This window comes from Stylophora pistillata, chromosome 1 (assembly GCF_964205215.1).
Source record: "Stylophora pistillata chromosome 1, jaStyPist1.2, whole genome shotgun sequence".
Taxonomy (NCBI): domain Eukaryota; kingdom Metazoa; phylum Cnidaria; class Anthozoa; order Scleractinia; family Pocilloporidae; genus Stylophora; species Stylophora pistillata.
Window position 1 is genome coordinate 23,634,893 of NC_142519.1, and position 131,904 is coordinate 23,766,796.

The 131,904-nt window shown below is 38.8% G+C and overlaps 6 protein-coding genes, 1 long non-coding RNA gene and 3 pseudogenes across 28 annotated transcripts in view; 4 read left to right on the top strand and 6 right to left on the bottom strand.

Annotated features, from left to right (window-relative positions):
* LOC111331383 (uncharacterized) overlaps nucleotides 1-5,979 on the top strand; it is a 10,841-nt gene extending 4,862 nt beyond the window's left edge. For both annotated transcript variants that reach the window (XM_022936490.2, XM_022936489.2), the window contains 8 exons: nucleotides 6-121; nucleotides 1,310-1,408; nucleotides 2,039-2,086; nucleotides 2,837-2,895; nucleotides 3,311-3,379; nucleotides 3,480-3,579; nucleotides 4,499-4,622; nucleotides 5,025-5,979. In XM_022936490.2, the coding sequence (XP_022792225.1) occupies nucleotides 6-121; nucleotides 1,310-1,408; nucleotides 2,039-2,086; nucleotides 2,837-2,895; nucleotides 3,311-3,379; nucleotides 3,480-3,579; nucleotides 4,499-4,622; nucleotides 5,025-5,251 (842 nt within the window). In that variant the 3' untranslated portion in view covers nucleotides 5,252-5,979. The remainder of the gene's footprint in view (nucleotides 1-5; nucleotides 122-1,309; nucleotides 1,409-2,038; nucleotides 2,087-2,836; nucleotides 2,896-3,310; nucleotides 3,380-3,479; nucleotides 3,580-4,498; nucleotides 4,623-5,024) is intronic.
* Nucleotides 5,980-8,192: 2,213 nt separating this feature from the next.
* On the top strand, nucleotides 8,193-14,039 carry LOC111331390 (rhodopsin, G0-coupled-like). 2 transcript variants are annotated; one of them, XM_022936497.2, is made up of 2 exons: nucleotides 8,193-8,559; nucleotides 11,500-14,039. In XM_022936497.2, the coding sequence occupies exon 2, from the start codon at nucleotides 11,588-11,590 to the stop codon at nucleotides 12,608-12,610; it is 1,023 nt and encodes a 340-aa protein (XP_022792232.1). In that variant the 5' UTR covers nucleotides 8,193-8,559; nucleotides 11,500-11,587; the 3' UTR covers nucleotides 12,611-14,039. The 2 variants fall into 2 exon arrangements, with proteins under 2 accessions (XP_022792232.1, XP_088601845.1); XM_088745719.1 differs by lacking the exon at nucleotides 8,193-8,559 and having other exon boundaries at nucleotides 8,618-14,039.
* Nucleotides 14,040-17,794: 3,755 nt separating this feature from the next.
* Nucleotides 17,795-21,456, top strand: LOC111331363 (allatostatin-A receptor). Its single transcript, XM_022936468.2, has 3 exons — nucleotides 17,795-18,069; nucleotides 18,899-19,116; nucleotides 20,158-21,456. The coding sequence occupies exons 2-3, from the start codon at nucleotides 18,909-18,911 to the stop codon at nucleotides 20,922-20,924; spliced, it is 975 nt and encodes a 324-aa protein (XP_022792203.1). The 5' UTR covers nucleotides 17,795-18,069; nucleotides 18,899-18,908; the 3' UTR covers nucleotides 20,925-21,456.
* Nucleotides 21,457-22,322: 866 nt separating this feature from the next.
* LOC111331364 (melanopsin-like) lies at nucleotides 22,323-24,385 on the bottom strand. The gene has a single exon (XM_022936470.2). The coding sequence runs from the start codon at nucleotides 24,296-24,298 to the stop codon at nucleotides 23,393-23,395; it is 906 nt and encodes a 301-aa protein (XP_022792205.1). The 5' UTR covers nucleotides 24,299-24,385; the 3' UTR covers nucleotides 22,323-23,392.
* A 4,522-nt stretch (nucleotides 24,386-28,907) lies between these two features.
* Nucleotides 28,908-43,731, top strand: LOC111331367 (uncharacterized). 4 transcript variants are annotated; one of them, XR_015995604.1, is made up of 4 exons: nucleotides 28,908-29,159; nucleotides 36,440-36,707; nucleotides 38,206-40,513; nucleotides 41,068-43,731. It is a non-coding gene; the product is annotated as an uncharacterized LOC111331367 (long non-coding RNA). The 4 variants fall into 4 exon arrangements; XR_015995601.1 differs by having other exon boundaries at nucleotides 28,909-29,159; nucleotides 36,440-36,543; XR_015995608.1 differs by lacking the exon at nucleotides 28,908-29,159 and adding an exon at nucleotides 35,624-36,013.
* On the bottom strand, nucleotides 40,576-95,602 carry LOC111331366 (uncharacterized). Of its 15 annotated transcripts, none has more exons than XR_015995567.1 (9): nucleotides 95,463-95,602; nucleotides 84,113-84,215; nucleotides 83,031-83,266; nucleotides 82,338-82,620; nucleotides 81,825-81,908; nucleotides 78,932-78,987; nucleotides 78,459-78,516; nucleotides 41,733-41,809; nucleotides 40,576-41,111 (listed from the first exon to the last, which is right to left on the bottom strand). XR_015995567.1 is itself a non-coding variant. In XM_088745796.1 (8 exons), the coding sequence occupies exons 4-8, from the start codon at nucleotides 82,437-82,439 to the stop codon at nucleotides 41,801-41,803; spliced, it is 309 nt and encodes a 102-aa protein (XP_088601922.1). In that variant the 5' UTR covers nucleotides 82,440-82,620; nucleotides 83,031-83,266; nucleotides 84,113-84,215; nucleotides 95,463-95,602; the 3' UTR covers nucleotides 40,576-41,800. The 15 variants fall into 15 exon arrangements, 7 of the variants coding, with proteins under 7 accessions (XP_088601922.1, XP_088601954.1, XP_088601941.1 ...); XR_015995568.1 differs by lacking the exon at nucleotides 78,459-78,516 and adding an exon at nucleotides 41,923-41,980 and having other exon boundaries at nucleotides 78,927-78,987; XR_015995569.1 differs by having other exon boundaries at nucleotides 78,927-78,987.
* LOC111331410 (uncharacterized) lies at nucleotides 54,302-63,939 on the bottom strand. The gene is made up of 4 exons (XM_088745764.1): nucleotides 63,828-63,939; nucleotides 63,339-63,405; nucleotides 62,842-62,942; nucleotides 54,302-59,061 (listed from the first exon to the last, which is right to left on the bottom strand). Exon 4 carries the CDS (start codon nucleotides 59,048-59,050, stop codon nucleotides 55,166-55,168), a length of 3,885 nt encoding a protein of 1,294 aa, XP_088601890.1. The 5' UTR covers nucleotides 59,051-59,061; nucleotides 62,842-62,942; nucleotides 63,339-63,405; nucleotides 63,828-63,939; the 3' UTR covers nucleotides 54,302-55,165.
* Nucleotides 66,393-73,085, bottom strand: LOC148741744 (uncharacterized; annotated as a pseudogene). Its single transcript, XR_015995599.1, has 16 exons — nucleotides 72,884-73,085; nucleotides 72,308-72,410; nucleotides 71,917-71,975; nucleotides 71,600-71,677; nucleotides 71,273-71,487; nucleotides 71,120-71,181; nucleotides 70,985-71,020; nucleotides 70,538-70,776; nucleotides 70,365-70,451; nucleotides 69,805-69,873; nucleotides 69,045-69,087; nucleotides 68,839-68,924; nucleotides 68,614-68,662; nucleotides 67,797-67,857; nucleotides 67,654-67,698; nucleotides 66,393-67,140 (listed from the first exon to the last, which is right to left on the bottom strand). The product of XR_015995599.1 is annotated as an uncharacterized LOC148741744 (transcript).
* A 14,165-nt stretch (nucleotides 95,603-109,767) lies between the features above and the next one.
* Nucleotides 109,768-119,529, bottom strand: LOC148741745 (uncharacterized; annotated as a pseudogene). Its single transcript, XR_015995586.1, has 15 exons — nucleotides 116,303-119,529; nucleotides 115,726-115,828; nucleotides 115,335-115,393; nucleotides 115,018-115,095; nucleotides 114,691-114,905; nucleotides 114,537-114,598; nucleotides 114,402-114,437; nucleotides 113,955-114,193; nucleotides 113,776-113,862; nucleotides 113,216-113,284; nucleotides 112,456-112,498; nucleotides 112,250-112,335; nucleotides 112,025-112,073; nucleotides 111,208-111,268; nucleotides 109,768-110,551 (listed from the first exon to the last, which is right to left on the bottom strand). The product of XR_015995586.1 is annotated as an uncharacterized LOC148741745 (transcript).
* A 10,834-nt stretch (nucleotides 119,530-130,363) lies between these two features.
* LOC148741746 (uncharacterized) overlaps nucleotides 130,364-131,904 on the bottom strand; it is a 5,688-nt pseudogene continuing 4,147 nt past the window's right edge.

Below are 131,904 nucleotides of genomic sequence, written 5' to 3' on the forward strand. Positions count from 1 at the left end.
TGTAGGTTATGACTCTGGTTCTCGCTCCCCCCAGTCCACAGCAAACACACCACCTCATATCATAGATGACTGCGATATGTCAAGATCCAACACAGGAGAAACAACATTGCCTATTATCCAGGTACACCTTCAAACTAATTTTTCACATTGAAAAGAGGAACTTCACATGTTCATGTAAGGGCCTGATCATTCTTACTTTGCTTCAATCTTTTAACTCCCTCCTTATTATCCATACAATATCAAGCAAACAGATAACAAGAAGATTTAAAATTATCAAGTAAATTTTGTTGTCTTAATCTAACACCAAATTCTCACAACTGATTGACAAGGAAATGTGTTGGCAACAAAAGGAGAATATCAACAATCAGGTCTCGGTAGTGAGGGTTAATCTTTTCATTTTCATAATTGTTCAATTTAGTTTTTATCAGTTTAATTATTCTAAAAATTTTGAACTCAATGCAATGCAGTATTCATCTGACAAGAATCTTTTTTATTCTGTATTTTTGGTTTGGAGAGTATGATACAGGGTACATGTCCAATTTTGAATATTACTTTTTTCAGTGAAGTCTGTCTCCTTTTTTAAACTTGTCACTTCAAAACTTGTACGTTGGTTCATCTATCTGTGCTGCATTGTTTATATAGAGATGTATGATTGAGATGTTTTTGTGCCTATTGTGCCTACTTTGCCTTCCTTTTAGGAATGTTATGTTATGGTGTCACTCGAGTCTGTAAAACCTTTCCCCAAGCCCCTTGTGGTTTTTAAATGGCAGACTATAATATATGCATAACATCTCTTATGACTTGTCCTGGTTTAGCTCTGACACTGGTCATTGATGAAAGAATCTGATCAGGTTTCTTTGGATTCATTTTTGGTTTTGTTGGGTTTAGTTTGATATTTATTCTGGGTAAAATATCTGCATTTGGACTTTGTTATCAATTTAAATGTAAAAGCTACATCGTTAAAGGTTCTCACATGTGCATTTTACTCTAACATATTCTTTGAAGTAGAATGAGAGATGTTAATTTAAAGGTAAAAACAAAAAAGAAAGGTTAAGACAAAAAAAAAAGTTGATAAAGTCAGGGCTGGAATGTGATACTTTCAGACTCAAGAGGAATAGGTACATCCACTGTGCTATCTAGGTACACAGAGCATGCAAACTTGTGAAGTTTTATATATAAATACATGTTATGCACATTTATTGCATGTATCTATTCTTTTTATTTCTTGGCCCAGTGCCTGGCCTGTCAGTCAAGTAATGTACAAATTCTGTTCTTACCAAGTCCTCCTTTGTCTCTGTTCATTTTGTAGCATCCCCAAGAAAAACAACCTTTTTATTTAACAGATGAAGAGAGAAGAACCCTTATTGCAGAGGGTTTACCAGTACCAACTGGCCTTCCCCTTACAAAGGTACGTACAAAGGAACTACATTTAGATAAAGCAAACCCCCTTCCTCTGAAAGCCATACAGTAGGAGCTTTGAGGTTGAAGAAAGCCCCTCTCTACTTTTGGCGTTAACAAAAATTCTTAAATTGCTATACACGTGTATTTAGGCTTAGTAATGTTTTGTTAATAATATTCTTACCTTGTAAGGATCACTTTAGTGCTTTCTCCTAGTGTTTTAAATTATACAGTTAAAGAAAATAATGCTCCTTGACACATTTCATGACAGCTGGGCAACAGTCAAGAAAAATATTTACTGGCTTTCGTATATACTAATGAATTGTATATAAAATTACATGCAGACACAAACCAATAACAAATTGAACTTGAGCATTCTCTCAATCATTGGTTATCCCTTTGTCAATTTTTATATTCTGTAATACCTTTCAATACTTGACTTCCTGTTCTTCTGAGTTGGATAGTGCAAGAGGAAGCTAGTTTTTTATCACTTTTAAAAGATGCACGTTGCCTAAATAATAATATTGTGTTGATCATTATTGTTGTTATCATCATGATCCTCACTAGATCTTTCCAGCAACAAAACTAGGCTTTATTCCTACATTTTATAACATTAATTTTTTGTTTTAAATTGGGATAGATTGAAGAGAGAGCCTTGAAAAAAGTTCGACGTAAAATTAAAAATAAGGTATGTTTATTTTCATGCTAGTGTTTGAGAGTTTTCCTTTTCTTTCCAAATGTAATGTTTGCTTGTTAGCATGCGTGAGTCAATTATAGTTTTGTAGTCATTGTACCATAATTATTTGTTTTAACACTTGGGGATCTTATTTACTTTTGATACCTTATTCAAAACAGGGTGTTGATAGGGACAGGGTGCTTGTTTCTTTTTTGAGGACAGACAGAATGTGCAAAACAGAGCTTTGACTGTTTTTGTAATAAAGCTATAAGCGAGCAATTAAACAAAGATGAACCATAGGTGATCTTAATATACATAATTATACTCCACCAGTGCTATCACTGAAACACAATAGGGGCACTTATTGAAATATGGTCACTTACTGGAATGAGGATGCTTACCCAATAGGGGCCCTTATTAAATCGAGTGTGCTAAATTGAATCATTATGGTATTTTTATTTCTGTGTGTAGATTTTTTTAAACCTTTGAAAGACCCATTAATATCGTCTTCTGTGTGATCCAATTATCATTTGTATACATGTTCTTTTGGTTAAATATACACCAAATACAAATGTGGCATCCAATTTGAATTGCCATTGTTCTGGATTCACTAACCTCGTCTTCACATGGAAACACAAAACGATTATCACATGTGTGAGAGGCTAGTGAGTCCAGAACAATGGCAATTCAACTTGGATGCCATATTTGCATTCACTGTATAGTATTCATCAGTTTATAAACTCATCACCTTTACCCATTTAGATTTCTGCGCAAGAGAGTAGACGTAAAAAGAAGGAGTACATGGAAACACTTGAGAAGAGGTGTGTTTGTGAAAACCATAATTATGCCTTGGTTTAGTAATTATGCCTTGGTTTGTACTCTAACTTATACTTTTTAATATTCTCTTTGTTGTAACTTTTTCTGAGCAAGAGTGAGTACAAAAAAAAAATAAAGATTGTTGTTCTTGTTGTTGTTGTTGTTGGTTTCATGGTTTCTTCAAATCATTAAATTCTGCTGATTGGGCTTATTTCATAGCATTTGCTACAAACAAACTCAAACTTTTTATGGGTTGTCAGAACAATTTTCATTCTTGGGTAAAGAGGATTTAAAGGTAAACAACGTTGGGGTTATCATTTTGTACTATTTGTTGTAGTATTTGTATTTGTAATATTAACTAGTTGACTTGCTTTTATCACCAACAAAATGAATTTCCCTCTTCGCTTTTTGTCTCTATAGAGTAGAAAATTGTGCAAGTGAAAACTTAGAACTTCGCAAAAAAGTTGATACATTAGAGACTACAAATAGGTAAGTCTGTTTACTTATACTGTGTGCTATGATGCCACTATTTTAGACTTGATATTACTATAACTATGCTTTAAATATGTTCACCTTTTCTTTCTTGTAGATCACTTATAAGTCAACTCCAAAAACTTCAGTCATTGATAGCAGCTAAAGTTCCTCGTGCAGTCAGCGCTAGATCCACTCAAACTAGTACATGTTTAATGGTAAGATTCTATTGCACTAGTGAGGTGCCATTTAATGAATTTTTTCCTTAAACAGTACATGGCTATTTCTGTGAACTATTTAGTTTCGTGTTACCATAGTACCAAAAAGTGGAATTTTTCAAATCTAAACGGCTAATATAATCAGCCCAGCTCTCTCAAGGATCTAGTGAAGAGAAATGTTCTTCGGTGCAAGAGATTTACTCCTTTGTCAAGAAGAGATGCATGTTATGGTGAAAAAGAAGAATATCCCGAAAAGCTAATAGGATGCACGCCGGAGATCGCCCCACTCCTTTGTCAAGAAGAGATGCATGTTATGGTGAAAAAGAAGAATATCCCGAAAAGCTAATAGGATGCACGCCGGAGATCGCCCCATTCCCCCCTTCCCATTACACCCAACCCTTCCTCTCCCCTCTCCATTACACCCAACCCTTCCTAGCCTTCCTCCCCTTGGAAAATCCTGCCCGTTCTCCTTTTTCTTAAACCATAAAAATAGGCAAAGAATATTAGTGCTGGCTCCCTTTAGAGGGGTAGTAATTGTTGCAGGGAACCCTAATTGTTTGGCAGGTTTTTCTGGTTATCTGAACGTTTCTGTTGTTAGTTCTATTCTCCTCAATGGAAACGTACCATGAAGTCATACAAAACGATTGACTGTGTCTTCCAGGGACCCTCTTACTTTGAATCGCTCGGAAATTAATCTGCATGGTCCTTTTTAACCAACCTGCAGGAATTCATTGACTCTAGAATACACCCTCTTGCGCTCCCTTGATAGCAAGCAAACCTGAGTGTAAGCTTCTGCGTCAAGCTTGAATTCGCGCACACATGTCCATGAAGTTTAGTTCATTTTGCTTTGTTGGAGAAAACTACAGTACGATTTTGAGAGACTTCTCGGAAACAGCTCATGTTTTGGTTTATCCTATAGGTTGTGGTGCTTTGCTTTGCTGTATTTCTTGGTAGCTGGAGTCCTCTTTCGACCACTGGCGTGAGCCTACCGTCATTAACTAGTGCGGTTAGTAAGGGAGGTGTCGACTACAGCACGCCTTCAGGTGAGCAGCAGTGAAGTTACCATAACACCATCGTGCGCACGTTAGTCCTTTGAAAATAAAATCGTGATTTCCTTGGGGAAAAAAAAAAACAGGATTTGGAAGACTAGATGATTTCCTTATCAAAAACACCAAGCTTTGTTAGGGATAGGGATAGGGGCGAATTCTCCAAGATGAAAGAGATCTAAGAGCTTTTTAATCTAAGAGAATGTTGGCAACGCGGGATCAGTCGCTATTGAAACCCCCAATGAACTCCATACTCTGAAATAAAACTTGGACTAGCATTTGCGTTACTCCAGGCTTAAATCTCTAGAAACCTTGTTCAGAGCATGATGATAAGAAGCTATGTAGGCTAATAATTTAAGGAGAAATCTACCAACTTGTGCTATTTTGAAACACTTTTAGTACGTTCCCGCGTGTTGCTGTCAGTTGTTGATGATCTGGATTCAGAAGACTTCATTGAATATGGTCCCACAAACACTCTGTTTGATCCAGTGGACAAATTGCTGCCCTCTCTTCCAGCGACGAAGCATTTAACACCAGAAAATGAAACGAATCAATTTGTTTCCATGGAGGCAGTTACCAGGGAGACAAGGAAAAATGAAAGTCAATTAGTTGCATCCGCAGCGTAAAAATTTTCGCTCCTTAATTGATATTACAGATATGAACAATAACATATGACAGAGGGTATTTTAATAGGGAGAAAATTTGTAGAAAAATATATTTTGTATTTTAAAAACAATTTGTAAATCTAAGAGGAGGTAACACACAGTTACATTAATTTCATTTGAATGCATGAATACTACAGTCATTGATCACGTTCATCGTCGCCCATGTTACATTTTCTCTTAACTTATAACAAATTTAAATTAGACCCAAAAACCCAGTCATACATATTCACCTAGTATTTAACTAGCAGTTCGTAAAGTTTTGAGCTCGAGAAATATTTGTATCGGTTAACGCATGATAATTTTATGAAGTTAAAGGTTTGGAAAACAGATGGGCACAAAGTATAGGATTTTTAATATTAAGTCAATAACCAAAATGTCGCAAATGAAGTGACCAATAACCTCTTTGTAAATAATTTGTACAAATAAGCCAAGATTATGCTGACAATGCACAGTATAGCATCACAGTTAATTTAGCGAAGGGTGGTGTAGTGGTATGGTGGTACTACTTAAAGAGGTTACGTTACCCTCGGTCTTTTAAATCGGATGGCTTGCCCACCTTGATGTATGTTTGTTGTTTTGTTTGTTTTTTGTTTTGTTTCTTTATAGTTGTTGTTACATCTTATGGAGTATTTTTTTTTTCTAGAAAGTTAACCTGATCATTTGTCTACCGTTCTGACCTCCCCCCTCCACCCCCCCCCCGGCACTTGGTGACCATGTGTGGTCAACCTGAGTCCAATCAACTTCAGTTAAAAATGCTGACGAGCCACTTTCACTTGCACTGTACCTGTAGAAAATCGTAGCTTAGTAATTGTTGTCTCTCCCGAGGGTGGACTGCATGGGCTCCGCATAGTTTAAAGGAAATACACGTAATCGTTTTTACCTCTGCACCAGTAATCAATGACATCAATAGTTTTGACGGGTTTTGTATTTCGTATCGCTATAATACTGTCAAAGTCTACTGAATTCTACTTTTTAAAAGTGGTTTTCATTTGAAAATGGGATGGCCGCGGTAAGGATTAATAGTAATTTCATGTTTTACTCGAAAGCATGCGCCTATTTCTAGGGGGCAATTGTAAAATTGTTCCTGAGTAAAATCGAATTGTTCTCCTGAGTCATTTATCGAGTTGTAGAGGGAGAGAGGAATCAGTAATAAAAATAATATATTCGGAAAAATAATTTGCACAATACTATCGTGTGAGTTGTGTTGAATCACAACGTCATCGTTTTTAAAATTCTTTTTGAGACTGACGGAGAGCAGAATGAACGTCTCTGATATGGTTTGATGCTACTCTGGTTTAAGGATTTAATGAATATAACCGGGGAATTATAATTCATCGACCCCATGCTTTGACGCTCGTGTATAGTGCCTTCATCAGTGGTCATCTTATCGTTGTAATAAAGTCCTTTTATATGCTTACTAGTTAGATGCCCTTTTTTCTGAAGAGGTGTAAAAAGGCGTTAGGTTGTAATACGCCGTTATCGCGATAAAAAAAAATAAAAAAACTTGATCCTTTCTTAAAAAAAAACAAAGCCTTTAAACTGATAATTAAAATATCAGTGGCTTGTTTCTCGAAAGTCCTGATAACTTAACGGGCCCGTGAAGCTGTTCTGCTTTTATTCGAGATGGAGATTTCAAAAAGTTTTAAAAACGATACTAAAAAACTATCAGCTAAAGAAACAAAAAGGAGTGGTTTGGGTGCCAGAACCTGCTTTCCTATCCTTTAAATTTTGATTTTGAAACATGGTTTCGGGCCTGTTAGTTACCGGGACTTTCGAGAAACGGACTACTACTCTAGACCCGCAAGAAACCCACACCCAGGCTCTCCTCTGTCAATCTCTGATGAAATATTTCCCCTTCGAACGGTTGCTTAGAATGCAAATTTTAATAAGACCTGTTAAATGCTTCACGATCTTTCCTATCTAAAACGGTACCACAGTACCAGGTGTTCAATTTTCCTTTTTCTTTTTGTTCATCAGAAGCAGAAGGGAGCCTATTGCGACGTAAAGAGGCTTAACAGGGCATTGATTAAGAAAAATACCTCTTAACTGGAGAACGGTTTGGCAGATTTTGACCGCCCGCCAGATTTCCATCAAGTCGCGACATTTTCTGATCACATGCTGTGATAGTTTCTCTCTTCACGAACAGCTGAGAGTTTCAGTTATTTGGGCATTTATGCACAGCTTCGGCTTTGGGAAATATTTCACCAAGTTACAGCTTTCAATTATAGTTATTTTGATAATTGTTTGCGTCCATATTTTCATAACGAGGAAACTAGCATCGGGAGTGGTGAATTAAAATATTTAAGCATAGTTTGTATATTTGCTTGGCTGTTTGTTTGCTTGTTTTATTTTTTCAACTGAGGAAAACCAGTCAAAAATTTCTAATAATAAAGGTGCAAACGTTTTTTTCTTGAAAATCAAACAAATTTTAATTATTTTCACACTAGTCGACTTGGTAAGCGTTGTGGTAAAAGGGGTTATTGTTACAGAAGTTAAATAATTCATGAAATATTTTGATATGATACACGACTTCGCCCACCAGTCAGAGACAATTCTTACATTGCTTCAAAGCATAGAAAGATGAATTTTTCATTTAAAAAAGATTTACATAGCATATCCTAATACAGATTGTAATGGCAAACAAGTTGACAACATATATCATCTATTGTGTACATGTACTATTTGAATTTCATTAGAGTTTTACAGAGTTAAAACCAAGCCAAATTCTGGATTTGAATCCCACTGTTCTTGACAACTACAATTTTGAAAAAACGTGCTCAAGAGGAAAAAAGCAAATTTGTTTTAATCAATAATGTACCTGGAGAGACATTACTTAGAAATGAAAACTAACTCGCAAAAAATACCATAATTTATCCTTTGCTTGACTGAGAAATTGAATTGATTAACAGGGGGTAAAACTTTTTGAAATGAATTGTTTTGGAATGTTGGTGTGATTTGCATCCAGACACGACCTGAAAACAAAGAAAGACTAAATCTAAACGGATCCCGTCAACAGCTTTGTGAGATGTTATCGATGAACCGAGTTGAAAGTGTAGGAAGAAATATTTAATGCCAAGGTAAGACTAGCCATATTGCAAATTACTGGGATAATTTGGACCGCGGCAAGCACCCGCAGACAACAAAGGCGAAGTTCAAGGGCGATTTAGTTTGGTCGCCAGAAAATCAAAGCCTTCGAATTAATTCGAGTTGAGTGCACTTGGCTTGTAGTCACATGGTTTAGGAGCTTAGCAGAACGGATATAATGGATGGTAGGTTCTCAGTTTACCAAAAGATTTACCACCACTAAGCTGATAAAACTGATATTTTAATATCATGAAAAACCATCAGAGAAAACTTTTATTCGTTCTACATTTCAAAACTCGATCGTTCACAGACAAATTCTCCACCAACAATCCTTTTGAAATTCCTCAAGAGAATCAAATGTAGGCCGTAAACGAGACAATTTCACATCGAACATTTTACCCTCGCTCTGTTATAGTTTGCCTGCCTGTTGTTTCCATCTGTGATTGACGATTCCCCTTAGTTTACTTCTTTCTTTCCATCCTTCCAACCTTCCATCTTTCTAACTTTCCATCCCTTCATCCATCCATCGTTCCATCTTTCCATTTATCCATCTTTCCGTCCGTCCGTCCATCCATTACTCCATACTTCCATAATTTTCCAATTTCTCTATCCACTCTTAGTATAACACCAGTAAAAGAGTTCCTTAATTGTTTTTATAAACAACTAATAGCTTCGTATTTGCTATTCTTCTGTCAACGTTTATACTTAAAATAATATTTTAGCTCACTGCTTTAGATTAGGGGCCGACCATTTAACTTTTGAGGGAGGGGGGTGGGTGATTTTGAAAAAAAATTCCTCCAAGCGCTTGTTGGAAGAAAAAGATTGCATGCAGCCCAAATGTAACAGAAAAAAAATTCTTGCGTTGCCGTAAGAAAGGAAAAAAATGTTGCAAAGCTGTTTCATCATTTCAGGGGGCTTTACAAAATCGCAGCAAAACTGCAACCATTGCTCCTTTTGATGATGCTGAAAAATTATTGCTTCAGACATGCAATGCATTATTAGCTATCTTCAGCAGTATTATAATGGAGGTAAACTTTTTTTATTAATGAATCAAGTTCTAATAGACAAAGGAAGTTATTTTTTTCATTTTTAACAGAAACAATTTTATGTAATTATTTTCTATTTAAATATAATATTTTTGTAATGCTCTTTTTCTATTTTAATAAATATAATATTTTTTGAAGTTTAGCAATCCATATAGCAATGTCTAAGCCCAATGGGGGGAGTGCAGGTATATCCAGGGCAACTTGGAACACCATCACATTGCTTTTATGTTCAACTTTGAGGTACTCAATGTAGAAGGGGAATTTTATTTGTTATTTAACAACATTTTTATTTGTTATTTAACAATAAATCCTTATTCCCCTGGCTCCGCAGATAGCAGTGCTAATCGAGGCGGGCCATGATAATCAGTAAAAGAAGAGGAAAATACGCACAGTAAAAACTACAGAGAAGTAAATAGATAGTAAATACGAAAACAAATTAAGTCTACGGAAACAACTATGTGATTAATTCAAGTTGACAGCGCAGGTAGGATGGGCGAGACAAAGCTGATAGTTACTAAGAGTATTTACTAACTTTAGAGATTATCGATTCTAAGTCTTCGTAGGAGTCCTCTAGTTCTAGTATATTGGACAAGATCGTACGAATTTTCCTTTTAAAGATGAGTTTTGGTAGTGTTCGGAGTTTAGTTGGTATCCCATTCAATGATCACAATGTAAATGTAAATACATTTTGCATATGTAAACACATGACCCTTTTATTGAGGAAAAAAAAATCCTGCAGAGAAATCAGGAGGGAGAAAAATATCCTGCAGAGCATTTAGGACGGAAAAATATCCTGCCCAGCAGATTGCTAGAAAAAAATTTTCTTGATGACCAGAAATCACCCACCCCCCCACTCAAAAGTTAAATGGTCGACCCCTTAGATAAAATTTTACGTCTTTATTTATCAATTCACCCCTCCCCCACGGATATGTCAAAGATCCCTTTAGTCCATTGTTAGTGAAATTGTTAGAAATATAACATACAACGGACAGGCTAATTCTTTCCATCCATCCAATCATTCATGTTTTTCCCTTCTCTGCAATAAGAAACAATAGAAGGACATTAGTCGGTTTTTCGCAATTGGGGATCCTTTTACACAAGAGAAATGGCAAATTCCTTCCAAAAGGACTCCCGCTAAAAGAAGATAAGGTATCAAAAAGTCAATAATTCATTTATTAAGTCTTGTCTGGACTGCTCGTGAAGACGAATTAGTCACGAGACTCTCATAATAGTCTCTGTTTTCAGAGTTGTCAAAGGTACTATAGTAGCCTGAACTATTTACAGTACTTCTGCAATTGATGGATGAATCATAGTAGCTTATGTTGTGTACTGATAAATAGCGTGATATCAAACATACCAAAATTAAAACTGCGCAATATGTCATTTCTCATTCCGTGTGGCTCAAATGGCATCTGACTACTTTATTAAAGTTCTCATAGCCAAAAGAAGTATCTCATTATAATCATAAAATGATCGAATCGTCAAGATACAGCTTTTAGAAAAACCTCTACCAGGAGAGTTTACAGCTGCATTCAACGTGAGAAAAATGTAATGAATTTTCAACCTACTCTGGGCAGCATTGAGAAAGGTGCAATAAACAAAAGTACAATAGCCACAGCCTAATCATGCACTAGAGTTTCCGCTGCATGATAGACTTTGTCGTGAATAATCATGCTTTTGATTGCATGTGAACGAAATTGGCTCGAGACACATTTTCACAGGCGAGACAAACAGATTTGGTAGGCGATAACAATCAAGATAGTAGTTAGATAAAATTTCAATTAAGGAGCTTTATAAATTCGCATACGTAATATCAGTTCATTCCCACCGCCGGATCAAACTTTGATAAATTTATTTTATCTTTTTTTTTTTTGTTTTCCCTCTCACTCTTAATACAGCACTTGAAAACTGCCATCAATGCGCAAGTCCATCAGAATTGGCGTACATGCAAATCCACCCGCCTTAATCTACGCTGACTGTCTCTGCCTCAGCGCTAACAGTTCCCAATGGTTAATATAATTTCGTCACGATTAATATTTCATTTTTATGGCCACAGCGGTGTTCTTTTCATCTCCACAGCGAATGATATTCAAATCGACAGCTGCTTCCAAAGTGGGACGCTCTACCTCCAGAGCTTTGTCGACTGACGTTGGAGACTAAACACAACATGGTTCCCACAATCTACGTGATTTTTGCCGTGCTAGCTGCTGTTATCTGTGTGATAGGCGCTTCTTTAAACAGCCTCGTATGCTTGGTGTTTTACAGAACCAAAAAGTTTCTCAATGCCCCGAATATTTTTATTGCAAGCGTAGCTCTGAGTGACTTGTTATACTGTGTTACTTCTCTGCCGCTTTTGGTCGTCACAAACATTCATGGCAGATGGATCTATGGAGACTACGGATGTAAAGCGACAGCTTTTATCGCCACATGGAGTGGTCTCACTTCAATAATGAACCTGTCACTTGCAGGGTACGAGAGATACATCGCACTGGTGTTCCTTTATAAAAGTCAGCAAACTTTTACACGTAGGAGAGCAATTCGTGCTACGGTCGCAATGTGGCTGTATGCTCTGTTCTGGGCCATAATGCCCTTGTGTGGCTGGTCGGGGTTTGAACAAGAAGGAATAGGCACAAGCTGTTCATTAAGATGGAAATCGCGAGACAAGCTGGACTTGTCTTACCACACATGTTTAATATTTGCTTGTTATGTGTTACCAGTGAGTATCATGATCACTTCTTACCACAAATCATGCCGTGAATTAAACAAAGGGGCAAAACGAGCAAAAAAGACCTGGGGAAAAACATCGCCCTTCACAAAGAAAGCCCTCGAAATGGAACGAAAGATGGTAATACTCTTCGGGGCAATGACCATAGCATTCCTTGTGGCCTGGACACCATATGCAGTCGTGTCTCTTGTAGCAATGATCGCGGGCCCTGACGTCATTAGTGATGTTACAGCATCTATTCCGGCATACGTTGCAAAGTCATCGGTCTGTTACAACCCTATTGTTTATGTTTTTCTGTACAAAAAGTTACGTCAGCGGATGATTGCTATTGTGCTGAGGCCCAAAGATTCATTTACGAGTAGTTCTCGGAACGAATCGCGTTCGGGTGACCATCTCAACCTTAGAAAGTTGTCCTATAAAAGAACAGACGGAGATAAAACTGAAAATACGAGCAATCCCAGTTGATTGGACCTTATAGAGTGAAATTTTTTTTTGGAAAACAATACAAGAATTGCTTTCAGCATAGTTGATAGAGGGAACTATGCTTTCAGCAGTTGGCTTATCGTGAGGAGATGACTCAGTAGCGAAGATCAAGCAACAACTAGATATTCAAAATAGAAAAATTACGCTCCAAATCTGTTCTTTGAGCGGTCTCACCGTGGGACGACATTTTGAATGAATGATTTCTACATTTTTACTCAGTTTTCTTCTTTTTTCGGTATTTCATGTGATGTAGTTCTGTTCACTGCAACGAAGGGGTCATTTGAACTGAAAAACCATTCTCTTGCAATTTGCCTCGGTGATAACATCTTAAATCATTCTCTATCGTTTGCGAAAAAGCGGTTATCAAAAGTTTTTAGCTGCATATTTTTTTATTTGATATGATGAATTGTTCGTTTAAATTTTGTTGTATTGCACATTTTCATATGAATAGCTTTCCAAAAGGTGAGTTGTTCATTTTCCTACAAAACTCCTCGAAATAGCTTTAGAAAATAACTTTCGTCTGGCTTTCAATCAAAAATATACAGTTCTTTTTTTTTTTTTTTTTTTTAAAAAATAATATACATAAAGATGAGCCCCGTGTTTCGCCTTTTAAATAGTTGTTGATTAATTCAGTCCTTGTCTTCAGTCAGATGATCATACGGCACGATCAAACACTGAACTTAATCAAAAGTGTTTCCTTTCATCAAGGGACCTTTAAATGCCGATGACACGAAATTTTGTTTTGCGTTTTCTGGCTAATAACTGCATTTAAAGTTTAAATTAATCAACCTTGGCGCCCAGCGAGTTTTTGTACATTGAAAGTACGATTTGGCAGCCAAAAAAGTGTCAACATTTAGCGCGCGCGCCAAAACGAATCATGTTACATAGCTCTGACTTGGAAAACTGTGAAGACACGTCGGCAACTATGGTGGAGAAAGGAGAAATCAAGAAGAAGGACGAACTTATCGCGTGGCCAGGAGTGGCAAAGGATGTTAGCGACAAGAATAATACACATACTCCGGGTATTTCTATACACTCCTTTCCAGAGGATGTAGCAGTATGGCCAAAATGGCTTCGAGGACGACTGTTATGAACACATACCACTCGTCAAATCAGGGGAAAATGGCCAACGAATTCAGCTAAAAAGGGTGCTAATTAAGGGGCCTGTTCCCACACTGGACACGATTGTTCCACACTCTTTTTCGGATGACATTTCGCAAGCGAAGAATGGTGAGCTTCTTATTGTTGTTTATTTCACGCGCTTGAGATGTACTCGCACTCATTGTCTTTCTTCATGATGACATTTGCGCTTTTCTTATCGTCTGAAAATCCGACCAACTGTAGTTTCCATGGTATTTTAATAACAGAAACACAACATTTGTAAGAAAGGCAAAGCCCTTTCCTGATCTGAGCTGACCGATATCCTGTCGCAGTGCGAAACCTCCGGCGGTTACCAGCATCAACACAAGCTCGAAGGGGCCATGTATCCTCCCAACCTTGGTTCCTGAAAACTCACCTCACTAGCCGTCAATTTTCCCCCCCCTGCCCTCAAAAAACTAAAAATAGCAACAATAACAATGTCACTGCAACGAGATAAATTGTGAAACACAAATATTATTGAATTAGATGGTAGTGAATGGTAGTGAAAATCGATGCAACTTGCGGTAAAACTACCTGATGACTTCTCAGCGAAAAATCATCGTGCCTCGTGATACAGCAGATTCTTTCGATGCTGCCGTCAAAAGTTAGCTTTTGGTTTGCCAAGGGAATCGCTCAACAGCAACAAAACTCTAGAGCACTGGCCAGGGGTAACCTTCGTCGAACTTAGTGCGATTGAATAATGTCTTATGGCAACAGAAACGAGCATATCCGGCTACCCATTCTTAACATAGAGTTCGCCACAGAAAAAAGAAAAAAACAAAGAAAAAAACAAACGCAACGAACTAAACATTCAGTAACGAGAGTTTTTTGTTCCAATCTTGAACTGAGCATCGCAGGCGAGAAACAGTCTTTGTCAGCCTTCGTCGTAATTTTCGTTTGGTGCACGCGGTTCTCCTTCGTAGGGCTGAACCGTTATGGCGATTTCTTCTTTACTACTTGAGTACGATGTATCACAACCCTCGGTAGAGCTTGCTAAAGGTGTGAATACATCGCTATCGGACATTATTTCAGGAGTAATTCAACGCTGACTAATACAAAATTAAAAGAGATGTGAGAGGTTTGTAAGTGTCAACAGAGAGTTTTCACAATTTTCTACGTTATCACCCGCTAACTCGTCATTTAGATAAAATAAAAGCACTCATCGCGCAGAATGCTATTGTTTTCCGTGACATTTACTTGCAGTGCGAAATACGTAGTAAGTCCGGCATAAAGAAATGCACATCCAGCACTGCTGGGATACCATTGGTCAACTGATAAAGTTCAGGGAATACTAGAGTCCCTTCGCCGAATTCCGCAACTGTCAATCAAACGTCAAGATGAGCAGAGTAAATTTTCAAGGTGTGATAAGGGAACAATAACACTAATGATTAAAGAGTTGTCCGCTCTATTCATTGTAAGTGCATGGCAAGCAAATTCTTTTGTTGACATTTTTCACTTAGAAGTATTTTAGAGAAGGGCATGGGACGTTTTTTTTTTAGCCGTTACTTAGGAATATCTTGGAATAAACAAGCACAAATAGCCGATCGATTTTAATATTTTTAAATGAAGAGTGAGTTCACTATACACTTTTTCCGTTCATTGCCAGTTATCTACTCGGCCCGATCTGAGAAAAAGCCGCTTTTATTGTGTGTTATTTTTGTCTGTGATTTCCCAGTGTCGCAGTGGGAAGGTCTCTTGTTTTGCTGAAAATAGTTATCCAATTTTTCATCCGTTCGAATGGAGTAAAACATAAAAAAAACATCTGTTACACTTAGACCCATTCAGTTTACGGCTCGAAAAAATCGACTTTTAATTTTTTTTGAATTTTTCTCTCCATCGGAATAAATTTGTATATATGATAAGCTCAATAAATACGAAAAAATAAAAAAAATATTTTCATAGGCACTTTGAAAAGTAAATGGATGGCAAAATCGTGAAAACAAAGATAATGAATTAGTTAATCTTCGGGAGCTTTATATCTCGTTTCGAATGTCAACGATGACGATTTCTAAGATTACGAGTGTGGTCGGCAGTGCAAGATTGTTTCAACCCATTTTTAATACGACGTTTTATTAGATGGCAAGAGTTCCAAGGTAAGATTGAGCATTTCCTGATTTTCTTTCCGAAGCGGCGCTACCTGGTTGGTTAAAGTGAGTCCTCAAACTATCCTTTAGTTTTTTGACCGAGCCATTTACCTTTGATTCTTTGAAAAAGTCCAAAATGTGACATATGAAAGGACTTTATGCAGAAAGAATGACGATATTCTCCAAACAACATCCTCATCATGTAAACTCGGGAAACTGGTATGAAGCTTCGTGACAAATTTAAGTATATTTTGCAAGAATCAGGGTTGACTTGGAAATGCTCCATTTAAACAAGGTATTAAGCTGATAAAAGGAAATTAACAACCATATATACGGGACTGTCTCGTTGAACTGCAACAAAAACACAGGAGGTGATCACTGAAAAACATAAAGGTTACGTGAGAGTAGTTTCCTTCCCCGCTGCTTTTTCTCTAAACACTGTATAATAATCCATTCAAAATCCCTCATATCAGGGGGAAAAAGAACACATTATTTTTATCGCGGAGAGAATCCACATTAGGTTAGGAAGACTATCAGTGCAAAAAACAAGGTTAAGCAGGGTTATCAGTGACATATCTTCTTGACAAGACCTTTGTACGATAATCCCTAAATGAGGTTGAAAGAGGGCACTGCAACTGAACTTGTCGTCGGAGTGAAAAAACAAAAACAAAACTAAAACAAAAAAAGTAAGCCTTGGTTTTCTCAGATTTTCTTCGCCTGGGAAAGCCTTTTTCATGATTTTAGACATGTATGCCGTTTTATTTCAGGTACTTTCAACGGTCATATTTTGCGAGTATGAAATAGCTGTGGCTTGATCTCGATGATTAATTCTGTCATCGAATGCCTAATAAATTAGTTTTACCTCCTCAAATGAATTGTTTGTGTCTCACAGCATAAAGCAAAATCGGTTATTACTTCACAGCTAGCTAACGATCCCCAGCAACCCCTGAGACTATGAATAGGCAATCATATGGCTTTACCTGGGCATTCCAAGGCAGTTTCAAAACAGGACCCCATCATCCATCAATCATATCATTACCCTCCCCCCCCCCCACCACCCTTCTGTTCTTCTTTTTAAAAATAACATGTCATTTCATCATTTAAAATCATTTAAATACCTTTGCACATGCCTCATATAAACAGAGGTCTAACTTACTCAAGCAAACAGAGGTAGAAGCAACAGTAGATGAACGACAAGCTTTCGCCGGAAGCTTTTGCGAGTTTTATAGAATACTTCTGTTACTTCGTCTAACTGTGTAACATCTAAAGCCTTGTAAGCTGGCTTCATCTTACAAGACATCTAGTTCACAAGTCAGAGAAAAAAAAAACAACAGGAGCTGACGTTGATCTTGGAACTTGCAAAGTCCCCAGATAAACGAAAAACGTTTCGTTACAAAATGAATTGTCCCAGAAATTTTGAGGTCTAAGTAATTATGCTCTCATGATCATTTCATTAGGTGTTTCGGATACAACGGGATGCAAGAGCCCAAGTCGGAGTATGTAGGGCACTTATGACGTCGGCAACCTTTTTCGTTCCTCTAACCTTACCCTCGCATTCCCCATCAAAGACTTGATGGAAGTCATAGGTGTGTATTTACTCGGGCTTCCTGTGGAATGCCCCAGTTATAAATTGGGGTTCGTTCTTATTCAAAAAGTATTCCTAACTATATTCTATTCAACCAAATTTACTTCATTGCCCCATGGAAAACGAATACACTCGCCTTTAATTTCTTTTAATAGAGTTTTCCTACTCCCGTTAAGAAACAAGTTTATGTTTCGGCTGTCTCTGCATTTGTATCTTGTTCTTCCCTGCCGTGGACCCCGGGCCCCTCCCCAAGTTATCTTAACCTTAAGGTCTTTTTGTTCTTAGACGTTGCAGTGTTATGCGGGAGGGGGGGGGGGGCACAGAGGAACAGGAGAGGAAAGAGTCTGGAATCGAAGGAGACTGGGCTGTAAATTAGGTTCCTTTTATTACGTGTCTTTGAAGCCATCCATTGACTCAGTTTTATTAGACCTGGCTACTTCAGTCATCGCATGTCCAGCACCTACTTGCTAGTCGTCCTCCTATCTCACTCAGTGTTCTTTTAGGGTCCTTCGCAAGTGAGACGAAACGAGAAAGGGATAATACGGAAGCTCGATCTGCCTTTTATACAGTGTCCCTCTGTCCAGAAGATAGTTTGCGAAGTACTCGGAAAGTTGCACAGCTAAGATTTCGAGGTGAGAGGGAAATATTTTGTGATCCATGTTCTAACTAATGAACATACGATAGCCTTGTAGCTTATTTATAGAGAATTCTATCATGAAATCAAAACCGGCTGGGGTTACGGATTCACCAACGGGTGACTTTCTTCGCCCCATACTCATGAAAAATCTTCATGTCTGTCTGTCTTTGACGCTTGAATTGAAACGCTAACATCTTCAGTCTCTCTGTGTCGATCTCTATTCAGGATTTTTTTAATATTAGTGATCCTTGCAGCATGCTAGACGCTTGCTGCATGGAAACCTAAAAGAAAAGTTAATCTCCTAACTCTTGCCTCAGTTGGCAGAACATCTAAGACCCATCCAACAGTGTAATCGGATTATTTATTACCCCTGGTTCTCACAGTTTCTAAATGAGTTTCAATGTCACAACCCTATACAAAGAACGATGCTGATATTTCTACCAAACGAGAGTTTCTCAATGGCCATTACCTTATAAACTAAAAACAGTGCTCTTTAATGTAAGTTTGAGAAACTACAATACCGAATAATCACAGGAGTGTTAATTTGTTGGTGAGGGGCCAAGGTGTGATAAATAAAGTAGAGCTTAATTTTTACAAAGAAATTTCACGATTATCGCACAAAAAGATATTTAATTGTTTATACAGCTATATATTGATGACTGGCTGTCATATTCCAATTATAAACCGGTCTATGCTGAGATTAATTTCGTTTTTTGTTTACACAAGTTCGTTTCTCAGAACACAAAGAGAAGACTTAATGAGTCATGTTCGGTACATAGATCTCATGTAAGTAAACAGTTTCCCTTAATGAATTTCTTTTACAGCTTGCAAGAGATGGAAAACATCACTTCTCCTCCACCAAAAGTACCAAAAGACTCCGAGAGTTCGCATGTGGGGCTTCAGATTGCGTTTTGCCTGATCGCAACGACTTCGTTCGCCTTCAATCTGTTGTTTTGTGTGATGCTTTTGAGAAACCCTACCATGCTCAAGAAAGCTCATAACATCTTGTTGTTTAGTTTGGCTGTCGTAGATGTGTTGACAGGTTAGTACATGATCCAACGATTTGTCAACATTGTGTTAAAAAAGCATACGGGTAGTTTTTTCTTTAATATATCTTAAAGGAGAAGGGTCAGATACATCACAGAAATGCTACCTCAGAAAGCTCAATGGATAAATCACAAATCACTTCTGTGACAACATGGATAGTTTATCATCGAGGCTCTCTCGGGGATTTTTTAATGCAATGGATTGCTGCCAAAACAATTATAAGGATAACCGATGAGAAAAATTGTTTTAGGGATAATGAAGACAAGTTCAAGTTGCATAATAATTATACTTTTTTCTTATCTGTTTATTTTTCTGATGATATTTGCTACATTTTTGAGTATCAATTTTTGATCTTGACTTAATCAGTCAGTCCAGGTTAGTTCGAGCTCGGAGGTTATAACTTTAATGATTTTAGATTGTTCCCGCAAACATTGTCATGAACATGTAGTTTAACAACGGAATTGTAACAGCTCAGGGATACGATCTTCGTGTGATAAACTCGTGCATAATACATGTCAGCCGGTAAGAACGTTTACGAACTAGGTTTACGTGGTAGAGACTGCGTTATTCAAGCACCTCCAGCTCTTTATGCACTACTTGCCCCTCGCCCTTGTCTGGGGCAATGACGGTGGTTGTCTCCCATAACTAAGCCACTTAATACTTTTAGGGAGAATGAACAATTATGTCCAGCCAATGTGGCCTCGTGTTTTTCTATTAAATAGCAGTAAACGTTATTAGTTAAGCCTTAATGCGTGATAGAACCCTTGCATTCTGTAGTGCAGAGTTGTTAATGACTAATTTGGAGTTATCAGCTATGCATCTTACAGACTGTTGTTACGGACCTCTGTCATAAGCCACTTCGCTAGTCACTGACTTGTTCGACAGATCGAGATTTCCTGGTATGAAAGTGTTTTAGTGCACGGTACTTGTTCATGATTCCATCATCCATTGGTTGTGAAACTGTGACATGATAAACATAGTTCTCACGGTACAATACTTGATAAACGAGGTCTTTCATTTCCCTGTTAACTTTCAGGTGTCTTTATCGTCGCCACCCCTGGTTACGTCATCCTGAAGTCCTCTTACCCAGTCCCCCACGGAGCAGGAGGTGAAGTTTTCTGCCGTCTTCTCAGCAACAGATATTTGTTGTTCGCCATGGGAAAAGTCTCCATCCTCCTCGTAGCTTGCTTGGCCATTGAGCGATGGTTCTGCGTCTTTAGACCAATGAAATACGAGAAACACTTTAGCAGGAAACGCGTTTTAATTTACGTAGGCGTTATGTTTATTGTAACCTGCATTCTCTCCATGAATAAGTTTTTCGAGATAAGTGTTTCTGGAGAGAAATGCATCACAAAGAAAGCACCGTATGGTAAGGAAGGAACGCGGGCTTTCATTGTCACGTACAGTGTAATTACTTTCTACATGCCGTGTCTCTCGACATGGTTTACTTTTGCTGATATAGCAATCAATCTTCCATCATCCCCAAGTGGGAGTGCCAATGTTGAGACCGAGCGCAAGTTACAGAAAGTTCTTCTGCGCATGTGCGCTTTAGCGGCAGTCGCTCTAACAGTCTGTGGTTTTCCTGCTCAAACCATTTATACCCTGAGTCCTTTTGGGATCACTAAGATTGGCAGCTCGGTACACAAAACTTTCAACGTTCTCGTGCTTTTCAATTCTTGCATGAATCCCTTCATATATTATTTCTCTAACAAGGAATACAGAAAGGCCTTTAAAGATCTTCTCAGATGCAAAGGAAAGCAGAGTGGAAGAGATATGGAGTTAGAGACTCAAGTGACTGGATAAGTTCATTATCGTGATGGTAACTAGTTATCCTTTCTGTCACCATTGATTTCATCAAACCTCAGTATGGGCTAGAGCAAGACTTTTAAATACATCCTGACTTCCTTGAATCTTCTGTCGTTTTAGTAGTGTTTTAAGCCCTTCGTTCTTACTGAGGAGGCCTCACTCTCTAAGAGAAGCAATTGGTCTCTGGGGACAAGAATGCTACATAATTTGAAGAACGCAATAAGAACATTTAATGCAATAATAGTTCCCAACGCGCCTACGAAAATTGTCTTTCGCTAATTAAGAACTTTCCCGATTTTGACATAGTTTCTAATGGCTCGTCAATTATGTAATTTAAATAGTCAAAGCTAAGTTTATTACAAAATCGTATTTTCTTTACTTACATTTTATGACCATAGTATACTATATGGATGTCCAGAGCTCACTATATTCTGCTATCTTTCTTGCATGTCATTGTGCCAATTATGCATAAATTGTAGTCGTAGTTTCATGAGAGTTTAACATACAATAAAAGCCACCTAGTAAATAAGTCTTTATCGTCTTAATAGATTTGATTACTGAGTTTCATTACGACATCATATATGCGCGTTTCAGATGAAAAAAAAAGACAACGTATAGATAAACCGTAAATATAGTTGAATAAGCTAGAGAACCCCCGTAATTTATTTTCGCCCCATGCGTCAAGATAAAGTCTTAATGTGCCCACAGTGAGAAAATGATAACGATAACCTTAGGTAAAATCAACCTTTGTCTTAGCTTAAAGCTCCTCTGGTAATAGTTGACTCAAGGAAATCCTAAACAGCAACTCTATATCTTCAGCTAGTACATAGAATGACTTACGCAAATTTTCTCTTGTAAGCTGGTGCAAGATCAGATTTACCTATTGAAGACGTTTGCTTTAGGAATGAAATGAATCTTGTACACGCAGGAATGCTCATATCTTATCTTTCTCAGCCCCAAGTACAGACAGAGAATTTTCATTAGAAGCTGTAAACTCATCTTTATCTTATTCTACATTTCAGAGAGATATCTTAGATATTTCGTTCGGGTTAGAGGTCAATATGACCCAGCGTTACCGTCAGTACATTTGTTATCATCAGGAGGCAGCAGAAAAGTGAAAACATTCAAATCGTTTCTTAAGATGAAATTTTGACCCTTAACTAAAACCTTAATTAAACTGAAAGGCAGGAAAAAAAAAAAGAAAGAGAGAAAGAAAGGAAAAGATATCGTAGGGATTTTCATTGGAATAGTAACACGATAGGATTCTGTCCACCGATTCAAAACCCAGAATGACAGATCATCTCACCATACGGATTATATTGTCGGAGTTAAAAGGTTATGAACCCATACATTGTTCTTTGACTGTTTGCCTTATTGTTTTGTCTTGAAGCGTCATTGACCTAACATTGTTTATTGATGTAACAATATAAAGTGCCTCAAATAACGTAAGTTTAATTTTGTTATGAAAGTCTGTCAGGATTACCAATGCTTATTGATCGCTTCTTTCATGTACTACAGTTATTCAATATTGCTTTTCCTGTCAGTTGCTTCTTGTTTGCGTGGAAAATTGCCATTTATGACTGAAATTGGGTGATAGAAGTTGGCCTTCGTTAACTGGAGAAGTCAAAAAGCATGAGCATTACCATTCAAAGTCATGTAGGTAGTTGAACTCATTGATACAGTGTTTGGAGAACCTTCCCTAAATTTCAAACTCTTGTAGTACAAGTAAAGTAGGTAAATTTAACCTGAAACTTGTAATCTTTGTTTCAATCTAAAAAATGATCGAAACGCTAAAAATCTATGGCCGTGAGCTCATAAGGTGACAAGGCCTGTTGTATTTGAATTTGAGAATTTCCGTCGAAGAATGGAAGAAACTGCAGCTACACGCAGGAGTACAAGAGACGAAAAACAGACACGTTTTTCAGTTTTGTCCCAATATCGAAGTTTGCAAACTTTTTTCAAGCTGTTGTCATCACGTTGAAACAGTGCACGGCACATTTGCTTTGATGATTTAATCGAAGTATTAATCTGTACAGCGACTTGGAAAGTATCGACTTCAGATGCAGACCCAATCATCCCAAATGTACACAGGAAACATACGTAAAGGGATATATGTACTCGTCCTTAATCTCAAAAGAATTTCCCCTAGCTCAGATTGGAACATGCGGACGTTTATTCCAGCGAGGCTGTGGTTACTCTAATGCCGGATTATGTGGAATCTAATCAAAGATTTTTTCCTCCTCTCGCCTGCACTCGCGACTAATCAAATAAACATGATCATTCTTCACTGCCGAAAATAATAGGAGGATGTGGAGGGCGTCTAAGGGGCAGTGCCCCCTTTTTCTTGGATTCCTCTAAAATTTTCCACTTTTGAGTGGCATTTTGGTATCACCCTGAGCCTGTTGAATTCTTTCCAAAGCCCTTTCGGCCTCACCGATGAATGCGAACCAAAGATTGTCACAATACTACTTCGCACACCGAATAGTGCATTTGATCTGTCGCCTCAATCTCTTGTTCCGAAAAACGTAAACTATGGGATTGAGGCAGTATGATGATTTAGCTAAGTATGCTGGGATAGATGCTGCTACGTCACTGATAACGTAAGGTCCACCAATCATCGATATAATTGACACTATTGCATATGGAGTCCAGGCCATGAGGAATGCCACGGTCATTATTCCGAAGAGTATTAGCATCTTGTGTTCCATTTCAGTTGCTATTCTTGTGAAGTTCGACGTCTTCCCCCAAATGGTTTTTGCTCTTCTTGTTCCCGACACAATTTCTTTGCAGCATTTAAAATATGAAAAACTCATTACACTCACAGGCAGTAGAAAACAAGCGAATATTAGGCAAATATTGTAGGAGAGATCAAGTTTATCACGCGACCTCCACTTGACGGCACAGCTTGTGCCAATTCCCTCCTGCGCATACCCTGACCATCCACATAGGGGCATAACACTCCAGAACAAAGAATACAGCCAAAGTGCGACTGAAATACGGACAGCTTTTTGAAAGGTGATAGTTGTACTGCTCGTGAGGGGGAACACTAGAGCGTTGTATCTCTCATATGAAGCAGCTGCTAAATGCATCATCGAGACCAGCCCTGAGAAAGCAGTTATAAATGCAGCCGCCTTGCAACCTTTTTCTCCGTAACTCCATCTCCCGTAAGCGTTCGTAGCAATGAGAGGTGGCAATGTGGTCGCTGAGAAAAACAAATCACTTGCGGCAACACTAGTAATGAACACGTTCGGTGGAGTACGAAATTGTTCGCTCTTGTAAAACACCAGGCAAATAAGAAAGTTTAAAACAACACCTGGAATAAAGATAATCGTGGACGCAACAGTAAAAGCGATGTAAATTGTGGCAACCATCTTTGCAGAGTAAATTACAGTTGAAGACGATGAAAGATAAATAGTTGTCACTCATGCTTCCGTAATGGTAGCCCGTTCATAGGTTAGAGTTTGGAGTCAATGATACTAAGAGCAGCTGCTGTTTTGGTAGCTTGGAAAATATGGAATGCCGGAATACCCGAATACCCGGAATTCCCGGAATGACCGAAAAATAATAAATTTTTAAAAAATAAAAGTAAATTGATAAGTAAATAAGAATATTGAAAATCAATGGTAAGTTCAAAACTTAATTAATTTAACTTAATTTAATACGAAATTTTTATTATATATACCTTGAATATATATAATATTTTATTAACAATTGTATAGGAAAATAAAAATTAAAACTTCGCACTACAGATCTGTTTCGAAAGGGTTAAAAAGTCCTCTCTCGTCAGGTGCATAAGATACTGGCTGACTCACGATCCTTTTTAAGATGGCGGTTTAAGCATGCCTTAACAAGTATTTAGTTGAGTGCCGGCACGCACTCGCCAGTTCGTTCCTTTTGTTTAGGGTGCCCGCCCCTGTTCTGCATATGATGAAGAATTTTTCAGTTATGCAAAGATTGCATCTCTTTGTAGTATTCGAGTACGGCCTGGCGCGAGCCATTATTTTCCAGGCCACGGAAAATTCCGTTTCAGCATCCTTTAGGGACCAGATATATTTGCTCAACTCTGTTGCGTTCCTTTTGTTCTCATGTCTAAATGAAGCTGTATGGTTTCTTAATCTTGTTTTAAATTGGTTCGCAGTAAGGCCGACGTACGTTTGGGTTCCCAAGGGACTTTCAACTGTGGCCTGGTAGACCACATTTTGAATTAGACAATTGCCATGTAGCGGACAAGAGTGTTTGTCTCTACAATTGCATGAATTTTCTTGCGATTGAGAGTTATCTGCGAGGGAGGACTTGTTGAGGGCGTTGATTTTTCTTTCTAAATTTGGCATGCCTGAATAGCTCACTTTCAAAGTGTTCCTATTAAAAATTTTTCTTAGCGGGTGCCCTGATGAAAAGGATTCTTTTACGATGCCTAAAAATTTTTTTCCCACGTTAGTAGCAACGTTCTTACTAAAACGTGGGTTATACCAAGTTATATCTCGGTGTCTTCTTCTCCCTTCTGTACTCCTCTGGTCTTTAGTTGTGTCAAATTTTAAACGGTGATTGTAGCCACTTGCTTCTAACGCTTGCTGATAGACGGGTGCTGCTTTGTCTGTCCGATGAGATTTCGCTAAGCCTTTTATCATCGCCAGGGGAATGTTCTTTAGGATGGAAGGTGGATATTTACTATCACGGTGCACATACAGAGGTGTGTTGTTAGGCTTTGAATATGGCTCATGAGATCCTTTGTTTAGATTCAAAGTGACATCAAGAAAGTTGACCACTTTTTTGTTTGCTTCGATAGTTATTTTCAAGCCGTTGGTGCTGAACACTTTGCAAATGTCTTTTTTAATTTTTTCGATCTTTCTCGGTGTTTGCTGGAATGCGCCCAGGCCGTCATCCCTGTATAAGCCTATTTGTTTTGTGATGTCTTCTGGTAGTTGGTTTAGTAAGTACGATCCCACTAGTTCACAGGTTTCCGCACCGTCATACGAGCCCATTGTAACATCAAATGAAGTTGTTGAATGCTTTTTGTTCCATGGGGTGTTGTCGTTGAATAGAAGTGATTGCTTGGTGTGAAAAATAATTCTTCTGTCTTCCGCGGAATTGCCGGTATAGGAAGCCGCGAAAGATAGGGCATCGCTTAGAAGCTTGTGTGAAATGGACGGGTAGAAGTTTACAATATCAAAGGCAATGAACGAGTGATGGTCTTTGTTAGGGATATTGATGAACCAGTCGAGGGTCGCTCTTGTGTTTTTCCTTTGATGAACGTTGGTCTTATCGATGACGGCTTTGTTTATCTTATCAAGGATTTGCTTGCTTACTTTGCCTAACTTTGATTTGATCGGATTAATCAGGCGGCATGTAGGGTTGTTCTGAAAATTGTCCTGGTGGTCTTTCAAAGTGATGAATGATTCATTAGGTGCCAACATTTCAACTCTATCGTCTATCTTTAGGGTTTGGGCGAGGACTTTCGCTTAGGTGTTAATATGTGTTTCTGCGTTAGCGGGGGCTTTCTTGTACTCCTTCTCTATGTCTTTATTCAGCAGTTTTTTATAATCGCTGGCATTCATCTTGTAGAAATTCGTGGTTTTGTCTGCTGGTACATACAGGTTACTGTCCTTGTTGATGGAATCGACGTGCTCTGATAATTTTTTCTGGAATTCGGTAGGGCGGGGTGCTTTGAATTCGATGTTTCGGATCAGGTTAGTCATCTTAGCTTCGAATTCATTAAGCTCAGGCAGTTGCGGTGGTGTTTTCTTTGAGTTAAAGCCGTATGTTTCGCGGTGGTCGGACACTGATGATGTATTAAGGAAGTGGTAGGCGCGCCAGCGCATTCTGTTGATAAGCCTCTCCGTCATTTCAATCAGCCTTTTCAGGTATTCCTTGTTAGTCGGTATTGGTATGTTCTTGGTTGAGCAGTTAAAATTAAACTTTTCCAGGTCGACTCGTGATAATAGAGTGCTAAACTTGAGGAGCACACAGAAACGTACAGGATAATTTATTATATATACCTTGAATATATATCTTTGAATATAAACCTTGTACTGATGGATTCTTGTAAACAAGGTTTATATTCAAAGCTATATATTCAAGGTATATATAGTAAACGCGAAAAGGTGTCGAGTAACTGACGATCTCTCAAGTTTAACTGTAGACGGCTGGTCTTAATGGTAGCTGCATTGATAGCTCCCAATGTGTGGTTAATAATTATTTAAGGTAGACTATTAATTTGTAATAGTTCGGAGCTTTTTACGATTGAACTATTAAACTAATTGGAAATATTGCGTTTGTTTAATTTTCTGCAATGGTTCCGGCTGGAAAAGCGTGGCGGCCTAACGGTCATGGCGCCCTAGACATCCTACAGGTGTGTAAATGGGTGGAGGCGAATTTAAAACGGAGAGTGGATCGACTAGCATCCCATCCAGGGGGAAGGGAAAGTAGAAATATTTCGTCGCTTAGGCTGTATGGGCTACTGGCCTGACGCAGACTTTTTTAAATTCTAATACGTGCATCTCCATGAACAGTGCCGGGAAGTGTCTTTTTTTTTGGGACCCTCAGAGAAAAATTTCGTTTTAAATTATTTGATTAAGTTGTGAATTTACCATTAATTTTTAATCATCAATATTCTCATTTATTTATTAATTTACTTTTATATTTTTTAAATTTATTATTTTTCGCTCATTCCGGGGAATTCCGGGTATTCCGAGTATCCGGTTTCGGTTCCGAATTCCAGCATTCGATATTTTCCAAACTACCCTGCTGTTTCTGTTGAGGTGATCTGATTGGATGACGAAAGTCGTATTTAGATAACAGCGAGATCTGATACTTTTTAGTAATCCGTTCTTGAGAACGATTAAAAGTCGTAATATTTTTAGCTTGACATCGAAGACGTATCCTTTAATGAAGACAGTCGAATTCTGGAGACAAGGTTACTGAAAATATTTAAATTACTCCCTGACCGCCTTCATGCGATGTTGAAAGAGATTGCAATGCACTCTGCAACGTGACCAACCTGAATACAGCCTCGAGTCTGATTTACATCTGGTGAATTCTGACCCAATACGAGCCATTCTAAATTTTCTACGAGAAATTCTAATTATGGAAAACTCACTTGATGTTTTTATTCTTCGTCTGGGTTTTGTGAAGTAGTTAACAAAAACTATCCGCTCCCCAAAGTATAATGTATCAATATTGTAGTGTAAAAAGTGTCAAAAAGATAACGATATCGGATGTTTTTATCTGGCTTACATGTTTATCTCCGGTAGTTGAAGCCATCTTTCATGCAACTTGAATAGCTTCTCACGCTCATCTTCTTTCAAAATAATTGCCCCTCGTTAAAACCACTGAAATCAATCTTAACCTTCTCGGACTGAAAGACTTTACGTGTTTTTCGCCGCCGACTTCACCTCATTCTCACTACTCTCTCCCTGAGGGAGAGTACTCCGTCGCAGCTGGAAAAAAAAAAAAAGGAAATGAAATGAAGCAAAACAAACAAAAACAATACCAATATCGTTTTAATTTGCAATCGTGCCTAGAGATATTTTTCGCAGTTTTGTTTGGTTTCAAAATGGCCTACAAAGCGATCTTTTCATTTTCTTTTCAGCCAAGCGGGTGTCGCTCAGTTCCCGCTTGGCAGAAAGGAAACGGAAAAAACACTGCTACGTGGGTTTGTTTGTTATTCATTTCCTTCCGTTGAGTTTGCCGCTAATACAAAATGGAATTCTCAAAAAATTATTTCTGCTTGGATCTAAAAATAAACGAATATTCCGGACTTTGACACTTTGAACGTTGAACCTTATTCCTTGCCTGTCCTGAACAAGTACTCATGTGTTAAAAGATGTTAAATGATAATTGATGGAAATTCTCCCTACTTAACATGTCAGACAGGAGCCTCTTCCTCGAAAGTGCTAAAAAAAACCTTACGTGTTTCCGCGCAGTATCTGCAATTTCCCGCGTTTTCGCTCACTGTTGTTCGAGAAACTTGCGCGTTCCCTCGTTAGGGAGGAGAGCTGGGTAATAAACTGGTTGAATCCAACATGGCGGGACGTGGCGGTGGATATTGTGAGAACTGCAGTGAAATGACAGCTTTCTTTGACACAAGGCTCGAAGCTTAAGAGCCCCTCAGCTTCTCAGAAGCTTTTTACATCGCTTACTGATATAAAGAAATAAGATGGAAGGAAGAGAGGCTTCAAAATGTGGAGACCATGTTTCCCAGGTGCTTGCCAGATGTCAAGTTGCCAGCAAGAGGTAGGCAGAAAAATCTTAAAAAAAAGTAAAAAAAATTTCCTTTTTTTTTATCTGTCTAATGTTATCAGCTTAGTATGCTTAAAATTGGTGAATTATTCCGATATTTTGTGAAGGATTAGTGCTGCAAATTTGAATATTTAAGTCTGGGTACCTCTGGATACGTAGTGTTGTTGTTGTTATTATAGGAGCCCTTTGAAAAAAGTGGCAGCTTCACAATTGAATGAACACTATTGCAATGAATCGTCTCGATGAGATGTTTCCGTCAGCATATAAGACATTTTATAGTACTGAGACTACTTCAGCCAGAGAGTACAATTATGTAATCTTAGATATTGATAGGAATAAGACAGTTATTGACTAAACACTGGCAGTTAAGCTCCACTTGAAGATGAACTGCACCCCAAGTTTGGCAACTGAAATCTTGGAAAAGAGGTCTTGAGAAGGTTACTTTGTATTGGTGGCTTCATGGAAGTTACACCCATGTAAACTTGCCAACACAGAAAGTGGAGAATACTTTGAATTCTTACCTATGATTTTAGCTTAATGTAATGGTATGGATATCATCTCTACCTATTAGACTTACATTTGATCTTACTCTGGTATATTTTAAAGAGTTACTTGTCATTTAAAGTCCCCCTCAGATCAAAATTTTCGTACATCATTTTTTTTTCATTTTTGTGTTCAGAGTGTCTCCTTCACCTACTCTGCCAAATTTCAGTCTAGACCGAGCACCAGAAATATCTTTTTTTGGGTCATTAAATTCACGATTTCGCGCCCGCCATTATTTGATCATGTTCAGGAAGTTGATCACAGGACTCAGAGGAAGTGACATCAAAGGCTCAACATGAAAATCTCATATGGCAAAATGTCAAGCAAACCTAACAGAGTGCTTTACTCTATTCTTACAAAAACTAAACAAAAATGACGAGGCATCGATGCGTAATTCAAAGCTGAAGTAATCGTGCAGTTCATGCTGCAGGTATTTCTCTGCATTGGAGCCTTGTAAATAGATCAGAGCAGGAAAAATGGATGTGATTTGTGTGAACTCACCGAGTAAACTTCAATCCTGCAGAAATATTTGTGATCTACTCCGAACACCTCTCGGAGGACTGTTTTGAGAGATCTGTGTATTTTGATGGATCTAGGGGAAGAATTCTGTCAGGTTCAGAGCCTACCGTTCAAGAGAAGGGAAAAGAAAAACCGTCCTCAGTGCAAACTCAACGAAAGCAAAGTCTATGAACCTCCATGGGTTTTGTCACCTTTACATGTGAGCTGATCAATATCCACCTTTAACAACTCTCTGGCAGAATACCTTCCACAAAGGAAAGTACTCAGCGAACATTGTAAATAAGAATGATAAAATAGCCAAATTAAGGATTGAGATTTATGACCTCAAAGAGCTTACTTTTATACAAAAGAGATGAAAAATATAATTGTGTGCTCTGACTCTAAAAAAAGGTGGCTTTAATATCAGAACAGACAGCCTAAGACACAGAGCGTAGAAAAAAGGAAAATCTCTTACAACAAGCAAAAATACAGTTCAAAGGTGATAAAGCGATGGGACCACAAAATCCACATTGGGAGTCTGTGCTATTTTGTGTTTATCTTTATTCGCATGGCAAAAATTCATTGTTTGTCGGCGCAAAACTATCCACAGAAGCTTCAGATGATTTCTGGGACAATTCATCGTCAGACAAAGTCGACATTTCACGACTGACAACGAAACAGTTCTCAAAAAAGTAATATGTGTGATTCTCTGGGCAGTGAACAAAGAGAGTTGTGACAAAGCAAAGCAGAAGTTTGTTGAGCCTTTGACGTCATGATAACGTTTTCTGCTGTACAATTGCGGGCTCGGCTAGAACATGTTTTCACTAATGGCGGACGATTTTTGGACGACTTTGAAGCGGTAAAAATTGGTCATCGAAGGTTTGTTTGGAGTTTTTAATGGCAAAAAGGGTCTTATTTTGACCCAATTCAACATTGTGTAAACAATTTAGGCCAAAATAAAATGGTCAATTTTCATCTCAGGGGCACTTAAACAAATGTAATTTGCCACTCATTGGTTTAGCAAAGTAGCTGATCCTAGAGCTTCTGTGCATTAGAGAAAACTGTACTGTGGTTTGTTACTAAAAAGCCTACAGGTTTTTACATAGGTTTGATTTTGATGGACTTACACCTTCTCCCTATGGAGCTTACATGCAAAGGATTAAATAACCTAACACTCGCACTTAGTAATCATCTACTGGTCCCTAACATGCCCTCTAGTTGTATCTTTTAGAATTCTTAAAGAGTTACACCCGTGCAAACTTATGGTAACAGGGCTTTCTTAGTTGCTGCACCTAGGTTATCTAACCTTTAGATTTTTTTAACTGGTCTATCGGTCAGTGTCTTCAAATCACTTTTACAGTGTTGTGTGTGTGTAAAGACTCATCTTTTTAGCAATATGTTTAGAAATTTTTACATTATCATGATTTTTGTGGATACTGCCTCTTATAGGATGCAAAGTCTGGTAGGTCATTGAGATGATTGAGTGCAACAATAGGAAAGTCCTTTTTACAGTTGTGAGCTTGGTGGCCAAGCCTTTGAACAAGGGTGAGGCTTAGGGTGACCTTGTTATGATAGAGATGTTGTTGCTTTTCAAATGCAAATTACTTTGTTATCATGCTAACTAGATACAGGTCTCTATCATAACAGGGTCACCCTTAGCCTCACTCCTGTTTGAAGGCTTGGCCACTAAGCCCACAACTGTAAAATGGACTATTCCGATCTTGACCCATTCTGACCTGACGTTTCTTGGTGCTACTTATTGTTTGTTTTGGAGTATCTTAGTAGTTTGACATTCGCACTTAATATACAGTCGAGTCCTCTCCTTTTGTGATTTCTGGCATGTAACCATGAGCCTGTTATGTTTTCAGTTCTTGCTGTGGCACTACAAAAGACACACAGCAGGAGACACTGAACATCTCACAATAATTTCAGGATTGCATGCTATTAGGACAAAACTTTTCCTCACAGAAACACGCTGTATCTTAATAGGTGTGATTAGTACATCATGAAACTTACAGGAAAATTTTGTCTTTGAAGAGAGAGCATTTTACTGTTTAAATCAGCAAATTCTGTCCCAAGATATAATATTTTTAGATCTGGTCATGACACCACAAAAGATGATAAATTTGTAAACAATTTTACAATGGCATCCACTGGGGCATCAAGACTTTTCTTTGCGGAAATACATAGATGTGATCTGTACGTCATGGAAGTTTTGAGGAAAAATCATTTGCTATAAAAACAGAGCATTCTACTGTCTGAATCAGCAACTCATACCAAAAAGAGCCGCTAAATTTGCAAAGTGAGCAAGGTGCAAAATACAATACTTAGAGTTATTCCACAGAATGATGGTACTGTGGTTGGCAGATTGGTGGAATATCTTAAAACAAGAAATGATGAAATATCCATTATTTTTTAATTTTATATAGCATTGTAGAAATGAAATTGTCATTTTAATTATTATTGTTCTTATCATACGATTGTGCCTGCCTGATAAGGTTATTTTGCAACACCTTTTACTGTCTTAGAGTTGGAAACACGATGGAGAGTGAAACTGTAACAACTATACTCATGCTATTTTGGTGAAAAGGATGATTATTGCCAAGGAGATTGTATTATAGGAATGAGGGGGGTGGCCATGTCTTAAAAATTTTTTAATACACATTCAGTATAGGCATCAGGCCAGAACCTTAAATTTGGTAATTCACATTTATAACAAGAGAATTTTCATGGTAAAATGCTTGCAGTAGCAAACACGTGGATTGTGTGCATATAGAGGTACAGTCACAAAAGTGGATGAATCAGCAAAGTATTTACTGTAGATTAAGAAGTTTGTGGAAGTATTATTGCCTAACTTGTTTGAAAAAACTGCTGAACCATGAGTGACTGTTGCCATGAGAGGTCTAAAGGAATTGTAAAGAGTGTTTTGGTACAGTGTGAGATGATCTTTTGATTAAGGTTATAATTTTACTGGTTCAGAGAGTAAGGGTTTCATTAAGGACCTGGGTGCTGGGCGAATTGACTGGTTATGAGCATGGTTTTGCCCACCTGGTTTGACCATCTGGAGGAAAGTTTATCTTATAAAGAAGCACAGTTCAAAAAGTTTTGTCCACTTGTGAAAACCAGTAGCCCTCCTGCTGAAAACGTTAATGAAACCCATGGGAGGGTAATAATTTATGATTTGTATGATTCTTGTAAGAAGATTTGATCTTAATCACATTTCTAAGCTACTGGACATTGCTATGCAGTCATAATAAAATTTATCTTTTATTTGTTATCAATAATATTGATTTTTTGTTGATAACTCAGTGCTTTCAATAAGACCCGGCACCCGCCAGAGCTCCAGCGGGTATTCTGTTGTGAGTCGCCAGGTATATTTCACCGCGCTCAAGTTGCGGTCACCATGCTGAAGTCACGCTCAATATTTCAAATCTTATTGAAAGCACTGTAACTAACTTTTTATTTAGCAAAGCAAGAGTGGGTTTCATGCTGATATCCAGTTGTGTAGTTTCTGGAGTCTGTAGTTCACAACCGATACTGAAATTGTTTTATTTTGAATATCCCAGGATAAGCTTACCTTCAATTCATTTAAATTTGTATACTGTATTTACCTGTATATGATAAGCACCCATGCATAGTATGCACCCCAATTTTTGACCAAATTTTTCATAAAAAAAAGTTTTCACAGTGAAAAACATGTTAATTCAATATTTATGTATTGAGATAACAATACTTACGTTACAAGAACTTGAAAATTACTTATGTACTGGTAACTAATTACAAAACGGTTGAAAATGATAACAAACAGCCTTGCAAGAGTGTCTATGCAAAAAAACCTTCAAAACTGGACTCTGAGTCTGACTGAAAAAGTTGGTCAAAATCAATTCACTATTATTTTTATTGTCCTCGGTTGAATTGTAGACCATATCGTCTTTGGAACCATGTAAATTGTTCATAATGCCACATTTCAAAATATAATTTACACATCAGTTCCTTTGATAGCTTCCTTATACGACCAGGTGGCATAAATTCGTGGGTACCATCAGCCATTCAATCCATCCATTGTTTTTTTACTCAATCCTTGAAGGACTTATTGAAAGAGACATCCAAAGGCTGCAGAAGTGAGGTTAAACCCCCAGGAATTATAGGTATCGCTGTTTTTTTTTTTTTTTCTGAAGATGTAGGCAGTACTTTTAAAAGGGTTCAGGATTTTTTTAGTCTCTGAAGGATTTTCTAAGAATATGGTTGTTTCTACTCATTTTTGAGACTATTGTAAAAATTATTTTTTTGTTACTTGTCGTATTTATCTGTGTATAAGTCGACCCTTTACGACCAAAAAATCAGCCAAAAAAATCATCCTCGACTTGTAGACGGATCATAGACAAAGACCTGACCCAAGCAATCCAAGAAATTAGCATAACAATTGCCTGAAGTCCATTAGGAAAACCGAGTTCACAAAACCAGTTCTAATTGTGTTCAAGTTTTGTCAGTTTTCAGCACATTCTTCATCGACGAAAAAGTTTGGAGTAATAAATTTTACATGGCTTAAACAAAAACCTAGTGGGGCTGATTTCTATTAATTGTAACTTCTGATCTGTAGAGCAGACATTTTTCCTTACAGCTTTGCTGTAGACAAATGCTGTTTTCTCATGTGGTCTTATTTGTTATGTGCATGGACCAACATGGTGGTGTTTTCATCAAGCGATCCTTCGAAGCTCTTCGGTGTTCCTTTGGTCTACTAAATCTCCTTTCAAAAGGTTGCTTAAATGCATCAAGATTTGCAAAGCGATTTACAAAATATGGTGAATTACTTCTCCAGTAAATCGAAGTGCTCGTATACACTTAGATCATGAATCATGGTAATAATGTAAACATGTGCTACTAACCTTCACAGTACACGATTACATTTTTCTCAGCAGTTTTTTTTTAAATTCACCGTGTTTTCAATACATTCTCAGAAATAAGAGATCAGCCATTTGGGAAATTTCTATCAGTCTGAATTTTTCTTTACTGGAAATTATGAAAAATCCGATTTTTGACCTTGAAAATGGGGGTCAACTTATACATGAATAAATACGGTACCTGTAGTTTGAAGAAGGTGGCATTTTCTTTCTTAAGACTCTGCAAAGTTTTATTAAGGAATACCTCAGACTGATGGCACTCATGTAAAATTGTGACAGAATGAGTACACAAGATGTGGCACTTTTAGCTACTGGATACTTCATAAGGGTTACTTTTTTTTGTTCTTTAGGAGATAAATTTTCTGTGCATAAGGCTATACTGTAGTTCACAGTAGAACATAGCAAAAATATAGATGGAAAGAGTTGCAGCAAAAAGGCCACTCTGAATGATCCAAACTGTGGTTTTATTAGATTTCTTTATGGTTGACTTTTACAGCAACAACCTTTTTTGTGTTCCAGGTTCTTTTTGTCATGCACTCATGTAAAAGCATGTCAGTGTTTTTGCCTGTGTTTCTTACATCTTTTGGGCACAGCTTATGCAATTGATGCAGTACTCAGATAATGTAGTATGACTTAGTTTGAAAACTAGAAACCAAAATGATAAAAAGTGAAACCATAGTGATTTAAAAATCACTTATTAGATGGTTTAACAAAATAATACAAGCAGACATTTTGCTCATTGCCCGCAAAGAAAATCATATGTTAAACCAGAGAATGAAGTTTATTATTTGAGCTTTGTGTATCCTTTTCTTTGAAGTCAACAGTACTATTTGACAGGGAGGGACATGTCTACTCAAATAGTTATTCTCAGCAAGTATTCATTGAAGCAATTGTGGATTTTTTCCTGTAAGGACCAGTATTTCCCGTTATACTATAATGCCAAGCCCTAACCCAAGTTTTAGATCAGATCTGAGCTGCTAGAAGGATGGATGGGGCAGTATCCCAGATGATCACTATCCAGCAAAGTACTGTGGGGTTCACAGAAGAAAATTAATGTCTCTATTTACTAGATGGCGATTCATCTACTGGATGTGAGATAGAACTATAATGAAATAGTGTACAATCAGTAGGAGTAGTTGGCCAGCAAACTGGACTCTGAATGAGAATGTCTGGCCCTGAGACTTAGCTAGGGTCAATGTTTTGTGTTTAAACATGCTATTTTAGAAGAATAGATATGTAATGCTCTCAGTCTTGTCGGGTAGTTGTTATTGAAGCTTTTGTTTTATGGAAGAATGTTACAAGTAGTAATTCAATAGTGTATCTTTATTTAAGATCCAATTGATGAGAGTGTGACAGTTGAATATCTCAAGCCCAGGATTGATGGTGCAGAGTACTGAGAGATTGATGATGACTGACAACAACACTGCAAATGAAAGGTGACTTATTTTTTGGTACAATGGTATTCTATCAAATTTTAAATATTTGGATTTGGGTACAGCTGGCTCTGGGTTGTCATCCTAAATGCTAGCGGAGTTTTTTTCACCCAGCTGTTGGCCCACCACCCTCTTTAAAGAAGTCACATAATTGGGGAGGCATTAAAGTGAGTGAGCCACATTAAATTTTTCTAATGTATGCTTCTATGGAACTCAATTTGTTGACTTTTTTATTCCAAAACTTCTAAATTTATGCTTTTTAGTTTTTTGGGTTTTCTCAGGTTGTTGCTTTACATACATACATACATACATACATACATACATACATACATACATACATACATACATACAGACAGACAGACAGACAGACAGACAGACACACACACACACACACACACATACACTTACACACACACACATACACACATACATACATACATACACACACATACATACACACACATACATACACACACATACATACACACACATAGATACACACACATACATACACACACACATAAATACACACACACACATACATACATACATACATACATACATACATACATACATACATACATACATACATACATACATACATACATACATACATACATACATACATAGGTTAATTGACCACTCCCCAGAGGGGCTTTTCAGGGCCAGCACCTACCCATCACACCCAGGGGAGGACTTCCACCACACAGTTATCTCGTGCGTGGGAAATTAATGTCTCTTACCCCTAACCCTGCCAGGAGATGGGGCCTACAGTCTATTCGTCTTTATCCGAGAAGACTAGAGTATCCATCCATTTCTTGAATATAGGAAGGTAGCAAATTCTCCTCACTTATTTTAAGACCATGAGTATTGGTTTGGCCAGGACTCATACCCTTGACCTCCCACACAACACAATCCAGCGCTCTAACCAATTGAACTAACCGGGAGGCAGTTTCAGGGATTTTACTATTTTAGGTCCTGTCTTTTAATCCAGGTCATAAGTGCAACATCTCTTTGGCATTTCCAGGCTACAAATTTTTTGGATTTCTGGTTTCTATGGGTCTTGTGTTTTTTAGATCACAAGTGTTTTAATTGAAGGTTTTGCTGGTCTCAGCCTTTTAAGTCTTGCACTTTTCAACATTAGTATTTTGGACACTAAATTTAGGATTTTTACTGTAGGTCTTTACTTGTTGGATGTTTGGTCTCAAAATTTTTGGGTCTTAAAATGTTGTTAGTCTTTTTGGATATGAAGGTCTGTAGGGTCTATGGATCTCAAGTTTGTTGGGAAATAGACTTTCCAGATCCTAATTCTTTTCGGTTTGTGGCTATTTCAAAGTTTTAAGTTTTGGGGGCCCTTGACTTTTCAGTTTTTTCTTTTGTGGGTCTTGTCTATTTCCTGACCCTAGTTTTCTGGGTCATTATTGGTATTGCATTTGATATTTTTTGGATCTTTATCATGTTAGAGGTGGAGCTGCCAACTTGAGTTATTTGGTGCTCACCATTATTTGATGAATTATCCAGAGTAGAAATCACTCACATTTTTATCTCCTCCCCTCCCCTCCCCTCACAGTATCATTTGAGTACTGATTAAGAGGCTCATGGATTTTTTATTCTAATTCAGATAATATATTAAAAGTCATTAAATATTTTTATTACACATGTAAGAGAGGACTTTGATATGTGAAGCTCAGACCTCTACTTGGCTCCATGGCTTATAACTGCCCATATTGATAAATGGTTTTTGGTGTGTGCCTCTCCTTGTGCATGGATAAACTGAGTCAAGATGTGAATTGATATAAGGCATGTCCCCATGGAGCTCATGTAAGTCATTTAGTTTCATTATAATGTACTACAATATGATGTCTGACTGATTGATTGACTTGCTGTCTGGCTGCCTGGCTGTTTGACTGATGGAGAGACTGACTAACTTGCCAGCTCGCTGGTTAGCTGTTTGACTGAGGGAGAAACTTACTGACTGGACTGACCGACTAACCACCTGGCTAGTTTACTGAATGGCTTGCAGGCTTACTACAATGAACTTGCTTACTGACTGCTGGCTGGCGGAGTGACTGATTAACTGACTTACAAATTGTCTGTCTAACTGACTTACTGACTGATTGGCTGGTTGGCTGGCCAGCGGACTGACTCACTGACTGACTGACTGACTGACTGACTCATTAGCTGGCTAGCTGGCTGGCTGACTGGCCTACTGATTGACCGAATAACTTGGTTACTGACTGCTGGCTGGCTGACTGACCGACTGACTAACGTACAAATTATCTGTCTGACTGGCTGGCTTGCCAGCTGACTGGCTGGTCGTCTGATCAGCAGGTTGACTTAGAGACTCGGTTTTTATCTTAACTGACCTACTGATTATCCTGTGATGTTCAACTTCACAGTGTGTTCTCACTTTTTAGTATGTGTGTATGTATATAACCTCATCATTATACATTTCTGCACTCAAAACAAAGCAATTGTATTCCGTATTAAGCAACTTTCGGTACCACAGAGTAAATCTGTGTGTGCATTAGGCTGCATTTTTTAAGGAGGGGTTGGGATTTCAGTAGATGGGGTATTAATAGGATTACAGAATTATGCAAAATAACTTATCATAGGGTTAGCTAAATGCAGCATTCGAGAACGGTTTAGGAATGTGCATAGGTTGTCATGAATAAGTGTTTTTGCGAGGAAAATTGTCTACTCCCACATTCTCTATAAGACGTTTTGATTCCATTGCTTACATAAAGTTTCAAGATGGGTAACTTTGTGGGAGCAAGGGGCTCTTCTTTTTCACATCGGGGCTTGTGAATCGCAAAAAATTCCGTTACCATCGAGTTCATCTATAAAAAATTGCAACGAAACGAGGGATGTTCTCGCCGACTCATCGCGCTACGGATATATACCGCTCGCTATAGGAGCATACCTCTCGCTCCTGGAACCAATCTGATCGCAGTATTTGTAGGGTACCGACCGCTCACGCATTGACAAAAAAAAATGAAATAGGTTATCTTGGGCGCGATCCATTCAACCAAAATTTCCGGGCCAAGCGGACCGGTCCAACCGAGAAAAGTGGTCCACCTCGAAAGGTGGGCCAGTTTTTTTGAAACTTTTCCGGTTGGACCGAACCGATCCATTCAGTTTTAGACCGAAATTTCCGGAAATTTTGGTTGAATGGATCGCGCCCTTGATTTCTTTTGATAACAATTTTCAATCTCATGAATAGGTTATAAAACATATCAAAGGAAACAAGAATCACGGTGAAAAAATAGATTGAAGAGTGAACATAGCTTTGAAACGAACGGTACAATAAATGGACAACCAGAAACCATGAACAACTTAATGCAATAGTTGATCAACCTTTATTTACACGGTCATAATTGTTCTACCACAGAAGTAAGACATACCACGCATAGTCAAAGTCTAATGATGGTATTTTGGACGAGCATTCATCACAAGCTTTTTATTATTTTATTTCTCTAACCAGGAAAGGTGTCAATCCTGATTGCCTCTAAACTCCTCAAAACTCTTCAAAGATAACCGTTTACACGTCGTTATTTGTCTCCTCCCGTTTCACGTCGGATGTAGTTTCGCTTAGGGTTTTGAAGATCTCTCTAAGAGGAAGGTTGTTTTCCTTGGTTTATTCCGGGGGGTGTGGGGGGGGAAATAATAGAATGATCAGCTAGCATCTTTAGAGGGTGTCGGAGAAGTTTGCTAGGGTAGTAACGTGGAGTTTACTCGGGCTCTGCTTTATTTCTAAGTTTAATTCTTTCGTTTTAGATGTATAGTACATAATAATTTACATACAGTATCAGGTGCAGCAATCTGGCAAACGTCTACACCCGCTATTCAGTTTTGCTCAAACTGTCTTTTTCAGTGAGACAATGGTTTATTTGAAGATTGTAGTTAAAGAGGAATAGTTTATGTCTACCGGGATTGAAGCTTTCAAGACGATACGATGATATACTGCTTACAGGTTAGAAAGCTCTACTTCTTGCTTAGTCCATTATTATATTTTACAAAAACCAATTCAGTCGGTGAGTTTGACAGTAAGACACTGCCCACTAACTTTTAATCGTTTATCTTTTTCAATCTTGAAACTGCTTCAACAAACAGTTTTTCGGTCAGATCTCAATAATAAAAAAATTGCTTCAATGAATGATGTTAGTACTGAGCAGCTTCAGACGTTAATCCTATCGCTAATTAAGGGCAAACTAAAATTTAACAACATAAAGGTTTAAAATGATCTCAAGGTTTGGCTTTGGTGAACTGCTTGGAATGGTAGTATCCCGCCGTGGTTTCCGCTTTAGTCAAACGCAAATTATAGAGCACACGGTAGTTTCTTTTATCGTTTTTAATTCCTCAACAAGCAATGCAAGCATTAAGGGCAAACTAAAATTCACCGAAATTGGTATTCATGTTATCAATAATTACAAAAAATTTGATTTACAGCATTTAGAATTGGGGAGCCACTTCAGAAAGCCACGTGCTAAACACAACTTGTGATATGCAAATTTCCCTGTTTTGCAGGTTTCTTCTACAACCCAAAGCTGGATACCAAGGAACACGATCACCTTAAGAATGAGACCAGAGATAAATATAAATCTTGGAAAAAAAGCAAAATTGGTTCGAACCCCAATTCAGAGAATAAAATGAAAAATTGGGGTTTGATCCGTCCACTATCACACACCACACATAACACTTGACAAGTCACCTAGCTTGTGAGACAAAGATCTCTTTATACAAGGTAACTTGGTTATATCAACTAAGTTGACATTGTAAATGGCCACCGTAAAGAGTTTAAAAGTTGACGATTCCAGCGTTAGCCCTTCAAATTAACTTGTTGAACTTGTTGCCCCCACCGACGCAGCACCACAGTTTCTTTAGAAACTTACCCCCTTTAATCAGTTTTCTTTTAATACTGTTACGAAACATAACATACTGTAACATACTGTTACGAAACAGCAACATTACAATTTGAGATCGTTTCACCATCCATCCGCCCCCACCACACCCACCACTTTCCTAGAGATTTCTTTAGTATTTTAAAACATTGTCTATCTTGTGGTACAAAATTAATTTCAAACGCATGCGTTTTTGTTTAACCAAACGTCTGTCTTAATACACATGCGTATTACAAGATGATGTTACCATAAGATAGAGAGAATTTTCAAAATTTAATACTTAAACATTACCTCTAAGAGGTCAGAAATGATGGCGGTCGACTTTGACACTTTGTTTGGATTCTTGAAGTAGTCATGCTTTATGTAATCTGGAAACAGAAGAATGAAGGATTAAATGAACAATTTTGAACAATTAGACCACATTGCACACACCAAAAAGGAAAGAAACGAACAAGTACGCAATAAAACAAGGCGTACTTACCTCAAACAAGTTTCTGTTCGTCTTCATGACCTTTCTAAACTTAGAACCTTCGTGGTACCTGAAAGAGGAAAAGAAAGTGCGCAGCGTAGTTAATCAGTGCTGCCTTTTTCTTTCTTGAGGCGCACAACGGTTTAACGTAGATCGCAGATGTCCATTGGTAAATAGATAATATAAATACAGACAATAAACATTTCTACTTTCTCATGACCAAAAAGACACAAAATTGACAAAATATGGGTAAATGCATTGCGTGTGGCTTTTCACGCACAAGAAACCAAGAGATCGATGAATTATTTTTCCACACATTTTAAAACATTTGGAATATTCTGAACAGGATTGAAATCCTGTTCTCACCAAACGTCTGTCGTAATACGTATGCGTATTAGAAGATTTTGGTACCACAAGGTGGACAACTTTTACAAATAATTAGCAAACCTTTCTAACTGACAGCCCTAAATTGCGCTTACCATACCAAAAGATTATCTTTATCCTTGGTTTCTTTCCTGAGGTTGTCATTTTTCGTGAAATCTGTGTAGAAATGAACGAGAATTCACAAACAGCACTTATCAGACACTCGCCGGACAAGTCCTCTTTTCAGAGAAAAGTCAACCTTGAAAAAAAAGGATGTATCGAGACAGACGTTTTTTACACGAAACGTACGCGTTTTAAATGAAAGTTGCTAATACAAAGTAGAGAACTTTTTCAAACACTTGATAAAACTGGTGAAGAGAAGTAGGTGTTGAAGAAAAGGTTCAGGGGAAAGAAATAAATGAGAAAATGTAATGATTCAATTAAAAGACATCGAAAAAGTCGCTTAGAGGCCAAGACAAGAGGAGTGAGATTTTACTCTAGCTTGACGTTTATCTTCCTAACGCAAACCGAATTTCCCTGACTCTTGCCTATATTTGAACATTGTTTTTCTTAAATTTCCCCTGACTCGAGCAATGACGTGAAGCGGAACCAAAATTGTGTCCCCCGGGGCGCGATACGGAAGCCGGCCTAAAACAAAAATTATTCACCTCTCGGAAATTTTAGTCTTTGAATAATACCACTAAACCCTAACCAGACGGCAAAAGAGATTCAAAGGCCAACAGTGACCAACACAAGATCCAATAGCTTTTAAACCAAATGAAAGCTGCAGGGTGTTCCCTGACCCAACACCAACAGACCTATTAACTTTTACCAGAAGCATGGAACGTAGAAGCGCCCAAATTCTTCGACAGTGTTTACAAACGAGCTGGCTCCGCCAGTTCGAAGGCGGATAACACTATTCACTGGATAAATCTCCACCCGGTGGATAGCGCAGTAATTTCTATCACCACTTTCCGCTAGAGAGCGATTTATCCCAGGCCATTGGATAGCGTTATCCGCCCTTTGAACAGCTGGGCCCAGGAGGTTATCATGCAATAAAGAAAACCGCGGATCCTTTTATGCTTAAATATGGAATCAGAGCCGTTCGGCGTCCTCGCCCGGAAGCGCTGCACAAGTTTGATATCTAAAGAGAGACTGGAAGACTTTTCTTGTAAATTTCAAGTCTAACTCCGCACTTAAACTTGGCGGTAAGGAAAAGCAATAAATCGAGTGGACTGCTTTGTGGGTTTAAACTGGAAAGGATCTGCTCGAAAACGTGACTGCTAAAAAAAATTAACTGTTGAGTTTTAAAAGAAATGGCAGGGCCGGATGGGTTGACGTGAGTTGTTGTTACAAAAACTTACAGGAAAACAGTAATAAGAAAAAAGTTCGTGTTTTTCAAGGAATTGGGAGTTTCTTGGTCTGACTCGAAAATAAAAAGGAAAAGTTGTAATTCCAGGATTTTTTATGTGTGTTCGTGTGGCTGCGTGTGCCCCTCTCTCGCGTCCTTTTTAGGTTAAAATTTTCAACACCTGTATACGATAAAATGCTCACTGACTGAGTGGGAGGGCCGAACGGAAAATATTTGGCGCTTGGTCATGAGGCACGCCATGACCTCGAGGCAAATATTTTCCCGTCCGGCCCTCCCACTCAATCAATAAGCATATATTATGGCGAAATAAGTCGTTAGAGCCCGTCTTGCTCCGAAAAAGCTCTAAAATATTGAATTCCATAAGTTGGTAATAAGTAACTTGTTTTGCTCCGCTGTTTGCAAGTTGCGGATTGACGTAACCATTGTAAGATTTGTTAAAGAGCTGCACATGGACCGTAAACTGAACTCGCGACACTAGAAGAGCGCTCAAGTGAATGAGATCGTCCTCACAGTCCACTCTAACCAGAAAGTAAATTCTGATTAGCCGAGACCGCGTTGTACACAGCCCAGCTTTGCGACATAAAATACCTAAAATTATGCTTCTATGTTGTGTCCTTCTGCCTCAATGTGTGTTTCTTAATGATAACAAACCACTCACCTTGGACACCTCATGGAGAAGATCACAATCCAATGAAATCCAAGATGTTTTATATACATCGATATTCCCTCTCTTCCTTGAATCCTGTTTTAAAATAAAAAGTATAAAACTCTCCTAAATTTTTTCCGTTTACATACAAGTTTTAATATATGAAGTCTTGTCTTAAATGGGTTATAATTGAATCTTTTTTTGAGATTTTTTGGGTAATATGCACTCCTCACACAAAGTCAAACATCTGATCAGCGCATAAAGACAGTCCAGTGTCCGAAACAGTTTATCCTCTTTTTTGGGGACCAAGTCTTTACATCACAGATCGAGACCGTCTAAGGAAGAGATTTTTGGGGGGACACCAACCCGTAAAGGGGTCAGCATTTAGTCTCCCATCTCTTGTACAAAGTCATACGTCCGCTCAGCGTATAAAGACAGTCCAGTGTCCGAAATAGTTTTTCCCATTTTTGGGGGACCAAGTCTTTGCATCACAGATTAGACTAAGGAAGAGGCTTTGTGGGGGACACCAACCCATGAAAGGGTCAGCATTTAGTCTCCCATCTCTTGTACAAAGTCAGACGTCTGCTCAGCGTATAAAGACAGTCCAGTGTCCGAAACAGTTCATCCTTTTTTGGGGGACCAAGTCTTTGCATCACAGATCAGACTAAGGAAGAGGCTTTGTGGGGGGACACCAACCCATGAAAGGGTCAGCATTGAGTCTCCCATCATTTGTATAAAGTCAAACACCTGATCAGTGCGTAAAGACAGTCCAGTGCCCGGAACATTTTAACCACTTATATTGGGGACCAAGACTTTGCATCAGAGTTCAAAGTCAATTGAAAGTCAGTACAAAGTCAAACTTCTATTCAGCGTATGTAGACAATCCGTTTTCGAAACACTTTTTCCCTTTTTTGTGGGACCAAGTATTTGCTTCACAGATGAAGACTAACGAAGATATTTTGTGGGTGACACCGACCTCTTAGTATCATATATCAAGACTAACGAAAACTCCATGTCCTAAAGGAGTAGTTTTCTAAAAATGTGTTGTTCCTCGCATCGCCTATTTAATCTTAGCCCAGTTTCATCGCAATTTGTTAGGATGAAAAACTCGTGGAAGCATTTAAGCAAAAGTTAAAACTTATCTTTCTTGCATTTGTAATGTTTCTATGTTATCTACATCACTACTTATCTCAGCTCACGAAATAGGCTGCACTGCCAAACCTCAAACGAGATTGAAAGAGCATCTTTCTTTCCTAAGAAGGAAACAAGGAAACCATTAATGACACCCACAGAGGACGCCATTGAATTCTATGATATAAAGCTGCTCCGCTGTTGTTTCAGTATAAAAACACAGATACGTGTGCATTCGATTTGAACAACTTCGTAAAGATGCTTTGCAGCTTCTAGAAGATACTAATTGCAATTGATTTCGGTTACACTGTAACCAATTAAGCATGCTCTGTGCGCAATTTAGTGATTTAACGGGCCAGGCGAGGGGCTTAAATGTTTTCTAGAGCGAACGGAAATTGATCCCTATCCATTATAAACAGCCGCACATTAGCATAAGAACAAGCGTGAAACAAACATTTGACTTATCTTTTCATGCCGAACTAACTTCATTTTATAAACAAATCTATCTTCACTAAATAATTTGGATATATCAACAAAGTTGAAATGGTAAATTGGCCACCGTAACGATTATAAAAGCTGAAATTTATCTTCACCAAATCTGCCGTCTATACAGCAAGCATCCTCGTGCTCACTTTTTATTATTCTCTTTTTGTGTAGATATTAACGCTTATGCTTGTGCCTAAATAAAGAGAAACATGTCCATGAGAAGTGAGATGAGAGACATTTTTACTGCTGACTATCACACGTTGGAATATTTGGAAACAATTTAGAAGTCTAAATTCATGGTATAGATCCATCTTCTTAACAACCACATCAGGCATGGATACCATTTTGAATTACTGATGGAGGTGCAAAATCTTCCAGTTCACCATCAAATTGTACACTACACATCTGACGTGAACTTCAGAGCATACTTCAAAACAAAAGTCTTCTTTACCTGCTTCATCAGCTACTACTTGGATTTCACAACAAAGCAATCATCAATTAGGATAAATCCAAATTCCATCCTTAGGGCTGAACCCACCGTCCACTACTGGCACCTATCCGGTAACAAAAAAAGAATTTTTTTCATCAATGTTTTCCTTGTGTTTATATTTATAATGACATGATTTGTACAGAAAAGCGAGCAAATAGACATTTCCTTTTTGCAACCCCAGTCTACAAATGTTTGTTTTCATAAGTCAGCCAGTCTGTTGCTTTGTTACCAACAAATATCCATCCTTTGCTTTGCTTCACCTTAAAAAAGGAATGTCTGTGAATCTAAGTTTGGCAACATAATTGAATGACTGAGACGTGTTTAAAATGGAGTTCATTTATTAAATTAATTCCTTAAAAAGCAGTAAATTCTAAAAAGTAAAATTCTTTCCACATTATTTTATAACATAAATGAACATTGTACCCATCATCTGATTCGTCAATTCAGTTTCCATTGATCAGTGACAACAATAGATCCCTTTGAGAAAATCTAAATATCAGATTTTCAGATGTTGGTATCTGTGCAGTCTCTCAGTCAGTTACCAGACTGTATTCAGTCATTCAGTCAGTTACCAGACTGTATTTAGTCATTCAGTCAGTTACCAGACTGTATTCAGTCATTCAGTCAGTTACCAGACTGTATTCAGTCATTCAGTCAGTTACCAGACTGTATTCAGTCATTCAGTCAGTTACCAGACTGTATTCAGTCATTCAGTCAGTTAGTCCTTCAGTCACACAGGGGCGGATCCAGGAATTTTTGATTGGGGGGGTCCAAACTTTGGTTCAGAAAGGACTGTTGGACTCTTTTGAGGCGAATTACTTCTCCCCCACACCCCCTACACCCCCTCCCACCAGTCGGGGTTGCACGTTATAATTCCTTGGCCACTTACCGTTTACTTGGATTCAATAATTTAAAAAATCAGCCAGTTAAAAAGTGATATACGATCCTGCGGAGGTAAGAATTTCAGTCTCAAAGTTGTAAGCGTCAGGTCTGATTGGGGGGGGGATCTGGACCCCCCGGAACCTCCCCCTGGATCCGCCACTGGTCACACAATCCCACACAAACGTTACTGGTGTTTAAGTCCTTATCATTGAATTCATGTTACTGCAACCATCTTTCAGTTCATTTATTGTTTACTCAGTCAGTAGAAATAACGTCTATTAATTGTTAATCAGTTGATACATGTAGTTAATACATGTAGATTAGTTAGTCAGTCAGTCAGTCAGTCTCCTTGAGCCACATGTTTGAAAGCTGGTCTGTTGGGTGGTACAATGCAGATGGGAAGTTTTTAGTCTGTCTGTGGACAGTCAAAAGATCCAGTTGTAAAGTATGTTAATCAGTGGAAAAGTTATATGGCTAAATATTGATAAGGAAGTCATCAGCCATTCAGCCATCTGTAATAATAATAATAATAATAATAATAATAATAAAAACTTTATTTAAGTGTCAGATGTATTTAGCTGTACAAGCACAAGCTAACTGCATGGGAAGACTAATCTAATCAACGATTATTAATTAATAATATAAATTCTAAATTCTAAAAAACTAATTACTAAACTGTAGTAATTAATAAGTAATTTCATCAGCAAGTTATACTGTCACCAAATTTAGAGACTGCAATCCAGTCAATGAAGCAATCAATTAGTTACTAATTCAGTTAGCCAAAGAGTTAGTCAGTGAGTCATGTATGATTCATTCCATGGGTTATTCAATTAGTTTGTGAGCTATTTTTTCTGGTTGGTCAATTAGTCAGTTCACTAGTCAGTGAAACAGTGAACAAATTGGCAAGTCTATCAATATGTTAGAGAGTCAGTCATTCAGTACATCTACTGGTCAGGAAGTCTGTAGCCAGTATGTTAGAGTGTGTATCATTCAGCAAGTTGGTCATTAAAGCCACAAGTTGATGAGTGAGTTGCTACATGTGTCAATCAATTTAAAGCTTCAGCATCCCCACCAGGCAACCCCTCAGGCATTTGAACTTTCCAAGACTGGCTTGTTTAAATTTGCATGTTCAAATGTCCCCCGAAAAAAAAAAATCAGTGAGCGTCACTTTCTACATTTTGACCAAGCTTCAAAACCTCCACCTTAGGAACTAATTTTTCTTCTGAGACTGTGCTTTTATAAAAAAATTTGAAGGGAGCCCAGTGCTCTGAAGCTGTGAAATCCAGGGTGCCCAGCATAATTATGCTTTTATGAAAAACTAAGATTCCTGAGTGGCCCAAGCGCAAAGTAAGGTGCCAGGGGCCACTGGGCACTGTTAGGTCACAGTCCTCATCAGTCTGTCAAACAGTTAATCAGTCAATCAGTGAGTGAGCCTAAAAGATGCAAGATGTTCATTCAACCTAGAAATTTTTTAATGTAGAATAAAACTAAAAGCCTTGATGGAAAGACGCAATTTCTTTTGGAGTAAAATAATTGGCTATCAGAGAGCTATTTTAGGTCCAATGAGGAAAGAAGCATGAGAAGACAAACTGTCAATCAGCAGTAATTAACATCCCTCATTGCACATAATAATCATGAAATCAGGTGAATGAGCAAAGTGACCCACATTTTTTATGGGACAATTTTGGTGTACAAATCATCCCCTATAGATTGGACAATTTGAAAAAAAAAAAAATCATTGGAGGGAAAAAAAGATATGGACCCAAGAAACTTTGAGTAGATGATGTTTAAAATTGTGTGATTTGTTGTTATTATGCATATTATGTTTTGCTGTTGTTATTTTAAATTTGAAATGTTTCAGAGGGATAGTTAATTTGACCTATGATTGGTCCAGGTGTTTCTTTTCCTTTTGTTAGGAATTAGCATATATATACCAGTGTATTTTGTTTTCTCTCTCTGTCGTTGTAATGGTTCATTTGGATGCGAGCAGAATAAAAAGAAGAAGTTTGTTTTAATTGTGTAAGACTTCATGATTTTTCCACAAACTATATATGGATGAAATTGTTCCTTTCATTCAAAACTTTCTACCTTTCAAGTTTTTTTTAAGTGTTACTGTAAAAAATGTTGCTTCCAGCTACCACAAAATATATCGTGAACAGATAAAATGATGCACATGACTAGTGTCAGTTTAAGCATAAGGGGTAAGTTTGGCCCATCATACAGTATTGTGCAAAAGTAATGCAAACACCTGACAAAATTCAATGAAATTCCTGTCTTTTTGACAAACTTTGATCCAAACCAAAATTTGCACAACATTTCGGCAGATTTTTTAAGCAGCTATTGTTTGGATTCATCCGAGATTTCACAGATCATTTCACTGGGGACATTAACAAGTCACGAAATTTTAAGAGAAAGTTTGTTCCTCCCAAAAATGACATTTAAAACTGCAATGTTAACAGCCTTGTGATTCCCTTTGTTTCAATGCATTTCTCATTATGATCACTTTCTCTCAACTTTCAGATGTACTCATGTTCATGATTTTAAAATGAACAAGGAGCTGCACTGGCTGCCCTCCAAGGCCTTCATCAAGCTGAAATATTTATGACAAACATCACCATGGAGATTCACCAATGCCACGAATGTAAACAAATTTGGTAAATCCTGTTCTGAAGTTTGCATCTCATCCATTTCCAATGAATGCAGTGCATCACAATAAGAAAGGACAATCTTAACCAAGCAATTTTTAATAGAAGAGGATACATAAAAATATTTGTTCAGAAGGACAAATGGAATGTTGTAAAACTGCAATTACTGCAGGAATAAATTAAGCAATGGATGAGATTGAGTTCAAAAGCAACAGATAGGATTGAGTTCAAAAGCCAAGCCACCAAATAAATCTCTCACTGCAAGGCAAACCTTAGTTGAGAAACCTATATTTCTAATTCTTTAGAAGTAAATGCTTTCCATTACAATACAGTTTGTGTATACATTACCAAAATCATAATACTCAGTCCCTAGAGCTCAACCCTGTGACACCAAGACTTCAAAGGTTGCAACTGAGAAGTTAACTAAAATCAAATCTGACAGAAAACTGTAGATGCCATATTCCCAAACGCCTTGCGTAAAAACTAGGAATGAAACCATACTAACCTCTGTAAAACGATGCAAATCTCTTAACTCTAAATTTTAACAAGAAAAGCAAGACAAACATTACTATGACTGACCACATGAAACTGAGGTGGGGTAATAACATGCATTTTTATAGCTAGTGTTGATTATGGGAAAATTCATTTAGATAAGTTTGATTCAGATTTCTTTTCCTACAGGGTTGGTTCTGCCTCTTTCTGTAATCCCCAATTTTATTCTGTCAAAACGCATCATGGCTCTAATCAAAACAAAATGAACGCAGTTCATGCAAACGCTTGAAACCTCTTTGTAACAAGATATTATGATCTCTTGTTTTGCGCTCATTACATGATGGGTGGATCAAGCATGAAGTGTGTAGAATTGTTTTGTCTTCCTCAACCTTTTCATCATGAACTTTCATTCCATAAGAAAATTGAAGAAATAATGCTCTTTGTTCTAGCAAAATGACACTGAAGTTTGCACAAAAGTTCAATGAAAATTCAAACAAAAAATAAACAGGGCATCTGACAGGATGTGGCGGTGCGGATCTGCATAATTCCCCTACTTCCGCATCCTCCAGGCATTTTTCTGCATAAAACTAGAAAATTTCTACATATAAGTGAGAAAGCAACTGCTTACCATCCTCAGAAGCAAAAATAGTGAAAAGATTGATCATTTTGAAGAAGTTATTCACCCATCTTGCTTCCTATCCACATGGATAAATGTGTAAAATTTCAGTGATTTCGTGTTTGCATTTTAACTTGACTTCTGAGTAAACTTTAGAAGCATCTATGAAGTTATTTAAATGGTTTTCTTTCATCAGAATTTGTTTTTAAGAAAATATGACTTCAGAAAAAATTACTGTGCACTGTGTTTTCTTTTTTGCTGTCTTTTGTGTTTTCTTTCCACATAAGCAAGCAAAACACTAAATTAAAGGAATAAATGGGTAAAATATTTTTCTCATTTTCTTCTTGTTTTTCATGGGGACCAATTGTCCAAAAAATGTTTTTTTTGGTTAAACCAAAGGCAGCAAGATTAAATCAATTTGATCCATAAATTATAGGGGTAGACATCCCTTCCACCACAGCTGGTCACTTGCATTATTATCACTGGGAGAAGAGCTTTTCCTTTCATGGAAGAGCAAGCATTACCATGACGTGATGCACAGCTCGAGTGCTTGGGGGCAATAGCAGGTGCCATCCTTAATACTGGTTGATTTCTTGATATAGGTTGACCAGCAAATGGTTTGTGTGATGTTCATGCTTAATATTTTGTCCAACCAGTCCAAAGAAGAAATATAATATGTAATAGGTTGTGGAAATATTTTGAACTCAAAGTGCTACCACCGATTTTCGAAGATAAACATGCAATAAATTTGACTTGAAAGATAATTCTTAGTTTTATTTGAGAGTTGCCTCTTTAAGTAGCCATTCTAAACAAGTAGAAGACAATGTAACAAACCTATCCATGGCAAATAAAGAAAAACATGCAAAAAGAGATGGATGTGCAAACTGAAATCTTTTATTAGTGTGGTATTGCAGCGAAGAAGAACCAGCATTGCAGTGTTGCAGTGATCTCAAACTTTACAGTGTAACATGTTTGTAATTTCAAACTGAAGGTGTTCAATGAAATAATGCAGTTTAATAACCTGTAGCTGATTGTACAACAAAATAGCAATACATGTACATCCTGAGTGAATCTTGAATAAGAATTAGCTAATTTACCCCAAGCCAGGTTTGTTTATATTATAATCGACCTCTGAACCTCTATCACATGCACTATCAGCCAGCCAAAGACCAGCACACAGTAAAGACGAGTAAAACCAGAGCAGGTAAATTCTGAGATTTTTTTTCTATTGCAGTGTTGGTGTGTTGATAATATTTCTTGTAGCGATGCAGTGTTTGTTCTCTTCTGTTTGCAGCATTGCATTATTCTGAACCCTCCATGTCCCACTAAATAAACCAAACCCTAAGCAACTAAAATAATCCAAAAAGCCAAGTCCAGTATAAAGGAAAATACAAAAGGACCTACTAAGAACTTAAAGAAAGTGAAGTAAACCATGACTGACCAAATTACAAGTTATAATAGTTTTGCCAGCATTTAATTGGTTGAGACTGGTAAATTAGATACATTTGCATCCTTCTTATGTAAACGCAGTGAAAACAAAAATTAATGGAAAAAGCATATTCCTAGCCAAGTGTTAGGCTAGTAAGAGTGCACTAATTGAAAAAAGGGATGTACGTGCTGTGAGTCACAAAAACAAAAGGTACTTATTACACGGAATAAAATAGTAACATAATTGTGGTGTATCTTATTTACACCACCCAAAAGTTATTGCAAAATCAGGTGGCTCAAGTTTCAACAGGCTTTCAAATACTTGACACCAGTTCAGTACTGAGCAACAGCAAAATACACACAAGCCCCACTTTTGAAATTTTTCAAGCGAGAGGTTTTAACTTGTATTCTCTTACAGACTTAAAAGACTTCTTTAAATTCCTAGATCTTTTTTTTTTCTTTACAATGAACCGTCTCATAAGTGATGAAGGTTAGGTTGTGTCTTAGGCCAGGTCATTACATTCGCCTTAATATTCTGATTAAGATTTTCTTTTTTCATGAGAAAATTCGATGCACTTGTGCGCACATTTACACGTATTTTCACGGTGAATTTAAAATGCAACATCAACACCAACAACAACTGCAAATTTAAACGTATTCTTGCCAACTCCTTACAGACTTTTCAAATACCTTCTCTCTTGCCTAAGAAAACTCTTTTAAACTGCGACTTCAATTATACATGTTTACCGCCTGCAAACACAGCTCCAAGAGTGTTTTTCGTCGCAAATCAAGCGCACGTGCTCAGAGTGTTTATTACGGAAATATTTGAATTTCCCGCAGATTGTTCAGAAAATATTAATATCACAGTATTCTGGCCGGGCCACGAGGGCACCTTGAAACTAAAAATAATTGGGGAATGACGTTTCTTGAATTAAAAAAGTTTGTATAGCAGTTTTTGAGGTTTAATTTTTACCTGGCTGAATGTCCTAATGCTCTCCATCCTGTCTCCATTCGCATTCTGCAGCAGCTGTTATCATTTCCATCCAAAAACTACGTAACCACACGACTACTAACTTGTTCTAAAGGGCAAGTGATGCTTGAGGTCCAGTTTTCAGTCCCAGTTTAATCATTTCCACTTGTTCCCAGTATTTCCGGCAAGACTCGCAACGCAACACGCAAACTTGCGCGTCAACACGCAGATCTTTCTAGAAGTAATATTGGGGCTTTGGGAGGATGTTTTGAGGTCCTAACAACTTTAGGCCGAACGTCTTCGCAAAAGTTATCGTTTTTATTGTTGAATAGGAGTGAATGAGCAAGCCTTTGGGCGAGTGGAAAGCAGCAGACTTCGAGTGACTGCATAATTGTCATCATCATTCTACATCGTTGCCATCAGAGGCTTCTAATTATGTGTCGTAATTAGATGATAAAAACATTAAAATATACTTCTTTCGTTCTTTCAAGAATTATGTCAAAGCTGTGTTTCCTCATCCTTTGTGCGCTGATAGGTTCGGTTTTAAAGATTTGATCAGTAGGTAACTTCAACCAATAGCCCTCTTTCCATTATTACAGTTGGACGTAAAAACGACCGACCTCACGACCTGTTTGGGGAATAAACCCCACAAACTGTCCTTTCAACTCCCCAGAGCCTTGAGCAAGGTATCCTGTTTTCCATGGAGTTTTAAAATATCATTAATAATGATGTTGTTGATAACATTCCCTAACCATGGCCATGAAAGGTTTGTACAGTTGAAATCAATATCATATAACGAACGGTCAGGTGACAGTTAAAACAAATAACTATTACATCTGTTACCAGTGAATAACTTTAACACCCAAAGAGTTATTTTTCCCTCTCGCTTTTATTAATTTATCTTTTATTTGTCAAAATTTTCATTCCAAGGTGCCTTCTTGTCAAACTTACAAATAATCAATGACGAACTTGTTAAAAGAATCGAAATGCTGAATGCGTGATATAAGACCAACTGGTGTAACATTAACTGCTTTTATTACATGTCGTAGATCTGATGAGCAGTCTGCTCGACTTACTTATGCATTTCCCGAGGAAAAAACTTATGCACTACTATCGTTTTGACTGGTGAAGTCCCCTAATGATTGCTTCCTTTTTTACGACCACTGTTAAAAAAAAAAAAGCTAATCGCTTATAGATACAAAACAAAATTATTTGGGGAATAAATCTCAAGTCAAAAAATGTTGCCTTATCGGAGCAGGTCCAAACAGAAACCATGAAGAACGCTCGGCGCCTTAAAAAAGTTACTGTGATAAACACATTTCCGACTATATACACCAGACAATGGAAAGCTTCTTTGAAACAAATTACTTGACATTTGATCAGTCTGACTAAATTACTACTTTCGAAGAAAAATAACTTAAAAATTCGATCAACTTAACTAACCAATGACGGCTTCTAAAAAATAAATTATATGTTCTCAATATTCGATCGACTACGTAATTCAACACTTTCGAAATAGAGGGCTTTTACAATTTGATAACTGCTAAACTTCCATAAAGGGTACATTGATTAGGTTCCCGCTCCAGGTCATTACACGTAGCAGTTAGATAAACATTTTTCAGAATGTTTCGCTGTATGTATCATTTTCGTCCCCGATATATAATTTCCTTCCCCCACAGGGAAACAATAAACATTTTTAAGCCTAATCAATAGGGTCCACTTTACTCGTGCCTATCAAGGTGTAGATGACTTTGGCCAATTTTCAAAATCAAATGTCACGTTGTCGCCAATGAGCATAAATGAAGCCCACTGAGATACTTTGTCAAAGCCGTTACTCCTCATCCACTTCCTAGCCTCGTGAAGAGATTCGCTGGCACTTTTACCGCGGAACAAATGATCGTAGAAGCAACTCATAAACTCTTCTGTTGCTTCATCCTCCAGTGCCCATCGTGCCGCCAACACCGAGCGAGCACCGGATCCTAGGAACGCTCGGGCGATACCAATAACTCCCTCTGCTTTGACCTGTCCACGCGCACTGTGACAACAGCTGAGAACAACCAGTTTCGCTCTCACCTGAACTTCTGAAAGGTCCTGCATCGTCAAAAGGTAGTCTTTCTCTCGTGGAGGACAGTCAATGGGGTCCTTCGGACAGAGAACAATCTCTCCTCTATCGGGACTACCATGGGCAGCAAAATGTATCAGGCTCACTGAATTTATCGCTTGGAGTACAGCCTGTTTTGTTGCGCGGTCTCCAATCAAGGGCTTTACGCCAAGACGACTTCCAATCGTCTCGGCTTCCTTTCTTGCACGTGGCAATGGTTTTACTTTTGTGCGTCTACCTTGGTACAATACCTCTCTAACCTCAGGGTCACCGACTATCAGCGCACCACTCTTACTGTGGTACTCTGGAGGACTGTCCTGAATGAGCTTCAGAGTAGTCAAGGAGGGAACGATGCGGATCTTGAATGTGTCCGAAAAATATTTGCCCTCTTTGTCAGTTAAGGCTGCAAATGGCACTTGGTACATGCAAGAATCAGGGACAATTATGATCTCTGGCTCCCTAAGTAAATCGGCCACAGAGGCGATGATTATGTTGTGACACAGGTGGAGATTCGTTTTAGTGATGTCTTTTGCAGGGTTGCAGAAGCTTTCCTGTAAAAACTTGTCTAAGTCAGGGATTAATCCGGTCAATTCATTTTTGTTCGGGCTTGCTTCCTTTTCTATAAAACGAATAGCTCCTTTTGCTTTGAGGATCCAAAATCGTACATCTGCTTTACCAACTGAGATGTAAAGGCATGTAGAGTCACTCTCCTTCATGATAATGTTCTGAATGCCACACCAAGATTGTGGATTGCCTGAAATCTGCTCTTCAATAGAGAACTGAGCTGCCATTAAGTCGGCTAGGCCTCTTGCCCGTTTCAGCTCTTCGACGTAAAGAGCATCTTCTGAATTCCCGGTGGAGGAAAGCAACAAACTAAGCAACTGGTAGGTAGAGGCGCCGTGCTCCTCTAAAAGAGATATTTTAAACTGATCGCTGTCTTTAATAAAACCCCGCAAAGTATCGAATTTTTCAGTGCAGCGATAAAGATACGAAACGGCCTCTTTACGGTCAAATTGTGATAGCCTCAACACTGCTAGATTACAAAGGCATTTAAACTCAATGAGATTGTGTCCAATATCCTTGCTTAATAAGAGACCCTTCTTGAGGTAATCTTCAGCTACGTCATGATTACCGAGTGATTTAAAACATGCTCCTAAATTTACGTATTCGAATGCTTCCTCAGCTCTGTGGCCCATTTTCAAGTGAATACCGAGGGCTTTCTCGTGATATTCTTGAGCCTTGGTATATTCACCGCGCTGAAAAGAAATAACGCCAAGATTTCTGTAATCTTCTGCTTCTCCTCCTCTGTCACCGAGTTTCATTCTTATTCCACATGCTTTCTTTAGATAATCGTCACCCTTTAAAAATTTACCACTCGAAAAAAACAAAACCGCCAGCTTTCCATAAATAATGGCCTCAGTTCTTCTGCAGCGAATACTCTTTGTGATTAAAAGCGCTGCGTCGAAATATCTAAAAGCCTCGTCATGCTCACCAAGCCATCCGAACAATGTTCCTAGGTTTGCGTAGCTTACTGCTTGTCCCTTTCTGTTACCCATTTCTATTCTGATCGCAAGTGCTTTCTCTTGATACTCTTGGGCCTTGTCATATCTACCAAGAGATTCAAACAATGCTCCTAGGTTTCCATAGCTTGCTGCTTCTCCTTCTTTGTCACAGATTTCAATTCTGATAGCGAGTGCTTTTTCTTGATACTCTTGAGCCTTGTCATATCTACCAAGCGACCGAAACAGTGTTCCTAGGTTTCCGTAGCTTGCTGCCTCTCCTTCTTTTTCGCCCATTTCTTTTCTTATAGCGAGTGCTTTTTCTTGATACTCTTGGGCCTTGTCATATCTACCAAGAGATTGGAACAATGTTCCTAGGTTTCCGTAGCTTGCTGCTTCTCCTTTCTTGTCGCCAATTTCTATTCTGATAGCGAGTGCTTTTTCTTGATACTCTTGGGCCTTGTCATATCTACCAAGAGATTGGAACAATGTTCCAAGGTTTCCGTAGCTTGTTGCCTCTCCTTCTTTTTCGCCTATTTCTTTTCTGATAGCGAGTGCTTTTTCTTGATGCTCTTGGGCCTTGTCATATCTACCAAGAGATTGGAACAGTGTTCCTAGGTTTCCGTAACTTGTTGCCTCTCCTTCTTTTTCGCCCATTTCTTTTCTGATAGCGAGTGCTTTTTCTTGATACTCTTGGGCCTTGTCATATCTACCAAGAGATTGGAACAATGTTCCTAGGTTTCCGTAGCTTGCTGCTTCTCCTTTCTTGTCGCCAATTTCTATTCTGATTGCGAGTGCTTTTTCTTGATACTCCTGTGCCTTGTCATATCTACCAAGAGATTGGAACAATGTTCCTAGGTTTCCGTAGCTTGTTGCCTCTCCTTCTTTTTCGCCGATTTCTTTTCTGATAGCGAGTGCTTTTTCTTGATACTCTTGGGCCTTGTCATATCTACCAAGAGATTGGAACAGTGTTGCTAGGTTTCCGTAGCTTTTTGCCTCTCCTTCTTTTTCGCCCATTTCTTTTCTGATAGCAAGTACTTTTTCTTCATACTCTTGGGCCTCTTCATATCTACCAAGAGATCGGAACAATGTTCCTAGGTTTCCGTAGCTTGCTGCTTCTCCTCCTTTGTCCCAGATTTCTATTCTCATAGCGAGTGCTTTTTCTTCATACTCTTGGGCCTTGTCATATCTACCAAGAGATTGAAACAATGCTCCTAGGTTTCCGTAGCTTGCTGCTTCTCCTTCTTTGTCACAGATTTCTATTCTGATTGCGAGTGCTTTTTCTTCATACTCTTGGGCCTTGTCATATTTACTAAGCGACTGGAACAATGTTCCTAGGTTTCCGTAGCTTGCTGCTTCTCCTTTCTTGTCGCCAATTTCTATTCTGATTGCGAGTGCTTTTTCATGATACTCCTGTGCCTTGTCATATCTACCATGGGATTGGAACAGTGTTCCTAGGTTTCCATAGCTCTCTGCTTCTCCTTTTTTGTCGCCAATTTTTATTCTGATTGCGAGTGCTTTTTCTTCATACTCTTGGGCCTTGTCATATTTACTAAGCGACTGAAACAAAGTTCCCAGGTTTCCGTAGGTTATTGCCTCTCCATCTGAGTCCTTATTCGTTTTCATAATGGCCATTGCTGACTTATAAAATCTTACGGCCTCTGCAAACTTATTTTTATCCTGGAGTATCTTAGCTAGTGTTAACTGTAGCCATCCTTTTTCTAGAGGATTATCAGATTCCTGAAATAAGAGCAGTTGTTCCCTGACGTATTCTTCAGTACTTGTGTTGGCAAATACTATGGAGTAGGCCTTTATTGCTGTAGTAAAGACACCTTGGTAAAGTAATTTTGTATCTGGAATGTCCTCTCTCAATGCCCCATTACGTAGCAAAATGAAGCATTCCTGGCACATCTTGATAGCTTGTAGAACACGGCCAGTGTTGAGAAGGAAAATGGCCACAACTAAACCTATGCTGATAAGTAACGTGGTGGGTACTTTCTCTTTTGTGTTGTCCATCATGGCCTTGTTCGCTGTTGGTGTCAAAATTAAAGGAAATTAAACATAGTACATTCAAGAGGAGTGACTCAGACAATACTAACTCAGCGGCGGTTTTACAGTTTGAAATGATGTACACGAGAGGCGAGTAATCGGGCTAATACTGGAGAGGGGGGGATTGTTCGCAACTAGGCGAGTGCTCATAAATATTTGACTTACGTTTGAGTTTTCAACTTAATTTTAGTGTATTTGATTGACTTTCTATTAATTCTTCGTAGCTTTTACCATTTTAGACAGGAAACATGAAAAATTTAATCGAGAATGTGACTTCTTTTTCCAGTTCCCGGTTTACTACGGATTGGTTGATCAATTGAAATAATATGTTTACTTTCGAAAAGAAAAAGGAGATTGGCCTTATATTTCATACATCATCATGATTTCACGGCGGCAGCTATGGACGAAAATAGATGAGAAAAGAGCACCTTATTGGTTGGTCGGAGCTCCAAATAATGTTATCTTTATGAATAACAAACATTAGTTCTCACTTTTCAGTTAATGTTCGCTGTTGGTGTCAAAATTAAAGGAAATTAAACATAGTACATTCAAGAGGAGTGACTCAGACAATACTAACTCAGCGGCGGTTTTACAGTTTGAAATGATGTACACGAGAGGCGAGTAATCGGGCTAATACTGGAGAGGGGGGGAACTGGGGTGTTAACCGCCTCCCGGTTAGCACAATGGATAGAGCGCTGGACTGTTGTGCGGGAGGTCGAGGGTTCGAGCCCCGGCCGGACCAACACTCAGGGTCTTAAAATAATTGAGAAGAATTTGCTACCTTTCTATAACATCAAGAAATGGTTAGATATTCTAGTCTTCTCGGATAGGGACGAATAAATGGAGGTCCCGTCTCCTGCAGGGTTGGGGTAGGAGACGTTAATTTCCCACACACGAGATTACTGTGTGATGGATGTCCTCCCCTGGGGTGGGATGGGTGGGATATAGGGCGCACTTAATTTGGAGCCTCGCTCTGTTGTGCGACCCTCACCACACTCTGGTGAAAGTGATTAAATGTTCCAGCAAAATTCCAAAGTATTGTTAGAAGATTCTGTCAGGTTTCTCTAACTTTCGCTTCTAAAAGAGCCAAGTGCTGTTTATGAGTTAATTGATATCAATTCTGTGCGGAGGATGAAAAGTACTTTAAAGAAAGAGGCGTTGAACGTGCGAAATTAAAATCTAAGAAGTATTTTCTTGATCGGTAATTCGACATGGAGTCAACCGAAAACGAGAATATCAAAGGGGTTGAAAATATGAGGGGTAATTTTCCAGGAAATTCCTCGACGGGATCAATTTCTATAGGGTAAAGCCTTTTTTTCCTAATTGAAATAGCCTTGCGAAAGATAACGGAAACACTCCAATATTGAACTTCAAATAGTAATTTACGTAGAAATATCTGTCTTAATGTCAAATTCGCGACCGCAATAAGAAAAGGTGACAACAATTCTAACTGTAAGGCAACACCACCACAGGGCAAGAAGACTGTCAAAGGGAATAGGAAATGATCAACTTGCTTCATGATCATAACTTTTTTAACTGAATGGCTCATAGTAATATTTCATTTCCATTCATTTTCAACTCTTAACTAAGTTTGAAAACAGATGTAACGAAAATTCTTTCAATATGCCAGTTTTGTCGCTTAACAGTATTACGTCAATTCTACATAACTTAACATTCACTTCAGAAGCTGTCTCTTGTCAAAATCGTTTTTCAAATTTTCTTCCTGTGAAGCTTAAGAAGCATTTTACACGATATTGGATGAAACACAACCCGCCCATAATAGAGTAGAACCCCTGACGCTCAGAAAAAGCAAAATGGCACTTCGCGAAAAAGTGAAAGGCTTTTAGTCACCTTTTACTCAATGAGCTTCCGTGGGCAGGCACTTTTTCGGTAGTCAGGTATGTATGAAAAATTGCATGAAAAAAACATTGAGGGCTAGGCCAACCACGAACCCTCACTACTCTCCCCAAGCTGTTTCCATCAGAAAGATTTACAATTTTCCCGCTTTTTCCTTTTTTTTAACATTTCTTGATGAGGAATTGACTTGTTCACTTCCGATAGCCAGAGGAATCAAACTCGAGTGTAAGCAATCAAAGTGACACTATGGTGAACTCGCGGATAAACTATGCAAAATACAATTAAGCCAGCGAACCTGTGATTCCAAGAAACAGAATTAGGTGGCCATCTCAAAATGTCCTCCTCAAAGCTTTCCCAGAATCTAAGGCCGTATTAGCACCACGAAGTTGCATATCAAACCCTCAAACCCCTTTTTTATCCTTTCCTACGCTTTGTATATCCAAGAGTAAGAATTGCTGTTAAATTAGTATCAAATAAACTTTATTTTTTTGCAAAAAGAATAAAACGGTCGGCAAAAGTAGCCATGCGAGAGTTTGCTAGTTAGGAGTGTTTCAGAGACACAGGAAAATAGATTGACGAGACTCAAGACAGAGGTGGCGGAGCGTTTAGAACACGGGGGTGGGGGTGGGGGGACATACGCAGCCATACGCATACACCAACTCAATGTTTCTAAAATGCCCTCTGCGTTGTTCGTTGACACAAGCAAATCTCTTTGCCATCTTTAGAGTTTCGAGTGTGTCTGTAATGGTTTTTTTTTTTACCTACTTTCATTTTTTTGGGTTCCTACATATAAAATTAACTCGTATAGTTTCCAATAAGCACACTGTCTGGTTTAATGGAGAACTGCCGGCAGGTGATAAACTTCTCGCATACAGGCCGCAGCCTGTATTTACATTTCCTTGTAAATTAGTCACGAGATTGGGAATGGATAACGATAAAAACTTTGACCTTATAAGTGTGATAATTCTCATAACCTATTAACTCGATAATGTTTGTATACTAGAAGGATAAATTACATTTTAATCTGGAACGATTAAAGTGTTAACAGCCGCACCAAGTCATATTTCTGAGCTATTGGCTCTTTGCTATTGAGTTATTCGCCAAAACTTTGAATATATTTTCATTGGGATTTGTCTCAAGACGCCAACTTTTTCTTGCCCTCCAAGGACCACAAATATGAAGGCTATAAAGTAAAGCAAACACCTTTTGCCTTCTTTAACCTTGTTAACGATAAGTTATCCATTGCTCACTAGCAGTGAAACCTTCGATGGCTCAGGAGACAAACTTTAAAACAATAACATCTTTCATTTTTTGTTGCATTTATGACGGCTTTCCCAGCCACCATTTTAACTATCAGGAATAAAAATCCGTTGATTAGTTGCAAAAAATTTCCAAGATTTTCAAGAGCTGTTCTTCCTGTTGGGGATTAAACGTTACTGCACAAGTAAGAGTTTAACCTTTGCTATCTTCTTCTATTTGATAGAGGTTTATATTTCAATTCGTTTTGCAATTCTCATTTCAGTGTAAAAAGTGCACAGTTGGTGAGCGGGAACAAAAACAAAAGTTCCTGATATTTTCCTTTAACTTATCGTTCGTTTCATATTTTTAGTGTTTTTAGTCGCAGTTTTCATTTTCGATCAATTCAAGTCATCACAAATCGGAAATAAATGAGTTGCATATCTATATCTAGGGGGTCTTTTGGTGCATTTCACTCCTCTTCGGCAATTTTTGATAATAAAACAGCCTGGTATGTTCATCAATTCCAATGTAACACGGCTGTAGCACCCCCCCTCCCCCCCTTTCCATCTTTTGAAAAAAGATGTGAAATATCTAGAGTGGCACATAGATAACAGACTGTGCGTTACTGTAACGGTGAGAATATTATCAATGTCTTTACTACTTACAGAACAGATCATTTACTTCTGCTGCACTGAACCATTCACTCTCAACACGGGGTGTATTAGACTTTGATCGTATCTGCCCTGGAAAGTGAAACTTCTCTACACTGCAAGAAATCACGATACTTGACATCAAATATGAAAAATCAATTGCTTTTTAAAGAAGTTTTCGATGAGATGCATGAAAAACTAAGGTACTGACATAAATAGGGTGCGAGCTTTACGAGTTAATAGATAATTGCTAATTTTCGAGTTCAAAAACAACCTCAGCCGTATAGAATTCTTATCATTATGCAAATGATCGCTCGGTGTACTGCTCTCAAATTGTGAGTTCTTTGTTTCAGGAACTAAGGAGAAAATTACATCATAAAAGTAGCACAAACACCGTTGTGAGTTTTTTAAAGAATATTAAACAGGTACGAGGACCACAATTCGTATTTGTGGTCCAGGTTCCGTCCCTTTTACCTCTTTCCTTACAAAAAAAAATAACTGCTGATAATTACCTGCAGAGGTTCAAGCTGAATCAGTTCACCCTGATGTCACCTGATACTTACGATCTTTCAGTCTCTTCTAGAGAAATGAATAAAGGGGATAAGTTTCTAAAGAAATCGTGGTGCTGCGTTGGTGGGGGGTACATTTGTATACCAAGATAATTTGGTTTAATCAACCGAGTTAATAATGTAAATTGGCCACCATAAAGAGTTTCTAAACTGAAGTTGGGAGTCCTTCGTCAGAGCGAAAGACAAAGGACTAACTCTCAAAACATCAGCTTTGAAGAACTCTTTGTGGTGGCCAATTCACATTATTCTAGATAAAAACTCTAACGGTACAAGGAGCCGGTACTGTTCTCATATTCGACCAAAAACATCGATCGACGGCATCCGTTTCACTTAGTTTCTAGTATCTTTGTCTTCGATCGATATCGTGCAAATCAAAGTAACTGAAAAATGAAGAGCTCACAAAGAATCACTCATGACTTGTAGATATCTTACCGTTTAGAGACAGAAGCTTCAGTTGAACTGTGATCGATGTTGTGATGAAAATCAAAAGAAATAAATACCGAGGGCTGACGTTCCTTGCTGAACAAGGTACAAACTGTTTCAGTTTTACAAGCTCATATCCATCGTCAGTTATTAAATTTAGACGTACAAAACCGAAATACGTGTACAGAGATGGAAAATAAAAAATTAGGATAATAGTTATATATGTTCTCTTATCTTCCTTCCAGTGTGAGAAGATACTGAAATAGTTTTATCATATGACCCGTCCGGCCTCGCTCGCGCATTCCCCTCCAAAACCATACTAAAAGCTAACGCGTGCAGGGCCGACGGGTTGACGTGAGCCAGTCCGGAAAAAGCCGTCGGCCCAGCTGCCCTCACGTCACTTATTCACAAAAACCTAGAGCAAAGCTGAAATGAGAAAAACACTCGCGTTTTTCCAAGGAATCGGGAATCCCTTGTTCTGAATCGAAAGAAATAAAGGAAAAGTTACAATTCCAGAATTTAGTTTGAACTCGTGTGGCTGCTTGTGCCCTTCTATTGTGTCCCATTTAGATTGAAATTTCCAACACTTAGTGGTCTTATGATAAAATATTTATTGACTGAGTTTGGTCGGGTCAGATGGAAAAATATTCGGCTCTTGGTAATGAGGCACGTACCTCTCTGCGCTCCGTTCGTACGTCATGACCTCGATCGAGCCAAATATTTTCCCGTCCGGCCCGACCCAACTCAGTCAGTGAGTACCTAGAATTCCACTTATCTTTCCGTAACATCCGATTTCCATTTTTACGCAGCTAAGATTCTTTTGCGAGGAGTTTATTTGACAGTACAACGTTGTGGTGGACTTTAAAGGGGTTGGGTTAAGAGGTAGCTGAATAGAAATCACTTTGACCAGAGCCGATTGTATGCGACTAAATTGGATCGCATATAATTCTCAGATCTTAGATGAAATTTAAAATGCTTGACGTCGCAGTTTGTGATTGTCTTCTCGTTTGAGCAGTTTTTATCGGTTTATTTTAATCGCAAACATTTCAATAATTATCTCCCAACGCCTTCCGTTTAGTATCACAGAACAACGCGCTAAAGTGAAATGGCCATGTAAAGGCAACTGTAGCTTATAAACAGGACTGTTTCAATTGATAAAAAAGATATGGTAGTCACCACGGCCTATAGCCTTCAGTTTCTTGCCTTTAAAATATAGTTTGACCCAATGCTCGAGCTTTAGTTTCTCCCAACATAAATTGTTCACGTGGGACAGCCAGTGGAATGCGATCTTCTGTTTCGCAGTCATTTTCTACTCTAAGCTTACCATTTCTACCAGCCAGAGGTCTATTTCTGCCGCGCGGTACCGTTTAGAGTCTGGGGATGAAGGACTTCTGAGAATACTAGCGATCCAAGTAAGAGTATAATTCTCTCAAGTAGTAAACGTGGGAAACACGGCATGAAAACCTGAAATGAAATTGCTCTTTTCAAAATCATGAATGCAACATAGAAACGAGATGCTGATGAGAAATCCAAACAAAATAACATAAACGCCTGCTAAAAGTGTACATTGTGGCTCCGTCGGGATGTTCCTTTCGATTCCATGTCACTGGTCGAAATCTATGAATATCGATCAGAAAACTGGGAAGCTATAATGAACGATAAGTCTGTCGCTGTCGTCAAAGGCAGAAGGGCTATTTAAGGGTCAGTATTGATTTAAAGTAGAAGCGTGTTGGTACCGGAGAGGCCTGTCCCAATTGTACTCGTAAAGTGCTGGAAGGGTGGATGCTCACTGGAAAGCCAAAAAAATTACCAAAAATCCAAAAAGTTGTTACCTAAATCTCAAGAGTTGCTTCCAAAATTTCTTGATGTTTTTATATAAACATTACATAGAGGCTTTATTGTTGGTTATTCACACTCGCAAATATGGGCGACATTTAAGGATACTTAATTCTAATGGAACAACACATGGTACATTTGACGTGCTGCCGAATGTCATTTTAACAATTATCCGTCATAATATTAGATAAAGATCGCAATTGGCGTGCGAAACGTTGGCAAGTGACTGGTTATGCGCTAGGTTTTTGGGAAATCGACGACATTTTCGTGCTTGATATGTGCTCTAAATCTATAGTTTGCTACGAAAGGCAAAAATTGCTCGAAGTTGCCAGAACAGCAAAAATTTGCCCCTAACGACAAAATTTGCTCAAAAGTTGCCGAGTAATATCGGGAAAGGCCTACCCACCGCTTCCCTGATCCTTTCCTTACTAAGTCGATCGATAACAGCTGCTGTTAGCGAATGACTGCTTACAAAAACAAGAGTGGCGATTGGCAATGCTTTGGGGGAAATAACGGCTGAGTTACTGTACGGAAACTTATTGAAAGTGTCGATGTTGGTGGAAACTTTGATGACGTAAGAGGTAGCAGCGGGATGGGGGGGGGGGAAGAGCAGGGCATGGCTTTCTTCGGGAAGAATGGCAAGCTGGCTCGCCATTTTGAATAGCAGGAATTACAACACGCAAAACTATAGTGCTTTCCTTTGAAGAAATTTACATTTTACGTTATTTCTCTCTAAGTATGTCGATGAGGCAGTTCAATTGACACCTGGGAAACTTATTCTTGATTTTCCCACAGACAACATATCTAATTGCGAACGATAGGTGACCACCAAATGTCGGTTGACGACGTTGGAAACTGACTTAGCAACAGTCGTTCCCATAACGTGGGCAGCGAACGCTGGCGGCTTGAAAGCGTCAGGTATGATGATCACTCCCGAACCGCGCACGGCATAAAGAAGTCTGCGAAAGAGTCAGGTCTGGAAGACTATGCTATCGATATCCAAAGACAATGGGAACTTGCAAATTAGTCGACTTCTAACGGTATTCCACAGGTGATCTCTATATTGTCAACATGCTTCTAAAAACTAAAGTTCTTGGTGGATCTTGTAGAATGTGATGATCGATGTAAATAAACAACGGAAGCGAGTGAGTTTAAAAGTCAATGAAGTAAAGAGAAGCCGTCCTGTCGAGGACTTCCACGGTCTGTTCTTTCTGATCATCTCACAGACCATTGCCCGAGGGGATAAATGCTGTATGGACTACAATAAATCACGTCAAGCAGAGAAGACAAGCCAAAGGTCAAACCAAAATTCCTTTTGATGGTAGCTCCGGCCTCTTAAACTAGATTTAGTATAAAACTGCCTCGAAATTGAAAGCTAATCCCTACAAATTTATCCACGAGTTTTCCTAACAATTTAACTGTAACCCAGCCCGTCCATGTCGGAAAAGAGATCGATGAAGACATCCCGATGAGGCGAGTTGGAAGCCTGAAAAAGAAAACTTAACATCAATACAACTGAGCTGACAACAAGCACTGGTGATTTGCGTTATCCACTATTACTTTAACTTCTTTTGATGGATTCTCTCAATAACATCATCGCTTGTCATGTGCCTGCAGTCGAACTATACGTAAGAGGTGACGATTATGAATTATTTAAATTAATAACTAGCCTTTTCAACGAAATTAAGAATTACGAAGCTCGCAAATAAGTGTTTAGGAACTTATGACTGATAGGCCCGAAGAATTTTTTCGACTGTTTAGTTCGATTGCTGTGCCAAAAAGGTTGCTCTTCCTCTCAAAAGGGAAATTAGATTACGATTTTCTAATTTCGCGACCCGATTTTTTTTCTTGACTCTAGGTAGTTTGGAATGATTTCCAAAAAGCAAGTTTTGTCTTAGCTTGGGGGAAGGGGGAGGATGTTAAAGAGTTCAGCAGCTTTTTTAATTCTCATAATGTCCCCTTAAAAAGAAAGAAAAAAGTGTTGTGATCTAAAGCTCACCTTCGAGCAAGGTAAACGATGAAGCTCATAAGAAGATGTGAAACACTGTAAGAAATAAACGTTTGACACGTAAGGAATTGGAAAGACACTTGAGCTTCTAGAAATCGACTTTCTCTAAACAAAGAGAAACAAAGATAACTTACCATCTTGTCTGTGGCCCCGTAACATCTTTGAATCGACCATAATCTGAGTAGCAATGTACGACTGAAAGCAAATAAAGAGAAGACTATCTGTTTACCAAAATAAGCAAATCAACCCCTTCAGGCGGCTTGTATGTCAGCTGATGGCTAATAATGTCTACGGCTGATAGACTGTCCGACGATGAATACTTGGCCGAGAAGCGAAGCTTCGAGGGAAAATATGAAATTTTGAGAACACTGTCAGCCAAGGACAATATCGGCCGACATAACAGTAGGCCATTCAGTTATAACCCTCTCTTTAAATTCATAAGGCACGAAAACAGCTCGTAAAAAGCCAGTGGCGGATGCGTACTTGCGACCAGCTTTATAGCATAACCAGTTTTCGTCCGCTGGCTTTGTTTCTTTTCGACGGAAATAACTTGAGGACAAATATCGATGAAGACGGGAGTTAACGCGTGACGACTGTCTGATGATTTTGCCTCACGTGACATAAAGTAGCCTATGAAATTGCGCTACAGAAGCTTATGACCTAGCTAATAATCTCGCGAAAATTAATGAGTGGCTTATAACTGACCAAAACTGACTCATGCAATAGGAATTCTAAAACTAAATAAGTGCACGCTGGCAAATCTAGACAAGAAAAAGTTCTCAAATTATGCTCGGACAACGCACATAGTCAGACTCGGATGACATGGGTAAAATCGGGAATGATTTTCACCATCGAAAAGAGAACCATACGACTAATGGTCAAATATTTCTTGAAGCATTCAAACGGTGAGCATTTTTCTCCATTATGCATATATCCAACATGTATGTTTACCTGGATTTGTTCCATGACATCACCACCCATCTCTTCCGCCATGCGATAACTGAAGGAGACAAGGGATTTTTTATATGTAAGGAAGCTTTAACTTGAATCAAGAACAGTAAAGGATGAGTGGGAATACCAGGAATGAATCCTTAGTAGTAGCCGTCCGTTCAAATATATATTTATAACGCTATTCTACTGGCAGAGCAGATACGCGAAGAACAATAAAGCAGTTACACATCATGGTCAGCGCTGTTGTACATGAGAGCATTTTGAAACATTAACATCATGTCTCTCTGGAATTCGCTCGTTGTACGAATGGTCTGTAACGAAAAAGATTGCTATTAGCGTGGTAATGTAAAACAAATCGTTAAGATACGTATGCCTTCGAACCCAAAACAATCCAATTAATGACAGACTAATAATTCGCGCTATGTTCTTACCCCATTTTCAATGTTCTTTTTTATCGTTGATAAATCCATAGTTCTGCAAAAAGATGAGACGGTTTAACTAGGGATATTTTGGTGGATCATTGTTTAATGGTTGTCACACTTAATGGTAACTTCGTTGACATTTCTGTAACAAACAAACTGCGACAATTTCCAATTCATAAACCTTTACCAATCTTCACTTATTCAGAGGCTTATTGATTCAGAGTAATCAGAGAGTCCCATTTTCATGATTTTATGATGTTCACAGTAAAAGAGATACAGCAGCCTTATAGTCAGCGCACTTGACTCCGTGTCGAGAGGCCTCAAATCGCTGGAAGGCTGTGGCTGGGTCATCATGTTGTGTTCTGTAGCAACAGCAGCACCATACCCAAGCCAACCGCTCTAGGAGAATTGCAGTCGATTAACCCTCTACACCCTAACATCAGTATGCATCTTCTCACTACCGTTTCCATATATTTCCTGAGGTACTAACAAGGAGAATTTGTTTAACAATCGAGAGCTTCTTCAGTTGGTGATCATTTCCTATATTCTGATGACTATAATGTGTGATTCAGGGGTGATCTTGAAAGGAGAAATTAGATACTCGTCACTCTTGGGGGTCAAAGGATTTAAACATCTATCTAAGGGGATTGTAAATACTCTTGGTCTATTTAAGACATAGAAACATCACAAGCTCCTGTAACTCTGCAAGTTGTACTTGTATATACACTCTTCTCTTACATCACAAGTCGAGTCCCTTGTACGTTTTTACCTGAAAACAATGCTATGGTATCCTGGTGCCTCGTCGTCTGTAACTGGGTGCAGAAACACGTTTGCATATCTGATAAAACAAAGATAGAAATGAAATGTATTTCATTTGGAGAAGTTAAGAAGTGAAAGGAGAGCAGAGTGACCAGATGTTAACCTCGTGGATGTGCCACGGCTAAAATCCAGTTTCTTTTTTCTTACTCATTCAAGATATTGTGTGGGTTTCAAGTGATAATAGGGTACCTTTTACCATGATCACACAAGACTAACTTGTGCTATTCAAATGGAAAGCACAAAGACATATGTTGGGAAAAAAAGACGCTTTACAGTAAATTGGCGCGTGCAATGGCGAACAAAAGACTACAATCAAACCCTTAGACGAAATGTGCGACATGTATCGACTTCCCTCAATTTCAATGCATTAAACCAAAACTGGAGAATGACGATGGCCAAATACATCGGGTGGACATTGAAATAACACCAGATTCTGTTCACTTATCTTTAAGGAAACGTTTAACAGCTGAATGAGAGAAGTATTAATCCTATGTAAACAATCATTCTTACTTATGATTGGCTGCAGCTCTCCAGACCAGCATTATTGACTTTTTCCATGTTTTCTGTGCCTGAATGGCTTCTTGTTCGTCACTGCTTCTAAACCAAATAAACAAGCAAACAAACACGTTACATCAATTTAAATTTTGTACTAGAAGCAATCCACATCCACCAGCAGCACGTACCCCTGGGACACTTGAGAAGCGGGGCTACCGGGTACGGATTCAGACCCCGCCTTGTCCAACAAGAATTCTTTCATCGAGGAGCAGGGTTCATCCTTCTCAGACTGACTCCGGTCCCCTGGGTCGGACACTGCCTCGTCTCCACTCTCCCGCTCCATCTCTTCATCGCTGTCCTCCTTCTTTTCCTCTGCCTTTTTGCTGGCCTTCTCAGATTCCACATCTAATGTCTCCATTTTGGATTCCTTTATGAGAAAAAGAAATCGTGTATCAGTGAATAGCCGTCCACGAAGACATTATTACTGATTCTTCAAGAATTAGTACACAAACCAGGATAGTAAGGGAAAACGTTTCTTTACACTGTTTTTTTTTGTTTTCTTTACACTGTTTTAACACTAACAAGGTCTGATTTTGAGGAATCGATTCACAAGTTTTCTTTTTCACTCTCCATACCTCTTCATGTTCCTCTTCAACGTCACCTTCGTTGTCCTATGGGATGGGATGAAATCGTTTATTCTTAATTAATATAAAAAACAATTTGAGGTATAGAATGGCATAAGGAAGATTAACAGAAACAGTGACAAGTACCGTTGAGGTTGCAGATTTGCTGCGATGTCTTTGATTCCTTCTTGCTGCTCTTGGTGGTCGACCTAATAAATGAAAAAAGAAACTTCATGTCAACCAAAAACCAACGCGTGAAAAAAAACTTACTTAACATTAAATACTGAGTTCATCCCTCACCAGGCCTCCCAGGTTTGGATGCACGTCTCTGGACTCGCGGAGAAGAGACTGGGGTCTCAATAGTCTCAACTTTTATTTCAGGGATGACCGCTGATCGTTCAGTAGAGGCTCGGGCAGTACTAGCGTCATTTTCGAGAATGTCGCTCGCAAGTTCTGTACCGCTGTTTTTCTCGGAATTCTTCACAGCTGGTTCAAAACTTTTGGGTTATTATTTCCTGCAGTATGAAACAAATAAGAAATCTTGCCTATGTAACAAGTGGCAAAATTCCTGAAAAAAAAAAAAAACACAACAACAACAAAAAGTTGTTTAAGACTGGTTAAACTTACCTTCCTGTCTGCTGGAGGGGTAGTTGGTGGGGGTGTAATTGCCAAAGGGGAGGGCAGAGTTGCAGTCAGAGCAGCAGTCTGAGAAATAACAATTTCATCTTATTCTACGATAATACAAATGACAATGATAACAAAAGCTAACATCGGTGTGCAGCTCTAATGACATCATTGAAAAAGACTGGCATGTTCAAGTTTCTTTGAAACTTCGCGTGAGACGAAAACGTCGCTACATGATTCACACTGTAAATTGGGATTAAATCTTTGACATTAATTATATAATTTCAAAGAACGACAATGAACTTGAGTGAAGCACTTACCTTAGGATTGACTGAGATGGCTGGTACTGGTGTGGATACGCTTAGAACCGCCTGAGTGCCTGTTAATTAAATAACAGCTTCACTGAGTACTAGTTACCATCGTGAAGCTCGCATGAGTCAAATGTTTAATACAATCACATATCCCAAGAAGTGCAGCTTTCAGAGCCATACTGTGTAGAGTGATTTCACAATCTTGCTGTTAATGTGCGTTAAAAAAATTCCTTCCAAGTTTGTCATTTCTTCCATACCTTACTGGCCTTTAATAAAAAAATATTCACCAGGCAAGCAAAATTTCACTTGTTTTGTTTATAAACTCTTTAGAGGGAGAGCAGCCCAACTCCAATATTAGACATAAAACTGTGCACTCTTGGCATATCACTTTCTTTTATACCTCTTGTAATGCCCCTTTCACTTCCAATCACAGATAAAGAGTTTTCTACTGGTGTCCCTGTTGAAGGTTCCACCAACACTGATGAATCCATTCCTCCTAGGGTCTTAAAAAGAGTTAAAAATTAGAGTAACGAGCAAATGTCAGTAAGTAGGATCGAGGAAAGGCAGTTAAGATGAAATCTGACGAGTATGCTAACCAGTTACCTACAGTGGGGTTCATACATGTAGCAGAATAAGGAAGTTACCAGTAAGTAACGAGTGGCTGCTGAAAGTTTCGAGTTCTTCTCCCTGGTGCTTACTGCAGATACTAATTGTCTGTATAATTTACTTTCAAAATAATGAAATGATCGCTTTGGAACGGATTGCATGTTGTCAGAGAACACACGAAGTACTTGCATCATCCTTGTGGAGGCTGTTTGCATCTCAGAATTGTCTGTGTTTAGGTTCCCTTATACCCTTCCTTTTAGTAGTGAGAGAGAAAGTTTTCTGTAACACTTGCATATGGAAGGGTTTCTAGAACAATTCTGACAAAATGTTACTTGATTTAAGAGTTACAAGCTGGAATACAGTAGAATACCTTGGGTACTGGTCCTCCAAATGATGAAAGAGAGTTGACAGATGGAGATGCAGCAGGAGTATCAGCAAGAAGTTTAGAAAGTGTGGGAGCGGTGACTGATGGAGCTGCGGCTTGAGGTGTGTTTCCTGGTCTCTCCCTCATGGAGTCCAGCTTTGTGGGCTCCATGGAGGGTGTAACCCCTAGACAACATAAAAATGAAAAAAAAATTAAATAAATGAATTAAAACTTGTAGTGTACAAGTATTTCCTTTTCTCTTCCAGCCTTTTTGGGCTCCATTGAGGGGGTAAGCCCTCCCCCCCCCCCAAAAAAAAAAAACCCGAACAAAAACAAAAACAAAAAGAAAAAAGACAAATGAATTTAAACAACTACAATAAAAGAAGGCTGCTGTAAGTCTTTTTATTTTAGTTTATAAGTTTGCAGAGAGCTTTATCACTTATGCTTTTCCCTTAAGTTTTAACTTTAATGAATTTGAATATATGAAAATCATATACGTGTACTGCGGTTTTAAGAAATGTATGAAAGCAATCCTTGCAGTAATGAACACTACTAGGATGGAGTACTTAAAACAAAGCCTGAAAAAAATTCAGGCCCATACACAATTTGTGTTTAGTAAGTGTTAGCCATAAAATATGATTTTATGAAATAAAACAAAATCATATCAATTTCCAAATTCAATCCTGGACATAACTGGAATAACAACCAGCACCTACATGTAGTATTCTTTGTTGTGAGTTATCATCAACATCATTACCATCATAAAAAATTTTTCATATGCTTTGTGATAATGGTTTTCATATTTCTGCACAAGACTACAGCCACATCTCGTGCGTGGTAAATTAATGTCTCTTACCCCTAACCCTGCCAGGAGATGGGGCTTACGGTTTATTCGTCCTTATCTGAGAAGACTAGAGTATCTATCCATTTCTTGAATATAGAAAGGCAGCAAATTCTCCTCACTTATTTTAAGACCATGAGTATTGGTCCGGCCGGGGCTCAAACCCTCGACCTCCCGCACACAACACAATCCGGCGTTCTAACCAACTGAACTAACTGGGAGGCGGTTTCAGGGATTTTACTACTTTAGGTCCTGTCTTTTAATCCAGGTCATAAGTGCAACATCTCTTTGGCATTTCCAGGCTACAAATTTTTTGGATTTCTGGTTTCTATGGGTCTTATGTTTTTTAGATCACAAGTGTTTTAATTGAAGGTTTTGCTGGTCTTAGACTTTTAAGTCTTGCACTTTTGAACATTAGTACTTTTGGACACTAAATTTAGGATTTTTACTGTAGGTCTTTACTTGTTGGATGTTTGGTCTCAAAATTTTTGGATCTTAAAATGATGTTAGTCTTTTTGGATACGAAGGTCTGTAAGGTCTATGGATCTCAAGTTTGTTGAGAAATAGACTTTCCAGATCCTAATTTTTTCGGTTTGTGGCTATTTCAAATTTTTAAGTTTTGGGGGTCCTAGATTTTTCAGTTTTTTCTTTTGTGGGTCTTCTCTATTTCCCGACCCTAGTTTTCTGGGTCATTATTGGTATTGCATTTGATATTTTTTGGATCTTTATCATGTTAGGGGTCGAGCTGCAAACTTGAGTTATTTGGTGCTCACCATTATTTGATGAATTATCCAGAATAGAAATCACTCACATTTTTATCTCCTCCCCTCCCCTCCCCTCCCCTCACAGTATCATTTGAGTACTGATTAAGAGGCTGATGGATTTTTTATTCTAATTCAGATAATATATTAAAAGTCATTAAATATTTTTATTACACATATAAGAGAGGACTTTGATATGTGAAGCTCAGACCTCTACTTGACTTCATGGCTTATAACTGCTCATGTTGATAAATGGTTTTTGGTGTGTGCCTGTCCTTGTGCATGGATAAACTGAGTCAAGATGTGAATTGATATAAGGCATGTCCCCATGGAGCTCATGTAAGTCATTTAGTTTCATTATAATGTACTACAACATGATGTCTGACTGATTGATTGACTTGCTGCCTGGCTGCCTGGCTGTTTGACTGATGGAGAGACTGACTAACTTCCCAGCTCGCTGGTTAGCTGTTTGACTGAGGGAGAGACTTACTGACTGACTGGACTGACTGACTAACCACCAGGCTAGTTTACTGAATGGCTTGTAGGCTTACTGCAATGAACTTGCTTACTGACTGCTGGCTGGTGGACTGACTGATTAACTAACTTACAAATTGTCTGTCTAACTGACTTACTGACTGATTGGCTGGTTGGCTGGCCAGCGGACTGGCTCACTGGCTGATTGACTTATAGCTGACTGGCCTACTGATTGACTGAATGACTTGGTTACTGACTGCTAGCTGGCTGACTGACTAACGTACAAATTATCTGTCTGACTGGCTGGCTTGCCAGCTGACTGGCTGGTGGTCTGATCAGCAGGTTGACTTAGAGACTGGGTTTTTATCTTAACTGACCTACTGATTATCCTGTGATGTTCAACTTCACAGTGTGTTCTCACTTTTTAGTATGTGGGTATGTATATAACCTCATCATTATACATTTCTGCACACAAAACAAAGCAATTGTATTCCGTATTAAGCAACTTTCGGTACCACAGAGTAAATCTGTGTGTGCATTAGGTTGCATTTTTTAAGGAGGGGTTGGGATTTCAGTAGATGGGGTATTAATAGGATTACAGAATTATGCAAAATGACGTATCGTAGGGTTAGCTAAATGCAGCATTCGAGAACGGTTTAGGAATGTGCATAGGTTGTCGTGAATGAGTGTTTTTGCGAGGAAAATTGTCTACTCCCACATTCCCTATAAGACGTTTTGATTCCATTGCTTACATAAAGTTTCAAGATAGGTAACTTTGTGGGAGCAAGGGGCTCTTCTTTTTCACATCGGGGCTTGTGAATCGCAAAAAATTCCGTTACCATCGAGTTCATCTATAAAAATTTGCAACGAAACGAGGGATGTTCTCGGCGACTCATCGGGCTACGGATATATACCGCTCGCTATAGGAGCATACCTCTCGCTCCTGGAACGAATCTGATCGCAGGATTTGTAGGGTACCGCCCGCTCACGCATTGACAAAAAAAAATGAAATAGGTTATCTTGGGCGCGATCCATTCAACCAAAATTTCCGCGCCAAGCGGACCGGTCCAACCGAGAAAAGTGGTCCACCTCGAAAGGTGGGCCAGTTTTTTCGAAACTTTTCCGGTTGGACCGAACCGATCCATTCAGTTTTAGACCGAAATTTCCGGAAATTTTGGTTGAATGGATCGCGCCCTTGATTTCTTTTGATAACAATTTTCAATCTCATGAATAGGTTATAAAACATATCAAAGGAAACAAGAATCACGGTGGAAAAATAGATTGAAGAGTGAACATAGCTTTGAAACGAACGCTACAATAAATGGACAACCAGAAACCATGAATAACTTAATGCAATAGTTGATCAACCTTTATTTACACGGTCATAATTATTCTACCACAGAAGTAAGACATACCACGCATAGTCAAAGTCTAATGATGGTATTTTGGACGAGCATTCATCACAAGCTTTTTATTATTTTATTTCTCTAACCAGGAAAGGTGTCAGTCCTGATTGCCTCTAAACTCCTCAAAACTCTTCAAAGATAACCGTTTACACGTCGTTATTTGTCTCCTCCCGTTTCACGTAGCACGTAGTTTCGCTTAGGGTTTTATAGGTCTCGCTAAGAGGAAGGTTGTTTTCTTGGTTTATTCCGGGTGCTGTGGGGGGGAATAATAGAATGATCAGCTAGCATCTTTAGAGGGTGTTGGAGAAGTTTTCTGGGGTAGTAACGTGGAGTTTACTCGGGCTCTGCTTTATTTCTAAGTTTAATTCTTTCGTTTTAGATGTATAGTACTTAATAATTTACATACAGTATCAGGTGCAGCAATCTGGCAAACGTTTACACCCGCTATTAAGTTTTGCTCAAACTGTCTTTTTCAGAGAGACAATGGTTTATTTGAAGGTTGCAGTTAAAGAGGAATAGTTTATGTCTACCGGGATTGAAGCTTTCAAGACGATACGATGATATACTGTTTACAGGTTAGAAAGCTCTACATCTTGCTTAGTCCATTATTATATTTTACAGAAACCAATTCAGTCGGTGAGTTTGACAGTAAGACACTGCCCACTAACTTTTAATCGTTTATCACTCTCAATCTTGTAACTGCTTCAACAAACAGTTTTTCGGTCAGATCTCATTAATAAGAAAATTGCTTCAATGAATGATGTTAGGACTGAGCAGCTTGAGACGTTAATCCTATCGCTAATTAAGGGCAAATTAAAATTTAACTACATAAAGGTTTAAAATGACGTCAAGGTTTGGCTTTGGTGAACTGCTTAGAAATGTAGTATCCCGCCGTGGTTTCCGCTTTAGTCAAACCCAAATTATAGAGCACACGGTAGTTTCTTTTATCGTTTTTAATTCCTCAACAAGCAATGCAAGCATTAAGGGCAAACTAAAATTTACCGAAATTGGTATTCATGTTATCAATAATTACAAAAAATTTGATTTACAGCATTTAGAATCGGGGAGCCACTTCAGAAAGCCACGTGCTAAACACAACTTGTGATATGCAAATTTCCCTGTTTTGCAGGTTTCTTCTACAACCCAAAGCTGGATACCAAGGAACACGATCACTTTAAGAATAAGACCAGTGATAAATATAAATCTTGGAAAGAAAGCAAATTTGGTTCGAACCCCAATTCAGAGAATAAAATGAAAAATTGGGGTTTGATCCGTCCACCATCCCACACCACACATAACACTTGATAAGTCACCTAGCTTGTGAGACAAAGATCTCTTTGTACAAGGTAACTTGGTTATATCAACTAAGTTGACATTGTAAATGGCCATCGTAAAGAGTTTAAAAGTTGAGGTTTCCAGCGTTAGCCCTTCAAATTAACTTATTGCCCCCACCGACGCAGCACCACAGTACAGTATTACAATACAATCTTTTAATATATATATATATGTATTGAAATAGTATTAGAATTTATTTCTCTCCATTATAATACAGCAACAGCTTAATATATATATATATATATGTATTGAAATAGTATTAAAATTTATTTCTCTCCATTATAATACAGCAACAGCTTAATATATATATGTATCGAAATAGTATTAGAATTTATTTCTCTCCATTTTAATACAGCAACATTACAATTTGAGATCGTTTCTCCATCGAACCTCCCCCACCACACCCACCGCTTCCCTAAAGATTTCTTTAATATTTTAAAACATTGTCTATCTTGTGGTACAAAATTAATTTCAAACGCATGCGTTTTTGTGTAACCAAACGTCTGTCTTAACACACATGCGTATTACAAGATGATATTACCATAAGATAGAGAGAATTTTCAAAATTTAATACTTATACATTTCCTCTAAGTGGTCAGAAATGATGGCGTCGACTTTGACACTTTGTTTAGATTCTTGAAGAAGTCATTCTTTATGTAATCTTTAAAGAGAAGAATGAAGGATTAAATGAACAATTAGACCACATTGCACACACAAAAAAGGAAAGAAACGAACAAATACGCAATAAAACAAAGTGTACTCGCCTCAAACAAGTTTCTGTTCGTCTTCATGACCTTTCTAAACTTATAACCTTCGTGGTACCTGAAAGAGGAAAAGAAAGTGCGCAGCGTAGTTAATCAGTACTGCCTTTTTCTTTCTTGAGGCGCACAACGGTTTAACGTATATCGCAGATGTCCATTGGTAAATAGATAAATAATATAAATACAGACAAACATTTGTACTTTCTCATGATCAAAAAGACACAAAATTGACAAAATATGGGTAAATGCATTACGTGTGGCTTTTCACGCACAAGAAACCAAGGGATCGATGAGTTATTTTTCCTCACATTTTAAAACATTTGGAAAATTCTGAACAAGATTGAAATCCTGTTCTCACCAAACGTCTGTCGTAAAACGTATGCGTATTAGAAGATTTTGGTACCACAAGGTGAACAACTTTTACAAATAATTTGCAAACCTTTCTAACTGACAGCCCTAAATTGCGCTTACCATACCAAAAGATTATCTTTGTCCTTGGTTTCTTTCCTGAGGTTGTCAGTTTTCGTGAAATCTGTGTAGAAATGAACGAGAATTCACAAACAGCACTTATCAGACACTCACTGACAAGTCCTCTTTTCAGAGAAAAGTCAACCTTGAAAAAAAAGGATGTATCTAGAGAGACGTTTTTTACACGAAACGTACGCGTTTAAAATGAAAGTTACACAAATTAGAGAACTTTTTCAAACACTTGATAAAACTGGTGAAGAGAAGTAGGTGTTGAAGAAAAGGTTCAGGAGAAAGAAACAAATGAGAAAATATAATGATTCAATCAAAAGACATCGAAAAAGTCGCGAAGAGGCTAAGACAAGAGGAGTGAGATTTTACTCTAGCTTGACGTTTCCCTTCCTAACGCAAACCGAATTTCCCTGACTTTTCCCTATATTTGAACATTGTTTTTCTTAAATTTTCCCTGACTCGAGCAACCACGTGAAGCGAAACCAAAATTGGGTCCCCAGGGGCGCGATACGGAAGCCGGCATAAAACAAAAATAATTCACCTCTCGGAAATTTTAGTCTTTGAATAATACCACTAAACCCTAAATAGACGGCAAAAGAAATTCAAAGGCCTACAGTGACCAACAAAAGATCCAATAGCTTTTAAACCAAATGAAAGCTGCAGGGTGTTCCCTGACCCAACACCAACAGACCTATTAACTTTCACCAGAAGCATGGAACCTAGAAGCGCCTAAATTCTTCTACAGTGTTTACAAACGAGCTGGCTCCGCCAGTTCGAAAGGCGGATAACACTATTTACTGCATAAATCTCCACCCGGTGGATAGCGCAGTAATTTCTATCACCACTTTCCGCTAGAGAGCGATTTATCCCAGGCCATTGGATAGCGTTATCCGCCCTTTGAAAAACTGGGCCCAGGAGGTTATCATGCAATAAAGAAAACCGCGGATCCTTTTGAGCTTAAATATGGAATCAGAGGCGTTCGGCGTCCTCGCCCGGAAGCGCTGCACAAGTTTGATATCTAAAGAGAGACTGGAAGACTTTTCTTGTAAATTTCAAGTCTAACTCCGCACTTAAACTTGGCGATAAGGAAAAGCAATAAATCGAGTGGACTGCTTTGTGGATTTAAACTGGAAAGGATCTGCTCGAAAACGTGACTGCTAAAAGAAATTAACTGTTGAGTGTTAAAAGAAATGAAATAAGATTTCGATCGTGTGTAGAACTCCTTGAAGACAGTGAGAAGGTCAAATGTGGTGGGAGAACCTGCGATTTAAGCTTCCTGAGAGTTTTCTGGCGCGGAGTTTTAAGTGATGCTTTGGAGAGTTGATTCACCCTCTAACCAATCGAAGCTATTGTTTGAGAGTGGATAAGAGATAAGAAGTACAGCTGCATGTCGACGAATAAGTAAGCCTATCATATCTCTCGGTCAGGAAATACGCTATGATTGGTCAATTTAGCAGGCCGTAGCTCATTGTAAGGCCTGCTAAAATTAAAAGGTTTGTTTAAGTTAAAATCTCCCCCCCCCCCCCCCCGCATATTAAACCAAAAGATTAAATAAATACCTTACTAACCTCACTTTCTCGGTACGTGTTTAAGTTACAGAATCTCGCATTTTCTGCTCAGATTTACGGCACGCAGGAAATAAGTGTGAAAAAAAAAATCGGTCCGTAAATTACTGTATTGATCCAAAACTCGGTAAGTGAACCGAGTCTCCGCTAAAATGAATTATTGCATCAAATGTTTATATAAAGTTGTAGTCTAATGATTGTGCTGAAAATTTTTTCCCCTAAGAAAAGCTGTTTTAATTTTAAGTCTTTTCCACCTCGTGTTCATTCGATTTTGTGTTTAAATCACAATTTCCTCATTGTAATCATGTTTATCATCGGTAAGGGCTGTATCACTCTGTGTCGATTTAGAACTTTTCTCTATTTTTTTCCCTCTTTTTCTCTTTGGAGCTTTAACTCTTCTGTAAGCCACGGAGGAAAATCGTGGTCAAGTGGTCACTCTATCCGTTCAGGTAAACGTGGTGCTAATTCTCGACTGGAGGAACGTTTTGAGTCCATGTAGTTCAAAATTGCGTGATTTTTCCACAAATTATATATCAAAATTTTTCTATACGCTGAAAGCTTTCTGCTGATTAATTTTCTTTCAAACTTTACTTCAAAAACCCTTGCTTCCAGCTACCTCAAAATATACCGTGAACCGTTAAAATGACGCGCGTGATAAGTGCCAATACAGGCTTACATCAGGTAAGTTTGGCTTGTCGTATCTCTTAAACAAGCACGGTGACCTATCTTTTCAGTTGCATATTTGAAACAGATATTGGTAGGGAACATTTACAGGAAAGAAAAAAAATTGTTCCCTAACTTTTTTCCTGAGGAATCACCTTAAGTAACATTCCATTATCATATGACCCGTCCGGCCCCGCTTGCGCAATCCCATAGAAAACCATAGTGAAAGCTGACGTGTGCAGGGCCGGTTGGGTTGACGTGAGTTGTTGCTACAAAAACTTACAGGAAAACAGTAATGAGGAAAAAGTTCGCGTTTTTCAAAGTATTGGGAGTTTCTTGGTCTGACTCGAAAATATAAACTTAAGGAAAAGTTGTAATTCCAGGATTTTTTCTGTGTGTTCGTGTGGCTGCGTGTGCCCCTCTGTCGCGTCCTTTTTAGATTGAAGAGCTGCACATGGACCGTAAACTGAACTCGCGACGCTAGAAGAGCGCTCAAGTGAATGAGATCGTCCTCACAGTCCACTCTAACCAGAAAGTAAATTCTGATTGGCTGAGCCCGCGTTGTACACAGCCCATCTTTGCGACATAAAATACCTAAAATTATGCTTCTATGTTGTGTCCTTCTGCCTCAATGTGTGTTTCTTAATGATAACAAACCACTCACCTTGGACACCTCATAGAGAAGATCACAATCCATTGAAATCCAAGATGTTTTATATACATCGATATTCCCTCTCTTCCTCGAATCCTGTTTTAAAATAAAAAGTACAAAACTCTCCTAAATTTTTTCCGTTTACATACAAGTTTTAATATATGAAGTCTTGTCTTAAATGGGTTATAATTGAATCTTTTTTGAGATTTTTTGGGTAATATACACTTCTTACACAAAGTCAAACATCTGATCAGCGCATAAAGACAGACCGGTGTACGAAACAGTTCATCCTTTTTGGGGGGACCAAGTCTTTGCATCACAGATCAAGACTAAGGAAGAGATTTGTTGGGGACACCAACCCATGAAAGGGTCAGCATTTAGTCTCCCATCTCTTGTAAAAAGTCAGACGTCCGCTCAGCGCATAAAGACAGTCCAGCGTCCGAAATAGTTTTTCCCATTTTTGGGGGACCAAGTCTTTGCATCACAGATCAAGACTAAGGAAGAGACTTTGTGGGGGACACTAACCCATGAAAGGGTCAGCATTGAGTCTCCCATCACTTGTATGAAGTCAAACACCTGATCAGTACGTAAAGACAGTGCGTAAAGACAGTCCAGTGCCCGGAACATTTTAACCACTTATATTGGGCACCAAGTCTTTGCAATTGAAAGTCAGTACAAAGTCAAACTTCTGTTCAGCGTAGGTAGACAATCCGTTTTTCCCTTCACAGATGAAGACTAACGAAGACATTTTGTGGGTGAAACCGACCCCTTTGTATCATAGATGAAGACTAACGAAAACTCCAATGTCCTAAAGGAGTATATATATTCCCTTAGCTCCGGTTGGAGCATAGGCCATTAACCACTTCCGTCCTCCATCGGGTTCTGTCCTGGGCAAATCTTCCTAAAGTGGCCCAAGTGTGGCCCCAGTTTCTCATTTGGGACTCTACACCTCTTCTCCAGGAGTTCCTGGGACGACCCCTCTTTCTCTTGCCCTGAGGGTTCCAACGTAGTGCCTGCCGGGTGATGTTGTTAGCCGGTTTCCTTAGGATGTGACCTATCCATCTCCACTTTGCCTCTCAAAGTCCAACCCTACGTCCTCGTCGTGAGAGGTGGAAACAGGTAATGCTGGCTAACAGGGCTCTGGTGAAGCTGCATAGGCTAATCCCCCGTGCAGTGGATGTAACGGATTACAGAATCATTGATCAATTTTAACTTAACCTAAAGGAGTAGTTTTCTAAAAATGTGTTATTCCTCGCATCGCCTATTAAATCTTAGCCCAGTTTCATCGCAATTTGTTAGAGTGAAAACCTCGTGGAAGCATTTAAGCAAAAGTTAAAACTTACCTTTCTTGCACTTGTAATGTTTCTATATTATCTACATCACTACTTATCTCAGCTCACGAAATAAGCTCCACTGGCAAACCTCAAACGAGATTGAAAGAGCATCTGTCTTTCCTGGGAAGGAAACAAGGAAACCATTAATGACACCCACAGAGGACGCCATTGAATTCTATGATATAAAGCTGTTCCGCTGTTGTTTCAGTATAAAAACAGAGATACGTGTGCATTTGATTTGAACAGCTTCGTAAAGATGCTTTGCAACTTCGTAAAGATGCTTTGCAGCTTCTGGAAGATACTAATTGAAATTGATTTCGGTTACACTGTAACCAATTAAGCATGCTCTGTGCGAAGTTTAGTGATTTAACGGGCCAGGCGAGGGGCTTAAATGTTTTCTAGAGCGAACGGAAACTGATCCATATCTATTAAAAACAGCCGCACATTAGCATAAGAACAAGCGTGAAACAAACATTTGACTAATCTTTTCATGCCGAACTAACTTCATTTTAAAAACAAATATATCTTCACTAAATAATTTGGATATACCAACAAAGTTGAAATGGTAAATTGGCCACCGTAACGATTACAACAGCTGAAATTTATCTTCACCAAATCTGCCGTCTATACAGCAAGCATCCTCGTGCTCACTTTTTATTATTCTCTTTTTGCGTAGATATTAACGCTTATGCTTGTGCCTAAATAAAGAGAAACATGTCCATGAGAAGTGAGATGAGAGACATTTTTACTGCTGGCTACAACACGTTGGAATATTTGGAAACAATTTAGAAGTCTAAATTTAGGGTATAGATCCACCTTTGTCCACGTTCTTAACAACCCCATTAGGCATGGATACCATTTTGAATTACTGATGGTGGTGCAAAATCTTCCAGTTCACCATCAAATTGTACACTACACATCTGAAGTGAACTTGAGAACATATTTCAAAACAAAAGTCTTCTTTACCTGCTTCATCAGCTACTACTTGGATTTCACAACAAAGCAATCATCAATTAGGATAAATTCAAATTCCATCCTTAGGGCTGAACCCACCCTCCACTACTGGCACCTATCCGGTAACAAAAAAAATTTTTTTCTTCAATGTTTTCCTTGTGTTTAGATTTATAATGACATGATTTGACAGAAAAGCGAGCAAATAGACATTTCCTTTTTGCAACCCCACTCTACAAATGTTTGTTTACATAAGTCAGCCAGTCTGTTGCTTTGTTACCAACAAATATCCATCCTTTGCTTTGTTTCACCTTAAAAAAGGAATGTCTGTGAATCTAAGTTTGGCAACATAATTGAATGACTGAGACGCGTTTACAAAGGAGTTCATTTTTTAAATGAATTCCTTAAAAAGCAGTAAATTCTAAAAAGTACAATTCTTTCCATATTTATAACATAAATGAACATTGTACCCATCATCTGATTCGTCAATTCAGTTTTCAAGCAGATGCTTTATCAGGTTAAGCATTTGATCAGTGACAACTATAGATCCCTTTGAGAAAATCTAAATATCAGATTTTCAGATGTTGGCATCTGTGCAATCTCTCAGTCAGTTACCAGACTGTATTCAGTCATTCAGTCAGTTACCAGACTGTATTCAGTCTCTCAGTCAGTTACCAGACTGTATTCGGTCATTCAGTCAGTTACCAGACTGTATTCGGTCATTCAGTCAGTTACCAGACTGTATTCGGTCATTCAGTCAGTGACCAGACTGTATTCGGTCTCTCAGTCAGTTACCAGACTGTATTCGGTCATTCAGTCAGTTACCAGACTGTATTCAGTCTCTCAGTCAGTTACCAGACTGTATTCGGTCATTCAGTCAGTTACCAGACTGTATTCGGTCATTCAGTCAGTCACCAGACTGTATTCGGTCATTCAGTCAGTTACCAGACTGTATTCAGTCATTCAGTCAGTTAGCAAACTGTATTCAGTCATTCAGTCAGTTAGCAGACTGTATACATTCATTCAGTCAGTTACCAGACTGTATTCAGTCATTCAGTCAGTCAGCAGACTGTATTCAGTCATTCAGTCAGTTACCAGACTGTATTCAGGCATTCAGTCAGTTACCAGACTGTATTCAGTCATTCAGTCAGTTACCAGACTGTATTCAGTCATTCAGTCAGTTAGTCCTTCAGTCACACAGGGGTGGATCCAGGAATTTTTGATTGAGGGAGGGGGGGGGGGTCGAACCTTTGGTTCAGAAAGTACTGTTGGACTCATTCGAGGCAAATTACTTCTCCCCCGCACTCTCCACACCCCCTCCCACCAGCCGCGGTTGCACGTTATAATTCCTTGGCCGCTTACCGTTTACTTGGATTCAATAATTTAAAAAATCACCCAGTTAAAAAGTGATATACGATCCTGCGGATGTAAGAATTTCAGTCTCAGAGTTGTAAGCGTCAGGTCTGATAGGGGGGGTCCGGACCCCCCGGAACCTCCCCCTGGATCCGCCACTGGTCACACAATCTCACACAAACGTTACTGGTGTTTAGGTCCTTATCATTGAATTGATGTTACTGCAACCATCTTTCAGTTCATTTAATGTTTACTCAGTCAGTAGAAATAATGTCTATTAATTGTTAATCAGTTGATACATGTCGTTGATACATGTAGATTAGTTAGTCAGTCAGTCAATCCCCTTGAGCCACATGTTTGACAGCTAGTCTGTTGGATGGTACAATGCAGATGGGCAGTTTTTAGTCTGTCTGTGGACAGTCAAAAGATCCAATCGTAAAGTATGTTAATCAGTGGAAAAGTTATATGGCTAGATATTGATAAGGAAGTCATCAGCCACTCAGCCATCTGTAATAATAATAATAATAATAATAATAATAATAATTTCACAAAATCAGTAAAAATACAGGATAACAAACAAAATTAAGACAAATTAAGGTACAAATATTAAAACAAGTTTAAAAAGTCTCTAGCTGAGAGAAGTCTTGAATCTCTTTGGTATTAACAACTGTTCTACAGAGTAGCAGAATTCATCTTATGTCTGCATTATTTTGCTTCAACTTCATTCAGCAGAACAGCAAATAAATTGACGATACATGATCGACGTCCTTAATAATAACAATAAATTTTTCCTTAAAAATATTTCACAAAAAGCAGTTCTCTAAAAAAAAGAAAAATTCAGTAAACTAAGCTACATAATAAAAAATTGACTACTTAAATTCTGGCTTGCGCACTTTCCGATGTAATTTCCTGAAGAACTGGCTCTGTCTCTACGTCAGTGCAAACCATGCGCAACATTTCCGCTTCTAGATCCCTAATCTCATTGTGCCTTCGAATGATCAGCCCCCCATGCCGGCAGACCATAGCATGATCAACGGTAAAAAAGTCCCCACATGTGCAAATGCCAGGTAGGTCAGCGATCTCCCAGTCATACCTTAGTTTAATTGCGTCTCTGGATTCTCTTTTGTTCACATTAAAATTCATCTCCTTTATCGGGATCACTGTCAACCAATTCGAGGTTCCTTTCTCCGCAGCTAGCTCTACCGCGCGTTCAGTTTTGCTGAACAAGGATTCCCTCACTTGCTCACTCTGCCTCTTTAACAATTCATCTTTTTCTCTTTGTGCATTCGCTTGCAGGGTCTTAATTTCCATCTCATCCGGTGGCTCTTGGGCTTGCTTGATAATTTTCCACACAGGAGGGCCTGTGATCTCAACAGACGCCTCATACTCTTGTGATGCGGTTCTGGCTGGATTGATTAGCCCAAGCCCGCCTAAGTGAACAGGGAGTTCTAAAAGATCCCGTTCTTTCAGTGTGGTAGCATGCTCGGTGATAGCCGGCACAAGCAAATCCGCTATGGCACGCTCTAGCGGTTCGAGAAAAGGGGCTAAGCCTGGCAGAGTTCTTAAAAGAGATGTCCCACGGTGCCTTAGTCCAAACACAAAGGCTGCATAACTAGATTGAGGTTGTGTTGTAGCGAATTCCGCCAGTCTGGTTACTTGTACAACCCATTCCTCAAATTTTTCGTCAACATATTCTTCAAATACAGCTCTAGAACCAAGAGCCGCTCCTAAATGCTTGCGACCCTCAGTTGTGATGTTAATAGTTGTCTCGCTAAAGATCTCCTTAGCAGGTCGCTCTTTTTCAGGTTTCAAAATGAGCCAGCATTTTTGGGGGTTTGGAATATATCCCAGTGGAGGCCCGCTGACCATGAGCTCGTCCCACCATGTTTTCACATCCCCTAGGGAACCGCACCCAATTGCGTCATCCGCATACCAACATTGGCTAGCTGCGCTCTTGACTTGTAGTCGCGTTATGAGTGGCTGGAGGCTGATGGCGTATAGGCTCATGGCAAGCGGGTCGCCGTGTGTAGCGCCTTCGGATGATCTCAGTTCCTGTCCGCCCACGATGAAGAGGCGTGCGGGCTCCCTGTAAGTATTTATTGCGTATGTCGCTATTGATGGGCATAACACTCCAATATTATGCAGGGCGGCGGCTCTATTCAAGGAGTTGAAGGCGTTCGACGCGTCTATAAGCAGAACGGCGTCGCTGTTGTCATGTTCAAAAAGTTCCAGCATTGCGTGAATGGCCGCCTCGCTCCCACTCCTATGACCGGCGCACACTTGTAAAGAACCACTCGCATCTATAACATCCGGTTTGGTGACATTCGTGACACATTTTCCCATGGTCCTCCTTAGCACTTCGCCCACTCCAATCGGTCGCACCGCTCCTTCTCCTTTGTCAAGGGGAATAAGCCGATTCGCTAAAATTGCATCGAGACCCCGAGGGTCAACATATTCCGTGCATAGGCGTTTGGTCATGCTGGCTATAGCTTCACATAGTTCTGTTCTTGTTCTCTTAAAGGCCCATTTCCAACCGAGATGCCTTGCGCGCCCGGATCATTTTTCACATATGAAAAATACGCTATTTTCCTCGTAGTTGCGGAATCGCTTTGATATCTTCTTCCATCTTACTAATTAGGGCTTTCAAAGTTCCATCTTGAATCATGTGCGAACAACAAACTATCGTAGTATCCATATCAGTAAATACTTTTTAATGCTTACATGTATGACGGTCAAAAACGTCATTTGAAAAGTTGATGCCGCCGAAGAAGCGGTCTAGAGGAAGGCCGAGTCTGCCCGGCTCGGGAAAGGTTATTCGACTTCGAGAGCCTGTGTATGATTTAAGGAGGGCAAGGAAAACAACCATGGGTTTCGGTAACACTACAGACAGTGCTTTTGCAGAAATGTTATTGCATTGTTCCTTCGATGGAACTAGAAACTCAGGGGAGATTTTTTCGAGGTGAGAATAATTATTTGACTGATTTTTCCTTGAGATCCTGAGATATGTACGTACGCGATCTCATTAGTACAAGTCATTATTCTATGATTGAAATGCGTAAAGTAAATCAGTTTTGGCCAATATTGGTTGTTTGTTTATTTTTTATTTAGTGTTGAAGCCGAACAATTTCCTTCAACATCAGGTAAGCTTTGTACAAGTTTTATACACAAACTCGATTTATGATTTTTCAGTCTCAAATATTTAGCTGCAAATTTGTTCACTGTGTTCTTCACCAAATCTTTGTTTTTCCTTTTAATAGTGTTTGTGAATGACTATCAGAGTTCGCCATTTAACAATAGCGCGACTTTAAAACAAAAGCAAACGACTGCAAAGGATCTCGGATGGATATGGGCCTTTAAAGGATTTACAAGTAAGAATTCTTCTGATGCCGTTTGCATCGATACCAGAGAGCGGCCTGCCCGAGCCCCTAGTTCTTAGAGCGGCGTCCCTGACCATGTTTCCATTGATCTCATAGTACATACTGTCGAGAACGTCCTCAATAGGGCCAAACAGGAGAGACCCTAATTGGACACCCTGTGGGTCAGGGTGTTTTTTCCTTTAACTACTCCATGACGTCATCAGAAAGGGGTAAGATCCCTCCACCTTGATCATCACTTAGATATCGTAACGCCGAGTTGACTTGTCTCGTCATCACAAGATTTGCAAAAAATCTTTGACCTATTTGGAGGGTCTGTCGCCCTACGAGGGTTTCCAAGACGTCTCTGTATCATGCGTCCTTCACGGAGAATAGAGTCAACCTCGCCTTTCTTCCATAAAGTAAGACGCTTTGCCAAACAATCCTGATGATCTTTTTATTTCGATTTAGGATCGGGCTTTTGTAGGCAACGCGCAAGGAGAACAATAGCAATTTTATGAGCAATGAATTCTATTTCTGAGTCATTGTTCCATTTGTTAATTAGTTCTTTCAATGTATCGATGAATTCTTTTCCCGTTTTTCCGAAAGGGACTAAAAATGTATTCTTACGCCATTTGGATATTTCATCGTAGGCGTTCTCAATAATCGACACGTTAAAAATTATTGATCTTCCTTCATCATCTTGGCCCCAGACAAATGAAGAACGCATTATAATAATAATAATAATAATAATAATAATAATAATAATAATAATAATAATAATAATAATAATAATAACAATAAAAACTTTATTTTAAGTGTCAGATGTATTTAGCTGTACAAGCACAAGCTAATTGGGGAGACGATTATTACTATTATTATTACGATTATTATTACGATTATTATTGGGGAGACGATCAACGATTATTAATTAATAATATAAATTCTAAAATCTAAAAAACTAATTACTAAACCGTAGTAATTAATAAGTAATTTCATCAGCAAGTTATACTGTCACTAAATTTAGAGACTGCAATGCAGTCAATGAAGCAATCAATTAGTTACTAATTCAGTTAGCCAAAGAGTTAATCAGTCAGTGAGTCATGTATGATTCATTCCATGGGTTATTCAATTAGTTTATGAGCTATTTTTTCTGGTTGGTCGATTAGTCAGTTCACCAGTCAGTGAAAAAGGGAACAAATTGGCAAGTCTATCGGTAGGTTAGAGAATCAGTCATTCAGTACATCTACTGGTCAGGATGTCTGTAGCCAGAATGTTAGAGTGTGTATCATTCAGCAAGTTGGTCATTAAAGCCACAAGTTGATGAGCAAGTTGCTACATGTGACAATCAATTTAAAGCTTCAGCACCCCCACCAGGCAACCCCTCAGGCATTTGAACTTTCCAAGACTGGCTTGTTTAAATTTGCATGTTCAAATGTCCCCCGAAAAAAGAAAAATCAGTGAGCGTCACTTTGTACACTTTGACCAAGCTTCAAAACCTCAACTTTAGGAACTAATTTTTCTTCTGAGGCTGTGCTCTGAGAAAAATTGAAGGGAGCCTAGTGCTCTGAAGCTGTGAAATCCAGGGTGCCCAGCATATGCTTTTATGAAAAACTAAGATTCCTGAGTCATCCAAGTGCAAAAGTAAAGGTGCCAGGGGCCACTGGGCACTGGGCACTGTTAAGGCACAGTCCTGATCAGTCTGTCAAACAGTTAATCAGTCAATCAGTGAGTGAGCCTAAAAGATGCAAGATGTTCATTCAACCTAGAAATTTCTTAATGTAGAACAAAACTAAAAGCCTTGATGGAAAGACGCAATTTCTTTTGGAGTAAGATAATTGGCTATCAGAGAGCTATTTTAGGTCCAATGAGGAAAGAAGCATGAGAAGACAAACTGTCAATCAGCAGTGATTAACATCCCTCATTGCACATAATAATCATGAAATCAGGTGAATGAGCAAAGTGACCCACATTTTTTATGGGACAATTTTGGTGTACAAATCATCCCTTATAGATTGGACAATTTGAAAAAAAAAAAAAAACATTGGAGGGAATAAAAGATATAGACCCCAGAAACTTTGAGTAGATGATGTTTAAAATTGTGTGATTTTTCCACAAACTATAATTATATGGATGAAATTGTTCCTTACATTCAAAACTTTCTACCTTTCAAGTTTTTTTTAAGTGTTACTGTAAAAACTGTCGCTTCCAGCTACCACAAAATATATTGTGAACAGATAAAATGATGCACATGATTAGTGTCAGTTTAAGCAAAAGTGGTGTAAGTTTGGCCCATCATACAGAATTGTGCAAAAGTAATGCAAACACCTGATGAAATTCAATGAAATTCCTGTCTTTTCGACAAACTTTGATCCAAACCAAACTTTGCACAACATTTCGGCGGATTTTCGAGGCAGCTATTGCTTGGATTCATCCAAGATTTCACGGATCAATTCACTGGGGACATTAACAAGTCTCAAAATTTTGAGAGAACGCTTGTTTCTCCCAAAAATGACATTTAAAACTGCAATGTTAACAGCCTTGTGATTCCCTCTGTTTCACTGCATTTCTCATTATGATCACTTTCTCTTAACTTTCAGATGTACTCATGTTCATGATTTTAAAATGAACAAGGAGATGCACTGGGTGCCCTCCAAGGCCTTCATCAAGCTGAAATATTTATGACAACCATCACCATGGAGATTCACCAATGCCAGGAATGTAAACAAACACATTGGCAATTCCTGTTCTGAAGTTTGCATCTCAGTCATCCAATTCCAATGAATGCAGTGCATCAGAAAAAGAAAGGATAATCTTAACCAAGCAATTTTTAAAAGAAGAGGTTACATACAAATATTTGTTTAGAAGGACAAATGGAATGTTGTAAAACTGCAATTACTGCAGGGATAAATTAAGCAGTAGATCAGATTGAGTTCAAAAGCAACAGATACAGTGTAGGATTGAGTTCAAAAGCCAAGCCACCAGATAAATCTCTCACTGCAAGACAAACCTCAGTTGAGAAACCTGTCTTTCTAATTCTTTAGAAGTAGATGCTTTCCATTACAATACAGTTTGTGGGGAAAAAAATATGTGTGTTTACCCATACATTACCAAAATCATAATAATCAGTCGCTACAGCTCAACCCTGTGACACCAAGACTTCAAAGGTTGCAACTGAGAAGTTAACTAAAATCAAATCTGAAAGAAAACTGTAGATGCCATATTCCCAAACGCCTTGCTTAAAAACTAGGAATGAAACCATACTAATCTCTGTAAAACAATGCAAATCTCTTAACTCTAAATTTTAACAAGAATAGCAAGACAAACATTACTATGCCTGACCACATGAAAACTGAGGTGGGGTAATAACATGCATTTTTATAGCTAGTGTTGATTATGGGAAAACTCATTTAGACAAGTTTGATTTAGATTTCTTTTTCTACAGGGGTGGCTCTGCCTCTTTCTGTAATCCCCAATTTTATGCTGTCAAAACGCATCCTAGCTCGAATCAAAACAAAATGGACACAGTTCATGCAAGCGTTTGAAACCTTTTTGTGACAAGATATTATGATCTCTTGTTTTGTGTTCATTACATGACAGGTGGATCAAGCATGAAGTGTGTAGAATTGTTTTGTCTTCCTCAACCTTTTCATCATGAACTTTCATTCCATAAGAAAACTGAAGAAATAATGCTCTTTGTTCTAGCAAAATGACACTGAAGTTTCCACAAAAGTTCGATGAAAATTCAAACAAAAAAGAAACAGGGCATCTGACAGGATGTGGCGGTGCGGATCCGCATAATTCACCTACTTCCACATCCTCCACATCCTTCAGGCATTTTTCTGCATAAAACTAGAAAATTTCTACATATAAGCAAGAGAGCAACTGCTTACCATCCTCAGAAGCAAAATAGCGACAAGATTGATCATTTTGAAGAAATTATTCACCCGTCTTGCTTCCTATCCACATGGATAAATGTGTAAAAATTCAGTGATTTTGTGTTTGCATTTTAACTTGACTTCTGAGTAAACTTTATAAGCATCTATGAAGTTATTTAAATGGTCTTCTTTCATCAGAATTTGTTTTTGAGAAAATATGACTTCAAAAAAAATTACTGTGCACTGTTTTCTTTTTTGCTGTCTTTTGTGTTTTCTTTCCACATAAGCAAGCAAACCACTAAGGAATAAATGGGTAAAATATTTCTCATTTTCTTCTTGTTGTTCATGGGGACTAATTCTCTAAAAAATTTGGTTTTTTAATTAAACCAAAGGCAGCAAGATTAAACCAATTTGACCCCTAAATTATAGGGGTAGACATCCCTTCCACCACAGCTGGTCACTTGCATTGTTATCACAGGGAGAAGAGTTTTTCCTTTCATGCAAGAGCAAGCATTACCATGATGTGATGCACAGCTCGAGTGTTTGGGGGCAATAGCAGGTGCCATCCTTAATACAGGTTGATTTCTTGATATAGGTTGACCAACAAATGGTTTGTGTGATGTTCATGCTTAATATTTTGTCCAACCAGTCCAAAGAAGAAATATAATATGCAATAAGTTGTGGAAATATTTTGAACTCAAAGTGCTACCACCAATTTTGGAAGATAAACATGCAATAAATTTGACTTGAAAGGTAATTCTTAGTTTTATTTGAGAGTTGCCTCTTTAAGTAGCCATTCTAAGCAAGTAGAGGACAACATAACAAACCTATCCATGACAAATAAAAAAAAAAAAAGCAGGCAAAAAGAGATGGATGTGCAAACTGAAATCTTTTATTAGTGTGGTATTGCAGTGAAGAAGAACCAGCACTGCAGTGTTGCAGTGATCTCGAACCTTACAGTGTAACATGTTTGTAATTTCAAACTGAAGGTGTTCAATGAAATAATTAATGCAGTTTAATAACCTGTAGCTGATTGTACAACAAAATAGCAATACATGTAACATCCGAGTGAGTCTTGAACTAACAAATGGTAAACACCACAGCATACACTATTGAGTTATGGATGCACGCCGGAGGTTGCTAAGCATGAAAGAAGCGTAAGAGTTGCTCGAGGTGATAGCCGAGAGCGACTCTAGCTTCTTGAGTGCTTAGCAAACCTCCCAAGTGCATCCATAGTGCACTCAATAGTGTACCCTGTGGTGTTTACCATTTGTTTTATAACATAACATTGATACATTATAGCTAAAGAGTTCCCTTTTATTTAACAAATCTTACGTGGCCAGAAAAAACAAGCGCGTGTGGAAAAATAGTCTTTGCATTTGCTCACATCAGCAGCGTACACCCATAGGCAAATGGGGGACGCTAAATTGACCAATCAGAGTGCGTGCTTTACTTTGGTTATGTTATAATAAGAATTAGCTGATTGATCCCAAGCCAGGTTTGTTTATATTATAATCAACCTCTGAACCTCTATCACATGCACTATCGGCCAGCCAAAGACCAGCACACAGTAAAGATGAGTAAAACCAGACCAGGTAAGTCCTGAGACTTTTTTTCTATTGCAGTGTCGGTGTGTTGATAATATTTCTTGCAGTGATGCGGTGTTTGTTCTCTTCCGTTTGCAGCATTGCATTATTTTGAACCCTCCATGTCCCACTAAATAAACCAAACCCTAAGCAACTAAAATAATCCAAAAGGTTAAGTCCAGTATAAAGGAAAATACAAAAGGACCTACTGAGAACTTAAAGAAAGTGCAGTAAACCATGACTGACCTAGTTACAAGTTATAATAGTTTTGCCAGCATTTGATTGGTTGAGACTGGTAAATTAGATACATTTGCATCCTTCTTACATAAACACAGTGAAAAGAAAATGGAAAAAGCATATTCCTAGCCAAGTATTAGGCTAGTGAGAGTGCACTAATTGAAAAAGGGGCTGTACATGCTGTGAGTCACAAAAACAAAAGGTTCTTATTACACGGAATAAAATAGTAACATATCATGGTGTATCTTATTTACACCACCCAAAAGTTATTGCAAAATAAGGTGGCTCAAGTTTCAACAGGCTTTCAAATACTTGACACCAATTCAGTACTTAGCAACAGCAAAACACACAAGTCTCACTTTTGAAATTTTTCAAGCAAGAGGTTTTAACTTGTATTCTCTTACAGACTTAAAGACTTCTTTAAATTCCTAGATCTTTTTTTTTTCTCTTTACAATGAACGGTCCCATAAGTGATGAAGGTTAGGTTGTGTCCCGGGCCAGGTAATTACATTCGCCTTAATATTCTGATTAAGATTTTCTTTTTTCGCTCTTTTATGAGAAAATTGGATGCACTTGTGCGCACATTTACACCTATTTTCACGGTGAATGCAACATCAACACCAACAACAACTGCAAATGTAACCGTATTCTTGCCAACTTCTTCCAGACTTTTCAAATACCTTCTCTCTTGCCTAAGAAAACTTTTTAAATGCGACTTCAATTATACATGTTTACCGCCTGCAAACACAGCTCCAAGAGTGTTTTTCGTCGCAAATCAAGCGCACGTGCTCAAAGTGTTTATTACTGGATTTGAATTTCCCGCAGATCAGTCAGAAAATATTAATATCACAGTATTCTGGCCGGGCCACGAGGGCACCTTGAAAGTAAAAATAATTGGGGAAAGACGTTTCTTGAATGAAAAGAGTTTGTATAGCAGTTTTTGAGGTTTAATTTTTACCTGGCTGAATGTCCTAATGCTCTCCATCCTGTCTCCATTCGCATTCTGCAGAAGCTGTTATCATTTTTCCATCCAAAAACTACCACACGACTATTAACTTGTTCTAAAGGGCAAGTGATGCTTGAGGCCCAGTTTTCAGTCCCAGTTTAAGGTCAAAACGAGTAGATTGGTTCATTGTTTCCTCTCATATTTAAAGTTCCGTCGTCTACGTAAGTGCTTCCACAACGGAGGGATATCGAAAACCCTGTGACACCGCCATATTGGCATCATTTCCACTAGTTCCCAGTATTTCCGGCAAGACTCGCAACGTCACAAGCAAACTTGCGCGCGTCAACACGCAAGGTAACCGCCTCCCGGTTAGCTCATTGAGCTAACTGCCTTCCGGTTAGCTCAATGGATAGAGCGCTGAATTGTAGTGCGGGAGGTCGAGGGTTCGAGCCCCGGCCGGACCAACACTCAAGGTCTTAAAATAATTGAGAAGAATTTGCTACCTTTCTATAACATCAAGAAATGGTTAGATATTCTAGTCTTCTCGGATAGGGACGAATAAATGGAGCTGCCGTCTCCTGCAGGGTTGGGGCAGGAGACGTTAATTTCCCACACACGAGATTACTGTGTGATGGATGTCCTCCCCTGGGATGGGATGGGTGGGTTAGGACAGCAAGTCCACATCAGCGATTACAGCTGCCAATTAATCAACCTGCTTAAACAAATAAACGAACTTCAACTTCAACTTCACGCAGATCTTTCTGGAAGTAACATTGGGGTTTTGGGAAAATGTTGTGAGGTCCTAACAACTTTTAGGCCGAACGTCTTCCCAAAAGTTATCGTCGTTATTCTTGAATAGGAGTGAATGAGCAAGCCTTTGGGCGAGTGGAAAGCAGCAGACTTCGAGTGACTGCATCATTGTCATCATCGTTCTACATCGTTGCCATCAGAGGCTTCTATTTACGTGTTGTAATTAGATGCTAAAAACATTAAAATATTCTTCTTTTGTTCTTTCCAGAATTATGTCGAAGCTGTGTTTCCTCATTCTTTGTGCGCCGATAGGTTCGATTTTAAAGATTTGATCAGCAGGTAACTTCAACCAATAGTCCTCTTTTCATTATTACAGTTGGACGTAAAAACGACCGACCTCACTACATGTTTGGGAAATAAACCCCCCAAACTGTCCTTTCAACTCCCCAGAGCCTTGAGCAAGGTATCCTGTTTTCCATGGAGTTTTAAATATCATTAATAATGATGTAGTTGATAACATTCCCTACACCATGGCCATGACTAGGTTTGTACAGTTGAAATCAATATCGCATAACGAACGGTCAGGTGACGGTTAAAACAAATAACTATTACATCTGTTACCAGTGAATAACTTTAACACCCAAAGAGTTATTTTTCACCCTCGCTTTTATTAATTTATCTTTTATTTGTCAAAATTTTCATTCCAAGGTGCCTTCTTGTCAAACTTACAAATAATTAATGACGAACTTGTTAAAAGAATCGAAATGCTGAATGCGTGAAATAAGACCAACTGGTGTAACATTAAGTGCTTTTATTATATGTCGTAGATCTCATGAGCAGTCTGCTCGACTTACTTATGCATTTCCCGAGGAAAAAACTTATGCACTACTATCGTTTTGACTGGTGAAGTCCTCTAATGATTGTTTCCTTTTTTACGACCACTGCTAAAAAAAGAAAAGCTTTATCGCTTATAGATACAAAACGAAATTATTTGGGGAATAAATCTCAAGTCAAAAAATGTTGCCTTCTCGGAGCAGGTCCAAACAGAAACCATGAAGAACGCTCTGCGCCTTAAAAAAGTTACTGTGATAAACACATTTCCGACTATTTGATTAGTCTGACTAAATAATTACTTTCGAAGAAAAAGAACTTAAAAATTCGATCAACTTAATTAACCAATGACGCTTTCTAAAATATAAATTATATGTTCTCAATATTCGATCGACTACTTAATTCAACACTTTTGAAATAGAGGGCTTTTACGATTTGATAACTGCTAAACTTCCATAAAGAGTACATTGATTAGGTTCCCGCTCCAGGTCATTACACGTAGCAGTTAGATAAACATTTTTCAGAGTGTTTCGCTGTATGTATCATTTTCGTCCCTGATATGTAATTTCCTTCCCCCACAGGGAAACAATAAACATTTTTAAGTCTAATCAATAGGATCCACTTTACTCGTGCATATCAAGGTGTAGTTGACTTTGGCCAATTTTCAAAATCAAATGTCACGTTGTCGCCAATGAGCATAAATGAAGCCCACTGAGATACTTTGTCAAAGCCGTTACCTCTCATCCACTTCCTAGCCTCGTGAAGAGATTCACTGGCACTTTTACCGCGGAACAAATGATCGTAGAAACAATTCATGAACTCTTCTGTTGCTTCATCCTCCAGTGCCCATCGTGCCGCCAACACCGAGCGAGCACCGGATCCTAGGAACGCTCGGGCGATACCAACAACTCCCTCTGCTTTGACCTGTCCACGCGCACTGTGACAACAGCTGAGAACAACCAGTTTCGCTCTCACCTGAACTTCTGAAATGTCCTTCATCGTCAAAAGGTAGTCTTTCTCTCGTGGAGGACAGTCAATGGGGTCCTTAGGACAGAGAACAATCTCTCCTCTATCGGGACTACCATGGGCAGCAAAATGTATCAGGCTCACTGAATTTATCGCTTGGAGTACAGCCTGTTTTGTAGCGCGGTCTCCAATCAAGGGCTTTACGCCAAGACGACTTCCAATCGTCTCGGCTTCCTTTCTTGCACGTGGCAATGGTTCTACTATTGTGCATCTACCTTTGTACAATACCTCTCTAACCTCAGGGTCACCGACTATCAGCGCACCACTCTTACTGTGGTACTCTGGAGGACTGTCCTGAATGAGCTTCAGAGTAGTCATGGAGGGAACGATGCGGATCTTGAATGTGTCCGAAAAATATTTGCCCTCTTTATCGGTTAAGGCTGCAAATGGCACTTGGTACATGCAAGAATCAGGGACTATTATGATCTCTGGCTCCCTCAGTAAATCGGCCACAGAGGCGATGATTATGTTGTGACACAGGTGGAGATTCGTTTTAGTGATGTCTTTTGCAGGGTTACAGAAGCTTTCCTTTAAAAACTTGTCTAAGTCAGGGATTAATCCGGTCAATTCATTTTTGTTCGGGCTTGCTTCCTTTTTTATAAAATGAATAGCTCCTTTTGCTTTGAGAATCCAAAATCGTACATCTGCTTTACCAACTGAGATGTAAAGGCATGTAGAGTCACTCTCCTTCATGATAATGTTCTGAATGCCACACCAAGATTGTGGATTGCCTGAAATCTGCTCTTCAATACAGAACTGAGCTGCCATTAAGTCGGCTAGACCTCTTGCCCGTTTCAGCTCTTCGACGTAAAGAGCATCTTCTGAACTCCCGATGGAGGAAAGCAACCAACTAAGCAACTGGTAGATAGAGGCGCCGTGCTCCTCTAAGAGAGATATTTTAAACTGATCGCTGTCTTTAATAAAACCCCGCAAAGTATCGAACTTTTCAGTGCAGCGATAAAGGTACGAAAAGGCCCCTTTACGGTCAAATTGTGATAGCCTCAACACTGCTAGATTACAAAGGCATTTCAACTCAATAGGATTGCGTCCAATATCCTTACTTAAAAGGAGACCCTTCTTAAGGTATTCTTCAGCTAGGTCATAATTACCGAGTGAATTAAAACATACTCCTAAATTAAAGTATTCTGCTGCTTCCTCATCTCTGTGGCCCATTTTCAAGTGAATGGCGAGAGCTTTCTTGTGATATTCTTCAGCTTTAATATATTCACCACGCTGCAAAGAAATAAGGCCAAGGTTTCTGTAATCTGCTCCTTCTCCTGCTCTGTCACCGATTTTCATTCTTATTGCGCGTGCTTTCTTTAGATAATCGTCACCCTTTGAAAACTTACCACTCGATAAAAACAAAGCCGCCAGGTTTCCATAAATACTAACCTCAGTTGCTCTGCAGGGAATACTCTTTGCGATCAAAAGCGCTGCGTCGAAATATCTAAAAGCCTTATCATGCTCACCAAGCGATCCGAACAATGTTCCTAGGTTTGCGTACCTTGCTGCTTCTCCTCCTTTGTCACAGATTTCTATACTAATAGCGAGTGCTTTTTCTTGATACTCTTGGGCCTTGTCATATCTACCAAGAGCATGGAACAATGTTCCAAGGTTTCCGTAGCTTGCTGCTTCTCCTTTCTTGTCGCCTATTTCTATTCTGATAGCGAGTGCTTTTTCTTCATACTCTTGGGCCTTGTCATATCTACAAAGAGATTGGAACAATGTTCCTAGGTTTCCGTAGCTTGCAGCCTCTCCTTGTTTTTCGCCGATTTCTTTTCTGATAGCAAGTGCTTTTTCTTGATACTCTTGGGCCTTGTCATATCTACCAAGAGTTCGGAACAATGTTCCTAGGTTTCCGTAGCTTCTAGCCTCTCCTTCTTTTTCGCCGATTTCTTTTCTGATGGCGAGTGCTTTTTCTTGATACTCTTGGGCCTTGTCATATCTACAAAGAGATTGGAACAATGTTCCTAGGTTTCCGTAGCTTGCTGCTTCTCCTCCTTTGTCACAGATTTCTATTCTAATAGCCAGTGCTTTTTCTTGATACTCTTGGGCCTTGTCATATCTACCAAGAGATTGGAACAATGCTCCTAGGTTTCCGTAGCTTTTTGCCTCTCCTTGTTTTTCGCCGATTTCTTTTCTGATAGCGAGTGCTTTTTCTTCATACTCTTGGGCCTTGTCATATCTACCAAGAGATTGGAACAATGTTCCTAGGTTTCCGTAGCTTTTTGCCTCTCCTTCTTTTTCGCCGATTCCTTTTCTGATAGCGAGTGCTTTTTCTTGATACTCTTGGGCCTTGTCATATTTACCATAAGATCCGAACAATGTTCCTAGGTTTCCATAGCTCGCTGCTTCTCCTTTTTTGTCGCCAATTTTTATTCTGATTGCGAGTGCTTTCTCTTGATACTCTTGGGCCTTGTCATATCTACCAAGAGATTGGAACAATGTTCCTAGGTTTCCGTAGCTTGCAGCCTCTCCTTCTTTTTCGCCGATTTCTCTTCTGATAGCGAGTGCTTTTTCTTGATACTCTTGGGCCTTGTCATATCTACCAAGAGATTGGAACAATGTTCCTAGGTTTCCGTAGCTTGCTGCTTCTCCTCCTTTGTCACATATTTCTATTCTAATAGCGAGTGCTCTTTGTTGATACTCTTGGGCCTTGTCATATCTACCAAGAGAGTGGAACAATGTTCCTAGGCTTCCGTAGCTTGCAGCCTCTCCTTTTTTTACGCCGATTTCTTTTCTGATGGCGAGTGCTTTTTCTTGATACTCTTGGGCCTTGTCATATCTACCAAGACATTGGAACAATGCTCCTAGGCTTCCGTAGCTTGCAGCCTCTCCTTCTTTTTCGCCGATTTCTTTTCTGATAGCGAGTGCCTTTTCTTGATACTCTTGGGCCTTGTCATATCTACCAAGAGATTGGAACAATGCTCCTAGGTTTCCGTAGCTTGCAGCCTCTCCTTCTTTTTCGCCGATTTCTTTTCTGATAGCGAGTGCTTTTTCTTCATACTCTTGGGCCTTGTCATATCTACCAAGAGATTGGAACAATGTTCCTAGGTTTCCGTAGCTTGCAGCCTCTCCTTCTTTTTCGCCGATTTCTTTTCTGATAGCGAGTGCTTTTTCTTGATACTCTTGGGCCTTGTCATATCTACCAAGAGATTGGAACAATGTTCCTAGGTTTCCGTAGCTTGCAGCCTCTCCTTTTTTTTGGCCGATTTCTTTTCTGATAGCGAGTGCTTTTTCTTGATACTCTTGGGCCTTGTCATATCTACCATGAGATCGGAACAATGCTCCTAGGTTTCCGTAGCTTGCTGCTTCTCCTTCTTTGTCACAAATTTCTATTCTAATAGCGAGTGCTTTTTCTTGATACTCTTGGGCCTTGTCATATCTACCAAGAGATTGGAACAATGCTCCTAGGTTTCCGTAGCTTTTTGCCTCTCCTTGTTTTTCGCCGATTTCTTTTCTGATAGCGAGTGCTTTTTCTTGATACTCTTGGGCCTTGTCATATCTACCAAGAGAGTGGAACAATGCTCCTAGGTTTCCGTAGCTTGTAGCCTCTCCTTCTTTTTCGCCGATTTCTTTTCTGATGGCGAGTGCTTTCTCTTGATACTCTTGGGCCTTGTCATATCTACCAAGAGATTGGAACAATGTTCCTAGGTTTCCGTAGCTTGCAGCCTCTCCTTGTTTTTCGCCGATTTCTTTTCTGATAGCAAGTGCTTTTTCTTCATACTCTTGGGCCTTGTCATATCTACCAAGAGATTGGAACAATGCTCCTAGGTTTCCGTAGCTTCTTGCCTCTCCTTGTTTTTCGCCGATTTCTTTTCTGATAGCGAGTGCTTTTTCTTGATACTCTTGAGCTTTGTCATATCTACCAAGACATTGGAACAATGTTCCTAGGTTTCCGTAGCTTGCAGCCTCTCCTTTTTTTACGCCGATTTCTTTTCTGATAGCCAGTGCTTTTTCTTGATACTCTTGGGCCTTGTCATATCTACCAAGAGATCGGAACAATGTTCCTAGGTTTCCGTAACTTGCTGCTTCTCCTTCTTTATCACAGATTTCTATTCTAATAGCGAGTGCTTTTTCTTCATACTCTTTGGCTTTGTCATATCTACCAAGAGATTGGAACAATGTTCCTAGGTTTCCGTAGCTTTTTGCCTCTCCTTTTTTCTCGCCGATTTCTTTTCTAATAGCGAGTGCTTTTTCTTCATACTCTTGGGCCTTGTCATATCTACCAAGAGATTGGAACAATGCTCCTAGGTTTCCGTAGCTTGTAGCCTCTCCTTCTTTTTCGTCGATTTCTTTTCTGATGGCGAGTGCTTTTTCTTGATACTCTTGGGCCTTGTCATATCTACCAAGAGATTGGAACAATGTTCCTAGGTTTCCGTAGCTTCTTGCCTCTCCTTCTTTTTCGCCCATTTCTTTTCTGATAGCGAGTGCTTTTTCTTCATACTCTTGGGCCTTGTCATATTTATCAAGAGATTGGAACAATGTTCCTAGATTTCCGTAGCTTGTTGCTTCTCCTTTCTTGTCGCCAATTTCTATTCTGATTGCGAGTGCTTTTTCTTGATACTCCTGTGCCTTGTCATATCTACCATGGGATTGGAACAGTGTTCCTAGGTTTCCATAGCTCGCTGCTTCTCCTTTTTTGTCGCCAATTTTTATTGTGATTGCGAGTGCTTTCTCTTGATACTCTTGGGCCTTGTCATATTTTGTAAGCGACCGAAACAATATTCCCAGGTTTCCGTAGGTTATTGCCTCTCCATGTGAGTCCCTATTCGTTTTCATAATGGCCATTGCTGACTTATAAAATCCTATGGCCTCTGCAAACTTATTTTTATCCTGGAGTATCTTAGCTAGTGTTAACTGTAGCCATCCTTTTTCTGGAGGATTATCAGATTCCTGAAATAAGAGCAGTTGTTCCCTGAGGTATTCTTCAGTACTTGTGTTGGCAAATAGTCTGAAGTGGGCCTTTATTGCTGTAGTAAAGACACCTTGGTAAAGTAATTTTGTATCTGGAATGTCCTCTCTCAATGCCCCATTACGTAGCAAAATGAAGCATTCCTGGCACATCTTGATAGCTTGTAGAACACGGCCAGTGTTGAGAAGGAAAATGGCCACAGCTAAACCTATGCTGATAAGTAACGTGGTGGGTACTTGCTCTTTTGTGTTGTCCATCATGGCCTTATTCGCTGTTGGTGTCAGAATTAAAGGAAATTAAACATAGTACATTCAAGAGGAGTGACTTTGACAATACTAACTCAGTGGCGGTTTTACAGTTTGAAATGATGTACACGAGAGGCGAGTAATCGGGCTAATACTGGAGAGGGGGGGAGTGTTCGCAACTAGGCGAGTGCTCATAAATATTTGACTTACGTTTGAGTTTTAAACTTAATTTTAGTGTATTTAATTGACTTTCTATTAATTCTTCGTGGCTTTTACCATTTTAGACAGGAAACATGAAAAATTTAATCGAGAATGTGACTTCTTTTTCCAGTTCCCGGTTTACTACGGATTGGTTGATCAATTGAAATAAATATGTTTACTTTCGAAAAGAAAAAGGAGATTGGCCTTATATTTCATACATCATCATGATTTCACGGCGGCAGCTATGGATGAAAATAGATGAGAAAAGAGCACCTTATTGGTTGGTCGGAGCTCCAAATAATGTAATCTTTATGAATAACAAACATTAATTCTCACTTTTCAGTTAATGTTCCAGCAAAATTCCAAAGTATTGTTAGAAGATTCTGTTAGGTTTCTCTAACTTTCGCTTCTAAAAGAGCCAAGTGCTGTTTATGAGTTAATTGATATCAATTCTGTGCGGAGGATGAAAAGTACTTTAAAGAAAGAGGCGTTGAACGTGCGAAATTAAAATCTAAGAAGTATTTTCTTGATCGGGAATTCGACATGGAGTCAACCTAAAACGAGAATATCAAAGTGATTGAAAACATAAGAGGGGTAATTTTCCAGGAAATTCCTCGACGGGATCAATTTCTATAAGGTAAAGCCTTTTCTTCCTAATTGAAATAGCCTTGCGAAAGATAACGGAAACACTCCAATATTCAACTTCAAATAGTAATTTACGTAGAAATATCTGTCTTAATGTCAAATTCGCGACCGCAATGAGAAAAGGTGACAACAATTCTAACTGTAAGGCAACACCACCACAGGACAAGAAGACTGTCAAAGGGAATAGGAAATGATCAACTTGCTTCATGATCATAACTTTTTTAACTGAATGGCTCATAGTAATATTTCATTTACATTCATTTTCAACTCTTAACTAAGTTTGAAAGCAGATGTAATGAAAATTCTTTCAATATGCCAGTTTTGTCGCTTAACAGTATTACGTCAATTCTACATAACTTAACATTCACTTGAGAGGCGGTCTCTTGTCAAAATCATTTTTCAAATTTTCTTCCTGTGAAGCTTAAGAAGCATTTTACACGATATTGGATGAAACACAACCCGCCCATAATAGAGTAGAACCCCTGACGCTCAGAAAAAGCAAAATGGCACTTCGCGAAAAAGTGAAAGGCTTTTAGTCACCTTTTACTCAATGAGCTTCCGTGGGCAGGCACTTTTTCGGTAGTCAGGTATGTATGAAAAGCTGCATGAAAAAAACTTTGAGGGCTAGGCCAACCACGAACCCTCACTACTCTCCCCAAGCTGTTTCCATCAGAAAGACTTACAATTTTCACGCTTTTTCCTTTTTTTTAACATTTCTTGATGAGGAATTGACTTGTTCACTTCCGAAAGCCAGAGGAATCAAACTCGAGTGTAAGCAATCAAAGTGACACTATGGTGAACTCGCGGATAAACTACGCAAAATACAATTAAAATATACAGTGATTGTTCTGAAATTAAAGCCAACGAACCTGTGATTCCAAGAAACAGAATTAGGTCGCCATCTCAAAATGTCCTCCTCAAAGCTTTCTCAGAATCTAAGGCCGTTTTAGCGCCACGAATTTGCATATCAAACCCTCAAACCCCTTTTTTATCCTTTCCTACGCTTTGTATATCCAAGAGTAAGAATTGCTGTTAAATTAGTATCAAATAAACTTTAGTTTCTTGCAAAAAGAATAAAACTGTCGGCAAAAGTAGCCATGCGAGAGTTTGCTAGTTAGGAGTGTTTCAGAGACACAGGAAAATAGATTGACGAGACTCAAGACAGAGGTGGCGGAGCGTTTAGAACACGGGGGTGGGGGTGGGGGGACATACGCAGCCATACGCATACACCAACTCAATGTTTCTAAAATGCCCTCTGCGTTGTTGGTTGACACAAGCAAATCTCTTTGCCATCTTTAGAGTTTCGAGTGTGTCTGTAATCGTTTTCTTTCTTTTTCACCTACTTTCATTTTTTTGGGTTCCTACATATAAAATTAACTCGTATAGTTTCCAATAAGCACACTGTCTGGTTTAATGAAGAACTGCCGGCAGGTGATAAACTTCTCGTATACAGGCCGCAGCCTGTATTTACATTTCCTTGTAAATTAGTCACGAGATTGGGAATGGATAACGATAAAAACTTCGACCTTGTAAGTGTGATAATTCTCATAACCTATTAACTCGATAATTTCTGTATATTAGAAAGATAAATTACATTTTAATCTGGAACGATTAAAGTGTTAACAGCCGCACCAAGTCATATTTCTGAGTTATTGGCTCTTTGCTATTGAGTTATTCGCCAAAACTTTGAATATATTTTCATTGGGATTTGTCTAAAGACGCCAACTTTTTCTTGCCCTCCAAGGACCACAAATATGAGAGCCATAAAGTAAAGTAACACCTTTTGCCTTCTTTCACCTTGTTAACGATAAGTTATCCATTGCACACTAGCAGTGAAACCTTCGATGGCTCAGGAGACAAACTTTAAAACAATAACATCTTTCATTTTTTGTTGCATTTATGACGGCTTTCCCAACGACCATTTTAACTATCAGGAATAAAAATCCGTTGATTAGTTGCAAAAAATTTCCAAGATTTTGAAGAGCTGTTCTTCCTGTTGGGGATTAAACGTTACTGCACAAGTAAGAGTTTAACCTTTGCTATCTTCTTCTATTTGATCGAGGTTTATATTTCAATTCGTTTTGCAATTCTCATTTCAGTGTAAAAGTGCACAGCTGGTGAACGGGAACTAAAACAAAAGTTCCTGATATTTTCCTTTAACTTATCGTTATCAATCGTTTCATATTTTTAGTGTTTTTAGTCGCGGTTTTCATTTTCGATCAATTCAAGTCATCACAAATCGGAAATAAATGAGTTGCATATCTATATTTAGGGGGTCTTTTGGTGCATTTCACTCCTCTTCGGCAATCACGATACTTGACATCAAATATGAAAAATCAATTCCTTTTTAAAGAAGTTTTCGATGAGATGCATGAAAAACTAAAGTACTGACATAAATAGGGTGCGAGCTTTACGAGTTAATAGATAATTGCTCATTTTTGAGTTCAAAAACAACCTCAGCCGTATAGAATTCTTATCATTATGCAAATGATCGCTCGGTGTACTGCTCTCAAATTGCGAGTTCTTAGTTTCAGGAACTAAGGAGAAAATTACATCATAAAAGTAGCACAAACACCGTTGTGAGTTTTTTAAAGAATATTAAACAGGTACAAGGACCACAATTCGTATTTGTGGTCCAGGTTTAATCCCTTTTACCTCTTTCCTTACAAAAAAAAATAACTGCTGATAATTACCTGCAGAGGTTCAAGCCGAATCAGTTCACCCAGATGTCACCTGATACTTACGATCTTTCAGTCTCTTCTAGAGAAATGAATAAAGGGGATAAGTTTCTAAAGAAATTGTGGTGCTGCGTTGGTGGGGGGTACATTTGTATACCAAGATAATTTGGTTTTATCAACCGAGTTAATAATGTAAATTGGCCACCATAAAGAGTTTCTAAACTGAAGTTTGGAGTCCTTGGTCAGAGCGAAAGACAAAGGACTAACTCTCAAAACATCAGCTTTGAAGAACTCTTTGTGGTGGCCAATTCACATTATTCTAGATGAAACCTCTAAAGGTACAAGGAGCCGGTACTGTTGTCGTTTTCGACCAAAACATCGGTCGATGGCATCCGTTTCACTTAGTTTATAGTATCTTTGTCTTCGATCGATATCGTGCAAATCAAAGCAACTGAAAAATGAAGAGCTCACAAAGAATCAGTCATGACTTGTAGATATCTTACCGTTTAGAGACAGAAGCTTCAGTTGAACTGTGATCGATGTTGTGATGAAAATCAAAAGAAATAAATACCGAGGGCTGACGTTCCTTGCCAAACAAGGTACAAACTGTTTCAGTTTTACAAGCTCATATCCATCGTCAGTTATTAAATTTAGACGTACAAAACCGAAATACGTGTACAGAGATGGAAAATAAAAAATTAGGATAATAGTTATATATGTTCTCTTATCTTCCTTCCAGTGTGAGAAGATACTGAAATAGTTTTATCATATGACCCGTCCGGCCTCGCTCGCGCATTCCCCTCCAAAACCATACTAAAAGCTAACGCGTGCAGGGCCGACGGGTTGACGTGAGCCAGTCCGGAAAAAGCCGTCCGGCCCAGCTGCCCTCACGTCACTTATTCACAAAAACCTAGAGCAAAGCTGAAATGAGAAAAACACTCGCGTTTTTCCAAGGAATCGGGAATCCCTTGTTCTGAATCGAAAGAAATAAAGGAAAAGTTACAATTCCAGAATTTAGTTTGAACTCGTGTGGCTGCTTGTGCCCTTCTATTGTGTCCCATTTAGGTTGAAATTTCCAACACTTAGTGGTCTTATGATAAAATATTTATTGACTGAGTTTGGTCGGGTCAGATGGAAAAATATTCGGCTCTTGGTAATGAGGCACGTACCTCTCTGCGCTCCGTTCGTACGTCATGACCTCGATCGAGCCAAATATTTTCCCGTCCGGCCCGACCCAACTCAGTCAGTGAGTACCTAGAATTCCACTTATCTTTCCGTAACATCCGATTTCCATTTTTACGCAGCTAAGATTCTTTTGCGAGGAGTTTATTTGACAGTACAACGTTGTGGTGGACTTTAAAGGGGTTGGGTTAAGAGGTAGCTGAATAGAAATCACTTTGACCAGAGCCGATTGTATGCGACTAAATTGGATCGCATATAATTCTCAGATCTTAGATGAAATTTAAAATGCTTGACGTCGCAGTTTGTGATTGTCTTCTCGTTTCAGCAGTTTTTATCGGTTTATTTTAATCGCAAACATTTCAATAATTATCTCCCAACGCCTTCCGTTTAGTATCACAGAACAACGCGCTAAAGTGAAATGGCCATGTAAAAGCAACTGTAGCTTATAAACAGGACTGTTTCAATTGATAAAAAAGATATGGTAGTCACCACGGCCTATAGCCTTCAGTTTCTTGCCTTTAAAATATAGTTTGACCCAATGCTCGAGCTTTAGTTTCTCCCAACATAAATTGTTCACGTGGGTCAGCCAGTGGAATGCGATCTTCTGTTTCGCAGTCATTTTCTACTCTAAGCTTACCATTTCTACCAGCCAGAGGTCTATTTCTGCCGCGCGGTACCGTTTAGAGTCTGGGGATGAAGGACTTCTGAGAATACTAGCGATCCAAGTAAGAGTATAATTCTCTCAAGTAGTAAACGTGGGAAACACGGCATGAAAACCTGAAATGAAATTGCTCTTTTCAAAATCATGAATGCAACATAGAAACGAGATGCTGATGAGAAATCCAAACAAAATAACATAAACGCCTGCTAAAAGTGTACATTGTGGCTCCGTCGGGATGTTCCTTTCGATTCCATGTCACTGGTCGAAATCTATGAATATCGATCAGAAAACTGGGAAGCTATAATGAACGATAAGTCTGTCGCTGTCGTCAAAGGCAGAAGGGCTATTTAAGGGTCAGTATTGATTTAAAGTAGAAGCGTGTTGGTACCGGAGAGGCCTGTCCCAATTGTACTCGTAAAGTGCTGGAAGGGTGGATGCTCACTGGAAAGCCAAAAAAATTACCAAAAATCCAAAAAGTTGTTACCTAAATCTCAAGAGTTGCTTCCAAAATTTCTTGATGTTTTTATATAAACATTACATAGAGGCTTTATTGTTGGTTATTCACACTCGTAAATATGGGCGACATTTAAGGATACTTAATTCTAACGGAAAAACACATGGTACATTTGACGTGCTGCCGAATGTCATTTTAACAATTATCCGTCATAATATTAGATAAAGATCGCAATTGGCGTGCGAAACGTTGGCAAGTGACTGGTTATGCGCTAGGTTTTTGGGAAATCGACGACATTTTCGTGCTTGATATGTGCTCTAAATCTATAGTTTGCTACGAAAGGCAAAAATTGCTCGAAGTTGCCAGAACAGGAAAAATTTGCCCCAAACGCCAAAATTTGCTCAAAAGTTGCCGAGTAATATCGGGAAAGGCCTACCCACCGCTTTCCTTACTAAGTCGATCGATAACAGCTGCTGTTAGCGAATGACTGCTTACAAAAACAAGAGTGGCGATTGGCAATGCTTTGGGGGAAATAACAACTGAGTTACTGTACGGAAACTTATTGAAAGTGTCCACGTTGGTGGAAACTTTGATGACGTAAGAGGTAGCAGCGGGATGGGGGGGGGGGGGGGAAGAGCAGGGCATGGCTTTCTTCGGGAAGAATGGCAAGCTGCCTCGCCATTTTGAATAGCAGGAATTACAACACACAAAACTGTAGTGCTTTCCTTTGAAGAAATTTACATTTTACGTTATTTCTCTCTAAGTATGTCGATGAGGCAGTTCAATTGACACCTGGGAAATTTATTCTTGATTTTCCCACAGACAACATATCTAATTGCGAACGATAGGTGACCACCAAATGTCGGTTGACGACGTTGGAAACTGACTTAGCAACAGTCGTTCCCATAACGTGGGCAGCGAACGCTGGCGGCTTGAAAGCGTCAGGTGCGATGATCACTCCCGAACCGCGCACGGCATAAAGAAGTCTGCGAAAGAGTCAGGTCTGGAAGACTATGCTATCGATATCCAAAGACAATGGGAACTTGCAAATTAGTCGACTTCTAACGGTATTCCACAGGTGATCTCTATATTGTCAACATGCTTCTAAAAACTAAAGTTCTTGGTGGATCTTGTAGAATGTGATGATCGATGTAAATAAACAACGGAAGCGAGTGAGTTTAAAAGTCAATGAAGTAAAGAGAAGCCGTCCTGTCGAGGACTTCCACGGTCTGTTCTTTCTGATCATCTCACAGACCATTGCCCGAGGGGATAAATGCTGTATGGACTACAATAAATCACGTCAAGCAGAGAAGACAAGCCAAAGGTCAAACCAAAATTCCTTTTGATGGTAGCTCCGGCCTCTTAAACTAGATTTAGTATAAAACTGCCTCGAAATTGAAAGCTAATCCCTACAAATTTATCCACGAGTTTTCCTAACAATTTAACTGTAACCCAGCCCGTCCATGTCGGAAAAGAGATCGATGAAGACATCCCGATGAGGCGAGTTGGAAGCCTGAAAAAGAAAACTTAACATCAATACAACTGAGCTGACAACAAGCACTGGTGATTTGCGTTATCCACTATTACTTTAACTTCTTTTGATGGATTCTCTCAATAACATCATCGCTTGTCATGTGCCTGCAGTCGAACTATACGTAAGAGGTGACGATTATGAATTATTTAAATTAATAACTAGCCTTTTCAACGAAATTAAGAATTACGAAGCTCGCAAATAAGTGTTTAGGAACTTATGACTGATAGGCCCGAAGAATTTTTTCGACTGTTTAGTTCGATTGCTGTGCCAAAAAGGTTGCTCTTCCTCTCAAAAGGGAAATTAGATTACGATTTTCTAATTTCGCGACCCGATTTTTTTTCTTGACTCTAGGTAGTTTGGAATGATTTCCAAAAAGCAAGTTTTGTCTTAGCTTGGGGGAAGGGGGAGGATGTTAAAGAGTTCAGCAGCTTTTTTAATTCTCATAATGTCCCCTTAAAAAGAAAGAAAAAAGTGTTGTGATCTAAAGCTCACCTTCGAGCAAGGTAAACGATGAAGCTCATAAGAAGATGTGAAACACTGTAAGAAATAAACGTTTGACACGTAAGGAATTGGAAAGACACTTGAGCTTCTAGAAATCGACTTTCTCTAAACAAAGAGAAACAAAGATAACTTACCATCTTGTCTGTGGCCCCGTAACATCTTTGAATCGACCATAATCTGAGTAGCAATGTACGACTGAAAGCAAATAAAGAGAAGACTATCTGTTTACCAAAATAAGCAAATCAACCCCTTCAGGCGGCTTGTATGTCAGCTGATGGCTAATAATGTCTACGGCTGATAGACTGTCCGACGATGAATACTTGGCCGAGAAGCGAAGCTTCGAGGGAAAATATGAAATTTTGAGAACACTGTCAGCCAAGGACAATATCGGCCGACATAACAGTAGGCCATTCAGTTATAACCCTCTCTTTAAATTCATAAGGCACGAAAACAGCTCGTAAAAAGCCAGTGGCGGATGCGTACTTGCGACCAGCTTTATAGCATAACCAGTTTTCGTCCGCTGGCTTTGTTTCTTTTCGACGGAAATAACTTGAGGACAAATATCGATGAAGACGGGAGTTAACGCGTGACGACTGTCTGATGATTTTGCCTCACGTGACATAAAGTAGCCTATGAAATTGCGCTACAGAAGCTTATGACCTAGCTAATAATCTCGCGAAAATTAATGAGTGGCTTATAACTGACCAAAACTGACTCATGCAATAGGAATTCTAAAACTAAATAAGTGCACGCTGGCAAATCTAGACAAGAAAAAGTTCTCAAATTATGCTCGGACAACGCACATAGTCAGACTCGGATGACATGGGTAAAATCGGGAATGATTTTCACCATCGAAAAGAGAACCATACGACTAATGGTCAAATATTTCTTGAAGCATTCAAACGGTGAGCATTTTTCTCCATTATGCATATATCCAACATGTATGTTTACCTGGATTTGTTCCATGACATCACCACCCATCTCTTCCGCCATGCGATAACTGAAGGAGACAAGGGATTTTTTATATGTAAGGAAGCTTTAACTTGAATCAAGAACAGTAAAGGATGAGTGGGAATACCAGGAATGAATCCTTAGTAGTAGCCGTCCGTTCAAATATATATTTATAACGCTATTCTACTGGCAGAGCAGATACGCGAAGAACAATAAAGCAGTTACACATCATGGTCAGCGCTGTTGTACATGAGAGCATTTTGAAACATTAACATCATGTCTCTCTGGAATTCGCTCGTTGTACGAATGGTCTGTAACGAAAAAGATTGCTATTAGCGTGGTAATGTAAAACAAATCGTTAAGATACGTATGCCTTCGAACCCAAAACAATCCAATTAATGACAGACTAATAATTCGCGCTATGTTCTTACCCCATTTTCAATGTTCTTTTTTATCGTTGATAAATCCATAGTTCTGCAAAAAGATGAGACGGTTTAACTAGGGATATTTTGGTGGATCATTGTTTAATGGTTGTCACACTTAATGGTAACTTCGTTGACATTTCTGTAACAAACAAACTGCGACAATTTCCAATTCATAAACCTTTACCAATCTTCACTTATTCAGAGGCTTATTGATTCAGAGTAATCAGAGAGTCCCATTTTCATGATTTTATGATGTTCACAGTAAAAGAGATACAGCAGCCTTATAGTCAGCGCACTTGACTCCGTGTCGAGAGGCCTCAAATCGCTGGAAGGCTGTGGCTGGGTCATCATGTTGTGTTCTGTAGCAACAGCAGCACCATACCCAAGCCAACCGCTCTAGGAGAATTGCAGTCGATTAACCCTCTACACCCTAACATCAGTATGCATCTTCTCACTACCGTTTCCATATATTTCCTGAGGTACTAACAAGGAGAATTTGTTTAACAATCGAGAGCTTCTTCAGTTGGTGATCATTTCCTATATTCTGATGACTATAATGTGTGATTCAGGGGTGATCTTGAAAGGAGAAATTAGATACTCGTCACTCTTGGGGGTCAAAGGATTTAAACATCTATCTAAGGGGATTGTAAATACTCTTGGTCTATTTAAGACATAGAAACATCACAAGCTCCTGTAACTCTGCAAGTTGTACTTGTATATACACTCTTCTCTTACATCACAAGTCGAGTCCCTTGTACGTTTTTACCTGAAAACAATGCTATGGTATCCTGGTGCCTCGTCGTCTGTAACTGGGTGCAGAAACACGTTTGCATATCTGATAAAACAAAGATAGAAATGAAATGTATTTCATTTGGAGAAGTTAAGAAGTGAAAGGAGAGCAGAGTGACCAGATGTTAACCTCGTGGATGTGCCACGGCTAAAATCCAGTTTCTTTTTTCTTACTCATTCAAGATATTGTGTGGGTTTCAAGTGATAATAGGGTACCTTTTACCATGATCACACAAGACTAACTTGTGCTATTCAAATGGAAAGCACAAAGACATATGTTGGGAAAAAAAGACGCTTTACAGTAAATTGGCGCGTGCAATGGCGAACAAAAGACTACAATCAAACCCTTAGACGAAATGTGCGACATGTATCGACTTCCCTCAATTTCAATGCATTAAACCAAAACTGGAGAATGACGATGGCCAAATACATCGGGTGGACATTGAAATAACACCAGATTCTGTTCACTTATCTTTAAGGAAACGTTTAACAGCTGAATGAGAGAAGTATTAATCCTATGTAAACAATCATTCTTACTTATGATTGGCTGCAGCTCTCCAGACCAGCATTATTGACTTTTTCCATGTTTTCTGTGCCTGAATGGCTTCTTGTTCGTCACTGCTTCTAAACCAAATAAACAAGCAAACAAACACCTTACATCAATTTAAAATTAAATTTTGTACTAGAAGCAATCCACATCCACCAGCAGCACGTACCCCTGGGACACTTGAGAAGCGGGGCTACCGGGTACGGATTCAGTCCCCGCCTTGTCCAACAAGAATTCTTTCATCGAGGAGCAGGGTTCATCCTTCTCAGACTGACTCCGGTCCCCTGGGTCGGACACTGCCTCGTCTCCACTCTCCCGCTCCATCTCTTCATCGCTGTCCTCCTTCTTTTCCTCTGTCTTTTCGCTGGCCTTCTCAGATTCCACATCTAATGTCTCCATTTTGGATTCCTTTATGAGAAAAAGAAATCGTGTATCAGTGAATAGCCGTCCACGAAGACATTATTACTGATTCTTCAAGAATTAGTACACAAACCAGGATAGTAAGGGAAAACGTTTCTTTACACTGTTTTTTTTTGTTTTCTTTACACTGTTTTAACACTAACAAGGTCTGATTTTGAGGAATCGATTCACAAGTTTTCTTTTTCACTCTCCATACCTCTTCATGTTCCTCTTCAACGTCACCTTCGTTGTCCTATGGGATGGGATGAAATCGTTAATTCTTAATTAATATAAAAAACAATTTGAGGTATAGAATGGCATAAGGAAGATTAACAGAAACAGTGACAAGTACCGTTGAGGTTGCAGATTTGCTGCGATGTCTTTGATTCCTTCTTGCTGCTCTTGGTGGTCGACCTAATAAATGAAAAAAGAAACTTCATGTCAACCAAAAACCAACGCGTGAAAAAAAAACTTACTTAACATTAAATACTGAGTTCATCCCTCACCAGGCCTCCCAGGTTTGGATGCACGTTTCTGGACTCGCGGAGAAGAGACTGGGGTCTCAATAGTCTCAACTTTTATTTCAGGGATGACCGCTGATCGTTCAGTAGAGGCTCGGGCAGTACTAGCGTCATTTTCGAGAATGTCGCTCGCAAGTTCTGTACCGCTGTTTTTCTCGGAATTCTTCACAGCTGGTTCAAAACTTTTGGGTTATTATTTCCTGCAGTATGAAACAAATAAGAAATCTTGCCTATGTAACAAGTGGCAAAATTCCTGAAAAAAAAAAAAAACACAACAACAACAAAAAGTTGTTTAAGACTGGTTAAACTTACCTTCCTGTCTGCTGGAGGGGTAGTTGGTGGGGGTGTAATTGCCAAAGGGGAGGGCAGAGTTGCAGTCAGAGCAGCAGTCTGAGAAATAACAATTTCATCTTATTCTACGATAATACAAATGACAATGATAACAAAAGCTAACATCGGTGTGCAGCTCTAATGACATCATTGAAAAAGACTGGCATGTCCAAGTTTCTTTGAAACTTCGCGTGAGACGAAAACGTCGCTACATGATTCACACTGTAAATTGGGATTAAATCTTTGACATTAATTATATAATTTCAAAGAACGACAATGAACTTGAGTGAAGCACTTACCTTAGGATTGACTGAGATGGCTGGTACTGGTGTGGATACGCTTAGAACCGCCTGAGTGCCTGTTAATTAAATAACAGATTCACTGAGTACTAAGTACCATCGTGAAGCTCGCATGAGTCAAATGTTTAATACAATCACATATCCCAAGAAGTGCAGCTTTCAGAGCCATACTGTGTAGAGCGATTTCACAATCTTGCTGTTAATGTGCGTTAAAAAAATTCCTTCCAAGTTTGTCATTTCTTCCATACCTTACTGGCCTTTAATAAAAAAATATTCACCAGGCAAGCAAAATTTCACTTGTTTTGTTTATAAACTCTTTAGAGGGAGAGCAGCCCAACTGCAATATTAGACATAAAACTGTGCACTCTTGGCATATCACTTTTTTTTATACCTCTTGTAGTGCCCCTTTCACTTCCAATCACAGATAAAGAGTTTTCTACTGGTGTCCCTGTTGAAGGTTCCACCAACACTGATGAATCCATTCCTCCTAGGGTCTTAAAAAGAGTTAAAAATTAGAGTAACGAGCAAATGTCAGTAATTAGGATCGAGGAAAGGCAGTTAAGATGAAATCTGACGAGTATGCTAACCAGTTACCTACAGTGGGGTTCATACATGTAGCAGAATAAGGAAGTTACCAGTAAGTAACGAGTGGCTGCTGGAAGTTTGGAGTTCTTCTCCCTGGTGCTTACTGAAGATACTAATTGTCTGTATCATTTACTTTCAAAATAATGAAATGATCGCTTTGGAACGGATCACATGTTGTCAGAGAACACAGGAAGTACTTGCATCATCCTTGTGGAGGCTGTTTGCATCTCAGAATCGTCTGTGTTTAGGTTCCCTTATACCTTTCCTTTTAGTGGTGAGAGAGAAAGTTTTCTGTAACACTTGCATATGGAAGGCTTTCTAGAACAATTTTGATTAAAATGTTACTTGATTTAAGAGTTACAAGCAGCAATACAGTAGAATACCTTGGGTACTGGTCCTCCAAATGATGAAAGAGAGTTGACAGATGGGGATGTAGCAGGAGTATCAGCAAGAAGTTTAGAAAGTGTGGCTTGAGGTGTGTTTCCTGGTCTCTCCCTCATGGAGTCCAGCTTTGCGGGCTCCATGGAGGGAGTAACCCCTAGACAACATAAAAATAATAAAAAAAATTAAATAAATCAATTAAAACTTGTAGTGTACAAGTATTTCCTTATCTCTTCCAGCCTTTTTGGGCTCCATTGAGGGGGTAAGCCTCCCCCCCCCCCAAAAAAAAAAAAACCCGAACAAAAACAAAAACAAAAAGAGAAAGAAAAAAGACAAATGAATTTAAACAACTACAATAAAAGAAGGCTGCTGTAATTTTTTTATTTTAGTTTATAAGTTTGCAGACAGCTTTATCACTTATGTTTTTTCCCTTAAGTTTTAACTTTAATGAATTTGAATATATGAAAATCATATACGTGTACTGCGGTTTTAAGAAATGTATGAAAGCAATCCTTGCAGTAATGAACACTACTAGTATGTAGTACTTAAAACAAGGCCTGAAAAAAATTCAGGCCCATACACAATTTGTGTTTAGTAAGTTTTAGCCATAAAATATGATTTTATGAAATAAAACAAAATCAAATCAATTATCAAATTCAATCCTGGACATAACTGGAATAACAAGCAGCACCTACATGTAGTATTCCTTGTTGTGAGTTATCATCAACATCATTACCATCATAAAAAATTTTTCATATGCTTTGTGATAATGGTTTTCATATTTCTGCACAAGACTACAGCCACTTCTCGTGCGTGGTAAATTAATGCCTCTTACCCCTAACCCTGCCAGGAGATGGGACTTACGGTTTATTCGTCCTTATCTGAGAAGACTTAGAGTATCTATCCATTTCTTGAATATAGAAAGGCAGCAAATTCTCCTCACTTATTTTAAGACCATGAGTATTGGTCCGGCCGGGGCTCAAACCCTCGACCTCCCATATAACACAATCCGGCGCTCTAACCAATTGAACTAACTGGGAGGCGGTTTCAGGGATTTTACTACTTTAGGTCCTGTCTTTTAATCCAGGTCATAAGTGCAACATCTCTTTGGCATTTCCAGGCTACAAATTTTTTTGGATTTCTGGTTTCTATGGGTCTTATATTTTTTAGATCACAAGTGTTTTAATTGAAGGTTTTGCTGGTCTCAGACTTTTAAGTCTTGCACTTTTCAACATTAGTATTTTTGGACACTAAATTTAGGATTTTTACTGTAGGTCTTTACTTGTTGGATGTTTGGTCTCAAAATTTTTGGGTCTGAAAATGTTGTCAGTCTTTTTGGATACGAAGGTCTGTAGGGTCTATGGATCTCAAGTTTGTTGAGAAATAGACTTTCCAGATCCTAATTTTTTTCGGTTTGTGGCTATTTCAAAGTTTTAACTTTTGGGGACCCTAGATTTTTCAGTTTTTTCTTTTGTGGGTCTTCTCTATTTCCCGACCCTAGTTTTCTGGGTCATTATTGGTATTGCATTTGATATTTTTTGGATCTTTATTATGTTAGAGGTCAAGCTGCAAACTTGACTTATTTGGTGCTCACCATTATTTAATGAATTATCTAGAGTAGAAATCACTCACTTTTTTCTCTCCTCCCCTCCCCTCCCCTCACAGTATCATTTGAGTACTGATTAAGACGCGCATGGATTTTTATTCTAATTCAGATAATATATTAACAGTCATTAAATATTTTTATTACACATATAAGAGAGGTCTTTGATATGTGAAGCTCAGACCTCTACTTGGCTCCATAGCTTAGAACTGCTCATATTGATAAATGTTTTTTGGTGTGTGCCTCTCCTTGTGCATGGATAAACTGAGTCAAGATGTGAATTGATATAAGGCATGTCCCCATGGAGCTCATGTAAGTCATTTAGTTTCATTATAATGTACTACAATATGATGTCTGACTGATTGATTGACTTGCTGTCTGGCTGCCTGGCTGTTTGACTGATGGAGAGACTAATCAACTTGCCAGCTCGCTGGTTAGCTGTTTGACTGATGGAGAGACTGACTAACTTGCCAGCTCGCTGGTTAGCTGTTTGACTGATGGAGAGACTGACTAACTTGCCAGCTCGCTGGTTAGCTGTTTGACTGAGGGAGAGACTTACTGACTGACTGGACTGACTGACTAACCACCTGGCTAGTTTACTGAATGGCTCGCAGGCTTACTGCAATGAACTTGCTTACTGACTGCTGGCTGGTGGACTGACTGATTAACTGACTTACAAATTGTCTGTCTAACTGACTTACTGACTGATTGGCTGGCCAGTGGACTAGCTCACTGGCTGACTGACTTATAGCTGACTGACTGACTAGCTGGCTGGCTGACTGGCCTACTGATTGACTGAATGACTTGGTTACTGACTGCTGGCTGGCTGACTGACTGACTGACTAACGTACAAATTATCTGTCTGACTGGCTGGTGGACTGATCAGCAGGTTGACTTAGAGACTGGGTTTTTATCTTAACTGAGCTACTGATTATCCTGTGATGTTCAACTTCACAGTGTGTTCTCATATTTTAGTATGTGTGTATTTATATAACCTCATCATTATACATTTCTGCACACAAAACAAAGCAATTGTATTCTGTATAAAGCAACTTTCGGTACCACAGAGTAAATCTGTGTGTGCATTAGGTTGCATTTTTTTAGGAAGGGTTGGGATTTCAGTAGATGAGGTATTAATAGGATTACAGAATTATGTAAAATGACGTATCGTAGGGTTAGCTAAATGTAGCATTCGAGAACGGTTTAGGAATGTATATAGGTTGTCGTGAATGAGTGTTTTTGCGAGGAAAATTGTCCACTCCCACATTCTCTATAAGACGTTTTGATTCCATTGCTTACATCAAGTTTCAAGATGGGTAACTTTGTGGGAGCAAGGGGCTCTTCTTTTTCACATCGGGGCTTGTGAATGGCAAAAAATTGCATTACCATCGAGTTCATCTATAAAAAGTTGCAACGAAACGAGGGATGTTCTCGGCGACTCATCGCGCTACGGATATAAACCGCTCGCTATAGGAGCATACCTCTCGCTCCTGGAACCAATCTGATCGCAGGATTTGTAGGGTACCGCCCGCTCACGCATTGACAAAAAAAAATGAAATAGGTTATCTTGGGCGCGATCCATTCAACCAAAATTTCCGGGCCAAGCGGACCGGTCCAACCGAGAAAAGTGGTCTACGTCGAAAGGTGGGCCAGTTTTTTCGAAACTTTTCCGGTTGGACCGAACCGATCCATTCAGTTTTTGACCGAAATTTCCGGAAATTTTGGTTGAATGGATCGCGCCCTTGATTTTTTTTGATAACAATTTTCAATGTCATGAATAGGTTATAAGACATATCAAAGGAAACAAGAATCACGTTGGAAAAAAAGATTGAAGAGTGAACATAACTTTGAAACGAACGGTACATTAAATGGACAACCAGAAACCATGAATAACTTAATGCAATAGTTGATCAACCTTTATTTGCACGGTCATAATTATTCTACCACAGAAGTAAGACCTACCACGCATAGTCAAAGTCTAATGATGGTATTTTGGACGAGCATTTATTACAAGCTTTTTATTATTTTATTTCTCTAACCAGGAAAGGTGTCAGTCCTGAATGACTCTAAACTCCTCAAAACTCTTCAAAGATAACCGTTTACACGTCGTTATTTGTCTCCTCCCGTCTCACGTCGCACGTAGTTTCGCTTAGGGTTTTGAAGATCTCTCTAAGAGGAAGGTTGGTTTCTTGGTTTATTCCGGGGGGTGTGGGGGGGAATAATAGAATGATCAGCTAGCATCTTTAGAGGGTGTTGGAGAAGTTTTCTAGGGTAGTAACGTGGAGTTTACTCGGGCTCTGCTTTATTTCTAAGTTTAATTCTTCGTTTTAGATGTATAGTACTTAATAATTTACATACAGTATCAGGTGCAGCAATCTGGCAAACGTTTACACCCGCTATTAAGTTTTGCTCAAACTGTCTTTTTCAGAGACAATGGTTTATTTGAAGGTTGCAGTTAAAGAGGAATAGTTTATGTCTACCGGGATTGAAGCTTTCAAGACGATACGATGATATACGTTTTACAGGTTAGAAAGCTCTACATCTTGCTTAGTCCATTATTTAACAATTGGTTCATGCTTTAGCGTGCACTATCGAGTTATGGAGCATGCGGGAAGTTTGGAGAGCACGAAAGAAGCGTAAGAGTTGCCCGAGGCGATAGCCGAGGGCAACTCTAGCTTCTTGAGTGCTCTCCAAACTTCCCACGTGCTCCATAACTCGATAGTGCACAGCTGAAAGCATGAACCAATTGTTTTAGAACATAGCCGGTAGAATTGTGCATCAAATGCGACGCGAAAAACGGACAACAATATCAGTTGAAGCGAATCGTGACGGCGCTGATGCCAAGTCTCCTTTTCCTTTGTTTTTCTCTTTTTCTGCCTCATTTAAGTACTCTAGCCCATGGGAAAAGGTCGAAACATTGTCTTCGTTTTCGGACTAGCAGGCCGAGTTTTTTTTTTGCATCCGTTATTGTCGCGAAATGTATTATTTTTCCCCGCACTAGCAATGGCCGCTCGCGCGAAAAAAAAATTTCTGGCGAAGTCGGATTTGCTGAGCACGCTTACGTATAATGAATTTGATTGCGCGACTCTGCTATGTTCTAATATATTTTACAGAAACCAATTCAGTCGGTGAGTTTGACAATAAGACACTGCCCACTAACTTTTAATCGTTTATCATTCTCTATCTTGTAACTGCTTCAACAAACAGTTTTACGGTCAGATCTCATTAATAAGAAAATTGCTTCGATGAATGGTGTTAGGACTGAGCAGCTTGAGACGTTAATCCTATCGCTAATTAAGGGCAAACTAAAATTTAACTACATAAAGGTTTAAAATGACCTCAAGGTTTGGCTTTGGTGAACTGCTTGGAAATGTAGCATCCCGCCGTGGTTTCCGCTTTAGTCAAACCCAAATTATAGAGCACACGGTAGTTTCTTTTATCGTTTTTAAATCCTCAACAAGCAATGCAAGCATTAAGGGCAAACTAAAATTCACCGAATTTGGTATTCATGTTATCAATAATTACAAAAAATTTGATTTACAGCATTTAGAATTGGGGAGCCAGAAAGCCACGTCAGAAACCCATATTATAGAGCACACGGTAGTTTCTTTTATCGTTTTTAAATCCTCAACAAGCAATGCAAGCATTAAGGGCAAACTAAAATTCACCGAAATTGGTATTCATGTTATCAATAATTACAAAAAATTTGATTTACAGCATTTAGAATTGGGGAGCCAGAAAGCCACTTCAGAAAGCCACGTGCTAAACACAACTTATAATTTGCAAATTTCCCTCTTTTGCAGGTTTCTTCTACAACCCAAAGCTGGATACCAAGGAACACGATCACCTTAAGAATGAGATCAGAGATAAATATAAATCTTGGAAAGAAAGCAAAATTGGTTGGAACCCCAATTCAGAGAATAAAATGAAAAATTGGGGTTTGATCCGTCCACCATCCCACACCACACATAACACTTGATAAGTCACCTAGCTTGTGAGACAAAGATCTCTTTGTACAAGATAACTTGGTTATATCAACTAAGTTGACATTGTAAATGGCCACCGTAAAGAGTTTAAAAGTTGACGTTTCCAGCGTTAGCCCTTCAAATTAACTTGTTGCCCCCACCGACCCTTCAAATTAACTTGTTGCCCCCACCGACCCTTTAAATTAACTTGTTGCCCCCACCGACGCAGCACCACAGTACAGTATTACAATACAATCTTTTAATATATATATGTATTGAAATAGTATTAAAATTTATTTCTCCGGCTCTCGCTTGGCTTTGCCTTTTGGCTACCTTGCGATTGAGCACTCTACACTGGGGTTGCCATGCACTTAGCCTTCGGGCGAAGCTCATCACCTTAGTTGGGATTTGAGCACTCTCGCATGGCAACATGTCTGCACTTGGTCCCACAAGTGTAGCGCCCAGGCAATGGTTTATTCCAGAGCTTGGCCCTGTGCAGACACTGCACTGATGAGACCCACATAGGTCGAAACAGTGTGCACTGTCTGCAGTTAGATAGCTCTCGCTTGGCTTTGCCTTTTGGCTACCTTGCGATTGAGCACTCTACACTGGGGTTGCCATGCACTTAGCCTTCGGGCGAAGCTCATCACCTTAGTTGTGATTTGAACACTCTCGCATGGCAACATGTCTGCACTTGGTCCCACTAGTGTAGCGCCAAGGCAATGGTTTATTCCAGAGCTTGGCCCAGTGTCTGCACTGCACTGATGAGACCCACATAGGTCGAAACAGTGTGCACTGTCTGCAGTTATATAGATATATATATATACAGCTTAATATATATATGTATTGAAATAGTATTAAAATTTTTTTCTTTCCATTTTAATACAGGAACATTACAATTTGAGATCGTTTCTCCATCCAACCTCCCACACCACACCCACCGCTTTCCTAAAGATTTCTTTAGTATTTTAAAACATTGTCTATCTTGTGGTACAAAATTAATTTCAAACGCATCCGTTTTTGTTTCACCAAACGTCTGTCTTAATACACATGCGTATTACAAGATGATATTACCATAAGATAGAGAGACTTTTCAAAATTTAATACTTAAACATTTCCTCTAAGTGGTCAGAAATGATGGCGGTCGACTTTGACACTTTGATTGGATTGTTGAAGTAGCCATTCTTTATGTAATCTTTAAAAAGAAGAATGAAGGATTAAATGAACAATTAGACCACATTGCACACACAAAAAAGGAAAGAAACGAACAAGTACGCAATAAAACAAAGTGTACTCACCTCAAACAAGTTTCTGTTCGTCTTCATGACCTTTCTAAACTTATAACTTTCGTGGTACCTGAAAGAGGAAAAGAAAGTGCGCAGCGTAGTTAATCAGTACTGCCTTTTTCTTTCTTGAGGCGCACAACGGTTTAACGTATATCGCAGATGTCCATTGGTAAATAGATAAATAATATAAATACAGACAAACATTTGTACTTTCTCATGATCAAAAAGACACAAAATTGACAAAATATGGGTAAATGCATTACGTGTGGCTTTTCACGCACAAGAAACCAAGGGATCGATGAGTTATTTTTCCACACATTTTAAAACATTTGGAAAATTCTGAACAGGATTGAAATCCTGTTCTCACCAAACGTCTGTCGTAATACATATGCGTATTAAAAGATTTTGGTACCACAAGGTGAACAACTTTTACAAATAATTAGCAAACCTTTCCAACTGAGAGCCCTAAATTGCGCTTACCATACCAAAAGATTATCTTTGTCCTTGGTTTCTTTCCTGAGGTTGTCATTTTTCGTGAAATCTGTGTAGAAATGAACGAGAATTCACAAACAGCACTTATCAGACACTCACTGACAAGTTTTTTTTTCAGAGAAAAGTCAACCTTGAAAAAAAAAAAGGATGTATCTAGACAGACGTTTTTTACACGAAACGTACGCGTTTAAAATGAAAGTTACTAACACAAAGAAGACAACTTTTTCAAACACTTGATAAAACTGGTGAAGAGAAGTAGGTGTTGAAGAAAAGGTTCAGGAGAAAGAAACAAAATTAATGAGAAAATATAATGATTCAATCAAAAGACATCGAAAAAGTCGCGAAGAGGCCAAGACAAGAGGAGCGAGATTTTACTCTAGCTTGACGTTTACCTTCCTAACGCAAACCGAATTTCCCTGACTTTTCCTTATATTTGAACATTAGTAGTTTACAACTAACATTGTTTTTCTTAAATTTTCCCTGACTCAAGCAACCACGTGAAGCGAAACCAAAATTGCGTCCCCAGGGGCGCGATACGGAAGCCGGCCTAAAACAAAAATAATTCACCTCTCGGAAATTTTAGTCTTTGAATAATACCACTAAACCCTAAATAGACGGCAAAAGAGATTCAAAGGCCTACAGTGACCAACAAAAGATCCAATAGCTTTTAAACCAAATGAAAGCTGCAGGGTGTTCCCTGACCCAACACCAACGGACCTATTAACTTTCACCAGGAGCATGGAACCTAGAAGCGCATAAATTCTTCTACAGTGTTTACAAACGAGCTGGCTCCGCCAGTTCGAAAGGTGGATAACACTATTTACTGCATAAATCTCCACCCGGTGGATAGCGCAGTAATTTCTATCACTACTTTCCGCTAGAGAGCGATTTATCCTAGGCCATTGGATAGCGTTATCCACCCTTTGAACAACTGGGCCCAGGAGGTTATCATGCAATAAAGAAAACCGCGGATCATTTTGAGCTTAAAGTGCACCTAAACCCAAATTTTTTTTTCGCTTAACGAAATAAGCTTATTTTTTGGAGTATTTCTGTGCAAAAATTTTTTTATTTGCTCAAATCTTCAATTTTCTATGCCCAGTCAAAATACGGAAAATCGGCCTCGATCTTGCCACACGACCGAGTTTAAAGAAGAATGGCTCTAGCGGGTAATGTGACGTCAAATCGAGAACACGAAAGTCTGCATTTCACACATTTTCACTTGTTTGGGAAGATTGTCGTCGATATTGTCCGAAATATGCCGACTAGGTGTGTTGTATGAAGAATGTATGAAGCGCGATACCCTCTTGCAAATTTCACACGTTGCTACATCCTTCTACAACACACTTAGTCGGCATATTTTCGGACAATTATCGACAACAACCTTCCCAAACAAGTGAAAATGCGTGAAATGCAGACTTTCGTGTTCTCGATTTGACGTCACATTACCCACTAGAGCCATTCCTCTTTAAACTCGGTCGTGGGGCAAGATGGCGGCCGATTTTCCGTATTTTGACTGGGCATAGAAAATTGAAGATTTGAGCAAATAAAAAAATTTTTGCGCAGAAATACTCAAAAAAATAAGCTTACTTCGTTAAGCGAAAAAAATTTTTTGGGTGTAGGTGCACTTTAAATATGGAATCAGACGCGTTCGGCGTCCTCGCCCGGAAACGCTGCACAAGTTTGATATCTAAAGAGAGACTGGAAGACTTTTCTTGTAAATTTCAAGTCTAACTCCGCACTTAAACTTGGCGATAAGGAAAAGCAATAAATCGAGTGGACTGCTTTGTGGATTTAAACTGGAAAGGATCTGCTCCAAAACGTGACAGCTAAAAAAAATTAACTGTTGAGTTTTAAAAGAAATGAAATAAGATTTCGATCCTGTGTAGAACTCTTTGAAGACAGTGAGAAGGTCAAATGTGGTGGGAGAACCTGCGATTTAAGCTTCCTGAGAGTTTTCTGGCGCGGAGTTTTAAGTGATGCTTTGGAGAGTTGATTCACCCTCTAACCAGTCGAAGCTATTGTTTGAGAGTGGATAAGAGATAAGAAGTACAGCTGCATGTCGACGAATAAGTAAGCCTATCATATCTCTCGGTCAGTAAATACGCTATGATTGGTCAATTTAGCAGGCCGTAGTTCATTGTGAGGCCGGCTGAAATTAAAAGGTTTGTTTAAGTTAAAATCTCCCCCGCATATTGAACCAAAAGATAAAATAAATACCTTACTAACCTCAATTTCTCGGTACGTGTTTAAGTTACAGAATCTCGCATTTTCTGCTCAGATTTACGGCACGCAGGAAATAAGTGTGAAAAAAAAATCGGTCCGTAAATTACTGTATTAATCCAAAACTCGGTAAGTGAACAATCGCCTCCGCTAAAATGAATTATTGCATCAAATGTTCATATAAAGTTGTAGTCTAATGATTGTGCTGAAAATTTTTTACCCTAAGAAAAACTGTTTCAATTTTAAGTCTTTTTCACCTCGTGTTTATTCGATTTTGTGTTTAAATCACAATTTCCTCATTGTGATCATGTTTATCATCGGTAAGGGCTGTATCACTCTGTGTCGATTTAGAACTTTTCTCTATTTTTTCCCCCTTTTTCTCTTTGGAGCTTTAACTCTTCTGTAAGCCACGGAGGAAAATCGTGGTCAAGTGGTCACTCTATCCGTTCAGGTAAACGTGGTGCTAATTCTCGACTGGAGGAACGTTTTGAGTCGACGTAGTTCAAAATTGCGTGATTTTTCCACAAATTATATATCAAAATTTTTCTATACGCTGAAGACTTTCCGCTGATTAATTTTTTTTCAAACTTTACTTCAAAAACCCTTGCTTCCAGCTACCTCAAAATATACCGTGAACCGATAAAATGACGCGCGTGATAAGTGCCAATACAGGCTTACATCAGGTAAGTTTGGCTTATCGTATCTCTTAAACAAGCACGGTGACCTATCTTTTCAGTTGCATATTTGAAACAGACATTGGTAGGGAACATTTACAGGAAAGAAAAAAAATTGTTCCCTAACTTTTTTCCTGAGGAATCACCTTAAGTAATATTCCATTATCATATGACCCGTCCGGCCCCGCTTGCGCAATCCCATAGAAAACCATAGTGAAAGCTGACGTGTGCAGGGCCGGTTGGGTTGACGTGAGTTGTTGCTACAAAAACTTACTGGAAAACAGTAATGAGAAAAAAGTTCGCGTTTTTCAAAGAATTGGGAGTTTCTTGGTCTGACTCGAAAATATAAAGGAAAAGTTGTAATTCCAGGATTTTTTCTGTGTGTTCGTGTGGCTGCGTGTGCCCCTCTGTCGCGTCCTTTTTAGATTGAAGAGCTGCACATGGACCGTAAACTGAACTCGCGACGCTAGAAGAACGCTCAAGTGAATGAGATCGTCCTCACAGTCCACTCTAACCAGAAAGTAAATTCTGATTGGCTGAGCCCGCGTTGTACACAGCCCAGCTTTGCGACATAAAATACCTAAAATTATGCTTCTATGTTCTGTCCTTCTGCCTCAATGTGTGTTTCTTAATGATAACAAACCACTCACCTTGGACACCTCATAGAGAAGATCACAATCCAATGAAATTCAAGATGTTTTATATACATCGATATTCCCTCTCTTCCTGTTTTAAAATAAAAAGTACAAAACTCTCCTAAATTTTTTCCGTTTACATACAAGTTTTAATATATGAAGTCTGGTCTTAAATGGGTTATAATTGAATCTTTTTTGAGATTTTTTGGGTAATATGCACTTCTTACACAAAGTCAAACATCTGATCAGCGCATAAAGACAGTCCGGTGTACGAAACAGTTCATCCTTTTTTGGGGACCAAGTCTTTGCATCACAGATCAAGACTAAGGAAGAGATTTGTTGGGGACACCAACCCATGAAAGGGTCAACATTTAGTCTCCCATCTCTTGTAAAAAGTCTGACGTCCGCTCAGCGCATCAAGACAGTCCAGTGTCCGAAATAGTTTTTCCCATTTTTGGGGGACCAAGTCTTTGCATCATAGATCAAGACTAAGGAACAGGCTTTGTGGGTGACACCAACCCATGAAAGAGTCAGCATTGAGTCTCCCATCACTTGTATAAAGTCAAACACCTGATCAGTGCGTAAAGACAGTCCAGTGCCCGGAACATTTTAACCACTTATATTGGGGACCAAGTCTTTGCAATTGAAAGTCAGTACAAAGGCTTAAATAGTGCTTTACTGCGAAGGATCGTGCACATATACGTTTCATAACCGCAGTTCATATATATGTATTCCATATATATTTGTTGTTTGATTTATCATCTACGGGTTTATGTCGAATTAATTTGATGGCCTGCTCCCAGTTGGCTTGTTAGCTCATTTGGTAGAGCGCTGCACTAGTATCGCAGAGGTCAGTGGTTCGAATCCCGTACAGGCCTGAATTTTTTTCAGGTCTGATTTTCACTATTGCTTAAATAGTGCTTTACTGCGAAGGGTCGTGCACATATACGTTTCATAACCGTAGTTCATAGATATGTATTCCATATATATTTGTTGTTTGAAACCATTAATGATACCCACAGAGGACGCCATTGAATTCTATGATATAAAGCTGTTCCGCTGTTGTTTTAGTATAAAAACACAGATACGTGTGCATTTGATTTGAGCAGCTTCGTAAAGATGCTTTGCAGCTTCTAGAAGATACTAATTGAAATTGATTTTGGTTACACTGTAACCAATTAAGCATGCTCTGTGCGCAATTTAGTGATTTAACGGGCCAGGCGGGGGGCTTCAATGTTTTCTAGAGCGAAAGGAAACTGATCCCTATCCATTAAAACAGCCGTACATTAGCAAAAGAACAAGCGTGAAACAAACATTTGACTAATCTTTTCATGCCGAACTAACTTCATTTTAAAAACAAATCTATCTTCACTAAATAATTTGCATATATCAACAAAGTTGAAATGGTAAATTGGCCACCGTAACGATTACAAAAGCTGAAATTTATCTTCACCAAATCTGCCGTCTATACAGCAAGCATCCTCGTGCTCACTTTTTATTATTCTCTTTTTGTGCAGATATTAACGCTTATGCTTGTGCCTAAATAAAGAGAAACATGTCCATGAGAAGTGAGATGAGAGACATTTTTACTGCTGGCTATCACCCGTAGGAATATTTGGAAACAATTTACAAGTCTAAATTCAGGGTATAGATCCACCTTTGTCCACGTTCTTAACAACCCCATTAGACATGGATACCATTTTGAATTACTGATGGTGGTGCAAAATCTTCCAGTTCACCATTAAATTGTACACTACACATCTGAAGTGAACTTGAGAACATACTTCAAAACAAATGTCTTCTTTACCTGCTTTATCAGCTACTACTTGGATTTCACAACAAAGCAATCATCAATTAGGATAAATTCAAATTCCATCCTTAGGGCTGAACCCACCGTCCACTACTGGCACCTATCCAATAACAAAAAAAGAATTTTTTCTTCAATGTTTTCCTTGTGTTTAGATTTATAATGACATGATTTGTACAGAAAAGCGAGCAAATAGACATTTCCTTTTTGCAACCCCACTCTACAAATGTTTGTTTTCATAAGTCAGCCAGTCTGTTGCCTTGTTACCAACAAATATCCATCCTTTGCTTTGTTTCACCTTAAAAAAGGAATGTCTGTGAATCTAAGTTTGGCAACATAATTGAATGACTGAGACGCGTTTAAAATGGAGTTCATTTTTTAAATAAATTCCTTAAAAAGTAGTAAATTCTAAAAAGTAAAATTCTTTCCATATTTATAACATAAATGAACATTGTACCCATCATCTGATTCGTCAATTCAGTTTCCAAGCAGATGCTTTATCAGGTTAAGCATTTGATCAGTGACAACTATAGATCCCTTTGAGAAAATCTAAATATCAGATTTTCAGATGTTCGCATCTGTGCAATCTCTCAGTCAGTTACCAGACTGTATTCAGTCATTCAGTCAGTTACCAGACTGTATTCAGTCTCTCAGTCAGTTACCAGACTATATTCGGTCATTCAGTCAGTTACCAGACTGTATTCAGTCACTCAGTCAGTTAGCAGACTGTATTCAGTCATTCAGTCAGTTAGCAGACTGTATTCAGTCATTCAGTCAGTTACCAGACTGTATTCAGTCATTCAGTCAGTTACCAGACTGTATTCAGTCATTCAGTCAGTTACCAGACTGTATTCAGTCATTCAGTCAGTTAGCAGACTGTATTCAGTCATTCAGTCAGTTACCAGACTGTGTTGAGTCATTCAGTCAGTTACCAGACTGTATTCAGTCATTCAGTCAGTTACCAGACTGTGTTCAGTCATTCAGTCAGTTACCAGACTGTATTCAGTCATTCAGTCAGTTACCAGACTGTGTTGAGTCATTCAGTCAGTTACCAGACTGTATTCAGTCATTCAGTCAGTTACCAGACTGTATTCAGTCATTCAGTCAGTTACCAGACTGTATTCAGTCATTCAGTCAGTTACCAGACTGTATTCAGTCATTCAGTCAGTTACCAGACTGTATTCAGTCATTCAGTCAGTTACCAGACTGTATTCAGTCATTCAGTCAGTTACCAGACTGTGTTCAGTCATTCAGTCAGTTACCAGACTGTATTCAGTCATTCAGTCAGTTACCAGACTGTGTTCAGTCATTCAGTCAGTTACCAGACTGTATTCAGTCATTCAGTCAGTTACCAGACTGTATTCAGTCATTCAGTCAGTTACCAGACTGTGTTCAGTCATTCAGTCAGTTACCAGACTGTATTCAGTCATTCAGTCAGTTACCAGACTGTATTCAGTCATTCAGTCAGTTACCAGACTGTATTCAGTCATTAAGTCAGTTACCACACTGTATTGAGTCATTTAGTCAGTTACCAGACTGCATTCAGTCATTCAGTCAGTTACCAGACTGTATTCAGTCATTCAGTCTGTTAGTCCTTCAGTCACACAGGGGCGGATCCAGGAATTTTTGATTGAGGGGGGAGGGGGGAGGAGTCGGGAGTCGAACCTTTGGTTCAGAAAGTACTGTTGGACTCATTTGAGACAAATTACTTCTCCCCCGCACTCTCCACACCCCCTCCCACCAGTCGCGGTTGCACGTTATAATTCCTTGGCCGCTTACCGTTTACTTGGATTCGATAATTTAAAAAATCAGCCAGTTAAAAAGTGATATACGATCCTGCGGATGTAAGAATTTCAGTCTCAGAGTTGTAAGCGTCAGGTCTGATAGGGTGGTCCGGACCCCCCGAAACCTCCCCCTGGATCCGCCACTGGTCACACAATCTCACACAAACGTTACTGGTGTTTAAGTCCTTATCATTGAATTCATGTTACTGCAACCATCTTTCAGTTTATTTATTGTTTACTCAGTCTGTAGAAATAATGTCTATTAATTGTTAATCAGTTGATACATGTCGTTGATACATGTAGATTAGTTAGTCAGTCAGTCAATCCCCTTGAGCCACATGTTTGACAGCTGGTCTGTTGGGTGGTACAATGCAGATGGGCAGTTTTTAGTCTGTCTGTGGACAGTCAAAAGATCCAATCGTAAAGTATGTTAATCAGTGGAAAAGTTCTATGGCTAGATATTGATAAGGAAGTCATCAGCCACTCAGCCATCTGTAGTAATAATAGTAATAATAATAATAATTTCACAAAATCAGTAAAAATACAGGATAACAAACAAAATTAAGACAAATTAAGGTACAAATATTAAAACAAGTTTAATAAGTCTCTAGCTGAGAGAAGTCTTGAATCTCTTTGGTATTAACATCTGTTCTACAGAGTAGCAGAATTCATCTTATGTCTGCATTATTTTGCTTCAACTTCATTCAGCAGAACAGCAAATAAATTGACGATACATGATCGACGTCCTTAATAATAATAATAAATTTTTCCTTAAAAATATTTCACAAAAAGCACTTCTCTAAAAAAAAAAAAAGAAAAATTCAGTAAACTAAGCTACATAATAAAAAATTGACTACTTAAATTCTGGCTTGCGCACTTTCCGATGTAATTTCCTGAAGAAGTGGCTCTGTCTCTACGTCAGTGCAAACCATGCGCAACATTTCCGCTTCTAGATCCCTAATCTCATTGTGCCTTTGAATGATCAGCCCCCCATGCCAGCAGACCATAGCATGATCAACGGTAAAAAAGTCCCCACATGTGCAAATGCCAGGTACGTCAGCGATCTCCCAGTCATACCTTAGTTTAATTGCGTCTCTGGATTCTCTTTTGTTCAAATTAAAATTCATCTCCTTTATCG

Excerpts from the sequence above, each read along its gene's own strand:
- LOC111331364 (XM_022936470.2), bottom strand. The coding sequence starts at position 24,298 with ATGGTTGCCACAATTTACATCGCTTTTACTGTTGCGTCCACGATTATC.
- LOC111331390 (XM_022936497.2), top strand. The coding sequence starts at position 11,588 with ATGGTTCCCACAATCTACGTGATTTTTGCCGTGCTAGCTGCTGTTATC.
- LOC111331363 (XM_022936468.2), top strand. The coding sequence starts at position 18,909 with ATGGAAAACATCACTTCTCCTCCACCAAAAGTACCAAAAGACTCCGAG. Across the intron at positions 19,117-20,157 it reads TGTCGTAGATGTGTTGACAG|GTGTCTTTATCGTCGCCACC; the intron begins GTTAGTACATGA and ends GTTAACTTTCAG.
- LOC111331366 (XM_088745772.1), bottom strand. The coding sequence starts at position 87,928 with ATGACCAAACGCCTATGCACGGAATATGTTGACCCTCGGGGTCTCGAT.
- LOC111331410 (XM_088745764.1), bottom strand. The coding sequence starts at position 59,050 with ATGATGGACAACACAAAAGAGAAAGTACCCACCACGTTACTTATCAGC.